General features: G+C 38.7%; 2 protein-coding genes across 2 annotated transcripts; one reads left to right on the top strand and one right to left on the bottom strand.

Moving 5' to 3' along the window:
* The first annotated feature begins 10,871 nt into the window (after positions 1-10,871).
* On the top strand, positions 10,872-11,852 carry B3GALT1 (beta-1,3-galactosyltransferase 1). The gene has a single exon (XM_005152628.3). The coding sequence runs from the start codon at positions 10,872-10,874 to the stop codon at positions 11,850-11,852; it is 981 nt and encodes a 326-aa protein (XP_005152685.1).
* Positions 11,853-34,651: 22,799 nt separating this feature from the next.
* STK39 (serine/threonine kinase 39) lies at positions 34,652-136,340 on the bottom strand. The gene is made up of 17 exons (XM_034065391.1): positions 136,128-136,340; positions 114,860-114,972; positions 109,732-109,840; positions 108,343-108,484; positions 106,142-106,197; positions 101,288-101,397; positions 101,075-101,176; positions 100,750-100,883; positions 97,359-97,407; positions 97,187-97,252; positions 77,679-77,801; positions 77,527-77,559; positions 75,522-75,589; positions 57,603-57,655; positions 55,699-55,767; positions 40,231-40,295; positions 34,652-36,122 (listed from the first exon to the last, which is right to left on the bottom strand). The coding sequence occupies exons 1-17, from the start codon at positions 136,246-136,248 to the stop codon at positions 36,048-36,050; spliced, it is 1,488 nt and encodes a 495-aa protein (XP_033921282.1). The 5' UTR covers positions 136,249-136,340; the 3' UTR covers positions 34,652-36,047.
* Between the last annotated feature and the right edge of the window lie 7,839 nt (positions 136,341-144,179).

Raw genomic sequence — 144,179 nt, 5'->3', positions numbered from 1 at the left:
GAGTTTCCAATTATTCTGAGAAGTTGCAATTACAATGGTTACAGGTTCCTAGTCACAATAGAAAAAAGAGAAAACAAAATGTGCTGGTAGCATAACAAGCTCACAGAAATGGGCACTGTCATGTTTAGGTAAAGACAAACACACATGTCTGCACATTAGGAAGAAGTTTGCTTAGCTCTTTTACTAGTTACCAGCCACTGCAAATACCACTAATTAGGAAGGCTCACAGGCAAAAGATGTAAGGAATCAGAGTTAGTATTCCTGACTGCTCACACAGTTCTTCAGGGTTTGAAATTTATGCTCCCTAGAGAAAACTTTGAAAGTACACATGAAGGACATCTCTAATGACGTAGTCAGTTGAAGCAGGAATTCAGATTTACTCTTTACCAGAAGGCAGTTCATCCTGCGGCTTTATTAGATACCCAAGATTATCAGCCATATACTGCCCAGCTGGGAGATAAGAGTTATTAACCAAAAAATTCTCACAAACTGTTCATCAATACGGGTTTGTGAGAAAACTTCCTCAACTTTTGCCTACAACAACTCTCACAGGACTCAAGTTAAACTCTGATCTGAGCATAAATGGAAAAGCTGTTAACTGGCTGCTTTCTCCAGAGACAATCGGGTTTCTTTCACTGAGATTAACAGACAACATTCACAATTCTTACCAAGGGTATAAAGTGTAAAAATAAAGAAACATTCTTTTGGGAAAGAGGGTGAACTAAGCAGGCATAGCTGATAACCCAGAATGGGTTTGCAGTTTAACTAAGGAGGCAGCAACCCATTTAGGAACCCAAACAATATTTTTTCAAACTTGTGTCTCAGCTGAGGACACAATTTGCTGCACATCTGAAATACAATAGAAGAATGAGGACAAATTTACTCCTGGGGATTCACAAGTATATATATTTACCAATTTACTACAACAAGCACTCCTTTATTTGATTCGTCCAAAAACCTCCAGTGACTGTTAGCTCATTTTTAAATCCTTGCCACAAGAGATATGTCTGAGTGTATGTTCTATGAATGTGTGAGTGTAATGTTGCGCAATGGTCCTTTCAACCACAAGCTTTAGAAAACTAAATGCTGACAAATTGTTAGGGGTCACGTCTGTGAAATGCTCCATATGTGCTAGTTGAAAGAACCTGACACTACCTTGCTCTCAAATGTTAATAGCTCTGCAGAAAATACCCTCTGTGCAGCTTAAACTTTTCCTTGTTCTATCCCCAGTGAAAGTAGGCTTTCATTTACGTTCAAACAAAACCCCATCTACCATTTAGTAATGACTAAGTGAAAAGAAACATGGCTTTATTGTAAAGGCAATTATATATAGCTAGCAACCAGAAGTGCTGGTCCTCAGCTGCCCAAAGCTGCACTGAGGTTGCTGGGCCTGTGAGCCTGTTCACCAGCAGATGATTACACCAGCTCCTTAGCAGGAAAGCACTGCTCCATGTATTTAAGACAGACAAGATGATAAAATGTCGTTCCAGCTTCTTTCAATGCAAAGAGGAGGTTAATCCCACTTTTCCATGAGGACTATCCCTTCTCAGCAAACTAGCGCAGTTGAAAAGCCCAGCCGTACTGCAGTTGGAGGGGAGGGGGCACAGCCAGCTGCAGACAGCCACCACCTGCCTATCCTGGAGCTGCAGGGATTTGTCTCTGCCAAATTTAAGGCAATGCTATCAGAAAACCATGCCCAGAGAAGTTCCTGTAAACTGGGGAACCTCAATCAGAACTAACCAGTCACCAAAAGGAAAAAAGCATATGTCTATGTCTAGGAAATGCTTTTCACATATTTGAGAACAAGCCCACTGGCTGAAGCCTAAGCCATATTTTCCAAGTTGAAGACAGTTGTTTGGTTGTGAGGTTTTGTTGTTTCAGTTCTGTGAGAGATAGGTGCAATTTTGAAAGTAACAGCTTACGTTAAATGTATCACAAGTACTTCACAAAGGGAATTAGAAGCATAACTTATAAATAGCTCATGGTGACAAATGCTTCACAACATTAGCTTCACATTAGTTACTGTAATGCAAGCACCAAAAACACTGAACTGCAACCTGCAGGCTGCGGGATGTCTCCAACATGGGGAATATTTCCAGGAAAAAGGAAAAATAAATGCTCATGTATCCATAGTCACAGCATCTGACAATTTCATTGGAAATCTGATAACATCTTATGCTTTTTCCAAAGCACAAAAAGTTGGAGCTATGCTATGCCATGGTCACCTAACATTTACAAAAATTTATAGCCTCATTAGTATGGAAGAAATAGGAAAATAACACAAATTCTAGCTATTTTTTAGCCTTAAAAAAAACTCCATCATTCACCAGTAAAAGATATATAACAATTGCAATAAGTATAGGTATCACACAGCTATGCCTGAGATACAGAAGAAGCCCTCCAGTAACTGTCAATAAGAGCTATGCTCTGAGGTTTAAAAATGTATTTATACATAGCAATAATCAGCGTTTCCAGCCTGAAGTGCCCCAGTTTTAATGAGGTTAGAGGCAAAGTTTCCCAAGCATCATGGCTGACATCTTAATGGGCAAGCTGGATTTTAGAACTTTTCCCAGTAAATCCAGAAGTTTCAATTGTTTGTACTTTTCCTCCAGTGCCCTGATAGCATGTGAGTTATGGGAAGTAGATTCATTATCCAGTTCAGTGAGCTGGCATCACCACAGACACTGGAAGTGTGATTTCAGGTGTTCCAGTCTTCAAATAATTGTTATCCCTCCTTTCTGTGACAAAGATTAATTGACAATGGCAGTGCTGCTAGGGTAGGCATCTATATAATCAAAGCCACTGTCATTTATTCTTGATGTCATAACCCAGACCACTGTTTCACAGGCATCACTATGAATACATAGGTAACGAAATAGGGAAATTTAAGAAGGGTAAGGCAGGAACAGCAGTATATTTGATTTCAAACACTATTTCTTGAAGGAAGTTTAACCAACTGACTCCAGTAGTTAGATAAAATTGTTTAATGAGTAATAAAGATTTTGTTAAAGCAGTTGTAAAGGTTAACCCTCCCCCCCCCCCCGGTTTTTCATTTTTCTGTTTGTTTGGAGCTTTTCTTAAGAACTCAAAACCTCTTTTTTTTGTCTTATACTTTCATTAGATGCAAAAGATTGTAATGAGTTTAGAGGTGACATGAGCTAAAGAACCTTGCTGTGAGATTTCACAACAAAGCACAGCACAATAGCTAAAGAAAATAATGGTTGTGTCTATGGCAACCCAAAGTGAAATCTGTTATTTGCATCAGTTTATAAGCAGACTGTGATGCAATTCAAGCATTACACTGTAATAGGACGTGACTGATGTAGTCACAAATGACCTATCACAACATGAAGTCACAAAGCTTATTTTAAAATTGTTTCTGAAAAACATTCATGGGAAAAAATGCACGGATCTGACACTTGGCAACTCCTGGGCAACTTTAAAAGGAAAAAAAGAAAAAGGAAAAGATTTCTGCTTAAAATTATTCTGCTCTTTCATTTTATGTTCTTCATCTCCCTTCTTTCCCCTTTAGTTAAAGCATATATGCTTAAAATGGCTCCTACAAAAGTCCGCAGCAAAACTCTCATTAACAGCAGCATGCAGGGGCTCCGGGTAAATCACTTGCAATCAGCAATACAGCAAGATAGAACTGCTGATTGGCACATCCCAAGTTCTGATATTATTTTGAGTTGAGTAAAATCTAGTTATTGACCATTCTAGATTAATACCTGACCAAGCATAGGCAGTTTGCTAACACTTTAAAAAGCCATCCATCATAAAGACAGTCCTCAGAGCCTGGTCTGTCATCTCCTTCCACATGGAGTCAGCTGAGTGATACCACTATTGGAGGCTTTGGAGAAGGACTAGGTTTTGCACACTTTGACCAAGAGCCTTGTTTTCAAAAAAATGACCAAAACATTAAGAGGGCTACTGAAAATGCTGAGAGATGCCAAATGGGATTTGTAATAAATAAATAAATAAACAAACAAACAACCAACCCACATGAATGCCAGATTTTATGAAATTGTACTTTCTTTTTCTGGCTTGCAAACCAACTGTGAATGCTTTGCTTTTATGAAATACCCAAACCCAGACAGGTGCAGCATCCAGTTTGGACAAGCTTGAGTCTTGATCACCACTTTGTCCTCCACCACCAGCAGAGGGGGTTCTCCAGAGCCAGGTTTATTCAGAGTCAGCTTTTCTAGGAAGAAAATGCAGATGAAGCAGCCCCATGTAGCCACATCTGGTGCAGACCAGGCTCTTGGTAACCACAACAGAAGGCAGCTACTCCCCAGTCATACTAAGGCAAATCGTTATCACCCAACTCCCTGAGGAGTGCTCTGTGTGTAAGAAAAAACCTGCCCGAGCAGTGTGTGGCCAACCTAGCAGCTCTGAGGTCTGCTCAGAGAAAGCAGGGAAATCTTTTCTGCATAGAAAATACTTCCTGAGCTGCAAAACTTGGATGCAAATTTATAGCTACAAAGCTCCTGATGTACAAACCAAACCAGAGAGAAAAGCTACTCAAACCAACACTGAGATTCCACCTTTGTACCTTGCCAGCCAATGAATGGTCTTTCATGCCAAGCTCACATTTCCTAAACAGTAAGTTAGCCCACTCCCTTCAGCCATGGTAAATCTGACATTTGCATTGATCAGATTATTCCTAAATACTTCTTACATTTGTTTGATCTTCTACAATTAAAAATTGTACTTCTCAGCTTAGTCATGGTGGAAACTTTCCTTTTTAACTTGTAATAATTCATTCCGAAGCATGAGAATAAAAGCAATGAAAATAAAGTTTAATTGGTTTACATAGGGTAACTCAGCACTTGAAGAAGAACAGAAAATTCTGGTTACATAGAGATATATTAATTGAAAAAATACAAGGTGGAATATACAAAAAAATCACTCATGCAGATTTGCTTTCCTTTCTATACTTGCAGATGTTGAGCTTACTTTTAACTCTTAGACTTTGTAGTAGCTCTTTCAAGGCTGAAGAAGTTTCAGAAGCATGGGCACATTTACTGGAAGTTTTAAAACCTGCATTTTCCATGTGTAAGACTCAGAAGCTTTTCATAAAATTCCCTAATGCATAGTCATTCTTAGCTTTCGTTCACATTAAGAGCAGGCAGCGAATATTGAAAAATAATTTATAAGTCCCAAATTTATTTCCAGAGATCTATTGTTCAATTCAGCAATGAAATACATTAAAACAGAACTATTAGTTTGAAAGAATCACTTGTTCAAATACTTGCTTTCACATTCAGTTACCGCCTGGGGTAAAGCCCACCATCAGTACTTCTATGAACAAGGAATGATTTTCTATGCACAAACGGCATATCTTAAAACACAGCCCGATTTTCAGAAAACATGTTGCATTCCTTGTTGCATTCGAAGGCGGGCATGGGAAGGGGCTCTTTTAACACAGGGCAATTGGGATGCCTCAAAGTGGAACTGATATTTCTAAAAAACACAGACCTGAAATGAATGCTTGTACTTTTCTCCCCTCAACCCAAGACTGTGGCTCTTACATCTGTTACAGTCCCTCTCCACATATATCCTAGAGAGTAAGGTCTTTCTTTGCAGCATTGCTTTGGTTTCAGGCCCATTACACCCAGGCACAGCAGAAGTATTCAGAATATTTAAGAAACCTTCAAATGAAGTTGCTGGAGAGGAGTCTGCAGTCTCCTGTTAAATCACCTCTGCCATCTGTCCAGTATTTCCTCAAGAAATTACTATGAAAACATACAGCCAAGAACATAACAGCATCCACAGATTTCTTTGTAGATGTGTTCTTAATGTTCAGGATAATTTTCTTCTCAACAAGATTCGGTAATAATCACAGACTTTTCCTTTGGTAATTTAAGGACTTAGTAAACGTGGAAGACATTTCAGTGTCTCGGTCTGTATACGGATGAAAGCCATGATCATACAAAACTCTCACAAAAATCTCTCTTTGGGGAAAATGAGAAGAGTTTGCCACATTGAGTAAATAATTTAGCAGCTGCATTCCCTCTTTTATTCAGGGAAAGGAATAAGTACATTTTGACAGAGATGCACAGCATTAATTTGACTCAGGCTCTGCCTAACGGGCTCCTGGGTGTCAAGGTAAGCTGCTGCAGCCTCCCTTGGTTTCTCAGCCAGGGTCATCCCCAGGGCTCAGCATCCTGGCTGCCTCCACTCAGCACCTCTATTATGCCTCAGGAGTAAATAGCAACATACATGGTATGGGTTACAACTGTGGTCAGGCTTCAATAGCTGTGGTTTCTATCATGTGCATCCACCATAATCTAATTACATTAATGCAACTGCACTTAGATAGGATGCGCTTTCTTGAAAGAGAAATACCAACAACATTTCAGCAGAGACGGCAGTGTTCCAAAATATTGGCAGAATACTGCAGCTGGCGAGTAACGGTTGCTGAACTCATTTGATGTCTGCCTTAAAATTGCCCGTGAACAGTTTGCAAGATTCTGAAATGTGCTCATTATCTGCAGGATTATTCTTGATGTGCAGTCAGCTTGTATAAAGTTTGCTGCAAATACAGTCTCCATCAGGTTAATTACTCACAGAAGTTACACAGTGCTGCTTTCTGTACTCCAACAGGGTGGCTTCTCTGGCTCACACAGCACAAGCTGTGAATAGTACAATTAACCGCATGACTTTGATGCACAATATGGAAGTGTGATGTTAAACATTTGCTTTTTACAGTCATCTACTCTAGCAAAGTTTAAGCCTTTTATTACTGATAGTATAATAGCCAGGTTGGGAAAGAGACAGATTGAATTAAAACATTTTTTAAGATAAGGATCCAAGACCTTAACACTGCTGATGCCCTGATAAAAAGCTTTCTTTCACCCCAGAGAACAAAGGAAAGGAGGTGACACTTTCCTTTACCTGTGCCAGTATCCCCAAACATGATGCACCCAATCCCAACTGACAGAAGACCAAGCTGATAAAAGCTTTCTGCTCTCCCTGTGACAACCCATATCCAGCTGCTAGAGGGTCTTCAAATTTCAACACCAAATTCAAGGCCATCATGGCAAAACTACAAAATATACTGAATTCAGTATCAGGCACTTGTTTAGGTCTTTGATGAGCTAGCATAGTCTTCAATAACAGAATTTGGTAATCTTTAAATTCTTGACTGCTAAATCACCACAGAATATGTATTTTCCTGCTTAGTTCATGTTTTCCTGCCTAATCGATCTATTTTCTTGCTTGTGCAAGCTAAACATTATTGGAATTTCTATGCAGGAACAATGAGTGTTACTAGAAATAATTTGTAGGAGCATTTGCCCTATGGCCAAAAAACAACCCTAAAACCACCTAACATAGCTGCTTATCTAACCCCCTCTGGGAACCTACAAAGAGGGAGAGATTAGCCCTGAAGGTGCCAATAATCTCAGCTAAAACAGCAGACCAAAACTGCTCAGCAAATTTCATTATGTTTGCAGTATTTGCCAATTTTGTTTGTGCTATTTTCTTCCAAATGTGTTGCCCATATATAGAAAAAAGATCTGGTAAAGCAGGAAGGTGAACTTTAATCTTCATATCTTAACCTCACAGTCGAGTATGAATAGCTGAGAGACACATCACAGGAAAGAAGGAAGCTGTCTTCTTGTTTTTCACCACAATCTTCCTGAAAAATAATTAAATCTAAAACTTCACTCATCAGGAAAATTACAGCTAGTTCCCTCTTAACCACTTCATCTGCACTCCAAAATTACCACAGAAAAAGATAAACTTGTTTCAAGAGATAGCAATCCAAGGATCAATAAAAGAAATACTCATCTTGGACAGTTACCTGTAGCTTTCATAACCAAGCAAAAAAATTATCTACAATAGCTTGGAATCTTTCTTCAAAATAGTCTAAGGATTTTGTGGCCTCTAATCCTTTCAGAGTACACAAGATTGGACATAGCAGCCAATTACTGCTGTACAGACATCGCTGGACTGAAAAGTTGTTTTCTGTAATTTTGTGGTTTGTAACAAGCACTGGTTACAATTTTCCTCTCGCTCAGCTATTTGTTCAGTACTGATGGTAACTAATGCACATACTGTTATTAAAGAAATACATATAAGATACATGATTAGAGAATGCAATATAGCTTCATCATATGCAAAATATTAGAGGTATTTAGAATAGAATCATAGAATAGTTAGGGTTGGAAGGGACCTTAAGATCATCAAGTTCCAACCCCCCTGCCATGGTCAAGGATACCTCACACTAAACCATGTCACGCACAAGGCTTCGTCCATCCTGGCCTTGAACACTGCCAGGGATGGAGCATTCACAACCTCCCTGGGCAGCCCATTCCAGTGCCCCACCACCCTCACAGGAAAGAATTTCTTCCTTATATCCAATCTAAACCTCCCTGTTTAAGTTTTAACCTGTTACCCCTTGTCCTGTCACTACAGTAAGCCTTTTGTGAGCCTTAATGCTGGAGTCCATTAAATACTGTGACCCACATAGCCCTCACACTACATCTCAAATCCACTTCTGTATTTCTTTCTTAACACAGTCTTCTAGACCTTATACTTCTATGGTTTTGATACATTATAGGATTTCACATTTGTTCTTTTTCCTGCTGGGGTTTATGGTGGGGGCAGTTATCAGTGATTCACAACTAAGCTAGAAAGAAAACCAACCTACCAGATCTGGGAAGTGTTTTGCCTTTCTCACAGCTGTGTCTCAGTGACCCCAGTGGGTTGATATAGCAGGACAGATCTCCTCTCCAGACATTACAGTAGGCATTTGTGTATATATTTATCACAACTGTATTTATTTAGAAGGATATACGTGTATGTGCCAAGATCACTGTGTTTTGCAGCCCTATGGGGCAGTTAAAGGCTTCACTTATATATACTGCTACCACTTGGTGGGAGTGGATCAGAAACCTCAAGTCTTATGACAAATAATGAAGGACATCATATTCAACCTCTACCTCATTAAACTGCCTCAGTATTAGGGAAAGACTGATTGAAATCGATGAAGCTCTGTAACAGGCCACAAATTCACATTATCCTATTTCATGGAAGGAGAAAGGGGTAGGTAGGTTCTGGTCATTAAATAATTAAAAGTGTGCATAATGAAGACTAGCAGGACAGTACTACCTATAAATCTGTAAGGAGAATATAGTCTGCACATATTAAGCAAACATTCAGATTGTTTCTCTGCTGTTTTCACATCTCAGTGTGAAATAGTGGCACAGGGTAACAGCACTGTAATTCTGACAGCCTACACAAAGAAGGTCTGCACAGACCCTAGGTCACCTGGCAGGAGACCCTGCCACAGGGCCACCCTCTCACTCAGTTTTGGAGAAGAGATCATACCTACCCAAGATGGGGGAATGACAGGCTCCTTAAGAGGCATTTTGATACAGTAATCCAAGCAACATGTTGAAGCCATGTGGAAACAGAAAGGACTCTCCCAAGATAGGTCTTCTCCTTTTCAGCTGAATCCATATATAGTTTGTTCTGTCCAAAGTAAATACTAAATATTTCAAAGACTGTTGTGTAAAGCTCGTCTGTTGCATGCGTCTACTATCCTTTAGCACTGAAAAAATGCAGTGGCAAAACCAAGGAATGCAGAGCCTACAGGCACCCTCCAGCTACTGGTGTGCCTTGAAGGAGTCAGCACTGATCCAGCAGGCTTAATGCAGCTTATCTCATTTCCATGAAACAGTGATAAACAGAAATGGTTCCCAGGAAACATGCTAAGAGCAAAGGAAGCTTCGGGGCTGGCATATTCCCCACATCTGGGGAAGCTTCAAAGCTCCTTAGTGCCAGAGGCAAGGCTGGTGCAGCAGCAGGGATGCAAGAACCCCAGCCAGGTAGGCAAGTGCTCTGGCATGCTGGTCAGTGAAATGATACTGTTAATAGGCTGCCATCACAATTTGTCTTACATGGTATATCAATGATGTTTGCTCATGAAATGTAAAGACTGGTTTTGGGGGAGAGGAGAAGGAAGCCATCAAGAATAACTGAAATACATTCATTTATTTCTAGACTTTTATGAAGTCTACTCCAGCCCTGATCTTTACATGGGTAAGACAACATACGTTATCTATCTCCTGCATCTTTACCGAGTTCAGTTCTTTACCGAGTTCAGTTCTTTACCAAGCACACCAAAGTGTGCTCTTGTTAGCAGGACTGACATTAATAATATTTAAACCAAATGAAATTTGTAGGCATCCATATGTATATTTGCAACTAATGCTATTAATCCTAAATTAGAGTATATGATTTTTCATTTTTTAAATAACTTTTAAATGTTCCATGGCATATTTTGAAAGACTTTCCAGAAAAAAAATGCTAGCAAGCAAGAAAATGCTAGGAACCAGAAAATTATTTTCATATACTTTTAAAATTACCTAAATAGCCAACATACTATGCATGCTATACTTCTTTTATAATCTATGAGAAATTATCAATCATAAAAGCATGACTTCATGTTGTACTGCTATATTCTAGTTGCACTATCTTTCACCGTGGTACCTAATGAGATTAAAAGCAGGATAGCCAAGAAGTGCATTAAGACATTTAGCTTATTAATGTCCAATCATATTTAAACTAATTTTTCTTGCTGTTGGCTTTTATGATCTAGCAATGGAAATTTTTTCTTTATATTTTTCAGAAATAACAGAAAATTCCAAGAAATGGAAGCCGCTGCTAGTAAAAGAAGAAAAGCTGAGTACCACCACAGTTAATAGCTCCTATTTGAGATCCATGAATGATTACAGAGTCACTTTCCTATATCGAACTTTCAAGTTTCATTAATAATATGCTGCCTTCCTGGGACACAGGTGCACTCCTGATACAAAGGCTATTTATTCATTGCATGGAGGAATAGAGGAGCTAGAGGAACAATGGCTTCAAAGGTCTCATGCTTATACGTCTTGACAGTAGTTTGCTGGGCAAGTGCTCTCTGGTACTTAAGTATAACTCGCCCTACTTCTTCCTACACTGGCCACAGACAGGTCAGTAGCATAACCATAGCCAGAAAAAATGTTTCCTTTGGCAACATAAGAACTCGACCCATAAATCCTCATTCCTTTGAGTTTCTTATCAATGAACCCAACAAATGTGAGAAGAGCATCCCTTTCTTGGTCATTCTTATCAGCACAACTCACAAAGAGTTTGATGCAAGGCAAGCCATTCGAGAAACGTGGGGAGATGAAAACAACTTTAAAGGAATCAAAATTGCTACACTATTTCTTCTTGGGAAAAACACAGATCCAGTGTTAAATCAAATGGTAGAGCAAGAAAGCCAAATTTTTCATGACATTATTGTGGAGGATTTTATTGACTCTTATCATAACCTCACTCTGAAAACATTGATGGGGATGAGGTGGGTAGCAACATTTTGTTCAAAAGCAAAGTACGTTATGAAGACAGACAGTGATATTTTTGTAAATATGGATAATCTTATTTATAAGCTGCTCAAACCTAACACCAAGCCAAGGAGAAGGTACTTCACTGGTTACGTTATAAATGGAGGGCCAATAAGAGATGTTCGCAGTAAGTGGTATATGCCGAGAGATTTGTATCCCGACAGCAATTACCCACCCTTCTGTTCAGGTACAGGCTACATTTTTTCAGCTGATGTAGCAGAACTGATTTACAAAACCTCCCTTCATACCAGACTTCTTCACCTTGAAGATGTGTATGTCGGACTCTGTCTTCGGAAGCTGGGCATTCACCCTTTCCAAAACAGTGGCTTCAATCACTGGAAAATGGCCTACAGCTTGTGCAGGTACCGCAGGGTGATCACAGTGCACCAGATAACACCAGAAGAAATGCACAGAATTTGGAATGACATGTCCAGCAAGAAACATCTTAGATGCTAAGATTTTTACATATGTAAATACTTTTTTTAAAAAAGAAATTTTGGTTTAGTCTGGTTATTTTTTGACAATGTGGTCTGCTGATTTACAGGTTAAACTGTGGGATACTGTGAGAGGATTTTTAATGACTGATTTTTCATTCTCGTTTTGACTACTGGTTTACAGACTTCAGGCTCTTTTCATCAGGACATTACACCAACTGAAAGGATCTAGAGTCAAATCTCACATTTTGTATATTATCCTCTATCACACATATCAGCTCCTGCATCTGTATGTAAAAGGACAGTAATAAACTGTTACAAGCTGCTTAACAGTTCATGCCCCAGCCTCTGAGATAACACTCAGACTCTAAGAAATGAAGACAAACATACTTTCATTCCTCTTAACACCCTACACCCATGTGTATTTAGAAGTTTGTTAAGAAACTGAGCAGTATACATTTGCACTGACCTGTACCAACATGTATATTTTATAGTACAATGTATGCAGTTCCCAAACAGCTTACTGATGGTATAATAACAGAATATAGACAAGTAAGAACATCAAAGTCTCATAAACCTTAGAAAAAAAACACACACTGAAGTATATATTTATCAACCAAGTGGTATTCCTTTAAATTATTTCAGAAGATACCCCATTACTTTCCACTGCCTAAAGGAACTCTAAAAGATATAATACCATTTTAAAATAAAGTAGCATCTGTAGATGAAATAGGACAGGAGAGATGTATGGAAAACTACCTGAGAAAACATACATGAGAAAAGCATGAATGTCTTTCAATTTCATAGCAAGGCAGTGTTTTTCATTAGTATCAGTGGATCTCTCATTGTCTTGCATAAGCAATATATATTGAGTGACAAGCATCAATAAGCAGCATATTTCTTCAGCATTGTTCAGTGCACTATTTACTGACAAAAAGTAACACAAAAGCAGCTTTTTGACAGTAAGCTCTGCTTTTTGCTACATGAATGAGATTCTCTGGATTTTTAATGGTGTAGAAAAGTAGGATCTCAAGAGATTCCCCAGAGCATAAAACAGAAATTAAATACACAACATTTTATTCAAGTTTCATAATGTACTTATGTCTTTTGAATATGAATGTTAATGAAATGTCATGAAAATTATATCAAGGAAATTTTTTGGTAAATTCAAGCAACCTCTATTCAGCACCTTCTAACAAAGAGTTAAAATATTACATTTCTCAACAAATAACTTGGATTGAAGAATTCATAAACAAATTACACTTATAAAAAATTTACCAAATATATTACTAGCTGCAGGTTATTCAAACTGTCCACAGCACACACACGTCTCATTCGTTTCAGCTGACATTATGTGTAATATATGAAAAACTGTTAAGTCTGTATGTTATTCAGGATGTCTATAAAGTTGTCAGAAATTAACTGAGTAAGAATTTAAAGGAAAACTCTGACCTGACTTTGTCATAGGTGTACATAGCTCTTTACAACAGTAAAAAGGGAATGAAGACGCTACCCCAAAAGGTTTGCAGTTTCATGACAAATTGTTAGTCCTATTCATTGATGCAGCACTATCATTTTGAAAGGAACTACTTGTAAGTAAGGTAAACTGTACCCGGCCTTCAAGCCACAAGCAGTTTTTCAAACAAATGTACTTCAGATCTAAAGGTGAAGCTACACAACAGACAGCCCAGGAGTTACTGCTTATCAACAGCAGCTTGTGCACCCTTTATAAATAAAGATCAGCAATTTTATATAAAAATATTGACTGTCTTGCAGCATAATTAAGATTTATCCTTCCCTAGTTGACCTAATCCTAGTTAAAGTTGCTCTTGCTCCCTATAAAACCCAGAACTCTAGCTAAACAAGGTCCAACTGATAGCATAGATGAATATAACACATACACAAATTGGGTGAAGTTCAGCTTTTGTTACCCAAGCCCTAGAATATGCTTGTATAAAAAGGGAAACAAGGGTGGAATTCATCCCCAGCCATCAGGTAGATCAGACAGCATGGATGTCATCCTACCAGGAACACACTTCGTAATAACTCCAACCTGAAGGGTGCAGTCACTTCTGCCATCCCTCTGCACAGCGCAGTAATTTGGGGTTTCTGAATCCACAACCAAATGGATTTGATGGCCTTACTTCTGCTCATGCTTGTGGCTTTGAAAGACAGCAGGGCTCCCAATCCAGATACCTCAGGGCTTGAGAGGCATGGTAGGAAGCCTTGAATTTCTCCTAGTACAAGTAGACTGCATTAACGATTGGTAGGTAGCCTTTGAAAACTGTGTCTGAAAAAAAATGTATCTCCTGCCATTTATAAATAGATAGATCTTCAGAAATGTAAATGTTCATCTTGAACCTGATGTACATAGTTCTAAGGCATTTTCCTCTGTATTCAGCTGTATATATGTGTAAAGTCTGCTTGCTATGTAATATTCTGTTATGCATGGAGCTGAGATAGGCGTTATATTTGTCCAGTGTTTCAAGAGCCTTAAGCATGTGTGCCCTAACTTTTGAATGTACAAGATTTTTTTCTTTCATTCACAAGTGAATTTAAAAGAACACAACAAAAGCCTAGTTTTCTACGTCTGTTAATTTTCTAATACTAGACTTCACTAGCTTGTTACACTGAACAAATTTATTATTTTCTCTTTGCTCAGAAACTGCAATATTGCAACCTAGAAAGGGAGCAATATGTCTGTATACACATAGGGGAAACTTGCTACCCTTCCACTCAGTAGTATTTGTGCCACATGGGGTACTGTTAACAAACAAGCATTTGCATTAGGCGTCCTTTAATGAAAGAAATATTCACGTTACTTAAACGTCATTTAATTTCACTGGGCATGGGAAAGATGACAACTAGGTTAAAACATGCTGGCTTCTAGTCACTTCAGAAGTGTGATTATAATCACATTTTGATTCCAGAACATAAATGGACAAAGCACATTGGTTGAGGATGCGGGGGGGAAGCTCCTCTCTTTTAGGAGGAGTTTTTCCCAAAAGCATTTTTTTGCTAAAAGCCTGAGAGTATTTCAACAGAAGTCTCAAGGTTCATTTTCCATCTTTCCTAATAATAAGTATCAATTTTGGTTCTTTATTGGGATTTTTTTGTCTTTATAATGTAGATGGCAATGGCAATTTGTAAATGAAGAGTGTAATTAACTAGAAAAGCTTGTCAACAGTAACCGAACATTACGTGTAACATTATATATGGCTGTACTTATGTATTTATTTGTCTAAACTGTATATATTGTTTTATCTATAGTGTCTGTAGGAGTGCATTCTTTTAAAGTATTATTTACAGTTTTGCGGGATTGCCAGCAAAGCTGCTAATCGAGATACTATTTTTTTGTATCAATGTCAAATAAAAAAAAAATGAGAACAAAAATTAAAAACTGAAGGTGTTCTGTAAGTTTTCTTCTTCACTTCTTTCTAGAAATGCAAAGGGTATTATCTGAAAACACAATACCAGGGAATAGGTTCAGTTTTCATAGGGGAGAATATGGTGCTGTAAAAGCAGATCTTTAAAAAATAGTTGGAAAAAATGCAGCACACTTACAAATCATAGAGAGATCCTTTGAAACAACTAAGAGGTTCACATACACGAGAAACCCCTCCAATCACTTTCATTTTTCTGTCATTTTCACCGTGGCAGCCCGAGTCTAATTGCAACACTTACATGGTGTTTAATTAATATACAGCTTGGAGATATACAGATATTAGCACTAGTAGGGTGGATTTTGTGTAGCTTGATTATCTTAATTACAAGCATTCTATTTTCTCATTTACTTAATTGATTGTCATAGATTTCCAACAAAAATTGCACTGCCCTAGAGTGAAAAGACTAAGGAAAAAAAAAATCCCAATGACAAAAAATCCCAACTTAAAACCACTGAAGTTGGACTACTCAAGCAGCAATGTGCCACTAAAGGCAATCAGTATGACAGGAAACATTGTACAAAATACTACCTACTTCTCTTGTTAAAAGTGGGAATTTAGGAAATGGAAGAAGAGTTATCTGGAGGAAAATTTAAGAAAAAAAAAGAAAAGAAAAAAGAATGTGCCTTACTGATTCAGCTGCACCTGTAATAGAGTTGTCTCAAGTATCTTCTCTGATGACATGGCTAACACAGGAAAAAAAAGATCCATTTTTATACTAGGTCTGAGTGTTAACTGACTCAACATTATAATTCTGCCTCACCTGAAAGAGCTAAGGAGAGCAAAAAAGCAATTTGTCATGTGAGATTTATCCTTGAGCATTTATTCTGCAAAGGCAGTGGTACATATCAAGCTGTGCAGAATTATGTGCTGTCAGCTTGTAATGCAGCTTTTATCTGGGGGAGGCAAGTATCCCAAACTTGAGGTGTGCTGAGTAACAACTACCAGTTCTGCAGCTAAATCAAGAATAATTCCAATCCCTACATCCCTTTTTCTTTAGGAGTGCCTTCCCCTGGCTCATTTTCTAGCATGACCGCTTTCCTCAAAGTGAAAGCAGATCTCTTGGGTACCTCAGTATAGCAGTAAAAGGGGGAAAACAGAGAGCTCTCTACAGTAGCATTTGGGAAGTACTAGCAGGCCCAGAGTACAAAATCATTTAGCACAACAGCCATTCTCTTTTGGCAATAAAGATAGCAGCCATGTAAGTAACGTAAGCCACAACCAGCGGAACTCATCCATCTTGATACACCAGCCATAGGGCTCAAGTGCATCATGCACAGACAGAATCATAGAATAGTTAGGGTTGGAAAAGACCTCAAGATCATCTAGTTCCAACCCCCCTGCCATGGGCAGGGACACCTCACACTAAACCATATCACCCAAGGCTTCATCCAACCTGGCCTTGAACACTGCCAGGGATGGAGCATTCACAACCTCCCTGGGCAACCCATTCCAGTGCCTCACCACCCTAACAGTAAAGAATTTCTTCCTTATATCCAATCTAAACCTCCTCTGTTTAAGTTTTAACCTGTTATCCCTTATCCTATCATTACAATTCCTAATGAAGAGTCCCTCCCTAGAATCCCTATAGGTCCCCTTCAGGTACCGGAAGGCTGCTATAAGGTCTCCACGCAGCCTTCTCTTCTCCAGGCTGAACAGCCCCAACTTTCTCAGCCTGTCTTCATACAGGAGGTGCTCCAGTCCCCTGATCATCCTCGTGGCCCTCCTCTGGACTTGTTCCAACAGTTCCACATCCTTTTTATGTTGAGGACACCAAAACTGTGCACAATACTCCAAGTGAGGTCTCAAAAGAGCAGAGCAGAAGGGCAGGATCACCTCCTTTGACCTGCTGGTCATGCTTCTTTTGATGCAGCCCAGAAAATTCCTGCTTAGCATAAGATATTTATTTGAACATCTTAGAAAAGTTGTGCCAAAGTGTAGAAAGAGCAGAAAGGGATAAAACACTCTGAAACATTCTAAATTCTTTTATTTATTCAACTTCATTAAAATTCCTCCTCAAAAAGAATGTTCTGTTTCAAGAAGTTTCAACAGTTATCCATTATACATCTTCATACATCTTGAATATGTATGAAGATTTTACCTTCATACATATTCAAGGCCAATAAAGTAAAACACTGGTCTCCATTACTCAGTGTACTACATTTGGATTGAGCTGTGTGAGGCAAATCAGATTTGACTGAAGTCACAAGCCCCATCAGTTCACAGAATCACAAAATGGTTTAGGTTAAAAAAACAATTTAAAGTTAACCATCTAGTTCCAACCCCTCTGCCATGGGCAGGAATATCTTTCACTAGACCAGGTTGCTCAAAGCCTCATCCAGCCTGGCCATGAATACTTCCAGAGACAGAGCATCCACAACTTCTTTGGGCAACTTGTCCCAGTATCTCACCACCCATACAGTGGAGAACTTCTTCCTAATGTTTAATCTAAATCTACCCTCTTTCAATTTAAAGCCATTTGCTCTTGTCCTGTTACTACATGCCCTTGCAGAAAAAACCCTCTCCAGATTTCTCGTAGGCCTCTTTAGGTAGTGGAAGGCTGTTATAAGGTATCCCCAAAGCCTTCTCTTTTCCAGGCTGAACAAGCCCAACTCTCTCAGCCTGTCTCCACAGGAGAGGTGCTCCAGCTCTCTGAGCACCTTCATGGCATCACAGAATCCCAGAATCCCAAGGGTTGGAAGGGACCTCGAAAGATCATCTAGTCCAACCTCCCTACAAGAGCAGGGTAACATAGAGTACATCACACAGGAACTTGTCCAGGCGGGCCTTGAATATCTCCAACATAGGAGGCTCCACAACCCCCTAGGCAACCTGCTCCAGTGCTCAAACAGGCTTAAATCCTTCTTGTGTTGGGGGCTCCAGAGCTGAATACAACATTCCAGTTGCAATACTATACTCCAGAATGAGCAGCGATAAAAACCTCCCTCAAAAAACCTCCCTCAACCTCCTAGTTTGCACTTCCTTTGATGTGGCCCAGGATACATTTGCCTTTTGGGGCTGCAAGCAACATTATCAGGTCATGTTGAGCTTCTTGTCTGGCCAATGCCTCCTCAGGGCCCCGCAATCCATTCTCTGCCCAGCCTGTAGTTGTGCTCATGATTGCTCCAACACATGTGTAGGACCACACACTTGGCCTTGGTGAACTTCACATGATTTACATAGGCCCTCCTCTCAAGCCTGTCAACCTCCCCCTGGCTGGCAGTTCTGATGGAGTTTACGTCTGCTTATAAAGGGCTGAATTTCATTTTCTTTGTCCAAAGTGGGCTTTATGTTTACTCAGGGTGAAATCAACTGGGATATCAACAAGGTGTCTGGGGATGAACATTGTATTCCAGGCAATACTTCACTCACCAGAAACTTCACCTCTTATCAAATGCAAGCAGGAAGACAAAGCAAGTAGAAATTTCTCCAATTACCCATTAATCATAGAATCATAGAATAGTTAGGATTGGAAAAGACCTCAAGATCATCTAGTTCCAACCCCCCTGCCATGAGCAGGGACACCTCACACAAAACCATATCACCCAAGGCTTCGTCCAACCTGGTCTTGAACACTGCCAGGGATGGAGCATTCACTACCTCCCTGGGCAACCCATTCCAGTGCCTCACCACCCTAACAGTAAAGAATTTCTTCCTTATATCCAGTCTAAACCTCTGCTGTTTAAGTTTCAACCCATTACCCCTTGTCCTATCACTACACTCCTTATGAAGACAAAGTAGAAGAGAGACCTACAAGTTTGTAACCTGTTCAATGAAAGCACACATATAACATTAACTCTTGAGAGGAGAAGGTTCTGTAGTGAGTTATATATTTATCTGGCTCTCTGCCAGTTCACTGCTCCTAAAAAGTCTGTTTGGGAGCACTAACAAATACATGCCACTGGCAAAAGCCAGAGTTCCCTAGAGCCATACCTACTTCTTGCAATCACTCCCTTTTCTTTCCCTAGACAGCTTTTATTTTGCCAGTCATTGCATTAGGAAAAAAAATAGTGGTATAATGATGCTTTTCCTAAACTTCATTCATCTGGAAGAATCCCAACAGTCTAATTTAGGATAATGTTCTTCCCCCTTCATAATGAGACAAGTATAGATGGTCTTTTCAAGTTGGCCTCAGGACTCACTTGTGTCCCTGCAGTTCCTCTCCTCCATTCAATAGACCTGTCACTACACTCTGAGTGCGGACCCCTTGCGATTCTAGTCTCTAACCTTAAGGCAACACTAAAACTCTTCTCTTTAACCTATAGCTCAGCTAGCTCTTCATAGTTCCAGTACTAAAGGAGCTCCCCCTCCACACTCACTCAAGAGTAGTAGCCCTCGCCATCACCACAGCTGCCCCATCTCACGCAGCCTCTCCAGTCATCAGGTCATTCAGCTGTGGCTTAGCCCTCAAGACATTCCTTTTCCCTATCTCTCCTCCTTCTGCCAGCAAGCCCTGGAAAGCTGTCTCCTGTCTGCTTCCCTACCATTCTCTCTTCTTACAGGACTGTTTATTTTTTTCCATTACTAGTTTCCCACAAAACTGAGACTTGCACATGGTTTACCAGTCCCCACTTAAACCCAAAACTGTAAGATAAGATGAACACCTTGACTTTCCACCACATCCTTCTCCTCCCTTTGTTTTCCCCACTTCAGCTTTTTGCTCAATTAAAAAAAAAAAAAAAAAAAAAAAAAACAAACCCTTGCCCCTCACTCCAGTCTTCTGCACTTTTAATCTGCTTCAATCTGGAACTTTTCTGTTATTTCCATCACTCTTTCCATTTTCCCAATGTTCTTTTACATAGCACCCTCCCATCTAATGAAGCTGTTCAAACCAGCCACAAAAACTACAGCACAGGGTTTTATGAAGAGATGGTCCTTCCCTGGAAGGTTTACAGTCCTACACTGTCCAATACCTGACAAAGTGAATTCAGTGAGTTTCAGAGGACAAGTAATAGTTCAAGAACCTTTCCTTCAGCATTGCCCGGCCTAGTCTTAGGTATATGGAAAAAAAAACAGCCCATCTTTCATCTTCCTGCTGCCTGCAGAGATTATTGCACAGCCTAACATCTCAGTATCAAGCACTTTTATATTTTTATTATTATTATCCTTTATTTCTTATACCTTTCCTCACATCAGAATTCAAAACAGCACTTTTTCACATTTCATTTTAACTTGTGTTTAATCAAATATGCCTTATTTTGTAATTTCAGTGTTTTAATCTTTCTGTCTGCTTCTGCTCCCTATGTTGCCTCCACTCTCCTCATATCTTTCTAATAGTCAGACATCTGCACAGAATCTGTTACAAGAAGATCTGCATGAAGGCTGAGCACAGCAGTATTTTTCCTCTATTCCAGTTTTTGAGGTATCAACAACTGTGTTACTAGATTACTTTCACCAGACAGGACAGCTTGTCTTACATTATCACACTTAGAAAATTTTGTTAGCATTAGAACAGAAAGCAAGTCTACAGGGCTAGAGCAGCTACAGACATGGCAGGTGTCAACATACCCATGCCATTTTCCACTCCAGGGATGCCCCATCCCTAGAAGTGTTCAGGTTGGATAGGACTTTAAGCAACCTGATCTAGTAAAAGGTGTCCCTGTCCATGGCAGGTGGGGTTGGAACTAGGTGATCTTTAAGGCCACTTCCAACCCAAACCATTCTATGATTTTTTTTAAGTGTCTCATTAATGAACTTTCTTTATATAGAACACCATTTCCCATCACACAGGCCACATAAAGGGCCAGATCAGTCAAGATAAAGTCATCAAGATGAACTGAGGCTTTATGCTACATTTGCCATCAATTTGGAACCACTTAACTTCCAGTTCTACCAAGTTTTAGGTGCAGGATGGTTTATGAAACAAAGCATTGCTGCCTCTGGGGAGTGGTATCCTGTACTGACAAGGGCAACTTGGTACTTCCTGAGCACCACTTTATTCTAACCAATTACTGCATAGCCGTACTTTGAATTACAAGCTCAGCCAATACCAAGGTTGATGGCAGGCTGCTTTAATTGGTCATTAAAAGCCAATATTATTTACTGCCTTGTTACTTGAATTCAGAATTTCTACACATGGGGATAAAACTAATGGGCTAAAGAATATATACAGCATGTAATTAATACTACATTTTTTAATAGAGGAACATACGTGCACACAACACAAGTGCTGGCATATACTCAGAAGGACAGGTTATGGAAGTATACATTTTAATTTGCATTATACTGCGATTCAGCTGTTACTTCAAACAGATGGGTGAGTCATGCAACATTTTTTAACTGATTTAATTACTTGTAAAAGCATTGGCTTGTGTTAATTAGGTGCAATAAATTACATGATGGTTCACAGATCCCTTTAAAAGGGGTATTGAACATGTATCTATAGCAAAACAAACTAAGCCTCTCAAGTCAGTATTTGACAAAGTAGCTATTGGCTATTTGTTTTATTGAAACAGAAACAAGCAAAAAACCCCACCATTCACACAAAACAATAATGTGCCTAACATAACAGGTATTATTGTATATTTTCACCTCAGAGATGGATGAATGTCACGAATATCATGCAGACAGTATACCCATCTATATACTTAGAAGAATGATCAGGATAAGTAAATGTAAACTGATTACCATTACTCTCCCCCCAAAACACGCTAGTTTAGTATGCAACTGAGGTAGCAAGTGTGGGATTATTACAGTTGTCTCGTCTAGCAAAGTCATTTGCTAAAACATTAATTATGTGGAAGAAGGTCCACAGGTTAATCTGAACATGTTGTAGCCTATGAAATATCTAGACCTCCACTCACTTTAAAGTTCAAGCTCCAGATGTTGCTTCTTGTCTTGAATTCCAGGGATATCCTGTAATAAAAACATTCATGCCCAAGAAGCATGAGGGTTTTATATGAAAATAAACGACAATGAAACAGTGCATCCAATAATACATCTAAGTAAAACAATGTCTCACCCACTAAGTGCTACAGATGAGTACACCCTAATAAGATAAGCAAACAAAATCTGTAAGCAAGAGTGGTTATTAAACTCCCTGGTTGCTGTACCACGAAAGCAGAGATAAGTAAAGGAAGTCCTTTCTCACTGATGAGGCTGGCAGATCCTTCTCACCTCCAAGAGAAAGGGCTGCCCTCATAGCATGGCTACTTAAGAACACAAACAAAACATATCCCGAGCCACTGAGATCCTATGGAGCCTATATCCTGAAGACTTACATCAGCCCCAGATTTGGGTGCTTGCTAGCATAACCTGGCAGAAACCTTGCAAGATCTTTGGTCAAACCTTGCTACAAAGCTGTCATGGTTTAAGCTCAGACATATATCAGCCACACAGTTTCTCTCTCACTCCCGCCCCTTCTGCCCTCCCCCCGCTCCCAGAGGAATGGGAAGGAGAATCGAAAGAATGTAACTTCCACAGGTTGAGGTAAGAGCAGTCCAGTAACTAAGGTATAACACAAATCACTACTGCTACCATCAATAATAATAATAATAAGGGAAATAACAAGGGAAGAGAATACAATACCACCCATCAATATGCAGCCCGATTGAGCAGTGAAACTAGCCCTTCCGCGTAACTCACAGTTTATATCCTGGGCATGACGTGCTGTGGTATGGAATACCTCTTTGGCTACTTTGGGTCAGCTGTTCTGTCTCCACTTCCTCCCAGCTTTCCCTCCTTCCTGACAGAGCATGAGACTCAGAATATCCTTGGTCAGACTAAACATTTGAGCAGTGACTAAAAACACTGGTGTTATTAGTGCTGCTCCCAGGCCGAAAGTCAAAACCACAGCACTGCAGCAACTACTAAGGACTAAAAATGACTGCTACTTGACAAAAGCTTACACTGGGAAACACTACATTTTACCTAGGAGAACAAATAATGGTGCCCGAAACTTTGCATTTCAGTATTCCAAGACCATAAGGAGAGTGAACTCTTAGCAGATAAAGCTGTCTCATTTGTGAAAGATTCTCTATATCCTGGACATTTTAGATGATGAAGCATTTGAAATTTTTTTATGGTTTTGAAATTGCTGTGCTGGAAATGTCACTGAAAACAAGCTTGCACCTTTATCTTCTGCTAAGCCCAAGAGAAATACGACTTCACAAGAGTATATTACATTTGTTTTGAATGCTGGAACAGCCACATCAGAAAGTAAACTAAAAAACCATATGGATTGTCAGCGTTATTACTACCACCTGCCCATGTTTTCCCTTTCCAGCTCTGATCATCAATCTTACTTCATTCTCTTCTTTCCCATGCCTTTAATTTCAAAATTACCTAACAGTCTGTGGGGGCTTTTTTGAATGTACCACAATTTCAGTAACACCACATTCTGTTTAAGGGGGGAAGGGCTTAATGTAGTGCAAATATTTTTAAAGAAAAATGGAAAAAAAAGGCATGTTGAAAGTCGTACTTGCATGCACACTCTGGCTGGCAACATACATATAAAATACAGAAACAAAGGGAGAAACATTTTCTTGTTGCTTGACATGTGCCATGAAGAAGAGCAGCAACCCATGAGGAGTTTAGAGTGAGCAGGACTGTCCTTTCCCATATTTTACTTTTTATTAATCATGCTACTGTCTGAGAGTAAGGAAACCTGATCCAGTCAAATACCGGTGACTAGGTAACCTTTTAGGATACCTTCCAGCCTAAATTCTATTCTATGAAAGGAAGTGAAAGCAACATTGCTGCCCATAGGTGAAGAGGCTGAACAGGAGAAGAAACAAGGGAGATTTACACATAAGGACTGGACACAAACACTTGGGAGCTGCAGAAACTTTAGTAGAAGTTATATGCTACAGGTGACAAAACTGTCTGTATCTTTGAAACCTATCCCAGATAAAAACCAAGCTTTAGAAAAAACACAATGTTCTGAAATTTTGTGTACACCACCTGAAATCTCACGTTCACAAGTGTCTCTGACCCACAAGTTCAATCCCAGCTTGCTGCAATGCCAAGACATGTATTTAAGCAGTAATTCACAATGGGTGAGGCAACATCATGTGGGGGATTTGCAGCTGCCTGGGACACATCAGACTATTGACAACAGCTTTATCTTAACTTTTCTTAAAGTATGTATTTGTGAAACTGCACTTTTAACCATATCAGTACCTACATGATGATGAAAAGCAGCATTTTCAAGAGGAGTAGCATGCACTCTGTCTTTGATCTACAACCCTTTCTAACATGCCGTCCAATAAACTCAATTTCTAACAGTGCAGCTAAGCCAAAAACAGGTATTTGATATATAAAATTTAAATTACAACATAGATAATTTCTTCCATTCTAGTTTGAAAGAATATCTAAAACAGAAAGAAGTTGGTAATATATACTTAAATGGTATACACCAAGAACTTATTTAACTTCACCTGCCTGTTAAATTCTAATTTATACAGGTGCTATTTTGTATCTTTCAAAGTAAATGCATTATATCCTTGTTTCTAAATTTGACAATATCTGCACTAAGAGGACCTTATATACAAAGAAAATATTTATTTGTATTAACTTACCATAATACAGTTCACTTCCACAAGAAGAGATAATCTTTGAAATCCTCTCCAAAAGGGAGTAATTTTGCCTTTAACTGCAGAAATTATTTACACAGATAAGAGACTTCTTTTGTGACTAAGACAAAGATTATGATCTTTGGTAGATAAGCAACAGAAGCCTTAATTTCTACTGTCTGTTATGTATTTATATTAGCTAGTGTTAACATGCACACATATCTGTCACCAACAGAAGCTTTTAAAGACTTCGCACTGAGATCTGAGCATCTAAGCAGTTGAAATGGTTTTAGTTTGGGATTGTTTTCAAATGCTTTTAAAAGTAGCAACAAATTGATTTATTTTGTCAAGCATTAGTAACGCTCCATTAGCTTGATTTGTGCTGACATACAAACAGGACCCAGGACTAGTCAGAAAAATACAAGTTCACAGGTAACAATCAAGGAAACACACAGTATGTACATACCAAGAGATCAGTACTTGCTGGAAGAAAGGACCAGTTAGGTATACATCTGCAATACCAGCTACAAAGTGGGTTTGGACTTTCAACCCCATATTATATGTAAATCTGCAGACATCAAAGCTCTGGCTTGGTTTTGTTCACAATTATAGTGGAACTTTTAAAACCCACACATATCTGGCTGGAGTAAATCAAACCTGGGGGATTTTGTATTACAGGATGTCTAAAAATTGCTCAGCAGTTAGTGCAGCTGCACCTCAGTCTGCAGTGTTAACTGTCAAGAACTAAATCACAGAAAGCTGCAAGCAAGCTCTGAAATGGTTTCATGGAAGGGGCAGTTCCCAAGCAATAGCAGTTGTAACTTCTGAAGAGAGTTTGCACACACACCTCCGCAGGAACCCCCTGACATCTGTGGGTCCTGGAGATTTCCTTGTTAGGCAGCAGGTTGTCCACAGGAAGAGCAAAGAGGAGGGAGATGGAATATGGAGACTGACAGCTCTCATTTCATGTCAAGTGCTGCAAATGCTGGGACCCATGCAAAGAGATAAATCTTCTCATAAAAAAAAAAAACTAAATTTTAGAACAGAAGGAAAGGAAAATTAAGTATTTTGGGAACTGCAAGGTTCACAACTGTTTGATATAAATGTATGTGTGCATGTGCATATAAATTAGGAATGAAAAATACTTCCGAAAGCTGAAAAGGTATTGATGTGATTTTTTGAAAAATCACATGCCACTAGGAAAATGAAGTTGGTATGTGAAGTAATGGAGCTTTGTTTGTTTAAAAAATTGCTACCGTGTATTACTTTCTAGATAGGAAGCAAGGGCAGCATATAAACAAAGAGCTGTAACAAAGCATGCATACGTGTCCAGGATGGATTAAACTCTTTATCAGAAACTCCATCCTCATCCTCAAGTTTTCCAAGTCATGTAGCTCAGTACAAAGCAAGCACTAAACCCACCAAGTAAAAATAACTGAATTTACAATAGGTACATGTGCTTGCATAGGGCAAGAGAACCAGCGTTGAGGTAATTGCTTTCAGGCCCCTACGTATATACTACAATACAATAAAATACACTGTATCTGCTGGCTATGCTGCACATCCTACTCCACAGAATTTTTTCCTCTTTAACTGTATGCTAGATATAAATAATGATCACTGAGGCTATGCAGTGGCAATGTTCTGGAGGTCCACACATGCTTATCCTGCCTGCACTCCATGCAGACACAAAGCTTGCTCCCTCAGCGCTCTCCAGCAACCAAACATTGTCAGCACAGTGCTGAGGCAAATGAGCCAGTCCTGCGGAGGGCTGCTGAACTACCTTCAGCACAAGAGCTGAAACACCTCCAGAAAACAGAGTAGACCTAGCTGAATATGTATCTGGAGAAGGGCTCTGGGAGGAGAGATGTGAGAGAAGACAGGGTGGCCCCATGGAAGAACACAACAGGGAAAGGACTGCCTCAGCGGGGACAAAGCTTGAGAGAAGTTGCAAGAGGAAGACCACAAGGAAAATGAACACCCCGAGCCACAGCTCTGCTTTTGAAGTCAGCAACTGTAGTACGTTAGTACAATAACTGACTTACTCTCCTTAGGAAAAGAATCTTTCCAATCACAAGAACATCAGAATTGTCTGTTCCCTTGGTTTTTATACACCACTGATGATTTCCATGTACCTGTGATAACCACCATGCTGTCTGAGGGCTGTCCTGCAGGCTGCCTTGGGAGCAAAGTGCACTGCACCACAAACACAGTGGGCAGGGCAAGCAGCACTTCCCAACTTAATCATTTTCATGGACTATTTTTGCGAAAGTTGATTCTTTCCTCCAGTAGCACCCAGGAGGGATGCACGAGAGCCAGCACAGGGCCCAGCATAATGCCAGCGCCAGCAGCACAAGGTAGGGCTGTCCCCAGCCCTCGGCAGCACTCAGCTCCCCAGTCCATGAGGACCTCTGTGCAGCTGTCTGTACCCCAGGTGCTTTACACCTGCAAAATCTCTGCACTATTGTAAGATGGCTCTTTATAAAACTCCTACAAAACCATGCTGATTTCTAACTGCATTTAGAGCCTCTATTTTAGATGACATTTTTTTCTGGATTTTTCAAATCAACATAATATCTGGTTTATACAAGTTTACTTCTAAACTTGTCATATAAATGATGATAACAGTACAGCACACAAAAAAAACCCTCAACACTATGAAAGCAAAACATATGGGGGCATAAAGAACTACAAAATATTCCAGCACATGCATTGCCTTGGCAGTAATTAGCATAAATAAATACATTAAAAGGTATATTTGATAAGTAGCAGCCCCATGGATCCTGTCATATGCAACAAGGCCTTTTGCAATTATTAACCAGTCAAAATTTTATCTTAGGCTAAAAAACACTTTTTGAATATATTATCCCCATGTTCCAGTATTTCAAAGTACATCCCCCATTAAACCAAAACGGTACTAAACATTTTCAGGATGCCAGTTTCACAGCAAGTAAAGCACCATCACTGTTTTGTAACACTGAAAGCACACTTCTACCACACTGCACACTGGAAAACAAATCTGTGTACTCTCCTGGACTGAAGCAGAATGTTTAATTCACTTTGTTGAAATTTTTTCACCTAACAGCTGCCTGCAATTTAAACTGACATCAATCTGATTTGCCACAAGGTCACTAGAGTACTCTTCCAAAAGAGTATTTTTAGGCCTTTGGCTTATACCAGAAGGGGGGAACAATATCAAATTTACTTCATTACTGTTACTCTTATCATATACTCTTATGTTGCCTAAAACAACTTTTATTTACGTAAATGCAATAGCCTCAGTCATCTTTGAATTAAATACATATAGCCTTACTATAAGACATTATCTCCAATTACTTTATTAAAAATCAAAATCTTTGTCTATGAAAAAGACCTTGCTGAACTATGCTGACAACAGAGTTAGAGATAATGGTAAGAAAAAGGGAAAGTAACTCACTTGCTTAAACACTGCTCTGCTTTGATTTCCACAGGCTGATCCAAGCTATGATACCTTCAAACAGGACAGACCTCAGAGATTCAGACCTTTGTTGGCCTTATAAATCCAACAAGGAGGTACTGATACACAACACAAATCTGTGAACATAAAGTACTTTTAAACAAGAACAGTAATTTATATAATGCTGAGTTGCAGCTTGATAATTCTCATCCAAGAGTCCAGATTTATCTTTGTGAAAATCCTTCTGGAAAATAAAAAACAAGCAACACACAAGTGCAGGACTTCCCTCATCCTTTCAATCTTTTGAGAAGCATCAGGTTTACGGATGACTTGACTGTGCCACATCTGAGAGACAGATTTACAAGGTTAGCACTGAACCTAATCAGAAACAATCAGAAAACTCTTTCTCTCCGGTGTCATTTTCTGCCTGGATGGCTCTGCTATACTATTATAAATACGAAAAACTTGCAGCATAAGCAGGGTGGAAGACTTCAGGGAGATTTTAGTAATCACCTTCCATTCAAATCACACCTACTCTTTAATCACGATTGGATCTTTTTCTATTTTATAGCCCCAGGAGTAAACTGAGAAGCTCATAATCAACACAGGGAGTGAAATTTTAGTCCCACTGAGGCTGTCATGAAGTATTATTAATTCATGGGGCCAAGATTTCAATAACGGTCCTTCCCTCTGGATTGTCTATTCTAATTTAAGGTGGTTTTCTCCACCCTTTTTCTATTTCTCATAATATAGGGTAAATGATCCAGTGAAATTAAAGTTTGTTTTATTCAGAGGTGCTATAACAAGGCAAAGAAAAGAAAACTTAAACCAATCTGAATTCAACAGGATTCTGAGCTGATTCTCTGGGATGCTGGGAATAGTTCCAGGTTTAACAACCCCAATCACACACCTATTGCACTGTTCCTTAATGTGAACATTTACTTCACAAAAACCTTTCCACAGCACTCAAATTTATTAAGAATTTTATTTCATTTCACAAATTGCACAATTTGCACTGTCAGAAAGATACAGCTTTCAGTCTTTGCTAAAAAACTCTCCAACCACAGCAACCTGCAGAACCACAAAATTTATTTCTTGGTCTAAATACAAAGTCCTTTACCTCTATTGTGAAAAGGCGCAGAAAGTTTACCTTTAAGAAGGTACTTTTTGCATCAGAATAGAGCACATTCAGGGCCATAGGCATATGCCCACATATAGGCATATTCAGGGCCAAAGACAATAGCTCACATCAGCCTCAGTTCACTGCAAAGCCAATGAGCAGCCTCACACTGGCTGCAACACTCACACTGGAACGCCATCCCACCAGGCAGGGCAGGGAGGGAGCACTGCCCACACCACTGGGAAGCTTGGTAGAAGAGGGAGCATTGTCGTCCACACTTCTCTGGTTCCAAACAAACTCATGTTTGCTGACCATTTGATTTTAGACTTCTTTCTTTAATTTAGCATTGTGTTCTTTCTTGGCCAATAACAGAGCACTACCACAATGCAGGTCATTAGCCAAAGACATTCATTTGCCAGAACAAAACAACCAAACTTTGGATAACCTCAATAACCCAAATACCAACAGGTTAATAATGGTGTACTCAAGCTTCTTTGAGGTATTGGACAGAATAGCAACTCTTAGACATATAAGGAACTTTCCTTGTAACATTATGAACCAGCACAGGTACAGGCTCTAACAAAGTACATGAGCCTCCAAGGGTATCTTTTATGGGTTTTTTGGGGGGTGTGTTTTGTTGGTTTTGATGGTTTGGTTTTTTTTTTTTGCTTCCCCCAGTACCAAAATGCTTCCTAAAGTCAATTCCAAGCTTTCAAAAACAGAGATGGTGGGAGAAACAGAGGTCTCCCCTTGAAGGGGACTTCCTATTTAGCACTATGCAATCTATCTTCCAGAACACAAAAGTTTTGCTTCTGGGAGATGTAAAAACACCTAAATAGGCAAAAAGATTGTATGTTATGAATAGCAGAGAGTCCACCTCCTCAAAAACCACTGGACTTACTCTGGCTCTTCTGGTCCATTATTTCTAATTGTATGTTGATGACAGCCACACACTACTTCTCTGTGAAGAGACTGCTGTGTCACCAAAATAACCTTAAATTCCTTTACATTTTGAGATGTTATACCTCAAGTGTCCTCAAAGGAAACAAAGCTCGATCTAGTTACAAAAAAAAGCCTTTTGTTCAAAGCAAATCTAAAGAAGCACAGGACTCCTATGCATGGGCAATATCATTCCTTAATGAATCTGAATTCTTACATGGATGAAAAAAACAAATAACCATTTCCTCCCAGGAAAAAAAACCCAACCAAACAACAACAAACCAAAAACCAAACACACACACACAAGTTACATATTCAAGATATTTTCATTAATTCTTAAAATGCGCACCTCTTGGGAAAAAGAAAACAAGGAGAAGCATGTATTTTCCATCTATGATAGAAAACCAGATTTCCATCCAATTCTGTTTCTCATAGCTGCTGCTCTACATAAATGCATCCATTTGCACAAGTGATTTTCTACACCCTACCGAGACAATAAAACAAGCACAGACTTTCAAATTCACATTTGAAAAGCAAATGGCAAAATATTAATATCCTGATGTGGACAAGATTACCTCTCTACTGCAGCGAAAATTAAATATTTCTCCTTCTTACCATAAACTCTCCCAAGTCCCTGTAATTGCTCATTGATCCACTATTGCCCATAATCTGAATGTTATTAGAAACGGACAAAGTAACAACTACCAAGTCTGGTTCAACACCTGAGATTACAATGACTATGCAACAGCCTGACAAGCATCAATCTAACACTCATAAAGCAGCTGTAAACCCACATTTTTATGTTCACTGTAATGTTACTCTCAGTCACGGAGATAAAATGAATAACTAAAATGTCTCAATGCTCAACTTATATGCCTGGATAGTCTATCAGTTGGGCCACTGTGTAATAAACCACAAGTAAACCAGACTTTGCTGGAGTTTTCATGGTTTGAGTAAATCCAGCTGCTCCATCATCTCATTAGCAGAGTACATGCACAGGGAACTCGAAGATGTAGGCTCCTGCTGCTTTTCCAACTTCTCATTTTAAAGTAATTAGTATGCTCAGTGTATGTACATGCATAACTACATTGCAAGAGGGTGGACAGGCTGCTCACTTGATGCAGTGGAAAAACCCACAGCAACTGACCAAGTAAGTTTACATCACAATGAATCCAGAGGCAAAAAAAAAATAATACCAACTGCTGTTTGTTATCAGCAAAGTTTCGTATTTTACTTCTGCCTGTAGAACACACGGGGGGGGGGAGGGGGGTTTGAAGGGAGAAGGGGTAGCATCCTCTACTCCCCACTGAACAAAAATCAGCATTTTCAATGCACGCAATTGGCAGTGTTTTAGTTCTGTGTCAGATTTATCATCAGAGCTAAGTGATTTCAGTCACAGGCCAATCTCATCATCCAACATCTTTATGCAGAGGTAGGTGGTGAAAAAGAAAACATATCTCTGATTAAGAAAAGCATGAGGGGGAGGAACACCATTTACACACTGCACACGGCATTCCCTCTCACAGAAATAACAGTGTTTAAAAACATTCTGAAGAGATACCCCACGATCAGATTTTACAGGATCACTCTGGAAGCCCCCAAGTTGGAGATTTTAAATCAGACCGAGGTGGCTCAAAAGGCACACATTCATCTTCCTCTGGGGAGAGAACACAGGGGGAAGAAAATTCAGTGATGTTTCCTGGCATATTTCCCAGCTTCTCCTTCCATCTCCATGCACAAAGCAGAAGTGTGCTCTGGGGCTGAGAGGTCGAGAGAGGAAATTGTGGTAGGACATAGGATAACGTTTCTAAAAAGTAAAAATACTTACCACAACTAACTAGCTGCATTGCAGCTTGAACGTAACCCTCTGTATGTGTCAGTGAGAATATCTGAGGTCAGCACTTGTCAGAGCAAAGAGACGTGCACTCCTGTTCTCCTGGCATGGAAAGGATACGTTGGCAGAGTGGGAGGCAGCTTTTCCTGGCCTGAAGCCCATGCTAGAGTCCCAGGAAGAAAAAGGCTGGAAATGTCCTTCCTCTACCAGTCCCTTACAAATGCACAAACAAGTTTTTCTCCAGATCTGGTTTGGTGCTAAGCTAAATTCTATGTTTATATTCATTATTTTTAACACATTTAAAATAATAAGGACAGAGCTGTGTTTCATTGACTGACTTCCATCTCAGTCCACAGCACAGAGCTACTTTCAGCACACTGAAGCAGAGCACACTGTGAGGGCTGACTCTGTGGACACTGACATTCATCAGCCTAGAGAGCCTGCAGATGTGCCAGTTGCAAGCACAGCCACGTAATCATCCCTACAGATGATTATATTTTTAGAATCATCTAATTAAGCCCTGTTTTCCTGGCTTCAAAGACAGTTTTATGGTCCTCACCTGTTCCAACTTCACCTCATTAATTAAGTGACCTCTTCCCTCAAACACAGACAGGTGCTCCAGCCAGCAACAGGCACCAGGTACTGTCCAGCAATACCTTTCTAACAGGAGCATCACAGCTGCTTTGGGGCAAATCACAGAATACACCTGAGAACTGTACCCATCTCCTAAATGCTTTTCACCTAAACATAAATAACTTCATAGCTGCAAGTTTTCTCTTTTCCCTTGTTATTCAACAGAGAATACAAATATAGTATTCAGGAAGCAAATTCCTATTATATTTGATGCCTACCTCTACTCCATCATCACCTGTACACTACTTTCTACAGCAACCTACTGTATATTTTTACCTTTCCCACACATACCTGCAAGAACAGACTACTTATTAACTTCCTATTAACAGATCTTTCTTTCAGATCATTGTCCCTCTGTACTCATTTAACTCACATTGTATTTATTCACAATACCTTTGCAGCAGAAAAAGAAACCCTAAATTAAAACCCAACTCAACTGCAATAAATAACATTGCTGCATGTATTTGCTTTCTCACTGAACAAAGGAAGCTCAGTGAAGCATTGGCATGTTTCTGCATCAGACTGCAAGTGAGCAACAACCGTTAGAGCTTTATCTTGGTACAATGCTGCTGACTGCTTCAATTAAACTACTACATCCTTCTTTATTTAGACACCTCCTGCAGCCCCAACCAGTACAGTAGATGAGCACTTTTGACAGTTGGTACTCCTACCTCAACACCTTTTCCCCAGCCTACAGAGAGGTGTATAGTGAGTAGAACACGATTTTTAACCAACTATATATTCCCACTTCTTTTATACATCCGTGAAAACAAGCAGCTTCCCTGAATGTTCATTTCTTTGCCCAAGAAAGTTAACTTGCCAACTACCTTACAGATAGATTAGTCAATAATGGTGCAACATTTGGTGAAGCATACATTACCGTAACTAACAAAAACAATCTAACAGCAATGCTCTGAACTTCACTCCTTTGGGTCCTGCTCAGTAGTCACCCCATCACAGCATTGCAGGTTATTGTTTCACTGGCAGATGTATATTTATGCTACCTTTTAATTTACTCCAACATAAAGGTTGCTAACAAACAATTAGGTACCAAGTAGCAGCCTGCCCCCCTGGGCAGACATGATGCATGACCCTCGGTTCTCAGCCAGCACAGCCAAGGCAGAGGCTCCCAGGCCATGGCCTCACCACTGCTGTGGTGGCTGCCACAAGTCCTCTGCCCAGCTCCTCCTCCAGCTGGCCCCAGACAGCCGGTCACAAAGCATGCACAAACTAATTAAGATAAAGCATTAAACAACACAGGGCAAGAGATAAATACCCAATTATAGAGCTCTGAGGTGAAGTGGGAGAGATACAGAGCAGACATAATAACCCCCAAAAACACCCCAAAGCCAAGTTAAAACACACCTACCATTTCTGTTGGCTGCTTACAGCAGGCTAGGCCCCAGCAGAGCACAGACTGCAGCACCCACCACACTGCCCAAGCCCACCCCAGAGCTGGATCTTTTCTCACCAGAGGACCTCGGGGGCACCAATGGCACTAAGAGGGCCTGACTGCCTCAAAGAGCCTCAGCTGTGGCCACCAGCCCCACACCTGGGCTGCAGGCAGCACTTGCAACCCTGCTCTGCCCTCAACCCTTCTCACCTTCTTTCCCACACAAACCAGCATCCCATACATACAGGCATACAAGTCCTGCCCCAACCAACCAAGCGATTTCTTGAAGTATAAGCACCTCAGGAGTCTTAAGCATCACTTCTGCAAAGCACTGGAAAGCAAGCAGTCAAGAGCTCAAGACCAACCCTCTCCTTTTGAGTGAGCAGTATTTTGTCTCCTCCTTTTCCAGGTGCTGCTTATAGCCTAAGTAAGGGCAGCAGACGTTTGTAACATCACCCTGCCACACAGCTGTTGAAATGCACACAGAGCATGGAAATTCAAAGTACAAATCTGTTTGTGCAATACACCTTTATTTTTCTTTTTAACCTTTGCAGTCATCTTGGAGTAATCATCATGTAAACAGTAGGATGGGATGGGATTACATTGAGTTGTATGCAAATGACTCTAGAACAACGATTATGACAAGGCATTATAAATAACTTCTCTTAATAATATATATTTGCCATTTTCAGTACAATAAAGAGCTGCCGCTTATCTAGGATTAGCTAGGAAGTAGTTTAAATTGTAACCTCTGAGAAACATGTCTTCAAATTTCAAAAGTCTTTCTAAGCTTCACTAGCTCCATAACATCTATGTCACAGGTTAAGCATAAGACTACTTGGGTCAGAAGTGTTTTCTTTGTGACAGAGTTTTACTTGATCATTGCACAAAGCCCTGTTATTTTCATTCCACCTTGGTATTTTGCAGAACTTCAAGTAAAGCTTCAGTTCCGTTCTTCAAGTTTTTATCACCTGTATGAAACCAGTTTCTATCATTAAGGGTACGTCAGATCAGAGATGGACACAGTACGTGTTCTACCTTAATGACAACAGTTCGAAGTACTTCTAGCTCATAGACCCCCAATAAAGCATAGTCAAAATACTCTACACCTTTGCTACTGTATATCCTCTCCTTGCTCAGATATCTATATTTATATATATTGTACCACATGTACGGTACTTCCAGGAAATGGAGATTATTTATTTAAGCAGCCTCAGGCACATTCTTAAAACACTGTCTGCAAGGCACCTCCCACTCCCCTGACAATCAGTTTGTGGACTGGTTTTTAAACACACAACCAACAAAAGCTTGCTAATGCCTAATTAACTGATTTCAAAAAAAACCCAGAAGTTACCAAATAGTTCAAAGATATACCTGATTTTTTTAAATAATGGGAGATTAACCACAAATAGCACATAATCAAGTCAAATCAGTTTCTTATTACTCAGATGTGTAATGCATAAATATATGAAAAATAAAATTCACAGTTTTAAAACTAGAATTCAAGTTTGGCTAGTAATTCTTAACTTTTAGATTTATGTTAATTTTTAAATAGAACAGAACAGAGGCAGTATTATCAACCACAAGTACAGGGAAAATAGTATCACTCAAAGTTTATGAAAGAAGTAAGCTTGATAGAAAATTCCATTTGTAACCAATAAATACAGCCACCTGAGTGCATTTCCACAGGCTTTTCACTTAGGGGGAATCCAAATCAACTGCTGAGAGACATTTAGTAGCATTTCGAATGTTAGCAGCAGCGGTGCAGCTGTGGGCTTTGCTTGGTCTGACTTTGTGAATTGCTAGATAATGAAGCAGAACTCAGTGTGTGGTGCATTAATTTTCCTCTGCATCTAAGCTGGCCTCTTCGCAATCTCACAATTCGGCTTGTGGTCAAGGGACAGACATCAGCTGACACTTAACTGAGCAAACCCAATCAGTTTCACTTCATCAGGAATCTCAGTGCCATCACAGCCAGAGGCCTGCAAGTACAAACAGAAATATTTAATGTATCACCCTACAAAGAAGGATTTGACAACCAGGCTATAAATCTTCGCCGTATTGATTAGTCAGCAAAGAGCTTACTCGAAGGAAAGCTTTCAGACTGCTTGGTGTATCCTCCATCAGCATCAGTCGACTGCATCCTTAATTTTAGCACACTCTTTCAATCAATATTAAAAATTTGAAAGAAACATTGACAAATGAACACTTAAAGACCTAAATTCTTTAACCCAAACTTTCCAGACTGAAGGCAAATTTGCTTTTTCTCATGAGTACACTGTTTTCACTCATGAAAAGCAAACAACCTACATGTGTATAGAGTCCTTTTACCATAGTGATGTGGACACCAAATATCTTTTCAGTCCAGCTATCAAGTCTGTCTGGAATACCAACCCACTGAATTTTTAAACAAGAGATTGAAGCAGTCTATAAAAGTATTAATATTTGCAAAAGAACATCTCTTTTCCGACAGTAGTCTAGTACTTAAAATTGTACAGCTGAGATTCTTCAGTAAAGCCTGTCACAATACAAACTGGCACAAGTAATCAGCTTATTTTTCACAAGTAACAGTAAGAACATAAAACCACCTTGCTCAGGAATGAACTGTTACTGTAAATCTGCTTAAAAAAATTACACACACTGTAGGTGAAGTATTTTTATATTTTGATTTTTAAACACAAAAATTACTTCTCTAGGACAGAACTCACGAGATTTTAAATAAAGGGTGTTTTTTATGCATTCTTCACCTGTGTGGTAGATAAATCAAAATAAGAATACAATTGGATGAACAGTGTATAATGGTAAATCACTTATGACAGATGCTTTCAGACTCCTTGGCACATCCCCCCCAAAAAGTCTGAAAAATTGGTTCACCCTATAAAAATGCCCTTGATCCTTTTATACACGAGTAGCAGTTGAACCCTTTAGTAGAACTGGCTTGTGTATGCTCAATATAAGGAAAGAAGCTCTCAGACTGTGCACACAAGGTGCACTGAGTGACATTATCTGGTGAGTTTTCATGCCCAAAATTAACTCATTTGATATCTGTGGAAGCATTACATCAGGCTAATCCTTCAAATTTACTTTGATCAGACACAGAGAACAGAGGTTCTCTCTTCAGATAGTATTTTCACAGATCTTATCCATTGAAGCAGCAAGTTAAAGGTCTGAGATCATCACCATTGACTACTATTAAGATATCTCAATGGCTTTTGGATTGCAAATATACTAAATAAAATGAGTTTGAATTTTGCCCATAAAACATCATTCTACACTCTGGCTAGCTATCAGTCTTCTCAAAGCTATGCTAAGTAACACCTTATCAATAAATACTGGCTAGTATTAATGCACCTGTAAGCTTGTATTTTGTGTTTAGCGATAAGTACTACTATTATACACTAACTGAACATAAAAGCTCTTACTATTTGCAATTCACTGTTTAGTGACTGAATGCATTATTTCATCTCTGTTTTTCTCCCCTTTTCATATGAAAAATCTTTATATAAAATGCAAATTCTGCTGCGCAATAACTGAGCGTTACCAAGATTACTTGTGTATTAAAGCAGCCTCCTTCCAAAGTGTGGACAGCTGGATCCTGCAGGGAAGTCATCAGTCTCTGTTAGCCAAGACAACTAAGGGAGGTTTAGTACTAGATATATATTTTGTAGAATGACATCATTGTAAGATGAAGGATGCACCATCAAAAAAATATGCAAGAAGGTGATCCAACCTTAAAAGACAGATTTATCCACGCACCTTAAACAACTTTGTTTACTATTTTGGCAATAATTAAAGACAAAACCCATTAAGACATAAGCTGTTCTTTTTTTTTTCCCCACAAAGACGAAAATGCTTGCTGTCTGAATACAAATATTATATACCAGCAAAATACCAGCAAAAGCAATCTGCAAGCAGTGAGATACTAACCAGGCTCCTTCTTCTTCTCCACAAATAGTAGTAACTAGTCCTAGACTGAAGATGACTTTTTAGTTGAATTCCCTGAACGGATATGGGATTATGTACATTTTGACTTTGAATCACAGAATCCCAAGGGTTGGAAGGGACCTTGAAAGATCATCTAGTCCAACCCCCCTGCAAGAGCAGGGTAACCCCATGAAATGTTTACTAACAAAATGTGTTTTAATCAAGCTGTATACAAGTGCTCTCAAATTCAGTTAGACCTCGTTAAGAGGTACCAAAAACTCAGTAGAGCATACAAACAAATGACAAAGTTCTCCTAGGCAACAATTAATTTCGCAACTCCACCACACAATATAGAAACGGGCAGAAATGGAACATATATTAAACTAATCCAAGGATAAGCATAAATTGAGATACTTCTTGTGGGTATATTCTTTTTTCTGGGAAGTAGGGAACTAAGCTAACTAGGTTAAAAATATCAAGAAGAAACTTACGTTAAAAATGAACCTCAGGAGTTGTTACCTAGCCAATGGAACTTAACTTGAGACGAACAAAGACACTAATTTTGGATTGTCTATTAATTCTGATTATGGTAAGGAGTAGGATTATAATAGTGTTCATTCACTGGAATTTGAAATACCATATGAGGTTAACTGCACCCCACCAATAAATTCAACTAAATCTCAGAAATACCCAAACCTGAATTTTCAAGTGGATTTGTTTATAACATATATAAACATTAGCAGGATACTGTGGGATATTATATTTTGGAATCTCAAGCCTCTATTTTAAGCATGTGAACTAAAAACCCAGATTTCTACAGAGTCTCTGGAGTATCTACAGATCTAAATGCTCTTGGTGAAATGCCACTGACTACACGAAAAAGCTAAGTCAGATGTTTAGACAGCAAGAACACAGATCAGGTGCAAAAAGAGAAGCAGCAGCCTTTAAGGTGTATTTAGTTAGATTGCTTTGTTGCTGCAGCCCTTACCAAGTTATATGTCCTTATTTCCATCCCCCCCACAACCCTTTCTCAAAAGAAAGATGCAAGTTCTAGTGTTTTTACTGGACTGCAGAAAAATTAAAAAATTAGGAAAAATTAGTCCAAATTATTTGGTCAGTTAAAACTACTCAAATCTACATGGAAAAAATTACATAGGAAGAATAATCCTGAATCAACACATTATCATCAACTAGGTCACTTTAAAAATGGTTCCCTACAGCCCATCTGAAGCAGCTGATTTTATAAACAAAGGTGAGACTCTGGAGACCTGCTTATCTAACAGCCATTCAATCTATCTAGGCTTTCACACATAGCTGAGGCACTCTCAGCAAGGGGTGCTGTAAACTAATTGCTAAGAGTTTGGTATTTACATTACTAATCATTCAATAGCTTTAGGTATGCAAATTTTTCAACTTAATTTTAGCAAGAAATAAAAACAAATACAGCACAACAATTCTTCATTAAGTTTTAGCAATGAAAATTTATTACTATTAATCTATCATGATAGCATCAAAATGGAACAAGCTTAGGACTCATGGACCAGCGCACAAAATGGAGCGCAGAAAACAGTCCCAGCGTCTGCTGTACATACAAAAAAGAGAAAAGTGGGGAGGGAGAAACAGCAATGAAATATAGTGGGAACAAGATCAACTTGCAAGTGAGGAAAATATGGTTGAAGGGAAGAGCTACGGAGAAGCAAGCAGTGGAGAGAGCAACTTGCATGTGAGAAAAATGGCAGCAGGTGTTGGAAAAAATGGGATTGGAACAAAATGTCCATTAGCAGAGGTCACTTCACCCAGGGCAGAGTAAAGGGAGTGTGAGTAGAAGGGAGTTAACCTAACAACTAAAGTTTTTGCTGCTTCACTTGTTTCTGCAATTCTTCCCAAGAGGTTTGTCCCTGCAGTTTCTCACCTAAACGTCAGACTTCTCAGAACTCATGTGAATGAACCTCCCTTCCCCAGCATGGTTATGGAGCTGTTTGACTGTACATATTCCTAATGTCCTGCCAAAACAGAATTTAGGTATTTCTCTCACACATGGCAATTTCAATCACCTTACTTGTCAACACATTTATTCAGCAAAATAGCTGCAAATGAGATAAATCACAGACTCTGTGTGAATACTATGATAATTGATTTGTTTCATACCTTCATGTTTTCACTTACCAATTTAAAAGTCAATGTTTTCAAGGCCTTTGGATCATCTACTATCTTCTGTAAGTTAGCAGCAACTGTAAAATAAAGTATGAAAAATATATTATTTACAGAAAATTGCATTCAACATGAAGCCTCATGTTGCATCTTCTACTTAATTCTACACACATACATGTCTGTAAATTCCCACTTGAATCATTTAATCACTCTCTGTCATTTGAAAGTCAGAGGGTAGTTGGTGTGCCATAAATGCTACCTCCTTTCTTTTTCAGTCACTGATACATTGTGACCATGTGAACTGCTTCAGGGAAAAAAATCTGCCTGAAAACCACATGACAGAAAAAAAGTAACAACCAATTTTAAGCTTAGTCTATTCTATAAATAATTAACAATCACACAACTGCAAGTGCCAGGAAAATGGGAGATTGATGCAGCCAAGGAAAAGTTGATGGTTGTCATTATTTATATATCATGTTTCTACTATAGCCAGGACCATTATCTGCTTAAGCTTCCAGAAGTCTGAGCTCACTGTCCCCTCTTAATTTCTGCTTCCCCTGTCTTTATGTGTGCTCTTCTGTCCCTTTTTTAGCTGGCATGAGTACCCACACAGACCCTTGGATCCTGGCAAGATCTTGGTGTTACAGCTCACTACCAAAAGAAAAATGAGCAAAAATGAGAGTGATCTTCAAACTGCTTTCTCAATAAGCATGACAGAGATTTGCGATATAACAGCAGTAAATAGTTTAGCTTTATCAACAGAGCTCGAGTGTCCAGAGAAGGAAGCTCTGTGCCATAACAGAAAGAGCAGGCAGGGAATAAGTCCTTGAACACAGAGGAGGCAGGAAGATAATAAACCCTTTTCCTATCAAGACACCCAAGTCAGATTTTCAGTTGTTCTATTATTTACAATATTGCTACCATTAATCTTGATCAAAAAATTGGCCTCTTTCAGCTTTGTACCTTTACCAAACTTGCTCCCCAGCTTTGCACATAGATGTTGAACTACCTGAAGTCCTGAGCTCATTGAGAGGTTTTGGTCAAGACTGACTTATGAGCACAAAATGCCATCAACAGGACATCAGCATGAGATAAAGACTCCACGTTTGACAGAGCTGTTTAGACAAGGTTTTAAAAAGGAAATAAAAGGTATTAAGTAGCAGACATTTCTTAGTACACTGACTAGGTAAGTACTGCAAAGCAGAGATGCAAGAAACCAGATGTTCTCCATAAATAATACTTCTCACAGACTTCACAGCGTGGAAGATACACAGCAAACATCTGCAGGTTGCATGTCCTTTTGCTACAAACTCAGGCTCCTACTTCTTCCATCTTCTAACATCACAGTGAGAAAATTTTCACTCCTGCCCTGCCTGGTCATGATTTACTGTGTAATAACAGAAATTGGCCTCACAGGGGTAAGTTCAGTATTTGGCCAGGGAAGTTAGAGAAGTAAGTGATTAAGCAAATCTACCACTATCAAATGAACACTAATTTTTTGCTGTCTCTTTTCTCTATACCACTGAAACGGCACCAAGAATTGTTTATGCACCTGTAAAAAAATTGACTAGGGATGGAAAGGTGTTTGAAACTAGAAAGAAGCCTTCAAAGCAAGCACAAGATACCTTTTGTATATAACACATTTTGGAAAAAAAAAAAAAAAAACAAAAACAAACTTTCACAGTTAAATTAACTACAGGCACTACAATAGAAATATTTTCTGTTTCTGCTTTTAAAGCTTCATTCTTCATAATCTTCTTTATTCTAGTCATTACAAACAGTTTTTATTTTAATCACACAATTCATTTCCACAATCAGTAAGTCAATTTTATTGCAGTACATCCCCCTACCTGATTAAATACATGCAAATACAGATAATGCTTTTCATTACAATTAATACTTTGAACGTCACATGTAGGCAAAAAGGAGTATTCAGCCTCATAGCTCCTGAAGTCAGGATAGAAGAGCTTCAATTTTTTATGTCTTAAAAATCTATAAAACAGGATCATGCACTCAAGAGCAGCTCCAGCTCACCCAAATCCCTGTAAAAGATGTTTTATAAAAAACTCCATAAAAAAGAAAGAACAAATTCTGTAGGTACTGTTAAGCTGGCTTCACTGAAATGGAGTCAGTGCTACAAAAGTAGATAAGAGCTGGGTCCTAAATTCAAAGATTTTTAGCTTCATCAATTTTAAAATGTTAAAAGATGAGCTTCCAATGCATGCTTGTCTTCGGGAGTGGCAGCCTTTCATTTAATGTTGAGCAGTTGTGGAACAGCTAAGGCAAGTCAGCATGCTGCTAGGCTATTTTGCCTGAATCCAGCTGCCCTTAAGCAAAGTTACTGGCAAAGTTATTGTTACTGCACTTGCAAACAGCAGCCCATTGTCAGCAAGTGTTTCAATGGACTATCATACAGTGTAAAGAAGCACTGAGGACTTTAAAAACCCCTAAATTTTCTGATGATTGTTTACTAGGGAAGAAACTAAAATTTGCAAAGCAAAAATAGCAAAAGTTAAACTAGGAATGTATGTAAATGGTTAACTCTAATTACTTTTTCCAATTATTATTTAGACACCATAACAGAAAGGAGCGATATTTTAGATGGATAGCATTCTCCAAGAAAACTGCTTTTCAAGGAACAGTACTCATTAAAAGGCTGCAGGGACACAGTTTTATTTGTTCACTTGTCTTTACATTTAATATGAACACAAGCCAAAAAACTTTTACATATAAAATGCTAGAGAAACAACTGAAGCAAGCATATGAAATATGCTTTATTTTTGCTTCTCTAATGGGCTGTAACTAAAGTGGGCATATTTAATCAAATAGAAGATTAGGAGGATTTAAGGGAGTGATGCCAGATGTTTTCAGGCTATTCTTGAAAATAAGAAAGCAGACCTGCAAAGAGACCATAATATCAGAATACAAGTTTACATTAAAAATAGTCACACCTACAGTTTCCTGAAGAGAGATCTGTTAAATTTCAATTATATACATTCAATATTTTTCAAATAAAACTAGTGGTTTGTGTGACTTCTGTTACTCTGTGGCTTGTATTTTCTGGTTTACAGAATGGCAATAAAAATGCTTTTGCCAAAATAACAACATTAATGCTTTTCAAGGCACCATGAATGCGAATCCCCCCAAAGGCACACTTTTTCTGCAATATCAGAAAGAGTATATAGGTAACATCAGCCAAGAATCAAATACATGAGTGCAATTAGCTATCAAAACCATACAGGCCTGTTGGTAACTTTTCATTTTTTTAGCTCCTTGCTTTTGTTTTGCTAGGTCCTGTGCATTCTTACTAACATACTTCTAAAAAATATTAGCAGAGCTGGGACCACTAAGTACGCAAAGTCTCCTAAAAGACACAGAGGAATTCATGCCAGACATAGGCTCACAACAGTAAACCATGTTCTTGCGTACAAGCATTTCCTGCTACTGTTCAGCCCTATTCAGAATTACTGACCACACCAGGCAGGAAAGAAAAGCAATTCTTTTAAATTGTAACTGCTACTAGGCGTTACTGAAGAACATCTCCCCAGCTACTAAATTTATGCTCAATTTATGCACATCAAGGAAAATGATTTAGAAGGACAAGACTCACTAACTGTCCCAGTACACAGTTCACATGCAAAGTTTTAATTTGCCTTAAAGTTTCTAAATGTGGGTGAACCCAACCACATCTGCAAACACTAGGGAGAAAAATAACCATCCCACTCTCACCACCTCTCCCTCCCCCATGCCCCTAACAAATCTTCTATTTCAAGTCAGTGAACAAAGTCAATTTAATACAGTAATGCTCTTCCCTCAAGTGAACAGGAGTTTCACATTAGGAGTTTCTAGAGAGATAGGAATATTTCTCTCCACTGACACTTAAATTATTTGGAAAAGTGGTGAGCATTGTAAATATATGTCTCTGGATTCTACTTCACGCTTTATCTCCAAGTTAAGTATACTACAGCTCCTACTGACAGGCCATTTTTAATTTTAAGTACACAGGAGTCATGCCTTTGATAATGTACTTCTGAAATTCATAGTAGATTAGCTTGCCTGAAAGCAGCACTAATTGACGATTTCAAATCCTATTGGGAATTCACTTTTTCTTCAAGGCCTGGCTACAGTAGATTCAACTTTATCTTGCAGAGTGTTTTCTCAAGATGTTATGGTCATGCTCCTACAAAAGTCAGAAGAAACATGAACAGGATAACTGCAGGAAAAAAATAACTGGTGATGGAAAAAGCTTTGCCAGCAATAACCTCAAGTCAATAGACTCACAGAATAGGTTGGAAAGGACCTTAAGATCATCCAGTTCCAAACCACCTGCCATGGGCAGGGCACCTCACACTAGACCAGGTTGCTCAGATCAAAGCCCCTTTGAACACCGACAGGGATGGAGCATTCACAACTTCCTTGGGCAACCCATTCCAGTGCCTCACCACCCTAACAGCAAAGAACTTCTTCCTTATATTTAACCTCCTACTTACATCTAACTTTAAGTTTGAACCCATTACCCCTTGTCCTATTACTACAGTCCCTGACAGAGTCCCTCTTCAGCATCCTCGCAGGCCCCCTTCAGATACTGGAGGTCCTCAATGTGCCTTTTTTCCAGGATGGACAGCCCCAACTTTCTCAGATTGTCTTCATACAGGAGGTGCTCCAGTCCCCTGATCATCCTCGTGGCCCTCCTCTGGACTTGTTCCAACAGTTCCATGTCCTTCTTGAGGACACCAGAACTGCACACAATACTCCAAGTGAGGTCTCACAAGAGCAGAGTACAGGGGCAGGATCACCTCCTTTGACCTGCTGGTCATGCTCCTTTTGATGCAGCCCAGGATACGGTTGGCTTTCTGGGCTGTGAGTGCACACTGACAATGGCTCATGTTCAGTTTCTCATCAACCAACACCCCCAAGTTCTCCACAGGCTGCTCTGAATCTCTTCTCTGCCCTACCTATAGTTGTGCCTGGGATTGCTCCCACCCAGGTGTAGGACCTTGCACTTGGCATGATTAAACTTCATGAGGCTGGCATCAGCCCACCTCACAAGTGTGTCAAGGTCCCTCTGGATGACATTCCTTCCCTCCAGCGTATCAACAGAACCACACAGCTTGGTGTCATCCACAAACTTGCTGAGGGCACACTCGATTCCATTGTCCATGTCAGCGACAAAGATGTTAGACAAGACCGGTCCCAACACCGATCCCTGAGGGACACCACTCGTTACTGGTCTCCAGCCGGACATTGAACCGTTGACCACAACTCTTTGAGTGCGGCCATCCAGCCAGTTCTTTATCCACCAAGTGGTCCATCCATCAAATTGATGTCTCTCCAATTTAGAGACAAGGATGTTGTGTGGGACAGTGTCAAATGCTTTGCACATGTCCAGGTAGATGACATCAACTGCTCCACCCCGTCCATCAGTTCCGTAGCCCCATCATAGAAGGCCACCGAATTTGTCAGGCAAGATTTCTCCTTAGTGAAGCCATGCTGGCAGTCCCCAGCCACCTTGTTGTTTTTCACATGCCTTAGCATGGTTTCCAGGAGAGTCTACTCCATGATCCTGCCATGTACAGAGGTGAGACTGACTGGTCTGTAGTTTCCTGGGTCTTCCATTTTCCCCTTCTTGAAAATGGGGGTTATATTTCCCTTTTTCCAGTTGTTGGGAGCTTCACCTGACTGTCATGATCTTTCAAATATGATGGACAGTGGCTTAGCAACTTCATAGAGTACACTTCAAATCATGTCTTGGAGCAAAAGCCTTCTTCAAACATTAGCAGCAGTTAGCAAAATAGGCTTTTTGTTGTTTACAACAATAAATGAGGTGCCTTTCTGCTTCCTTCAGAAGGCTCCTGAAGGACATATAATCAACCTACGTACCACAAATCATTCCAGGTTCCTTTGCAGGTTTTGCTCAGTGACAAATGGTTCTGCAACTGTCAAAAATAAGTGCTTAAGAACATGCAATAGGATAAAACATCAAACCCAGCATACAAACATATACAACAGAGGCTGCTAATTGCAGATATAATAAATAAAACTTCCACACAACTACGGTACTACAGCATGCATATTTATGTAGAATATACTACAAATCACTCTTTGCTAGATGACAATTTTGGCAAACCACATCAGTTTTAATTTTTACATAAGTGATCAATACAAGCTGAGGTAACAGAACAAAAAAGGCCATCTTCAAGATCACAAATAAATATAAGAGAATAAGCATACTTTGGGCAGTAGCTGTTTTGCTCCTGTAATGTGACAGGACTCTGCCTGGTTATTTAAAATTCTTAACACAGCATGAAACCTAACCCTAATGGCTTCTGAATAGGGAAACTGGAAAAGTTAAAATTAATGAGACAGTAAATAAAGCTATGATGTGAAGTACAGTAGAACTATTTCCAGCACAATGCCGACCCAGCCAACTGAGCCGGAGCCATCTGGCACAAACAGAGTCTAAAACTTGAGATGACATTTCTGGGGTGTTCTCAAAAGAATAATGATTTATCCGCTTTTCCATTTCGAAAAGAATGGATGGGGAACCTTCTTAGGTTCAATGGGTTGCAAAGCTGTTGAATATTGTAATCCTGAAATTCAGATGTGAGGAAAGGGAAAACATTATTCAGGCCAAAATTATTGTCACAAAAAAACCCCAAAACCAAACAAAAAACAAGCCAAACAACCCTGAGCTCTGAGAAAATAAAAAATATTTTTAATAAGTGAAAAGCGAAATAATTTTTGTGTAGTTCAAAACTCAGTCCGTAAGAAATAGCCACCTTCAACTACTCCCTACTTCATCATCGGTTTTGCTGTTAGAGAGGCCAGACTCAAAGCTCCACAGATTTATTGGCTTTCATGATGACAGTTTCAAATGTTACCTCTTCCCCAACGGTAGGCAGTTATTTTGCCATTTTCATCTGCTACATGGAGTCCTACATAATTAACTGCCTTGGGAGTCTGCCAATTTGAGGATTAACACTGTATTCTTCTATATGGGTCTTAGGAAGCAGGATGCTTGAGTGACAGGGTATCCTTCTTAATGGAATTATCACATATTCAGTTGCTGGTAGGGCTTTTCTCTGAAGGGCTGAATTTATTATTCACTCTCTTAAGGCAGTTTCAATATTGCAAGAGATTCATTGCAATATATACATTCATTTTTATTTCATACTGCACAGTGGTTTTCATGCATTTGCAAGTTCATAACAAAATCAAAATTAAGTTTTAAAACCTAGCTAGCTATGGATTATAGTATGCAATCAGAGCAATCACTCTTTAGATTTTTTTGGTATCAATTCCTCCAGATCTCTGACTTTCTTTTATCCGATAGCTCACGAACTGACTGCATGACAGATTAAAAGGCTTTTCAAAGAGAGTTCAAAAAGGTCTTTTAAGTGCAGTGCAATTCCATTAGTTCACCCATTCAGGATGCTTGTCATAAATCCCCTTTTGTTTACGTTGCTTGAGAACAGTAGCAATGGAAATATTAAAGCATTTTGAGATCTGTGACAGCTAAATAACAAGTGTTTATTGCTAGAGGACTGCAAGGAGCTAGACATGATTCTGATAGAAAGAAAGAAAACAGAGAGATCAACAGCAAATCTGGCTTCTCTTCTAAAGAATCTATTGGACACTGATAAGGCAGAAACATTAAAACCATTTAGACATGTATTATTTATGAAGAGTCTGTCATTAGGAATTTATCAAAGAAGATTAAGGCTCACAAATTTGTCTGAATTTTCTAAGTACAGTGCTGAATCAGTAGATACAGATAAAGACAGTGGAAATGATCTCATTTGAACATTTGATACTTTAATATCCAACAGCTTGATTTCCAACAGCCTTACAAACAGACAACACAGCTGAAAGAGGACAGCTACAAGACAACAGAAGGCCACAGCAGTTCTCCCTTGAAAGGAACACTGGGATACTAAAAAAGGTCTCCTTTAGTATCCTTATGGACGATATTGCAGTGAAATTCCCACAGCTTAGAGTAATTATTAAAATCACTTGAGCCCTGTGGTTCACATGGGTTCTGAGCCCCAACATTGTAAACATGGTAAACCCAGAAATGTATGCTGTTTCACATGTGGGTAATGTATAAGGCATGAGGAAGAATTGCACCAAATAAAACCATCTTCACCTAGCCCAACACATAGCAATATTAAAGAAAGGAGGCAAGAAATACAAATTATGCACAGAATATGTGCAACAGGCACAGGTTGTGCTATCCCTAGTGAGTACCAAAATCTGTTCTGACTTAACTTGGGTATTAATTCATTTGTTGCATAGAGACAACCAAGATTTAGGCTAGTTCACATCTTTGTAGACATTTTTAAGGAGATTAACCAGTAGCCTGGCATCAGGGTATCTCACTCGGAGAAAAAAAAGGGGGGGATGGGACGGGAGTGGGACCAGGGCTGTAACAACTAACCTGTTATGCATGTTATTCAAGAGCTGAAAAAATAAAGAGTTTAGGAAATAATAGTAGACCTCAAATGTCTTAACATTAAGATCCACTAACACTGGGTTTTAATACCCAGGGGTCACAGACAAAAACTGGAAAACTGAGGACTGATAAAGTAATAAACAAGATTTCATTTTTCTTTAAGTAGTTGATGGAAGAATTCCAACCCAAAAGCAGCAGTGTATTTTTGATACAAGAGCACCATATCAAACTGGAAAGTGAAATAAGTTAGTGATAGAAATCGACCTATCTCAATTCCAGTAACACATTACTAAACTCCCAAATTCTCAGTTATTTACTGTAGATATGTGATCCCAAGGTAATGTTTTATATTCTACAACCTGAAAAAGAAAAAAAACCCAAAAGACAACTAACATTGTGATAGCTGTTTTTATTGATTAAAATATTGATATAACTGGCAAATCATGCCTTTTCCCAGAAACTTATAAAAAAATAGAAGGTTAATATTTCAGACTGATCCCCCCTCCCACCTCCCCAGAGTGCATGAAGAACACTTAGGCAAACCACTACACATAAAACCCAAAGTATTATAAAAGGTAAGTGGAATATATCTGGATACTTACAGGCTTACCTATTTCAGCCCCTGATTCTGCATGTGTCTAACGGGAATAGATTATCCAGGAAGATGAGGGAGAACAGCATTTTGATGATACTAAGCATTCTAAAGCTTAGTCTAGTCTCAAATGACAACTTACAATAAAACTTGGACCTGCTGTCCAACATTGCTAGTAAGGATATTTAACAAGCCTGAAACAGCACAGTAAATTGTGCTCATAAATTCTCTATGCAAAAGAATGAGTGACAGTACAAGGTTGGAAAAAAATTGCTTGCCAGTGACTGAATGTAGAAAGCAAGTGGTAGCTTTCTGACAAAGGTTTTGACAACAGGTTGATAGCCAAGATACTGAAGACAGCTTTACAAATACCTTCATCATGCTGGATTAGAGTTGAAATGTAGGTCTATGCAGAAATAAGGCAGGTTACATTCTGCTATGCATATTATTACTTGGTAATCTCCTCTCCTCATCAGATTTTCACAACCTCCCCTGTCCTGAGTTCTGCTATGAATTATAGATATTGTTCTGACAAAACTATTAAGATGATGAAATAGCACCCAGGCTACTTCAATACCTTATATCTGAAACCTGAAACAAGGAAAAATATATTTAGAAAAGACTCCCTGATGTGCAGGAGTTAGGTTCTCAAATAGACTACCTCTAGTTTGAAGAACCTCAATAAATCCTTATTTTGACATACTTACCACTTGTAGAGAAGTGAATGCCAAGGAAACAAATATCAGCAACTAAATTACTATTGAAAAGAGGAACATTACTTATACTGCTGTCTTTGCAACTTCTGATACAAATTCATAGGGCTTTTGGGGAGTGTTGTGGTTTTTTGTTGTTTTGGGGTTTGTTTTGTTTTTAACTAGAGAGAAAAGACCTCAAAACTACAATTCAGAGCTATGAGGGCCAGGCCCAAGAGTTTATCACCTACTGTATCAGGCAAAAACCCAAACCAATCCCACTAATAAACATGGATTTATCCCTCATTTATACAGTTAAGTAAGAACTGGTGGACTGCATGCTGAAAAAGAGAAACTTCATTTGAAGGCAACTGGCAGTTCCACCTTTTTTTTTTGTTGTTGTTGTTGTTTTTTCTTAAAGTAACTACAAATCGTTTTCCTGATCAGGGCTGTACCATCAGCACATTTACTATGATACATGAATACACATGTATGCGTGGAGAATAATTTGCACACTTGAGAATTTCTTACATCATGTATTTATTGTTCTGCCACAACCACCATGACAGCAGTGGCAATTATTCACCTAACACAATACTGATTTTTTCACCTTGAACCTCAAAGTTTTCACCACACTGAAAATTCAGCAAGGCTGGAACTTGCATGAAATCGGAGAGCTTCGCACAGCATACTTTCTCAAGTGCACCTTTTCCGTACAACACATATAGCTAAAATAACTTTGAAAGCTCAATTAGTTGCAAAGCTTGATTACCTGTGGGTGTACCTCAAGCTTCCCGAACTCCCGGCAGTCTACTCATTATGAGTCACCCTTCAATGCATTAGCTTTAAATGAGCCAGATGTGTTGAAATATTTAAGTCTTTAGGTAAAACCTGGGGATTTTAGAGATATTCTCCTATCTGTAATACACTTGCCTATCTTACTAAAGATACAGAGTTATGTGCACACATTGAAGGCACAAGAGTTTCTACAAACTGCTTTAAAACAGACACGTTTTCATTAAATACATGTCCTTTCTGGATAACACATTAAAAAGTAAATGCAAAGTATTTAGTCTGACATTTGAAATTGTTATGGTTTATAAAGGCGTTTTCTCAGTAGAAAGTTTATGAGTACATTGAGCTTTGGAACATATGAAAATGTGATAAAAATTCCATCACCTGCCCGCAGCAACATTACTCCTCTTTGAGTAATTAATTTAGACATTAGCTTATGTATCTTTGAGGACATAAACTAATGCAACATGTTTTCTACTTGTTTTACTACTTGCAACACTATCCATTTTCTGGGATTACAGTAAGATCGTAAACCTAAATTAGCTGAACAAAATGCACCACTTCATTCCGTTTCAAAGATGATTAATCTAACAAGACAGCAAAGTAAACTAGGTGTAAGCAAATGCAGAGCAAATCGAAGGAAAGCAAAAGGATATTCACTGTGTAACTCTGGCTTTTCTAGGAAATGAATTATCAGTGCCATTATGAATCAAGATGTTGTTATACAGGGTACACTAACAAACTGAGCTTCTGCTTTTTCATCTTACCATTTTAGTAAGATGACTACCTTCAACATTAGCAGACATGATACTGTAAGGCACTCTGCTGTTTCAATTCCATATGCTTTAATACTACGATTAACTGGGAACTGTACATACTATTTGCTATTTAACATCCCTTGAAATAACGTCATTCTGGCTTTGGTCAAACATGTTCTCTGCATTCATGGCCAAATAACCCATCCACAGCCACAATTTTTTCTTTTTATTCTAGATTCTAATTTAAGTCCTGTCCACTTACCACAGTAACTGCACCAAATAAAAAGTCTACACTCCTTCCCACCCCCCGAAGTACCCAACAACTCTAAAACCCTTAGTCAAACTATTACGGCATCTACCATATTAGCACTTGGAAGAATATTCAAGAGGCTGATAAAAAAGCTTCTACTTTCAAAGTATTACCTCATTTCAAAATATGATCTATTAAGTTTTTAGCTGGTTCTTGTAAGCACATTAGGCCTTTCAGCAGGAAGCTTTTGTTTTGACTGCCTAAAATCTGTTCCTCTGGTTACCAAGTGGATACCTGGGTCTGGCTCCAACACCAAAGACAGATATCCACTTACCAGTAGTTGATGCCTGGTGTATTTAAAAGTGATGGTACATCTTCCACAGTGCTCAAAGTAGTTACAGATACTTTTGACAAAAATACCTATAATAAAGGTAAATTAATATAGTGAAGGGCAACTGCACAATTCAATGGCATGGCCATCAAGGCTTTTATTTAAGCAGCATTCAGGAAGGTCAGTGCTTATTTTTCATATACAGCAATTTAATAACTATAAATATCCCTTTCAGTTCTGAAACTCAAGCAAGGCCTTCTAGAAGATTAACTGTAGCCTAAGGCTTCACTGAAATTATATGCACATTGTACACCCCAGTGAAGCAGGACTGCAGCTATGTCATTTTCAACAGAACTATTGATATGAGTTTCCTTTATGATATCAAAAATAAAGGAAAGCATTACTAGATGAATGTTTACTAGCTAATATACATATACTGCAGATACACAGGAGCATATTTCCATCCCAAAATGTATTTTGAAAATATTCCAGATGTTTCATATAACATAGCTAGTTCAGTACTGTATAAACATACTTCATCAGCTAGATATCAGTGTCTACATACACATAAGCTCCAAGACTCATTCTCCTCTGCAAATGTGAACTCTAGTCTGCTTTTATACAGAATTCTCTGCACCGATTCCCTTTATCACAACCACCTGTGAAACAATGCTACTGTCAAAAAGAACAGAAACCAGTCAATTGCAGCCAGAACTGAACATGCAAGATGGGATTTTTACTTCTCTTCAGAGCACATAGCTGAACTTATTTATTACTTAGAATGGAAATCTTCCTGTGAAGCTTGTGTTCAGTGAAGCAAAACCAGCAAGACTCAAAAAGTGAAGTATGTTGATGCTTAGCAGAAAATTCTATAGACCTTACATGTCAGCTGGTCCCCACTATAAACTTCAGCTCATGTATGCCACGGCAGTACTTTGCACAACAGCTTTCGCTGACTCCTATTCAAGTGTCCTCTCAGAAAATCATCTGTTATGCTAATAAATTGTTGAGTTCAATATAAGCACAGGTATTTTCACTTTTCTTTGTTCTCCCAGCTTCTATATTTTCCAACAACCATTAAAAGAAACTACAAGAACAACTTTTATGAGACTACCTCCAAACTTAGTTTTCATTAATGTTATAAGGGCCGAATTTCTGCATGCTTCAGCTAAAAAGTGAAAGGTAATTTATCAGCTGCTTTCAATCTGGAAGCTAATGGAATCAGGTCTTCTGGTGAAGAAGGTTAACCAAATTCTTCTATACTATTCTCCTCTCCCTACATAAGAAGATTTTAAACCTTTTAATTTTGAGTGAACAAGGTGTAAAATCATCTTACAAAGAAAATTAGTTTTGTAAGCAGATTTACATTTTCAGCACCATCTGCTCTCTTGTATGACCCATTGCTTTAAACTAAGGGACTGAAACATTTCTTAGGACTACACTGCTGCAGTGATATTCTGAAATTTGCAGTAAGCTGTCTGCATGCAAAGTGTCTTATTCCATTCCCATATAACATTTAGACAGTTTTCCCAAAGCAAATCACAAACATACTCTTAATAAAGTTCACATTTTTTTAAAAATTAAAATAAAATTGCAAAATCACATTTAGCAGAACTTGTCTTTTGTAAAACATGAAATCTAAAATTATTTTCTAGGAAGATAACAATGTCCACACATATTTAAAAACACTGAATTGAACTGAAACTGAAAATTATTGTACAAAGCCATGCAAGAATTTGTGCCTGTGGAGCTTGATGTATATCACAGGAAAATGAATGTATAAAACTGATTATAATTAATGAAATTAAATTTAAATTGAATGTTTTCATTATATACAGGAAAGTTACTTTCCCACTTTTTTTTTTAAATATTGCAATAAAAAAATAAACAGGAAAGAACACAAAGGACCATCATCATAGTGCTAAAAAGCAAAGTCTGATGCAATTCAAAGCAAGAACTAAGCAAGGAAATAAACTTTCATTATTAATGAGACAGTGCCTTTAACCAAGCCTGCTAGGAAAAACCTTCCTTATTCAAATACTCATGTTTCTTCCGGGATCAAAGTCCCACCTCTGAAGCCATGAGGGATAACTATCTTAATTTCCCTTTCCCCCACATCTTCTCTGAAAGATGGAGAACAAATCCCATTCATGATGCTATTTCCACAGAAGCACTGGCCCTATGCATTGCAAGCAAACTCTGCAGCAAAAGGAAAAGGGAAAAGCAAAGAAAGGAAGAGAGGTCTCTCTGGTTCCCAGCAGGACTTGCATTGTAACATCGCCATCCATGACTGCACCTTCTGTGCGAGACTGCCAGCTGACTGCCCAGCCAGGTAAGATAGCCAACAGGTAACAGCTCTTCTCTTAGACAGAAAAAAATCCTTTATTATTATTTCTAAATGAAGTAAGGTATCTTGTGGCAATGAAAATAACAACAAAAAACCTCAACAGCAGTATGGTATTGATTGCCGTTGTAGTAAACATCATACTGGATGTTTAAAAGGCAACAAACTAAGGCCAAGATACCCCTCTCCCCTGAGCCCTTATGGTACCAGTGCAACAGAAGCGACTTTAAGAGAAGAGTGCCTACTAGCCTGTTTTCTTTAGAAAGTAAAAGTTTTAGAAAGTAAAATAAAAGCATAGGTAGGGCTTTTGTTTCTTACATCAGCTAGAACCACTCTGCATTCTGAACATACAGAAGCAAAAAGTATTGGCTTCTCTCTGAAATCCTTTAGGTACCCCATGAAAGCATTGAGAATGTGCTTAGATAATCTTCCAGGAGAGTCATATGAACTTAAGAATTTGTGAAACACTCTCCATACACGGGAAACTTGGCAATGATATCTGAATCAATTGATATAAACTTCTCTGCAACACAAAGATTCATTTGCAAGTATTCCTTGATTCAGTTCTCACACATTTACTAGTCTCCCCCCTCTGATTTTGGTAACAATCTATCTACTGGTCTTAATGAACCAGAAGAAGAGACCAGAAGAAGAGAAAGGACTGCAGGGAAATAAGCACTTTCTAATTAATCATCTTTGGCAGGCACTGAATTTCATAAATACATAAATAAATAAATAAATAAAAGATAAATAAATTTAGTGAAGGACAGAATAGAAAAAGAGAAAAATCTTTCCTCAAAGATGCCAAAAACCATTTCCGATTTTTTTTTTTTTACTGAAGAAATAAAATCTCTTTAGGTTCAGACTCCATAGATCCTGAACTCTGGCTTGCTTCATCTTCCATAAATCTAAGCTGAATACTTGCCAGCTTCAGAGCTGCCAAAGCACACTTTGCAATATCCTACTGAAAAATCATTTTATCATTAAACAAAAAAAAAAACAGCACAAAAACGATCAATCACTGAATTGCAAATAATCCTTCAGGAGATTCGTATTATTTCATCCGTCTCAAATCACTAAATAGTTGTGACTTCCAAAATAATCCTTGGATGGTATCGAAATTGGCTTGTTGACTGAACTATGCATACATAAAAGCAAAATCAGGACAAAAAGGATTTGTGAAAACCAGCATTAGCGGAAACATTTTTCGTAACCATTTAATACAAATTTGTCACAAGAGCATAATTGCAAACAAAAAATGTAATTTACCTATAACTACATCATGGCCATCAACCAGGCCTGCTGAGAACAGCTCCTGAGAAACGCCATCTGCTGTGTCTGTCCAAAAGGTGAAATAAATAAGTATGAGACCCCACAAAAACAACACAAAGTATCAGTCATCCAATGCATTTTAACAAATATACATTTTAGTTCCAAAACACCCATGGAGGCATGCTTGAATTCAGAATTATCTTTAATTAGGAGGAAAAAGAGATAATTATCTTATCAGCCTCTGCACAGCAAATCGCATGAGGTGATGACCTGATTCATTGCAAACCCCCTGCAGACCTTTCCTAGCCACCAGCATTTCTTCTCTATTATCTAACTATGTACTCCTGCATAGTTTACAAGTTCAGTATCTTCACAACAAAGAATATAAACTATGTTTTAGTGTGCTTTTCACTGTTTTCTTTATCCTCTCCATTGTTCTGAATATCTATACAGAGACATGCTACATAAACTTTCTTGTTTGTTACCAGTGGGACAAAGGAGTTATGGGAACAGTCATTATTTAGAGCTTTAGGCTTAAAATAGATTTTAAGCACTGTGATGATGGAAATTCAGAGGTTTGGATTCTTTTTCCAGCAAGTGCTGTACCAAACTGGGTTTATTACCAAGCCCCTGTGCCAAGTACTTGCTCTTGGATCGAGACTAGAAGGTTTAGCGGTAAGTAGGAGGAAACAGCAGGAACTAGCCTAAATTCCATCTAAGTCTCAACTATAACATGGGCTCAATACCAAACATCTGCATCAAGCACATGTTTCAAGACAGTTACATTATTTCCTTAAGAAACACACACAGGTGAAAAACAATACAGCTGAGCTAGCTGCAATTTCTGGAGAGCTCTGAAGATGACAATCACAGCTGCCTTTGACTAGCTTAGGCACTGCTAGAAAGAGTCCAGGTATGGCATATCCTCTATTTTTTGGCAACTAAGAATTCTCAAATGGTTTATGTAAGTGCTTAGAGAGTATTAAATAATTCTTTTGACAAGTGACTAAAGCAGGATGGTCTGTGCCCAATTAAGGAAGAGATCTTTCACATTATTACCCACTGTCAAAATCAATGAGAAATGCAGGTGGACAGCAGGGAGTATATCCATGCATGGAAATACTGCACAAAAAAGATACAATCCTTTCAGTCTAGATTAATTTTTTTAGGTGGAAGCTCTTTGAAGGCTATTCTTAAATATAGTAAATACTGACTGCTGAAAACCATGGAATGTGTTCATAGTTCAAACTGTTGCTATTAAACAAGAATACCTTCTTACTCAATGTATCAGCCTCCTGTGCATTTTATCCCAACAATTGATTTTCTTCAAACCAAAGTAACTTTATAAGTTACTAGAACTCCCAGCACTGGAAAGCAAATATACTCCTACAAGCCTGCAGTAGTTTAAGGTTTCAATGTAAAAATTTCTTTCTGGTGATGATACCAAAGCTACAGACAAAACAACTTTCAGTTGAAAAGAGCATTGTTAACAGAACTTCTTTTATTACACAGGAGAAAGAAGCTTAAGTATTATCACCATCACACATACACTTTCATGGCTACTATATTCCGCCTCCTACAATGTTTTCCACATGTGAAAATGGAAATTCCAAAGCTGTAAGTATTGCTATTCACAAACTATATATACCATACAGATCATTTCAGTAAGACATGAAATTGATAAAGTATAACTGTGGATCAAGTCTAATATACACTATATATTATGCAACCTTGCCACTAGAATTTACAAACATCTGCTATTCTTGTTCAGCTGAAGTTCAGTATAAAGCTCTGCAGTGTAGGAAACAATCCAGAGAGAGTTGTATTAAGCATAAACAGTAATCAATTTCTGAAATACTTTTTTGAGCAATGAGAGAATAATTCCACTGAAGGAGCCTTACCTCTGCCTGGAGTAAACTCAAACCGTATGTCATTAAGTTCTTTCCTGGAGTTCCTGAAAAACATTGAGTGTATACATTAAAATGTAATGAAGACCGAACAACTATTCAGTTCCTACACCCGAAGAACATCTGTGCCACTGATAACCCCATTTTCCTAGCGTGAAATTCCTCAACTTGAAAAACACTGCTCTCCAAAAATGCCCACACTGAAGAGACTCCACCACATTTTCATGGCAGTATTCTGGGAAAAAACTAACAGAAAGAAATGCTTAAGTTGAGAAATACCTATGGTAACCTAAAGGATAAAATAAGATCCTCTGGTAAATATTTTCCTTTTCATCTTCAAAAGACACTCTACCACACTGACTCTGCTAGTTCAACATAGTCTGAAATTGTACGTATTACCTCTTCTTCTCCAAGACTTAAAACTCCCCATCTGAGATCACGTTTATACAAGACATGCTCATTTAAGAGAAAAAGTATCTAGCAAACATTACACGCTAAAAAGCAGCATTTGATGCATGGTGTTTATAAAGCTGTTTTGAAATGAGGAACTTATTTCAGTGATCACCATTGTTTCAGCAGTGAGGCTCTAGCTACACATAAAATAAGCAGCAGAGTGTGAAAGCCAAAGGTTTTTATCCTTCCTGTTTGAAGATTGTTTTAACCAGTTCAGTGTATGACACCCTCATAAGGGACTTAATGCCTAATATTAAAGAATTCCTTTACAGTCTCATACAGTGCTCCAAACTGCCATTCCTTGTATGTTTCCAGCTTGTTTTAGTTAATAATTTCTACCATCAATAAAACATTAGCCTCTTTGCAAAATAGACGTCCATCTCATTTTTGGAAATGGCAAGCCGACTGAGCATAGGGATGAACTTAATTGCTGTAGCACACTCTATTTCCAGTGAATAGCTCAATCCACTTGAAAAGCTAATAGCAACAGAATGTGTTTTGCATGCCATTATTCTTCTCCTCAGCAAGGAAACTGTATGCAAGCTCGTATTTCAGCGTACCAGGCCATGAAGTCTTGCTGTGGGAAAACTAAATCCAATAGGCAGGCATACTCAGCTGTGACTTACAGCTATTATCACTTGCTAAATACTTATAAGAATATTACAGTCAAAAACTGGCAACATGCAGGAACACAAAAAACAAAATGACTGGCAACACAGACAAAGGCAAGATAGCAAACCCTGAAAAATAAGTATGCCACATGCAGGGCATAAAATGACAAGTACTCATTTATTGAATACACTGACTGCTTCAGAGCTGAAGGAGTTTTGGGTTCCTAAAATTCTACTCTAAATAAAGAATTATGGGAGTTAAAAATCACTAATACAAAGCTGCAAATAATGCAGCTATCCAGAACAGATTTACGAGGTTCATTTACTTCTGCCACAGAAATCTGCTGCCATTATATGGAATATTGCACTATTTTTATTCAACACAGAATTAGCATGAATCTCAGTTCTTTCTTCTCCCCCACTAAAAAACCTGGATAGTTTTCTGTCTAAATAAAAAACCATATGACAATCCACTTCCCTTTGCTGAAATTAACTATATCTAATAAGCTTGCTAAAACTGCTGCTGTCTAAAAAAGGGAAGTTGCACAGAAATTTAGCATTTTTCTTAACATATGTTTTGACTGGACATGGGATGCAGCTCAGACTTAGACACTGATTTCCTGCACACTCTTTTGAAGTCGAATGCTAAAACCAGCTGAGAAGCAATTCTGCAGATTTTTGCGCTCTTATAGTTAATTACCTAGAAAGTAATAAATTAGGGTCTCAGACTGTATCTTTCCACAGACCTCCCATAAGTAGGACATCCACCATAAAAATAGCACTCTCATGAATATTACCACCTTTCCAACAGACTGATAGAGCTACATGAAAGACCAGCTGCTCGTGATACAGACTCATCAAGCAGCATGCAAATGGGGTGCGTTTTACTTTGTCTCCAAATTGCAGAATGTCCCAAACAGAAAATTAATGAGTCAAATCTGTTTATTTAAGCAAAGGTGAAAAATTCAGGGAAAGCTGATATGTATTCAGCCATCCAACTCTGAATGGCTACCTGGAATTGTTACACTCTGAACTATTCTGAACTTAGGACTCTGCTGCTTTCCTTTTAATGGTATGCTATAATTCAGGAAAGCAAAACAAAAGAAGTCCAGCAAGAGTAATTTGCTAGAAGCCTGTAAGTGCTTTTGCTTACGGTTCCATTACCTTCCAGACATTTATTTCCATAAATTATTTATTCCATTATATGTTCTACCAAATAGAAGATGTACTTGAGCTACTCCCTAAAAGCTGCTCATACTCTCCAGTCTTCCAATACCTCTCTGGTTCTAGTTCGTGTCATTGTTACTGTAAATTAGTTTACTAGTTCCCTTGATACACTTTGGTGACAACTGTTTGGATTTGGTGACTTATTTGCAGGCAGAGCTTCCAAGCAGCATTTCATTTGTTCCATTGGAGTTCTCTTTTTTCTTAGATCCATTACACTCTTACCATGCAGCAGCACACACAGGCTTTACTTCTACTAAATAAAATAGAATTTGAAGAAAGGTACTTATCTTTGTGATTAATAATTTTGTCTTCATAATTTCTTAATGGTCCCTAGTTTCTCTAATGCATTTGTGAATAAGGTATTCATTTTAAAGTGCAAACTCAGAATTTTTTGCCATCTCTTACAATACCTCTTACTTTCTTCTTGTTTTATGCCATTGCAGACTAATATATCTGGATTATCACAGATAAAAACTGCCCATCTCCTTTAAAAAGTAGTAAATTTTGAATACTTTCTTGCATTTTAGTACACTGTAGTGTACTGATTTCCTGGAGGTTGCTTTTCATCATGCAATCACCTCCAACAGTAGGAATTCCATAGGACTGCTCTGAACAAGGCCAATACCAAAGCACAACATACTAACATGTTTAGCAGCCATCTTTCTTGCAAAGTAACTTCAGAATTTAAAATTTTACACCTTCTGAAAACATATTTTGCAAATTCTCATTAGTCTTTTCATCAGGACCACTTGATGTGCGCAATACAACTGCTAGGTCTGATCTTCTAGGGAGTGATGCTTCCTCAAAGAACTAGAAAAAAAAAATTAGCCAACTTCATCACTTATCCCCCCGTCTACAAACTGAGACCATCCTGTCAGTAGGATATGAAATGAAGATGCTCTGTTTTAAAGGAACAAGATCTCGGGTTTTTGCATTCAAAGACAAAGTCTGTCAAATAATTACATTATGATAGCATAATTCCTACTATAGTCAATTAGCTGTGTTCCATATACTTGACAAAAGATCTACATTGTTGAATTAAAATAGGAAATCGTGGTTGTGTAATGGTGCAACTGTAAATTGGACACATTAAACATCATTATTTCTTTTGTCCTTAAACACAGAATGTCTATCATATGAGTGAGATTCAAGGAAATCAGATGTCTTGGAATTAAACTTAACATGTAAATCATGCTGGGATAGCTTGATTATATATCGAGCAGCAGATTCTCATTCTTTTTTAATACTACTTCCCTTCCTCTGCTCCCCCTTCCCTATTTATCCACCACGTATCGTGCAGAATTATCCAAAACGTTAGCTTACATTTCTCACAATCTTCAGCAACTTCTATACGGTCCTTAGGGAGAGTGTATTTCTGGATGGGATGCATCTTACCATACCTAAGTAGCCATATATTCTTCCTTCCCAAAGGAAGAAAAAAAATTCTCAAATAAGGTAAGCCAAAAGAAGGACATGGGCATGTGTGTAAGAATACAAAAGTTTTGTCTCTGCATTGCTTGCTGATTTTTCAGCTACTCAGTCATCACATGTGGCTTACAAGGACTGATATTACATAGCTGAATGTCAAAGAATGCAGGTGATAACAGAATGATAATTAACAAAGCCGATTTGTGAAACAATACAGATCACATGGAAACTACGTCATTTATGGCTTTTGATTAGTTATAGCAGATGCAAAACTTCCTGATTTTCTTCATTACCTTTTTGAGATAGAGTTAGAAACCATAAATCACAGTCACTTCCCCATCACATTTACAGGTTGGGCAGAGAATGGACTAAGAACAGCCCTGAGGTGAAGACTTCAGGATGTAACTTGATGACAAACTGAACGTGATCCAGCAATGTGCACTTAGAGCTCAGAAAGTCAACCATATCCTGGGGTGCATCAAAAGAAGCATGATCAGGAGGTTCAGAGTAGTGATTCTCCCCCTCTAAACCATGCCTCTGGGTGGCATGGTTTAGTGTGAGGTGTCCCTGCCCATGGCAGGGGGGTTGGAACTAGATGATCTTAAGGTCCTTTCCAACCCTAACTATTCTATGATTCTCCTCCACTCTTGTGCAACCCCACCTGGAGTACTGCATTCAGCTCTGGAGCCCCCAGCACAAGAAGGATGCAGACCTGCTGAAGCAAATCACAGGAAGGCCTAGAAGGGCTGGAGCACCTCTCCTGTGAAGACAGGATGAGTGAGTTGGGCTTGTTCAGCCTGGAGAAGAGAAAGCTCCAGGGACACCTTGTAACGGCCTTCTGGTACCTAAAGGGTGCCTACAAGAAATTAGAAGAGGGACTTTTTACAAGCCCATTTAGTGAGAGGACATGGGCGAATGGCTTTAAACTGAAAGATGGTAGATTTACATCAGACACTAGGAAGAAATTCTTCACTACAAGGGTGGTGAGGCACTGGAACAGGCTGCCCAAAGGAAGTTGTGAATGCTCCATTCCTGAAAGAATTCAAGGCCAGGTTGGACAGGGCTTCGAGCAACCTGGTCTAGTAAAAGGTGTCCCTGCCTGTGGGGCAGGCAGTTTAGAACTAGGTGAGTTTTAAGATCCCTTCCAACCCAAATCACCCTATTTCTATCTATTTCTATCTATTCTATCACTTAAAAGAGATGCTGTATCATGTTACCTATAGCTTGCCACAAAGTAAATTCTGCTGTAAAAAAACAAACAAATTAACAAAAAGCAGATCGACAACAACAAAATCAGTGAATTATTGCCCACCGCCAAAGTAAACTTACCCTTGTTTTCATGGAGTGGTGCTGTCTCCATCTCTTTCACTGCTACTATGACCATTTATTTTCTGTGTGTAAAGCAGGACACTAGACTATACTGTAAACATACATGCTTTCAATCTATGGCATTTCACAAATACATCCCTTTGCATTAAACACTACCTTCTTTATCAAATGCTACTTTTTAATTCAACTGCTTAATCATCCTTTCCCACATCTCCAATGGAAAAATAATATAAATCATGCTCATTCTTGCCCACTTGCATATGTAACCATTAATTGCTTTACAGCAACATTATCCAACTTGGATGGTAACCATTCTTTTCATTAGCGTATCATTTTCCTTTGTTATGGAAAATGACAAACTAGTCCTAACAAGGCACAGGAATATTACCTACTATTTCTATGGAGTGCTGAGTGGAAGCAGCAAAAGACAGAACTCTCCTGGAACAACAAATACTCACTTTTCTTAGCCCATTTCATCAGCACTGAACAGATTTTAACAGACTCCAATATACAGGTGCTTTGGCCTGAAGCACATTCTACTTTCTTTCTCACATATTTTTCCATAGTTCTGCATGATTAAAATTATATACATACATATATAGAATCATAGAATAGTTAGGGTTGGAAAGGACCTTCAGATCACCCAGTTTCAACCCCCCTGACATGGGCAAGGACACCTCACACTAAACCATGTCACCCAAGGCTTCATCCAACCTGGCCTTGAACACCTCTAGGGATGGAGCATTCACAACTTCCCTGGGCAACCCATTCCAGTGCCTCACCACCCTCACAGGAAAGAACTTCTTACTTACATCCAATCTAAACTTCTGCTGTTTAAGTTTTAACTCATTACCCCTTGTCCTGTCACTACAGTCCCTAATGAATAGTCCATCTCCAGCATCCCTATAGCCCACCTTCAGATACTGGAAGGCTGCTATGAGGTCTCCATGCAGCCTTCTCTTCTCCAGGCTGAACAGCCCCACCTTTCTCAGCCTGTCTTCATATACATATGAAAGAAGAGAGATATATACAGAGAGATGGATATAGAAATATCTTCTACTTACATTTATATATAGAGAGATAGATACAAGGAATATCTATATATATATGTATCTTCCCTCTTTCACCCTTTTTTTCCTAAGCACCAGTTGAACATGAAGAATATTACAAGTCAAGAAGTAAGAGAAAACATTAAAAAACAAACAAAAATCCCAAACAAATAAAAAAATAAAAAAATCCAACAACCCCTCCAAAAACAAACAAAAAAAGCCCAATGAAAACCCAAAAGCTATGCTTTATGGTATGCTCAGGCAAGTGTTCTTAGTTGGCCCACGCAGGGAGGAAGTTAAGAAGCTAGATGCACCATTTGTTGCCTGGTAAAAGGGATGCTCCCTGCAATTTCAGTGCCTGACCAGCTTTGAGGAGGGACATGGTCTGATTAACTAAATTATAAACAAGAAAGTATTCTCAGAAGAAAGTCAGAGGAACACTTATTTCTTCCATCCACTTTTCAGATCATGACTAGTTATAACTCAGCAACAGAACTGATCAACTTATGTTTAGAAAAATCTCCAGCAAGTGTGTTCTCCCTAAAACTCAAGCTTGTACATTGCTAATTCTGTCAAAACTTAACAAGTTTGGCCAGCAGAAGAGACAACAGCAGAATACATACTGATCTCTGGAACCAGAAATAACATAGTCTTCAACTAAAATGGTATAAACTTTTTCATGAACATCATCATAACACACGGTGCACATGGCACCCTTCACCAACCAGTCTTTCCCTTTTCCCCATACTCCTACAAGCTTTATTCCCACCAGAACAGAATTTCCCCACCATAAAGGACTAGTCACACTGTCCAAGTCTAAGTCAGTGTGCTTTAACAAAAAACACACACTGAAAATAAGCATCACACTTACCACACTTGTACAACATTTAGGTCTCACTGATGCTCTTCCCCTCCAAAATGTGAACTGCATTGAAACTACTACAGAAGCAAACTAAATTATAATGGAAAAAAACAAGACAGTATAGCTTAGGAAGCAAGGGCAGCAGTATGGCATTTGCACTGCCTCATTGCATTTACTGGTGTAATTAAACCACAGAGGTATTTAAATGACTTGCTCATTTACACTGTAAAGAAAGCAGAAGTTCACATCAAAACAGAGTGGACTAATCAGAGTGATAGGTAGGTTGTACATCTTAAAGCTGTACTCATCCAAATTTCATTCCACATCTCTGGGGCAAGATCTTTGTGTGTACAATGCAAGAAATATAATTGAGGGAAAAACACAAGACTAAGGTTGGCAGGGTTTTTTTACAGGAAATTTTGCTTGCTATTCTAATGTTGAAGGGACAAATGCTATCTGCCCACATGAAATGTTATTCAAAGTCAAAAGGTCATCTTCCTTCTCACAATAATGGTTCACCCATTTCTCACTTTCATATGCTCAAGGCATAATGCACAAGTTAAAAATGATTCCCTTTGTAGCCTAGCTTTCATAGTGTTGGTTTATTCCACATGTGTTTCATTTTTCACTCAATGCCCTGTATTATACACGGAGAAAACTTTTTCCTTTCTTAAGTCATGGTACATTGCATGCAGTAGAACCAAAGCAGCAATAAAAGAAAGTCTGTTTATTAAAGTAATTTTGTGAATCAGAACCTTAAAGTTCCTGTGAGATCACATAAACACTACAGAAGAGAGCATTTACTGTAAAAAAGCATTAGCCTCCTGAGGATCCACCACATATTTATGTAAATCCCTTTCTCTGTAACATTTCCAAGTTCAGCTGTCATTTACTAATCGATATCCAGGCTCTTCCAGTATACAGTACCATACTATCAAGAGCAGATCTTGTCTGCTCAGCATGGTAGAGAAAGATGGGTTTTCTCAACTTATTTTTAATAACTTCAGGTCAATTCTTGATTAAATGGAATAGCATTTCTGTTAACTTTTGGTAGGAGTAAAATCGACACTTGAGGTCTGCCCTGCTTCCAGATTGCCACCAAGCAGAAAAGGACTAAAATCTCTCCATATTAGTCCTAAAATACAGTTCTTCGAATTCCATTAAAACTTTACCATTTACTTCAGTGGTTCAAAAAAAAAAAAAAAACAACCCATAGGTTTATGACTTACCCCTCCATATACATTACTGGAAGAAGCAAAGATGTTTAGCGTATGATTCCTCAAGATCAAGCTACAGGACTCAAAACTTAAACATACAAAATACTGCCACTACCATTTAATCTTCATATGTTCTTAAGTATGGAGTGGATCCCTGAAATGCTGCAACACACTTGTTCATCACTGTACCTCAAGAGACAGCAGCAATACTAATGGCAAAAAAACAGCCCAATTATGCTTTCAAGACTGAAAACCAGCCAATTGCACAATGAAACACTGTCATCTGGCCGTTCAGATGATGGTCAGTTCTATCCACAGCTGACCAGTCCCAAGCTGCTTAAGACTTAAAGTGCTTTCAATCTAGTAAAAACTGATGTAAAAATTAAAAAATTTGGTAAAACTAAGGAAATGCACAGGTTGCATGATAGAAAAAACACAGGAAAACTAGCTGATACACACAGCCTGCAGAAACTTGTTTATCATTTTAAAAGTGATATAGGAACATTAAGTCATTCCTTTCCATTCACTGGTTTACAGCCCCAAGTCTTCATTCCTTGACACAGAAATGTTAAAACTAGAGACATTTTAGATATATCTATACTTCAACATGCTTTTAAGTAGGTCTTCTCTCTCTTTTCTGCAGTTACTGATGCCAGAAGCTAAATCAAAAGAATGTTATAAGCCCTTCAACTTTTTTCTTCATTATATTCATTCCCAGCTAAGTCAAACAGCAAGCTCTGGCACAAACAGTATTTCTACCTCAATCCTCAGTGACCCATTTCTCTGCATAGGCAGCGAAAAGCAGGATTCACTTGCATCATATTTTTTGAGGCTCACACTTCCTACCTGCTCTCATATATCAGCTGGTGGAAGCAACTTAGGCAAAGAACCATCAGTTTTGTTGCTGCAGAGAGGGCAATATAAATAATATTTTTTTTCCCTAAAATTATTCCTGAATTAGCACAAAAGTTTTTTAAAATGCAGTGGTAAAGATTTAAGTTGTGAAACGTATCAATATTTTTAACAAGTACTTGAAATACAATGAAGGGGAGTACACAGTTACACAGAGAATTTATTAATGTGGTAAAATCTCAATGTTTGGTCAAAACCAGAAGTAATCTAAAACTGACTTGTTCCTAGAAAGAACTGAAGTTATGTACAGATGATGTCAATAATGTTAAAAAATAATCACTCTGAAGTACTCAGTGGGAGCCTTTCAATAACAGAGAGGACAATTGCCACGCACATAATTTGATCAATTTGTTAAAGATTATAGCATGTTGTGGTTATAATTGCCTTTCTTGTATTTGCCAATAGTTTAACATACCCCCACCAATACATTTCATATATATTTCCATATATATGGAAAGTTCTCTGCATTTCTTGATACCAAACACTATTGATCAGTGCACAGCTGAAGGAAGTCAAACCTCTATTAGCTGCGTGACTACAGTGGCACACCATCTGCCTGACTGATAAAAAATACCAGCGCAACTAAGACATTAAACATGCAAAGGCTTACTTTGGATGCTTCTGCATGCCTGGTGCACAGAAAAGAGAGATTATAACTTGTTCTTCCAGTGACAAATTCTCCAAGTACAGCATGGTAAAATGGCCACTGTGCTTGAAGCAAAACTTCAGTTCTTTAAATCAGAAACTGTGAAAGACAGATCACTGCCAGGAGGCTTGGGGTACTTCAAAACAGCTAGAAAAGTGATTTCATTTATGAAATCAAGACAAAAGACTTGCAACAAATTCTACAGGAATGTATTGGGGGTTTCTACTAGATATTTATAAATCCCCAGTGCACAAAACAGGGAAGAGTCAAGAGAAACTTTTTGCCTTATCCAAACCAAAGAATGTTTTAAATATGTTCAATCATAAATCATGTGTGTGCATCCTTTAATTGCCATTGGCTCCGAGTTTTTTCACTCCTGATGATCTAATAATACAAACAAAATTACTTTCAATGCTGATGTCCAACCATGTTTTAAACTACTTTTTTTAACATAAAGGAGGTTGGAGGTGATGTTTGGGTTTCTTTGCTGATTTTTGTGCTTTTTTCTTCTGTAAATAAAATAATAAAAAGTTAGAATGGAATCATTCAGCAACATCTCCAAATGCAATTGCCTGCATAATTTACAACCACAGCTGTGCAGGTTAAATGCCTAATTCACAGAATCACAGAATGGTTCTGTCTGGGAGGAACCCTAAAGATCATCTACTTCCAATCCCCTCTGCCATGGGCAAGGACACCTCACGCTGGCCAGATTGCTCAAAGCCCCATCCAGCCTGGCCTTGAAGTTTTCCAGGGATGGAGCATTTATCACTACTTTGGGCAACCCATTCCAGTGCCTCACCACCCTCACAGCAAAGAACTTCCTTATATATAACCTGAACTTCCCCTGTTTAAGTTTAAACCCATTACCCCTTGTCCTGTCACTACAGCCATTGATTAAGAGTCCCTCTCTGGCGTCCTTGTAGGCCCCCTTCAGATACTGGAATGCTGCTACAGGATCTCCACGCAGTCTTCTCTTCTCCAGGCTGAACAGCCCCAATTTTCTTTTCCTGTCTTTGTATGAAAGGTGCCCAAGCCCCCTGATCATCCATCCTTGTGACCCCCTATGGACTTGTCACCTAAATATTTAGACATATAAAGCAGATTTAATAAACAGAAAGAATATATTGATTCCTTGACTCAATTATCAATTTTACATACAAAAGTTGTTTTGATAAACAAATATACCAGCTCTCTGTTTAATAAGTGATGGTATAGCAATTGCATTCAGGATCATTTAAGTCATAATTAAAATAAATTTTTGAAGGTTTATTTTCAATAAAAACACAGCAAGGCATAAAAACATCCTTAAGTAGTGAATGAGAAAAGCATAATTTACCATTTTTAAAGAGCAAGCTTTGAAGGAAATAACAGAGGTACAAACAGAAAGCAGGATTAGAATCAATAGTTTAATCAACGGTTCCTGCTTACTGATTTCAGTCATGATTTAATCATGATTTAAAAGGTTATTTAAATGGAGTTTCCATGCTGTGAAAATAAAATTCAGTTCAGTAACCAAATCCCAACACCTCCCCAGTTCCCAAGGCAAAGACCTAGAGGTGATGGCAAAATAAATTATGGGACAGTGCTCAATGCTGTAATCACAGGGACATTTATTTCAAGAATTCTACAAATGGTTTTGTTTATGATGTTTGGTACCAGATCAGTTCCCAGCCTATAGAGAAGTTTTGTTACTTTTCAGTTATAAATCTGCCACTCAGCTGGGAATTTGTTTGTGGATTTTGTTATTAAATACACTGGAGAACAGAAGCTGTTCTAAACAGCAAAAATAATGAGAAATACCTGTCTTGGTGAAGGATGTACTTACAAAAGTAACTGGAATGATAAAAGGTTTTTAAGATTAAAAAAATAAGTAAATAAAATGAGTTAAAAAAGAAGTAAAAATAATTGCGAACTCTGGGTTATGGGACTAAGCCAATTACCAAACTCATTCTGCCTTTAAACAGAACAGATTAATAGATTTAGAGGTTTGCCTGTTCATAGGGAGTTTTTACTTGCTTAAGAATCAAAACCTTAATAACATAGGAATAGCTGTACAACGTAGTACCGCAAACCAAGTGTGTTTTTAAGAAAGAGGTCAAAGAGCCAGGCCTGCGTGAAAGCAAGAAGATTAGCACTTGAGCTTCAGCTCAAACTAGTGAGTTTATGAGCTCATCGTCTATGTTCTGGCACTCAGAGGAAATCACATTTCACTTAAGTCCTAACAACTCTCCTCCTATAGCACAGCATATGCAGCTGCCTGCTACAGGTTATTCCTTGGACTTGTCATTCTGAATTGTACCTGTTTGTCCAGCTTCCCAGAAGATGTATTCCTCAGACAGGATCAAGTGACACACAGTTTCAGAGTGTGATAAACCAGCTCTACCAGCTGAAAAGACGTTTTTATAACAAATACAGACACGCACAAATGTTTACCTGTAAATAACACAATCAGAGTGCCATACAATTCTGCCTTGGCATTTCTGCACACACTATGTAAAATAAAGGTACACAATAATATAACAGACGGATCCCATTTGCCAGTGCACCAAGTAAAAAATTTCCATTTGCCTCTCTTGTACTTCTTTCACAGGCTTAATTCATCCAGCGTGCAAGAACTGTATTAAATTAGGTCCTGGGACATTCCAAATTACCGTCAGTAAATTGTCTTCCTGTCACAGGAGCTAATTTAACCATCTTAGATTGCTACAGATAATTTGCAATTCTTAACTATTAACCATTAACAAGTCTCCTGATTTAATATGAAATGTCTCTGTTATTAATCTAAATAGTCAAACCCTCTGTCAGTGACCTTCCTAAATCAGTAACAGCTTGGTGATTAGACTGGAAATTTCCCGGCAGGGGTGATAATTCCTTCACACCCCTTTTCCCTCATGGCATGGCCATTGGAGGACTGTGTCACAGGCAATTGCCTTACACCCTCTTTTCAGAGTTTCTGCCAGGGCCCACTATCAAGATGCACAATGTATGCAGCCTCAAGAGCAAAAATCTGGAGTACGGATTTCCTTCCCACTCTCAAATTTCTTCTGTGAGAGTGAGGAAACAAGCATCAGCATTTCAACACAAGGATCACACAGCAAGTCCGGGTCAGTTACATGCCATGGCAAAAAATCAAGGAGCAACTGAGAACCAGTATTTTCAGTTCACTGCGAAGACATTTCAAGCATAGACTCTTAACTAAACTTGAGCTTTAAGATACTAATGGTCTGTATTAAGTATTTAATGCTAGAGCCTTTCAAAAGCTTTGCATGGAATTACCTAAAACACACTGCTGCTCATTTCGCTTCTGCAGCAACATACTCCAAAACACAACAGTGCAAGAGATGGAAAGTATGGTGGAAACTGCCATCTCCAACTGAAGAAGCAACTCTGACAGTAGAGAACATTTTTACAAGTTACTCCCACTGAGAAAACGATTAAAACAGAAAGGTATTAAATACAAGGACAAAAAAAAAAAAAATCAGATACTCAAGTTGGAAACCATCCAGACTAAGAGAGTTAAATACCAACACTTGTATGAAGAGTGCCATGGGATTCTTTAAAGATTATTTCAGAATGGGAGTTGTGCTTCTCATCCACAACAAGGCATTTGCACTAAAGAGAGGCTGGTTAATTTGGCATTCCCTACTCAATTATTGAATGAGTCCATCCCTGCTCTGCTTGGGAAGAATAGCAGAACCTGACCATCCACTAAAACAATTACTTAAATGCATGGATTCTTCTGCCAGAATTCCTCCTCTGGGAGGGTGATTTTTAATTTTTATGGGTACTATTAACCTTTTTGTGAACATGCTACTACAGAGAAAAAAGTGTAAAACAATAATCTAAAACTGGAGGGGGCTGGTGTCACCAGAGCCTCACTGTAAATGAGGGGAAAAAAAACCAAGCCAGAGGAGCACCTACTTGCCCCATACACATTCCTGATGAAGGCTGCACATCTCCCTAGGCTTTGCCCTGCCCCAGATTTCCAGGTGCTGTTCTTCAGGTCTTTTAGATCACACGCCTCATAATAAGTTGTTTCTGTCCCAGCTCTAAATGTTCGCATTGACTTCCATGACAAATTCTCTGTAACCAAGCTAGTTCCCCAAAGACTCAGCAGTACTGCAAGTGCAATCAGTTTTCTCTGCACCACCCCTTCCTGCCTGAGGACCCTGGGGAAATGCCCTCTCCTCTCTGGTCCTAGCCCAGCCAGCCTCCATCACACAGGAAGGGCTCCTTCCCAACTGGGATGCTCACCTTTTGCTGTCTCCTTACATCATGGCGCCTCTCTAAGGAAGCAAAAGGAAGGCAATGAATAGATGAGACCTTCCTGAGCCTTCTCTTTGATGTGTTTACTTCCCTTTTCCTCTCATCCTCCCCATCCATCAATTCATCCCTCTTGTATTTTGCCAGTATTTACATTTTTACCCACATCAGTACTGAGATTGGGTTTTTTTAACAGTAATTCTCAGCAGCTAAAACCAATGTGTTCTGAACTCATCAAGCTACTGCAGTTTGTGTAATTTGATTGCCTCAAGTGAATTATTGTAAAAGAAAAAGCTTCCAGCATTTCTGATGATATACTGAGCTTTGAGTCTTCAACTCTGGCACCTAATGTTCACAATGTTTATCTGAATATCAAGCTATACTTTAAAAGCTATATAATAGCAGCAGATGAAACATCACAGCAAATTGTTTCTATCTTATACCGTAGCTAACTTGCTCCATAATAATACGGTTCAGAACTTATAGTTCATTTTAACAAATCCCATAAAAATCCTCTGATGTGCTTAAGCCTCTATCAGCTATGTGACTTAATGATCAATTCACCAAAAGACATCAACGGAACAGTTTAGGTTCTGCAGTGGAGGTGGATAAATGCAGAAATCCCTGTGAGGGTATTAGCTGTTTACTACCTTATAAACACAAGGGAATGCTGTGTGACACAGAGCAAGTCATCTATAGCTCTTTTAGTCACTACAAATGCCAAAACTAGTGGTATTTTTACTTTCTGATGCTCAAAAAATATTTACTCAGTAAGTTAATTACAACAGAAGAGAGTAGTTAGGGGCCAGAGCATTTTTCTCCATGTACAGCTGCCTTAAACGTAAGCTCATTCACCCTGCAATTATCCCAGCATAAGGACAGCTGTGTAGGGCTGGAACGCAGGTGGTGGCTTCTTCCATAGCCCCAGACTGACCGGAGGGCCTACAGGGTTACATCTATGACACAGGAAATTTATTTTTCAGACTTTTATGAAGGAACCCCATACAACTGCTCTTCTGCTAACAAAACAGAAAAACCAGCTGAATTAGTCCAAAACAGATTACAGCAATAGTTCAAACACTAACACTACTGTCTTCCCAAAACAGCATCACTGTTGCTTGTTGCTTATATTACCTGGTGTGGTACACGCTTGCCAATACATCACTGGAATGCCAGCCTCAAACCTATTCTGTCCTTTGTTTAGCTGAGTGGTGAGGTAAACCCCAAGAATGAGGGGCTAGGGAGGAAGACTCCAAATCCTATGCCCACAAAGCAAGTACTATACTGTTACCACAGTTACTATTTCTCCAGAGCTGGCTTTTCTGAATTTGCACACAGCAGCTAGACAGACTCACAGATGCAGAACCTAGGAGTCCTCTACTCTGGTGCAACCACTCACTGCCAGGCAAGGGCCACCTTTAATGTGCCTACCGTAGGGTCAAAGATTAAAAGCTTCTAGCAGAATATACTGATAGGTACTTGATACTGACAGGCAAATGAGGTAACTCCCCACAGATAATCTAATAATGGCAAAAAAAAGTAAGTATGCTGTTGAAAGTAAAAAATGATCATCAACTCCTTTCCCCAATTAAGGTTTCTGTTAATTTACTGAAGAACAAGGCATTCAAATACAAACCTTGACAAGTAATCAGCAGATAGCACAGCCCTGCCTTGCTCACAGGAGCCTCAGCTGTTCGCCTCCTGGGGTCAACATTGAAGAGGAAGCACAACTATTCAAATGCCATCACAGGTACCTTGCTAAACACAACATACATAGCAGCCAGCCAGTGGCTGCCCTGAATTTGTTTGAATATTCCATAAACAAAATACCTCTTGCCTTTAAAATAGCAAATATAAAATAAAGCTTGAATACTAACTCGGAATCTAGACCACTGGATAGAGGCATAGGAAGCTTGTAGCCCTCATTCTCAGATACGTACTTTGTGAATTCCCAGCTAAAGGAAAAGCGTTGCTTGGTATGCTGCACTCCTATATACCCACCAACCACACACACACATTGCTTATGTGCTAGCTGTGACCCTACTCACATGCTCAGGTTTTCATCAGAAAGAAACCCAAACACACAGCGCAAAGGTGCATACTCCTACCACTAAGGCAGGACAACCAGAGCTCATGTGGGGCCAGGAGTTTGCACTGCAGAGCGGTCTTCTCTCAAAAGTAGGTCAGCTTAAAGTAACAAAATTTGCTTTGCAAAATTATGTATTAGATTGGGGGGGGGAGGGTTTGCTTTGTTTTTTTTCCTGAGACACCACCAACAGTGTTCCCAGGCCCCAGAGTGTATCTGCTGTTCAAGACTGCTTTGTTTTGTTTAAAAGAAACTTTATGGTTCCTAAAATTGAAATTCTTATTTCTTCCCTCTCTACCAATAACCATCTAAACCTTCATAACTGTCACATATTAATTTAGTTACTACAGACTTGCTTTTAGGGAGGGTAAGAGAAGGGAAGCTTTTCACCCACAAATTAAGATGATCCTTAACAAGAACAGAAGTTCACCGTGCAAATAAGAATTTGGAAACTCAAGTCTCCTAGGATCAATCTTCCTTCACTTCTGGCTTAAGAGCATAATCCTGACATTTCACTGTACTTGCAGGACTAAAATGTTTGCCCTGTGGATATGCCAACACTGCAAGTAACTGGGTAAAAGCCAATCACTCTGTAGGTTTCATCGTAATTTAAAAATACCCAAAGCACCTCACTAGTACATCCACACAGAAGTATAAATCAGTCTGTTTCATAAATGGTTTCATCTACCTGTCCGTCAGTAGAGAGATAAAAAAGAATATTGACAGCATAACTGGGCAGTTATGTAAATTAGACAACTAAACTGATTCCAAATAATCTTTCAGTCTTTTCTCTCCCCACAATAAAATTTATTACTCCTCCCTTCAGTAAACAACCTTTGGCAGCCATGCAATATTTTGCAGCTGTCAATCGAAAAGCACTCAAAGAAAAGGGAAGATAATAGATTTTGGAACTCAGCATTCATTCTGTATAGACTTCTTTTTTTCTGATTACTAACAGTTTTTGATGTTACTTTGTTAAAGCTACTTGTTATGCATAAATTGGCTATTTTTTTTCTAAAAGACTGGTTGTAATTTTGTAAGTATTTTCTATTTGACTTTTTATCTTTTTTGTTAGCATAAAACCCCACAACATTTCACTTCCTCCCATCGTAATTGTTAAGCATTTACAACCTTTCATAGAAATCTTGTCAATACAAATTGGATGTAAACAAGTTTTCAAGTGAGTAGCAGTAAGTTTAACTAAGCTAGCAATTTACAGAAAATGGCTTTAAATACATAAAAAGTTATCAAAGCTTCTTCTGAAAAAAATACCTTTATCTAAGAATGAGAGCACATAATTAAACAAATCAAATCTTAGTTATAAGTTGATTTTAATTAAAGGCAATCTGACTCGTTTTAACTATGTATAAATTTAAGCCAGACAACATATTTGTATCCATTTCTAAAATATCTGTCACTTCTCCACAGTGGCTGATCAAACTTGCCAGTGAAAAACGTTTTGAGTAGGCAACTTGTAATACAGCTATGGTTTATTTCTGTCAGAGGCTGACTGCTGAAGTGTGAAAGAAACTCATTAAAAACCTCTCACTGTGATCCTGCATTGCAAGGAAAAAAAGAAAGAAAATACTTAATGAAGGGTACCCTTAGCCTGAAGCCACATTCATATTCTGCTTTTCATGTTACACTATTTCAGTAAGCAATTAAAAGACAGCAATTAGTCATAGAAACACTATTCATACTGGTCATATTGGGAGATTAAAGAGGTTAACACTTATTTTATGTTAATATTATGAAAGTAATGAGGGAGATCAAGAATAATACGGCCACCTAAAAAGAAATACTAAAATAAGTAGAAGAATCTCTTACCTTAATCTTAAGACAAGATTCACTGCACATGGAACTTCACTATATTCGTCACTAACAGCAGGCTGAGACTATTAAAAAAGAAGGAAGTCTTATAAAGGATACCAGGGTGGGGGGTTGGGAAATCCCCAAATACTTGCCATGCTAACAGTTTGTAGTTAGCACAGAATATTTTACACATCTTCTAACTCTCAAAAACCTTTTAAACACTTTCAGTAACACAGCCTAAAATATAGCTGATACCAGTAAAACTGACATATTTCAATTACAGAGATACAAATGATAAGACCTGCATTAAAGCACTGAGTGTAAGAGCTTTTAATCCACCTTGCATCAAAGCTCCAGTAACCTATTAAATAATATGCACACAGTCAGAATAGCAGGCTACTACTCACATTATTTTTGTGTAACAGTTTTGGTTGTTAAGGAAGTCTTGCATCTACCCATCTGCAAAGAACTAGCAGCATATCAAAGCAGTCATCACAGCTCGGAGAATGTCTTTCACAGAGAAAAATGAGGAATATGGATAATCTTCACACTACCACTCCTCCCTCACACTGTGATACCTTCCCCAGCTCTCAACTAACATTTATATGAAGTTTCAAGCAAAAGTGTGTCCTACATACAGCACTGCTCAGTGTCATCTACCCTGCTACGATTTCATACTTGGCATATTGTCAGCACTCACAGAAGCCTGTTCAAAGGTTGCAGTCAACTCCTTACAAAACAAAGACTTGCATCACAAATTTCATTTGTTTATTTTTTGATAGTTTTCCACGTTAAAGCTACTTAAAAAAAAGTGTTACACAAGGTCTTGCATCTATTTTATTATCTATGTATTTAAAACAGAAGTTAATGAATATTTGGAAAATTATTTAATCACTACGGGGGGAGCAGGGTTTTTTTCCTACTCCAATTAAGTTCCTTCTCTTCATCTAAACTACTACTGCTATTTCTGCATCTGTTATTTCAGTGTATAGGAATGTGTAGCCCAAAGACCAACAGACACACACCGACAGTGACTAGCTGCACTTGTCTAGTTCCAAGTCATCACCTGGAGCGGTTAGGAAAATAGAAAAAAAAATAACAGAAGATTTCAAGCAGAAGCTTTTTTCTCCCTCAAACTAAACAGCTCATAACAAAAGAGTTACCTGTATAAACTGCACAACTCTGAAGTTCTAAGGCAAAAAGGCTGTCTGTTGAAAGTCCGTTATTTCCCACCCTACTCAGCTTACGTAAGACATCTCAAAAGCTGAAGCGCTGTGTAAACTAACTCTGCAACAGGAAGACTAGGGTCATCACAGGAGCTAACAGGACTAAAGCTGGCAGGAAGCTGTTAGTCTTTTAGGAGATTTCTATGACACCAGTGAAGATCAGAGAATCTAAAATGGCAGGTGAAGTGGCAAGGGTCACCCACCCAAGGAATAGACATTTTTAAAACAGCATTTTGGCTGTAAGCCAGTAATCCTATTAAGCAGTTATTTATAGCAGTGATGCTTCCCACAGTCTCAGCACAGGGCCATGAAACTCAGGATGGTATTTTATTCCTCTGAATTAATTTACTATGGCACAGTACTGAACTATTTTACTGTATCTGGGATGACACATTTTAATTATAAGCTACATGTAGTGATTCAAATCCTGAGAATGAAAAATTATTTGGAGATCTTCTGGCTACTGCAATACAGACATTATTACTCTGACAAAAAGACAGCAATTAGTGTGATCCAGTCATGAAGATTCATTAAAAAAAGCCAAATTACCTATCTTAACCAATTCTCCTGGGCACAAACATAATACGGCTTTTAATTTCCTATCCGTTTTGTCCAGTGTGCTCAAGCTAATTAGCACAGGCCCAACTGCATAGCTCTAGCCTCACAAGTACTTGCCATACAAGGCTGCAAAACAACATTCCCACCTCAAATCACATTTTTATCAACAGAAATTAAAAGGAAAGCCCTTGACTCAAATACTTGGAAGAAAAAAAAAATGGTAAAGACATTTTTACCTCTGTGTTCTCCTCCTCTTTTACTCTTCGTGACTGGAAAACAAATGCAGTGAGATATGAGCTATGCAGCTTTATACATTGAAGATCCAGAAATATTAACAATTAACATGCAGAAAATCTCTCAGAGGGCAAATGATACAAACAAAAGTTACCTTTTCCTGAGAAACAGCAGCTTTGCCTTCTTCACTCTTCTCATCCATTTCATCATCACTCCATTCCCAGTCTCCATCTTCTGTTTTATGGAGGTGACCACTGGAACCTGGTACTCGTCTGACCTTCCAAAATATTACAGGTGTACCATTACACAGACATCTTTAGTCTTTATCGGTGTTCTGGTTAATCAGCAATTCTTTGTTACTTTTTTCCTATATGCTTTCCTTAGTTTGCTGAGGAGTCACTGGCATACTGGAATAGCATCTGATCACAGGGATCATCCTTGTAAGATATGCAAAATTCATATAGGAAAATGGGGTTTGGATATATTTTACAACTGTTTAAGGTGAAGCTCAGTTGACAGCTGTTATGAATTAACCCTTGACATGAAAGGAAGCTCTGAAGGAAGAGGTTACACAGGCAAGGTTGCTCTTGACACACAAGTCTTAAAAACTAATTGTTCTCCTAAAAAGCATTACAATATGTAACTGTGTTAAGGATACTTTAGAAGTCAAAGTTATCCTGATTTAAAGCAGCAGCTGTATGCAAACTGAGAAGGCAGGCATGTAAGACCAAACTAGTTGGCAAACTGTAGATCAAACAAGGCTTAATAGGAGGATCCAACGGCTAAATCTGAAAATCAAAAACTCCTCTGATGCCACCTTGCTCTTTTTCAGAGCTTGACAACAAGCCTTGTTTTCCCCCAGATTTTTAGCCTGTTTGAGCAAAGCAAAAGAACATCCAAGAGTTCTTCCCACACCTTGGTATACATTTATGAGACCCATGAGATGTGAGCACAGTAAGCAGCAGCCCCATTAGTGTTTAGGTTAGAGTCAGTTTCTCTAATTATTTCACATTACTAATCCAATATAGAGTTCCCACTGCACAACTTCAAATGCTCCCCAGCACTATAAATTTGTAAAAGCTTAAAGGATATCCTTTTCAATTATGAAAAAGGAAAAAAAAGTTATTCAGGAAAGCAGCCTAGGCATTGGTAAGAGAACGAAAGGAACAACGCATTAGGTGTTCACAGCACACAAAAGGGAGAACTAACTCGGCAGAAAAACAGTTTCAGGCCGAGAACAACTGCTGCAGAAGATATCTAATAAAAAGAACTTCTAAAAAAGATTTAACTGGATGGTCTTAGCTCAAAATCGTATATCCTGTTTGCCAGTATCCACAGTAACACACAAAAGCCTGGCTCAATTTTGGTTTCACAGGTTTCTGTCTGTGGTGCTTTGATGTATTGCACTTAAGTATACTGAGCACTGACTAATTTGGTTCTATCATCCTGATGGTTGGTGGCGGTGATGGAAACCCATTCTGCCAGCATGGCAACCTCACAAAACAGGATGATGCTAAAAAGAAATTATCTAATTTCTAGAAAGTTACTGTTTTTTCAGTATAATGAAGCTCACAAAGACTAAACTGGTATTAACAGTGCTCTAATCCCCTCCAGTTGCCGCAAAGCATGATGCAAGGAGAGATGCAGCATGTGACAGATTCCAGCTGCTTCAAAATCTCATCAGGTAGTACTTCAGCAAAATATGCATGGCATAAAACAGTACAGGACACCCAAAGTCTAACACTTGTGAGCTCCCAGAGCACTGTGTGATGCAGATATCAATACAGTTTTTCCAAAGTGGCTTTTCATAGAGAGCTGGGTACTTAAGCTATTTCCCTACTTTTGTTGCCAAGCACAATTTGGAGCTGGGTGGCCTGACACCACAAAAGCAGGAGCAAGTATGAATTTAGGAGCCTTCTTTCAAAGCCTTGTGCATCCTCAAGCAGGTAACTTGGTGTCTGTCTGCACTCTTTTACCTCTCTTCCTTCCTGCACTACCCAAACACCCATCTGCTCCTCTCCCTTCCCTTACCCATAGAAGACTAAGCTAGAGCAAAGAGTGGTTTCCAGAACCCCAGTGCATTTCTGTACCTTCTTTGGTCCTTATGACAATCCTCCATTACACTTCTTCCCTGCACAACCATATGAGTGCCCTACTCAGTTTCTCTGTCTTTTGTTTTCATTTGTAACTGAGAAGAGGGGAAACCTACACAGGACACTGAGGAGAATATTCCTACTCCATCACTCAAGGGACAAATTCAGCACTATTTTCCCTGTTTCCCATACTAGGCTCCTAATGCACCAATTTTACTCTAGCTGCCTCAAAGCTCAGTACAAGAAGCTCATGTGTGTTTAGGGGGGAGGCACAAGCAAGAGTCAACAGAAACAGTAGCACAGCAATTTCTTACTCAGCTGCAATCAGCCCAGGTGCAATCAGTGGGATCTTACTATCTACATCCCCAGGGATTAGCACAGACACAAGGTAATCTAGCAGGCAATTTGCCTTGTTCTTGTGGATATAATTTATTATTCTTCCAGAAACAGTCCTGGCACAGGCTTTTCTTTAACAGCACAAGCATCTTCCAAACAGCTATACTCAAACCCATGAAAGGACATCAACCACGGCCAAAACAAGCTGTTCAGACAGACTAGAATAGAGTGGTTTACAGACACAATCACACACTACATACTGCCCTAATCAAAATCTCTTCTGCATCCATTTTCAGTTGTTCTGAAGACTTACTCTAACTAGAATGATTTTAATGGAGCTTAATGATGCTGTCAGAGAGTTCTGGGAGAAAGCTTTACTGATGAAGATGGAGTGCATTTCAAGTTTTAAATAGATTGCCTTTTAATAAGCACTAAACACATGGCTCAAGGAAAACAAAGTAAGTTACTCCAAAATAAAATACCGTGTTAAATTATTTTCTTAAAAGGTGTCTGAAGGAAAAAAACCCAAAACTTTAGACTTGTCCTTTGTTTCCATTAGACTGATTCCCACCAGCTCACGTATTCACAGAAGAGAAGTCATTATTTCAGCTAGGGCAAAGTACCCAATCTATTCAACCTTTGAAAATGTGAAGCTGTTGTCTATGACTTTTTTTAAATAGTAGGTGTGCTAGCACTTGCATTACTTAACAAATTAATTTGCATAATTTTCTATTATAGTGGCTTTACTCAGCCTCAGTTCTGCTAAAAGCAACAAAGCCTTGTGTCTCCAAGGTGCAGGACAGAGCAAGAGTGACGCACGATGTCTGCAAATAAATTCATTGTCTCTTCATTCATCACAAATCTGCATAACTCTAAAATTCCATACTGGATGGAAACATATTAGGTCAAATTTCTGTTGTAATAGAAACATAGCATAACAGACTTTGTACTAGTATACCATTGGTTCTCTTTAGACTTTTTAGTGTCTTTTTCAGAGTATGTTCATTAAGAGGCATATAGGCAGTAATGTGTATTACTGTAACATGTAATCTTTTAGGAGTGAGCTAGCATTCTACCATATTCAACTCACATTAATAAAGAGCAAAAATACATCAGAAGCAGTAAAAGAATAAAACCTACATTATACACCTAAGCTTCTCTGAATTTGGCACAGCCAGAGAACCACTGTAAAGGGCTAAGTTATGACAACTGAGACAATCTAATGGTCTGCTACCATGGGAAGAGACAATCCCAAGATGTCCATCAGGGCTGCAGTCTACTCACTGTACCACCAGGGACCTACCATTAGATTCAGCCCACCAGCCTGGGAGAAAAACTAGGCTTTCTTTTCTCTTCTGAACAAGTTTCTTTGCAAAATTTGTGAGTCAAATCAGCCCATCTTGAGGTCAAATAGCAGACACTGTAAGCAAAGAGGCAGAAACAAAAGGGGCAGTGAAAGGGAAGTTGGATAACCTTGCTTTGGCAGCAGCAACCACTCAGGATCCTCAAAATCATGTACTCAGAATCCCTACAACTCAGCACCGTAACTAGAGTGCATGATCTGCCACACTAAGTCTCCTCAAGCTTTCATTTGCGCTCGTACAGCTGCGCAGACAGCCCTATGAACACAATTAGCTTGAAGCCAAATCAGCTTTTTAATTTAGCTGATCATGAGCTAACACAAGTACTAGAGTCTGCACAAGAAGAGAAGCTGGAATATGACTTTCAATAGCTGCCCCAGTCATCTGTGGTAAAAAGCACTGTAAATTCCCCAAACATGATAGAGACAAGTATGAACAGGGAGTATATATATATACAGACACAGCATACATTTGACTCCATCCCCTATTGCGAGCATGCTAGTTTAAGTTATTTAAATCTGTGACACAATCTTTAGTCATTGCTTTATGCTTTATCCAGCCCAAATACTAGGCCTGCAGTATTAGGCTCAGTATTTTTCTTTCCTTTCTACATGCAAACACAATAAACATATTGCTGTTTCTTCAGTGGATATACATATATAAAAAGCTCTTTGCAGCTCTGAATAAATTGTACCATCCACATTACACATCGGCACACATTCTGGGGGGGGGGAGTGTGGGAAGGGGTGAAACCAAACTACCTGCTACAAGCTGGGTTTTCTATATGCTACTTTCACATATAAATATCTCTTTTCTTCATTGGGGGGGTAAGTGAAGAAGAACATGAACAGCATAATGCTGGTATTTTACATTCTGAAACAGAAACAGTAGCATAGGAAAACATTTTGTAGTGTGAATACATGCTTCATTGGTATCAAATATTTAACTAAAAAGGTCAATTTTACTTCAGGAAAAACAACCTGGGGTATTTTTTTCCATGTTAACATATTATTTGCACTTTCAGAAGGGATGCATCTAGGACAAGCAGTTATGCATTGTAGTGACAACTGCAGCATTTGGAGACCACAGCAAGACAAGAGATATGAATCAGCTATATGGGACAGCACTCATTGCAATTTTCATACAGTTTATTGGACTACTATCATCTGTAAGAGTTTAAGAACGGTCAGAGTACATCCAACCAATAAGTTCCAGCATTAGCTAGTTATTTCTTTGCTTAGAAAAGAAAGAGTAAGTATGAAGGCAACTATTTTGGCACTTTAGGTATTCTCTCAATTTTTAGTAATCCTTTTCTCAAATTACATCTGCTTTATCAAGACAAAGCCACTTTAAATAACATTTTAAGTCCTAAGACCTTTTGATAACCACAAATAAAATTAAAGCAATTTTGTCCCTTAAAGAAACAGAGTCTTCTTAAATACTTATCTTAGGCCACCAAACACTTATCTTCCATGCTAGTTTGAGTCCCAGTTTGCCAGGATGCAATGTATCTTCTGCTCTACCCTGTTTTTCCCGTCTCACAAAACACCATAGAATTAAAGTGAGCACATTTTCATAAAGGTATGCAAAGTAACTCTACTATAATCTTCAGAAGATTTTCACACAATCAAGTTTTTTTGACCTTTTGGATTACTCTTGAAATGTTAGTCACGGAGTGTGGTAAAACTTTTGTCCTTAAAGGCCTAACCAACCTTCAACACAGGGAAAAAAAACCCCACAACTTTTCCAGCAAGTACACTAAGGGCCATTCTAACAGTCTGCGACAAGACAAAAAGGAAAAAGGAATAAAGATAAGCAGTCACTGAGTGGCACCAGTACTAGAACTGTTGTACAGAAATGCATCTTCACCAAGGTGGAAACAAAGACTAGGTTTCTCTAGATGACATTCTTGCCTACTCTGCTGCTTTGATTGCTTCCTTTCAATTTAGAAGAGCAGGTGTGCAACATGCAGAACTATTTTGCTGAAGAATAGTTATATATATACATGTACTGAACTGTAGCCTGTTAAGCACTCGCATTGCACAATACAACAACAGAAATCCGTGCCTCAGGTGTCAAGCACTTGTAGCAAACACATTACTACGGTATGCCCATCAGGAGAGAGGGGGAAACGATTATCCCATTTTCTCCCATCAAACTGTAGTCCCCTATGGCAAAGCTTACAAATTCATTCCTGTGGCAGTGAGCAGCTACTCTTTGAAATGCTACAACTTGTAAAAGTTAATGAAAAAGCTGCAATGGGCCAACACAGAAAATCACTTCATAGAAACGATGAGGAGAGTTCATGGGGACTTGACAGCCTACATAAACACTCAACGGTTATCTAAAAATAAACTAGATGGCTACTGATGGAAGGTTATAGAAAGCTGTGCTCACCACTGCACAAAGCATTCATCTGTGCTTTCTCAATAGCCTCAGCCTCACTGGGTCACTACAGGAACCCATGGAAAAATTAACAGAAACAGCAGAAGATCTGAAAAAATCACACAGGCAGACAGCAGCAATACCATCATGAAGATATTCAGGGAGACAATGCAACATGATGAACACCTCAGAGGGCATCTCAAGTCCCACTTAAAGAGTCTAGTCTATTTCTGACAGAGTTCAACTCCCAGCTCTATTCAACAAGTGGTTTTTGAAATATCTTCAACAATACACTTCACAAATATGGGCATTAAGAGTTTTTCTGCCATCAAAATAAAGTGCTACAAGAAACTAATGTGCATGAACAATGTCAAGTATATGCAAGACAGACTGTTCATCCCAACCTCTACTATTACCCTAGGAAGGACAAGAATTCTCTCAAGACAAGAAGGAATGAAGTTCAAACTATGCTTAACTTGAAGACTTAAAGATGTAACTTAGGAATGAGTACTGCATAGCTCTCAAAGGGCGCCATATAATGATCAAGAAACAAAGAAAGTCCAGACTTTGTGCCTTGTTTACATCTTCCAATGAGATTAAATGACACTTTACCCTTGAGGTAACAGATAAACTTCTCTCCTGATTTTATTTTACAATTGAGTATAGCATTTCCCTCACATGATCTGTCCTTCACAGAAAGCACTATCTCAAAATCCTGTTATTTACATATAGACAATTAAAGTGTCTTCTTTCTATGTTCCCCTTTTCTTTTTCTGAGGGATTTTTAAGACTGTAAACACTATTTGGCAACTGCATCCATGGTTTCTGTCATAATGAAATATCGACTACAAATTCATGATTCAGCCTGCTGCAGAAAAAGACATCTCTGCATCTTTGCAGACCTCTATATGCAAGTCTTAAATTCATGGTGGACTTCAGTCCAACTTCCCAATCTCCCTTGTGTCAGTGCTGAAATTGGCAGAAAAATCCAGCAACACAAGAATGGATGCTCGTCCTCAATGGAGATTAGTAATTAGTGCTATAAATAATTGAATTCCATATACTCATTCAGATCCAGTTTGCTCCAAACTGATGTGGTCCAACCAGATAGTAAATGACCTTTTGTTAGCCTTCTTAGAAGCTAGCGTAAGAAGGGTTGTCTCAAGACGTACTAGCCTAGGACCAAAATCAATTTCTGAAGTGCTGGATCAATAGGGAAGAAAAGGCAAACGGAAGGTAAAAACAACAGTCTTAACACTGTTCCTAGCAAGAATATACAACAGGGATTGCACATGGAATAGTGTAAATATTTAGAATTTCTTTACTGGTTATTGTTTGAGATACTATTAGAAGACTGATAATCAAAGGCAACATGCTTGCATTTCTCTTCAGCAATTACAGCATTACAGCAGTTGAGAATATCCTATGTATTTCTGCTGATACCTTGGTTACATGTCTCCCATTTTACAGAAGAAAATAAAGAAGCAGACAAACAAAGTGATATATCCAAGGGCACAAAGCAAACCTAAGACAAAGCATGGAACAGAAACAGATTTCTTGTATCTCTACAAAAATAAGGAAAAAGTTCTACATTGCATGCAGTAGCTACACAAAAGCAATTTTGCCATCTGCATTAGTCAAAATACACAGCACCAATAGTCTCTCTCAGTAAATATTTCAGAGGGAAAGGGAAAGAAGTTAAAACATGCTCAATTCTAATTTCGGTTTTATTGTTGTAAAAACCTAAATGCTCCTTTCAAAATAGGAAGTAAACTGAATCATAACTTTAGCTAATAAAGCAAACAATGAAAGCCTTCAGCCTTACAAAGACAAATTAACACATATTAGAAAACATATTTCACATAAATCAGACAAGCACCAGGGAATAAAAAATGAATTTGAATGGCTAGCATTTAAACTGCACCCAACACAATAGCAGTTTAGAAAATTGTAATCTACAACCAAAAGCAGTTTGCAGGAGGGAAAACTTAACAAACCACTGCCAACGTTACACAGCTGTGGAAGGAAGACATTATGAACATCAACTACAACAGAGAATGCATGGACAATTTAGTAAAAAATCATGTCTACCACAAAAGTGTTAAGCATATTATTACTGCTGTTGTTGTACATGCTGTGGCTTGTTCAAGTTTATTCCAGTATACACCAGGGGCACAAAGACTTAAAAATAAATTAAGCTGCTGACAGAACTATTTGTCCTTGCCCTTTTAAAGTGGGATACAGAAATTTTAATGTTCCCAGCCAACAATAGCATGCACCAGCTTTCCAGGAGAATGTCTGCTTAACCAGATCAACAGAGCAACTGTAAATTCAGACTATTAAAGATTAGCCCAAATTAGCCTGACAGAGAGAGAGCTCCAGCATCAGAATACAGAACCTGCCCACATGAAAACCAGGCTATTGCATAGGAAACAAAACATAAATTATTGTCTTCCAGGCACTGATGTGCTTGTTTTATGTAGATGTTAGAGACTGGGGAAAAAAAAGAATCTATTATTCATCACTGATTCTTTTGCCTCTGCAATCTCCTCACAAGTTTATTTTTGTAGGGTGACAAGGAAGGGAATGATCATTTTTTGAATAATAGAATCTTTCTACTTCCTTATTTACAACTGCTCAAAACAGCAAAGAACTGGGCTAACTTAGTATTTTATTTTGGTGTCTAATTTAAAAAAACATAGAAAGAACATACTGTGAGATACCAGTGCATACACACATACTTGGTACAGCACATGATATACACCACATGAAATATCCATTATTTCAATACGAGTAATAATATGCATCTATTGTCTTCTTTCTCATTCTACAGGAAGATGACTGAATCAGTAATCTTGATTTTTCCACTATCTCAATTATATAACTATTCCTTTATAAGTTTCCAGCAACTCAACATTTAGGCTAGAAACCTGGGTAGATTTAAAATGTCTTAAACTCTTCTCCACAAAAGACTACAGGGACCTGAAAGCACTGTAAATAAGATACACTTGTGTAAGCAAAATTGAAGGCATTATTAAGCTTTACACATTTCAGTAACATGGAAGGTGCCTCACCACCCTCCACATAGAGGTAACAGAGCCCAGTTGTAATTTTCTCCTGAGAGAGGCAAATGTGTAGACCCCATCTCTTTAAAACACATCTGCAAAAGTCTTTATGGAATCTTGACATTGCTCCTTATTTATTTCTAACTAGAGAATAGTCAGTGCTGTTCTCCATTTTTATACTTACATATCTACAGAAGGAAATCCATATCTTTTTGTGTTTTTTAAACACATCCTTCTGGAAATACTGCAGTCCAAATAAATCAACTATCTTAGCTTTTTCTTTAGATAAGATTGTCTTATTTTACCACTGATGCCCTTCAGCTACGTCTGCTAGTACAGTATTCAAGATACACACAATCCCATGTGCCCCAGAGAACAAGAATAACAAGGTGGTTATTTAAGCACCTAATTTTTTTTCATTTTCTGCAGTCTGTCCTACTAAAAGCTCAGATTTGGCTTTCAGGCAGCACAAAAAGACCAGCCAAGTGATGCTGTGTATCTTCACCTTTCCCTAAGACTGTGGCAATGGTTCTTACAGGAGACAGGATTCTCCCATTACACAGACCCCAGAAGTTCTTATGAAACAGATATGCTGAATTACTTTGCTCATATTACTTGGTAACTGATAAGCCGAGAGTTTGTGCACCACCACCACCTTTCTTCTTTTTCCTTTTTTTAAACAGAAGTCCCCAGAGTTTCACTGCTCATACAACTTCATGAGAAGTGTTTACAATGCCAGTTCTTTTATATGAAGAACCATAATGAGAAACAAGATTACTGAACACAGTCTTGGGTTTAGCACAACATTTTGCTCTGTGCCTTCTTCTCTTAAAAAAATAATATATATATCGTATGGGTTTTATATCTATAAAATAATATATATTTAAAATAATATAATATATTACATATATATATATAAATACTACATATATTGTTGGGGGGGTGTTTAATTTTATTTTCTACATATATAGAAAATAAAATTAAAAAAACCCAAACAACCCAGACCAGCTCCTTTTATACACATCTTAGGCCTGTAATCAGATTTGATTTTTACCTTTAGCCATTTTGCAACCTTTCCTGGATGTTTCATAAGATACAAAAGCAAATTTCAGCCCTCACTCCTATGCATTTATTTGCATTCCAATGCAATGAAGGAAATCATCATATCACATTTATCCAATCATGGCACAAGCCTTTTGCTTAAAACAGTTACACATTTAATTATGCCTTAACACTTGAGGTAAAAGTCAGACCATGGAAAAGTCACTTTCTACAATATATATTTAATGTGGAAGAGTTTTTTGCAGTCTTTTTGCACAGGAACACCTACACTACAATCACATTAAAAAAAACTAAAGAAATCTGAGATCCAAGACAGAGCATGAAATCCCACATATACACTTCATACTTTGTTTAAGAGCTGAGGCACTGCTTCCAGAAAAAGCTAGTCCCTATCCAACCCAGTCTAACAGGTCATGTGAGCATCCTAATCCCTTCACTGCTGGCTGTTCTTAAGTCCCCCAAGTTTATTATAATACATAGTCTTATTTTTATTCTGATACAAGCCACAAAAATTCTACAAACCTGAATATGCTTTATGCAATTGGGAACCTTGCTTTTTCCCAACCATGACTTATGCAGACTATTGTTATTAAAAGGATATACCACTACCTTGCTAAAATAACACCCTGGCGTACCTGCCTTGCAGAACTCAGAAGGTGTTAAAATACCACAGTAATTGGGTGTTAGAACCCCTCTTCTTAAGCTGCTCTGCATACTGCATATATGAGTCTGGGGAAAAAAAACCCGAAAAATAAAAACCTTACCCTTACCCTTTGTTTTAATCCTACTTGGAAAAGAAGTTAGACAGAACTTTAAGTGTTTTGTATTCATATGCAGAAACAGTAGTTTTTTCTTGCTTTTTTTGCCTGTTTTGTGTGTTTGGTTTTCAACTGGTGGTGGTGGTTGTTTTGTTTGGTTGATTTGGGGGGTTTTTGTGGCTTTTACAGCAAGAATTTAATCTGGCATAGAAACTATGTTCTGGGATAATCGCAACTAGCCTTTCAGGACTAGACATTAGTCTTAAACTCTGATTTCAGAATAAAAATTTAGATATGCAAGCCATTGCTCATAATCCCCTTTCCTTTGCAAGAACTACGGAGGTTTGCTGCATTATACCTTTTGTGGTATGAAGAGATTAAAATCCTCTGTTTCACTGTCCACAACCATATGCCACAGAAACCTTCCTGGGGAATGGAGGGGAAGAAAATCATGTATGCAGAAAAGAATAAGGCTGGTCATGAATCCTGGAAATCTGCAAAAGTTCACATTCCACAGCAAATCAATTGTTATTGCTTCTCTACGTTGCACAAACACACTTAGGTTTTGTCCAAATTACTGAGTGAAGGGACACAGATGATTTAAAGCTTTGCAGTTCCTGAAAAATGTCTTTAGATATTGCCAGTATGTATATTCCCTATGTGAAACAACAGAACTTTCTGACTGAAGAACACATGGAAGCTCCAAGGAAGCAAACACATTATTTGGTGTACACATCTCCCATGCCCTAAAGTTTCAGTCTGAAGGATTTGAATCTCAGTATTTCAAGGTGACCTTACTATGGGAGAACCTGAGGAGTCATTAGCACTTCAAGTGGTATATCCTGAGTCAGTAAAAGCAAGAGTAGACGATATTCTTGTATATGCAACTTATCTCACTAAGATACGCAGGAATATCAAATCCTTCAATTCCAAGTCAACACCAATTGAATTCTTCAGTTCCAAGTCAAATGCAACTGGTGTCTGCAAACAATGGCAACCCTCAGAGAAACTATCATTCCATTGAAAAAATTGCATTAGAATAATAGCCAAAAACATTTACTGCATTTTGGGGTCAAGCTTTCATAAATCATGTTTTGATCTCTCAATAATTTTCTTAAAAAAATTAAACTACATCTCTGTTGAAACTAAAATACATATTCACAGCTATCCAGCACACTCTTCTGAAGCAGATTTATTGTTTGCTCTGAAGTGTGCAATGTCATGCTTATGCAGTATTTATCATTACCTTCAATGAAATAAGTCACTGATGCAAACCTACAAATATTTGCTTCTTCCTTAATGCAGCACCAAAGTATTGCAAAACCTGAAAGAGTGCTCAAGTCATAAGAATTGGAAATACAGGAATCTTCACCCTTTTTATATAAATTACCACTTCTACTCACTATTGGAATCAATTACACTGGCAACTTAAAGGCGAGAAATGCAACATCATTACATTTTCTTTCACGAAGTAGTACTGCATAAAGGACATGGGTAATTCTGCATTGAATAGGACTCCTTCAGCTCTATGTGCTTTTGAAGAGCACCCTTTTTTAAGGCATAACACAGTAGAAGTCAAAGAACACAAATCTCTTTTAAAAAAGGACATTTGCTTTGAATCTTTACAATACTGGTTTGTTTTTATAGCCAAAGACAAACAGCATCATGATGACAAGTGTGATTCCCGAGGTTCAGGGCCACCAGTTTAAGAAGACTGCCATGAAATCTCACCCACACTCATAGTTTAGAAAGGGAATAAGGTGGAGCAATCAGTGAGAAAAACAAAGCCATTAAAGCCTCAATAGACAGAGGGAGGGAGCACATTCCTACATTTCCTCTACAGAAAATGCTGAAAAATTGGTATAGATGCTCAGTATACCAACTCCACACCCACTCTGGGGAATTCCCTTTCCAAAGTCCTCCTCCTTTCACTTTTTCATGGAGTCTTCTCTTGTTGGGATAATGCTGCTTAGGGACAGAGAAATGTAGCAGCGCAAACTAGAAACACTATTTTGCCACCTAAACATCTTGTAAATAAGTGCAGGTAATTCCCTACACTCCTAATTCTGCCTTCCAAAACTATGGGTTTCTACATAAATACCACAACATACTTATTATTTCTGCTCCAGTCTGAGTCCAATATTTGAACACGATTTTGTTTTGAGAAACTGCAGTGTTTTGCAGAAATCCCAGTGGCAAACATGCAGGTTGAGCAATTCAGTACGAATTTTGGTTTTCAGACATTATTTCTCCATTTAGTATTTCCACTACATAAATTTCATTACTGATTGTTATTAAGTGAAAGTAATTCATTCATTCACACTTTAATAATAGCTCTTTCAGGCATGAATGTGTATCTGTGCTAAGAAGGATGTTTTCAATTAATTGTGCAGAGGAGTTGCATTGTTTTTCTAAAGTAACACTTCAAACAAAAAAAGGAATCCCAAATGTCCTATCAGGCATGACCTGATGGCTAATACATACAGACAGACAGAGACTCTTTTACATCCTCTTTCTTCTTCCTGCTTGGTCCCTTCCTCCCCACAAGTCAAATTAAGGTGCTAAGGCCAACAACGTACCTCTAGTAATCAAAGGAAGCCAAACACAGAGTAACTTCATATTTTGAAAGATGAACAAGAAAGATAAGGATCAGACCTGGTTATCTTTCCTGGCTGCTCAGATGAATGGGCATTACCATGGTAAATCACTACTAAAAGGCTTTCTGTTAGAGGGATTGCAAGATCCTCCTTTTATAATTGACATTTTCCAGTTTCATCATCCTTTTCTATCATCCAAGTTGTTTACTTGCTTAAAATGACCAGAGGCAAAAAGAAACCAAATACAGCCTCTTGTAGAGACATCATTACACAGCAGTAGAAGACTCCTTATAAGGCGAGTTTCACTGCCAGCAATGTGGTCACGTTGAAGAGAATATAAGAAAACAATCTACTACCGTAAAATTCAAGTAAGAATTTACTATGATTTTCACTTACTTTCAGACTCAAAAGCTTGAAAATTCTGATTTCTTCTCTTTTCTGTTTTCTGCAAGGTTTCACGTAAAAGAAATTGCTGTAATAAAAGCTCCCCATTGTACACAGATTTTAAGGAGACCTAAACTTATTCAAGTAATTTTTTTAAAAAATTAAGACAATAAAAAAAAACTTTGGCTGTAGTTCTCCAAAAGAGTTACAAATGGACATGAAAACAATGGACATTTTTTAATTAAGTCCAAGTTCATAAAACCCCAATGTTTACATGTCAATTAGATAACAAGCAGTAGCATGCATTCAACCGGGCTATAGCATGGGAAACCACAGACCTAGAGCCGCTCCTCACTCACAGCGGTGCTCTCCCTGCACTGCGGCGAGATGCGGCTGCCCTCTGCTGATTGTCAGTGCCACGCAGCACAGCTGGGATGCACCCATCTGTCTTTCCCCCTTTCACTTCACGTACTGCATAACTTAACGTTTACCTGCAGATGCACAGTTTCAATAAACTTCTCGTGGGGCTGCTTTTTCAGGGCTAAACAGAAACTGGACCCTGCATCAGCCTGTTACTGCCCAGTCCATCTATCTGCTTTGCTAGCCTCAAACTATCTGTTCCAATTAAAACCCTGAAGCTTTCAGCTCCAGACATAATTTTAACTTCCTGAGCCAAGAGCACTTTTCAGCTAAACTAAGCCCCTGTAATACCACTGGGTAGCACAATCTCAAGGATGTCCTGCTTCACCTGTATTTCTCTTGGAATTCTCCCCACAAACTTCAAGAATATTATCTGTACCAAGCACAAGTGCAGGGGCGATGAGTGTCAAAACAAATGGCATATATTTTCTTTTTGTGTATACTGTATATTTAAAAGCTTCACAAGGTCTAACCAGGAAAATTTCTTCAGTGTTGGGCCTAAGCTTGCCTTTTTTTCCCCTCCAATTTTATTCTTTTTTTAGAAGTAGAAAAATAAATCTTTAACTTTTCCATACGAAAGCAAAAATTCTCATACAGCTATAACAGATGGCAATACTGCTGCTTCTAAGCCACCCTGCATCCACAGAATCTTCTTGGTAATTCATTTCCCCGCATGACCTTCCTGACAAACTTCCCAAAAATGTACAAAATCACAAGTAACACACATTTCCACATCCTCCCAGAACTCCTCTTTGCCTTTATGAACAAAGACAGGCAGAAAGGCTTCTTCTAACACCTTGCTCAAGACAGCACTGTAGGAAACCTCATGATGCTAAGGTGACCCTAGCAAGCCAGCTGTGGCTGTCTGCATTGACAAAATACTGTCACAGCCTTTAGACTGGGAACAGATTTCATACTAACCAATTCCACTGAGTCACTTTCCACTTAAGACAGACACTGTTTCAAATCCATGACAGGCAATCTGGCTTAGGATGTCATTTGAATGAAGCATTTGAGGCTTCATTTCTTAGAAAGCAAACAGGTAAAACCAGCACCTTCATGCACATTCCCAGCAACAGACAGAAACACAAATCATTAAAAAACAGGATGATAGGATTATCTTCTGGTTAGTTACAAGACTTACTTCCTGATCATAGAATCTACCACCAGCATCATGCATGCCTGGTCTTCCTTTACCATACCTTGATTCTTTAACTAGGAGTCATTCAAGAGCACCTTTAAGAACACACTACACTGGTATTTCACAGTAACAAAACCCTCCTCCAGTACTGATCATTTCAATAGCTTAGATAAATGCCAAATATTTAAAACTACTGTTCTAATCAGAGAAGTTCTCATTATACACCAACCTCATGTTTGTCCATGTTGTAGACATTTCTGAACAAGTCAAGAGGTCATGAATACACCATTAGCTAATGAGCAGATCAGTGCTGTTACATTGAGAGACAGTGACTCATTCACAACACAAATGAATTCTCAAGTTGAATCATGGTAGCCTATGAACCATAGAACACTACCCAATACAGAAGATGGTTACTTGTTAATGATTAAGATGAATCATGCATGAGTTTTTAAACCCTGCCATAACAAGCAACACAATTTAGTATAGAAAGGCTTATGACCATCTGAAGTACAAAAGACACTCAACTGAGCCAACTATTCCACAGTTCATTTAAAGCTCATCTATTCCATACTAGATTTGCTGCATTTGAGAGGGCACAAAATTCAACCTCACAAACTGTATACAGATCATAAAAGCCCCCTATGAAACAAAGGATGGACAATCCAATCTACTGCATACAGTTCCCTGTATCTTTTGGCACAACTGCATGCTGGCAGAAATGCTGACGGCAATCTTTCTCACTTATCTGAAATGTTAAAACAAAGCTGGCTCAACTGCATGTGTCTGCCCTTTAGAACACTCTTCACTTCTATGACCCACTAACTTAGGCATTGCTTCCTGATTATAGGAACTTTTGTCAAACTTACATTTTAATGGAAAAGTGCATTAAGCTTTACTTCCAAAAACATCCTAAAAACAATAATAAACAAATATTAAAAGATTCCATGGTCTGAATGCCAATTTCTCCTCTATTTTTTGTAGTAACAGCCAACAACATAAAAACAGTTGCATTATTTTTATTTCATTTGTAGCAGTGTTCTGGGTAAACCAAACAATTAATTCTCTGCAACGGGTGGGCCTCCTACATGCAAAGCCTTGACAAATACATAGTTACAGTTCAGCTGCTGTTTTCCATAAAAAAGCATTCCAGTATAGCACATGTACCTTTTCTTTCTACACTAGCATTAACGAACTAAGTATTTCTTAAAGTGTAAAGAATCACAGCAATGAATATACATTAATCAAACAGCTCTGCTGTTTATAAAGTCTGGAGTCCAATTGTAAGAACAACCATTACTGGCCAGGTGCATCTATCAGATTAAATCCATTACTGAAACAAGGAAGTGCTGCATATGTACATCTTTCTGAGGTGTAATCATGCTGCTAGAGCTGCCCAAAAATATGGAATCTAATGGTATTTTCCTCGTTAAATGGAGGACACTGTTAGTTTCTTCTATAAAGTAACATGATGTCTTCTAGAGCTAGAATTCCAACCCATCAGTAAATAAGGGTATTTTACATAAGTTTTAATAAAAGGTGGTATCACTCACACTAATCATCTCTTTAAGCTGTCACAGGTTTTTCCCCAGTAACTTACAATTCCGAGCTCCAAACAGCTTGTAACAGGACAGAGCAATACCAGCTCCCAAAAATAGAAATCAGGTCCAATTATTACTCAGTTGGGTTTTGGTTTGTTTTTTGTTTTCCTAGCAGCATTTCAAACAGCAATGAAATGAAATGCAGATACAGGTTTTACCTGTTCACTTTGTAAAAGTGGCAGTCATGCAGGAGATTTCCAGAATTAAAGAAACAGGATTATAAAACCACAGAACTGACCCAGGGCCTTTGTCATATAGAGTACTTACAGTCAGAATCACAGAATAGTTAGGGTTGGAAAGGACCTTAAGATCTTCCAGTTCCAACCCTCCTGTTATGGGCAGGGACACCTCACACTAAACTATGTCAGCCAAGGCTCTATCCAACCTGGCCTTGAACACTGCCAGGGATGGAGCATTCACAGCTTCCTTGAGCAACCCATTCCAATACCTCACCACACTAACAGTAAAGAACTTCTTCCTTATATCTAACCTGAACTTCCTCTATGTAAGTTTGAACCCATTACAATTAATACTGCATTGTGACAAGATTTCAAAACTGACTAGAGTTCTGGAAGCTGTTTCAGATTTCATCTATTCCAATATAGCAATTCTAATCACAAATGAACAACTGAACGTATTATGCTACTATGTCAGAAGAAACTGAAGTTAAAATTAAAGTGAGGCTGGAGTTCTGGGCAACAAGGCAAAACCATTATACACGTGGCAAATGCAGGAAAAATTACTGAAGGGCAGATGTGACATCTGTGCAAGCAGTGGTGCTACACATCGTTAATTACAGGCATTTCACACCAAGTGCTACACAAGACAATGTAAGCAGCAATGACACCAGCTCCTTCCCATCTCTTGCCCAAGTGACATTCTTTTTTCCATTACAAGGGTTACTTCTTCCATGAGTGTCATCTTAGATATCTTACATGTTCATGTTTGAACAAACAAACTCTACTTATGTAAGCTTTTTTAAATAAACCTCTGCAGTTTTAATATTAACATTTATATTTTATAGCATCTTAAAACAGCAGCTACATGCAAAGCTGTAACAAGTGAACTAAATTCTAAATCCTTGATGAATGTTAATACTGTGTCCTTTTAAAAAATAAATATTTTAGAATTTTCACTAGCTAAGACCTAAATATTGTTTCCCTTTATGCTGTAAGTAAAACACCCACTAATTTGCTTCTAGCACAGTTTTGATTTCTTAAGAATTTTCCAAAATTCAGCCAGAAAACTATTTCTGGTGGTGTATGGGAGGCTACCCTGCGCTCCTTCTGCAATTCCAAATGCCAACTTATCTAAAGAAGGAAGTATACATACAGGTATGTATGAGTTAACACGCAGACCCTAAAACTGATTTTAAGACACAGCTAGGAGACATATCTCACGAGGCACAGGCTTTGTCAGAAACCTCGCTGGTACTAGAACATGTCTAATTACTCCTGTATGGCCCAAGTTATAAAATGAAAAGCAAGCAACTATGACTCTTCCCCCAGGTATTTTTTTTCTGTGGCCATTGCTGCCACCACATGGCTAAACAGCTGAACTACTCCTACACTTCCGCTGAGCCTTGCAGATGCTAGCCAGCTCGGCATGCTATTCCTTCTACCAGCCCTCTCATTCCAGCTTTCTACTCCAACCTCACACAAAGCCCCATCATTGCTACTGTCTTCCCAAATTACTTCCATCTAAAAGAAGACAAGAAGGAACCGAAAGCATTCAGATCTCGTTGACAGTCTCTCCCCAGGTAAGAGCCACCAGCTGTAAGGAGCATTTCAGTGCTGTAGAATTATGCCAAGCCAATATTCACAAAGAGAAAAGAAAATCTTACAAGTGCCACTCCAGGTAAATGAAGCCTAACTGATGTGCCAACAAAGGCTGAAATAGTTCCTGAAATAGTTCCAAAAGCATCAAAGAAATACCAGCATATGCCACAGCTATACATTTCACTCTTATCTCCTGTGGGATAAGGCTGCAAGTGGTCTAAATAACTCAGCAGCACTCATGCAGAGTTCGGGCCTGACTACCATGCATTTGCGCATCACATCTGAAATAATCCAAAGAAGCAGGCAGTTGTCAGTAAATACCATATATTGTACTTTTATGCTTTCTCTAGGTGATAATGAAGACATGAACCTATAGGCTCACAGTTCACCTTTTATTTCACAACCTTTTCCCCGTAGCTTTCTGGAAGAGTGGGGGCCAAAAAAAAAGTATCATGTATGATGACTAATCCCATGTATCATTTGACAAGGCCAGAAAGGAAGTCAAAATACCCCAGGGCTTCTTGAAGAAAGCTAGGCTGCAGAAACCATTAATTCAACAGTCACTATCTCTGAAGGACTGCCTAAGAGAACATCTCAATCAGCCAAGTAAGATGTAAGGCAACTGATGAGTTGGTTTCTCTTGCATACCAATGAAGAAAAAAAGGATGTGAGTACACTCACCTTTTTTGCCCTCTGTGCTATATTAGGTGTTCTAGTGAGAAGCTTTTCAATCAGGTATTCTCTATTCTGCAAAACCAACATTTGGTAAGTTAAAAATCAATACAAGGCAAGAAGAAAATTCATGTAGATTTTAAGGCAGAGCAAAATTTACTCGTAGGGTTAAACGTTTTACCTTGGCTTTCTGGAAAAATTTGCATTTTAAAAGTTCTGCTGCTGTGGGCCTGAAAGATCAATAATAAGTTAGAACAGAAAACAAAGACCCCTCTCAGTGAATACAGTACAAGATGTTAGTTAAATGGTACGTCTCTAACACTTTTGAATTAGTACTGTATGAATGGGGAATGAATGACAAATAGCTATTGAATTAATTCATACATACTCACTTACCACATATGAAAAAAATAAGCCTTTCTACAGCAAAAATACAAAAAAAAAATCAGTCTCTAAGTTGCTAATTTCCCCCCTTTTTCTTTCAACAGAAATGTATTTTATCTTTAAAACAAATGAAAACATAATCAGGTATTATGTTCTTCCCCAGGTAGACTCTATGGATGCAACCAAGCTTTGCTCCACAGCAATAAAAGAATAATTACATTTTCCAAACAGTAGTACCAATACCTGATACTGGCATTCTTTTATACTTTGTTGATGTCAGCAAGCATTCACAAAAAAAACTACACTGACACTATAAACACGATGCATAAACCAAACAGAAAGTCATCAGAAGCATCTTCCACCCAAACTGACCAAAAAAAAAAAAATCAAAGCAGCCCAGACATTTCATATTTACTTGCAGTTCTGCTTTAGTCATTTTCTTCCTATCATTGTTAAATTTAGGATTTTTTACATTTTCAACAGATAACCACAATCTCACAGCTACCAAAGTGATTCAAACAGCAGGACTTGTCTCTCCTAGCTTCAGGGAACTAAAAAGCTACTTATCTCGGTAAAGCCAGACTCTAGTACTGAAGCTGACTCTGAAGAGAAAGCAAAGCATCTCCTGGGATGAAATAAAATCCTCTGGGCTCTTTTCATCCTTTTCATTAGGAGACCATACCCTCAACCAAGAGTGACTTTGACACAGCTAAATTTAGGGAAGCCAAAATCTCCAGGAGTCATTCTTTCTAAATGCACAGAAGCAACATCTGCTACAGTTTTCAATTTGAATTAGAGCAAGAGACTGGATATAGCACAAACTAGGTAAGACAATGGAAAGCTTAAAGTTGGAAAATTTCGGTCTTAAGAGAAAAAAAAAGAAATCTGAACTAGCTTATTTTTCCCAGGACATATCTGAACAGCAACTGAAATATTAAGTAGTGTTAAGTAGTGTGTATGCACATATCAGTTCACTCTCACTAGAAATAATGAAACTCCTGACATCAACTAAAAGCATCCAATTTAGAAACACATAGTAGTTCCATACAGTGTGTGTTTCTTTTCTCCTCCAAAACACCAAACTCTACAGTAAAAGAGTTATTATTAGTGATACTGTGGAACCAGTACCGTGAGACTTAGCAGTAATTCACCTACAAATCTTAGATAAGCAAAAAGGGGAGCATTTAAAAAGAAAAAAAAATAATAATAATAAAAAAATCATCTTCTTGGTCAAAATTTTAGAAGTTCTATCTCAAATTAACTCTTGACTTCAAGACAAGTTTCAGTGATCCAGTACTATCACATCTTGCAACAGGGATATGCACAGTTAAAAGCTCGATCCTTAGTGAAGTTTTAGTCGAACTAGTGTTCTCCATTTCTCTACCATTAACTATGCCAGACACTTCTGAACTGCTCTGGACATGCTCTCTGGACCTGTTTTCCACACAGGCCATGGCAATGAATTGCAGCCAAGGACTGTAAGCAGCATCCTTGGCACTGGAGAGAAACACCTATGCAGATCCCAAAAAAGAAAAACATCATGGTCTGAAACAACAACAGTGCAAAGCCAGTCCCCAAATTTGCCACAAAGAACAGGCACTTCTTCCACAATTGATACAACATCAATGGAGGCATGTCCATGCAAAATTAAATCCTGGACTGGGAGAAACAAAAAATAGCAATGACCCGACAATATAAGGACACTCACTCCTCAGTTAGAGTAACTGGCACACAGATCTAATCATGTATCTGGTCTAATTGTTCAATTCAAGGCAATCCCAAGTATGAAGCTATTGCATATGTTTAAATCTCAGTGTAATAGATTAGCATAATTAGTTTAAACACTAATATTTCAACACTGATGTGGTAACTACAGATCAAATAATTCAGCACTATGTATTCAAGGAGAGAAGGAAAACCCATTTTAATTCTCAACTTCTCATGTCTGCATACCAGTTTAATCTCACCCTTAAACTTTCTGGACACTGGAAACTAAAAGAAGCTTGATTATATGTCCCACATTTCATCCTTATCGGTAAGCAGTCGAACTGCAGTGCTAAGCTTAAGATTTGCTACTACGACCACCAATTGTAAGGGATTTGGGAATCTGGAACTATACACAAATGACCTTTCAGTGGAAAAAGAACAAAAAAAAGAGTGTGAAAGATTTCAAGAATAAAAAGTTGCCACACAATCTTTTTCTTAATTATCCTTGTTCTCTAGTATTGCTGCTGTCACGTTTTTGCCATGACTCCCTACAACAGCATCCTGGATTAAACTAGCTTAACATCAGTAAAGATAACTACCCACCATAAAAGACCCACACTCAATCAGTATTGTTCTCTCAGAACTATCTCTTTTCACAGAAATACCAGCTCTGAAACTCTTAAAAAAAAAAGCAATATATTAAATGCCCTTAGGAAATAATGTTAATTAGAATGTGCTTGCTCCAATTCTCCCGCAAAAGAAACCTACAACAATGGGTCTGCATAAAAATGAGTAAAGGATAAATAAACTAATTGTTCTGGGAACCTGGGACCTCAGCAATAGTTTTGAAACAGCTGTTCAATAATTTCATCATCTTGGCTATCTCATTCACAAAACACAGCAAGAACAAATCATAAAGATACTACAACATGCAATTGACTACATAAACATGAGGAAAACTCTACATGAGCTTAGAGCCTCTAACTTTACAGTAAAAAAATATGTACATATCTCTTAATAAGTATTTTTTTCTGAACATATCCAAGTTACTAAGTTTATGTCACAAAATAAGAAAAATAAAAATAAAGTTAGTTAGTTAGTTATTTTAAAGGCCAAGAAACTGATGTGTTTGGTTACCAACAGTTCCATCTGATCAGTCTGAACAGTCTTGTTAGACTTATGCACAATATCCAGATTTATACCTTCCCTCAGATGAGAATTAACTAGTAGAGCAAGGACTTTTGTTTGATCAGAGTTTGATTCAACGGTATAATAAATAAAGTAGGTTAACCACCCAGAAGAAGAAAAAAACCTGAATGACAATCAAGAGGCAATTTCTTCTCCCCAGATGAAGATGACTGAAGGCTGCTATTTACCAAATTCAAATCATACACTTAAACATGGTGTTTAAATACTGGAAACTTAAGTAGCTTATATATTTAAAAAAAATAATTCTACTGTACAGGGCAATAATGACCTACCTTTTGGAAGGATCTTTCTGAAGGCATAATGAAATTAGTTTTCTAAAGGATTTGCCATACTTTTTCACCATCTCCTTGTCCTCTACACCTGTCTCTAAAGTGGGAGGGTCATTTTGAAGCGTCAACATTAGCACCTACAGTAAACCCAAGAAGAGGTACTGTAAATAAAATCAAATTCAAGCATGTGGAAATTAAAGGAGAATAATATTACACAGAAAACATATATTTAGACATCTTGAGTTGCTATTGAAAATGAAGCAGTAGTAACTATCTATCAGAATTAGTAACACAGCTAACAGCACTAAGAATACAAAGTGACTGTTACTTTCATAGGAGGGTATTTGTGATAAGGTGCTGCTCCTGTTGCTAACTCAATGGCTGTTATCCCAAAACTCCACATATCAGCCTTGAAGTCGTAACCTCGCACCTGGAATAAAACCAAAGAAGAAAAACAAGTTAGTGATATCTCAAGTTCCAGAAATTAAAGAGTGAAAGGTTTGGGTTTTGGGGGGTTTGGTTTGTTTAAAATTAGGAATACCTGCTCCATTACTTCAGGAGCCATCCAACATGGAGTACCAACAAACGTTTTCCTTACTTTGTTACGAGTAACATCACCTCCTGTTGCTAAAAAAGCACTAACACCAAAATCTGGGAAGGGGGGGAAAAAAAGTCAAAATCTGTAAAACTACAAACAACAAAGCAAAAATTTTACACTTTAGAAATTAAGTCAATTACTGACAGTAACTCTCCATTGCAGAGCTTACCTTCGTTTCATGACACACTATTCAAATGCTATGGAATAGATGATACAGTTTTGTCTGGAAGATCTGCACTAGGACACTCTCAAGTTCAACCTAGTATGTGTCTTCCTGAATAAGGTTACAAAGGGCTCCAGTACATTTGTCACCTTAAGTTTTCAAATGTGCACTCTGAGCCAAGATTTGAATGGTTTGCATCTGCTTTTCTTCAAAAATAAGGAGCTACTTCAGTATAGCTACCAAATTTGAAAGCACTTTGAACAAGATGGAATATATAATTTTAATACTCATGGAGGTTTAACAAATCAAAAATAACCAGCAAAGTGACCAACAACGTGTATTTAATATTAGATGATGATATATTTTTTTCCAAATTCCAAAATATATATTAAAAAAAAACCTGTTTTGTTAACCTGTTACTATGCCAGTAACAGCTGTTATGAGAGAGATAGTAGGAAAATGGAAGAAGAGCATATTACCAACTTATGGAGAAATACTGTCACTTTGACTAGAGCTATATCAAAAGTATTTCAGTCACACTGAAATCAAATAGTTTCCTATGGATTTACTTCAATTTTTGTTTTCCTACTTTGTTGTAAATTTAAAAAAAAAAACAAACACATAAAAAAGAAACAAAAGTCTCAAAACAAACAGTAACTACAGAAATTGTGGGTTTATTGCTTTCTGTTAAGCATCACAGACTCAAATTCTGTACCTCTTCTACATCACTAGAACACAAACAGCAGCCAAGAAGCAAGCTTCAAGCAACATTGTTTAATTTTCCCTGCAGCTTGCCTGATTAATAAAAACCCCCATTTTTTCTCCCAAAAATCTGTAAGTCACAGAGTAGACGGGTTTTATACCTATTTCTGAAAAGCATACCTCAGAAACACCTGCTTCAAAGTTTTTAATGCCCTAAAAATCAACACTGGTATTAGTGACAGTTTTCAGAACAGGAACTCTTCTATGTAAGGAGAAGCTGAATAGGCAGAAATAAAAAAATAAAGTAGATCTTTTACAGGTCCTTTCAGAAACTGAGACACCCAGCTAAAATCCTGGCATAACCTTTGCTCCCCTACTGCTGTTCTTCCCTATTAAGATAACACTGATTTTGAAAAGGACAACAAAACACAAACATGTGTGAGAGGACATGGGGAAAAAAAAACAAAACCAAAACAAAATTCAAAAATTAAGTAAATTCTATTTTTGCTTGACCTTCAAAATGAAGTATTGTAACACCTAAGAAAGATGTGATGCGTATTTATTTGAGTCAAGTGCACATTTCACTATAATACTAGTCAAACACAGTTGTATGTTTATAGACAGAACACTTTGATAGCTGCTCAATAAAAACAAGACTCTAATTTCCCTTCCCAGGCATAGCTTTCACAAATACTGGTTATTTAAGAAAAGACATGACCTACAGTGGCAAGCTTCCTACCACATAGGAGACAAATTATTACTGAAAACAAGTTACATAAAGAAAGGGAAATTTATTACAAGGAAACAGCTGAACAATTCAACAGTGTTAGGCACTAAAAGTCATAGCTAATACCAAAGGAAAAACAAATTTAATGAAGAGCCCTGATTTAACTGTATTAGTAAAGCATTCCAAAATTAAATAGAGCTGCCCAAATAAGCATAGCTTACAAATTATTTATTCCCTAATATCTTCTTCACCTCAACCAGGGTTGGGCACTTGGCCAAGCCTCAGTCAAAGCCAACAATCCAGAGTCAGTGTTAGACATCAGGCTGGGAGAGAAACGAAGCCTATGGCCTCCAAGGCAGCTAGGTTGCAAAGATACAACTAAGGGAAGATATGGGCTGCAAAAACATTTTGAACCCAACAGCTTTTTCACCTCAGCCAAGGCTTGAGCTCTTAGCCAAACCTCAGACAAAAGCAGCCCCTAGAGATCATGCCTGGGAGAAAGACAAAGCCACTGCTTCCATGGCAGAAAAGCTGCAAAGTAGTTGCTGCAGAAAGACACAAGCTGCAAAAATATTTCATCCTAACTTTCTCACCTAGACAATGGTGGTAGACTTTAGACTGAAGCTCAGCCAAGGCCATGTGTAGAGTTATGGTTAAGATTGGGGAATAAAGCACATAGTCCCTATGAGAATGCAGCTGGCCAAGGAAAGCTTGGGCTACCACAGCTGTCCCTGATAAATCTTCCTCTTCCATCTGGTTTGAATATCTGAGACAGAGCCTCTGCATATTTTTGAACAGATCTTTTCCCAGACATTTCTGTGGGTATGGATTACCATAGGAATTAACACCTTGAGAACCACTGGTGCAATGGGTGAGTTCACATAGCCACTTATGCACAAAACCAAAAAGAAGGATCTTCTGCCAAGATTCCTAAAAACACACATTCTTTTTTCTGACAGGTTTTACTGAAATTGTCATTTCTTGTATGGACTAAATGCATCATACAGCCCATACATTCTACACATTCCACCAATCGCTGTGTAATACTGCTCTTTGCTATATGCTCCTTACATACTGGCTCCTTCACTGGTGTCTTGTGTACTTTGACCTTAGAAGGAAGAAACCCTGATGAAGTACCAATCACCTTGTTTGCTCAACACCAGATGTTACAAACCCAATAGTTTTAAGTAGAATGTTAGAGCCGAGGAGCTGTTAGTGACTGTTTAATATTATATTTGTGAAAAAAATCAAAAGTTCCTGCTCTGTACAGCAGAACTTTGTATTTTCAGGAAAACAACTTCCACAATTTACACAAAAATGTCTATTTTGCTCTTTCCCACCAAAGGCTGAGCAGATTCTCTGTGCAGAACCTCCAAGGTCCATAACAGGAGGTCTCTGTAGAGCAACCCCAATACTTTGAAGAATCTATGCTCTTCTGTATCTACACAATGTCTTTTGTCAGAGAAACACTGGGGTGAGCTTCATTTGTGAGACACAGTCCCTCAGAACCCAGAAATCCTGATGGACAACTCTGTCATCAAATATTGCACCACATATGTATTAGCAGTGTGTGCTATGGATACATCTTTTCATTATGGAACCTTCGGGTACAGGAGAAAAAGCAGTCAAAACAATGGAAGTTCTTCTAATGAATAAAAAGAAGTAAAATTATGAGGTATTCATTCCCCAAAGATGAAAGGAGGTTTTACTTCATCATGGCAAAAAGACGTCAAAAGGATGAATTTTGGCCTCTTGACATTCAAAATTGGCTATCAGTTAACCTGCAATGTTCAGTTGTCCCAAAGAGAACAGCCCAGCCCTACAAAGAAACTAGTTTGACACTGCTGCACTTTTCACCTGAACATCAGAAACAAGCTGGTATTGAAATAATACATCACAGAAAGAGACATCCCACCTATCTATCCAGCCACTGAACTTCCTCAGTGCCACATGGACTGGAATGCCCTAGGAGCACAATTAAAGTTTTACTCATTAAGATGCCTACAGCAAAAAAGGAGGAAAAGGTCAATAAGCCAAGCCCTGGAACTGAACTAGAAACGGATAAATGAAGCTGTTGTTTGAATGTTATCAGACTGCTGGAACAGTACATTTGATTATGTGTGAAAGTAATGATCTAAAGTCAACAGCCTTGTTTCAGATGACTCAGGAGATTTTATCTCTCAACTTTTCAGTTATTATTTTTAATTAAGTTGACATCTAATGCTTTACAATACAAGAAGATCAAAATAATAGTTGAACACCACAGACCTAGAACCTCAGCAGTTGCCCAGAATGCTATGCAAAGTGAAGAAAACTGTGGGGTAAAATCAAATGAATAAATAAATATTAAGTATCATTAAAATTCAAGTCTGTAAAATTGAGTACCTACTTAGAAAGTCTTGAACCCAAAATGGAAGACACTTAAAACCACACCAATTAGTATATGGTTCACCTGCCAGCCAGTATCTGCCCATCCAGTCCCATAGACTTAAGACACTGGCATATTATAGCCTTTAAAATATACGTTTACACAGTACTTCAAAAGCACTGTTCATATAAGAAAAGAACTTTTGGCTATCGCCATTTTTATTACTGAGGGCTACTAAACAAAACTCTCGTTGCTGGGTCATAAGCTATGAACCATGAAAGGCCTGAGAGTATGCTGGGAGAAAGGGCCAGGTATCACCATTTGCTTAATCTATTTTCCAGATACCTGACCTAACTTGAGAGATGAGATGTGGGGTCTTGCTCAGTACTTAAGCTCTTATGAAGACCAAATAATTTGATTCTTACAGACTACCACTCAAGAAGCAGATCAATACATACAGAGGATACTTAAGATGCTAAAATGTATCAAACCAATACCATTACAAGACAAATGGTAGAAATGTCAAAAATAATTTTCAGTGAAATATATTTCATGCACCTCAGTGACAAGTTATAGCCAAGGTTCACAGGTGATTCGAAAGGAAACATCAAGAGGATGTTAAATTTTACCAGTATATTTGATGGAACACAGAAAAATACTGAATAATTTCTAAATCACATATCATTAATCAAGAATCCTGAAATCTGAAACTGGGTCACTTGTAGTTACAGTACTCCAGAAAGAACAGTTAAAAGCCAACAGAAAAATTTGTACCTTTTGCCCCTAATCCAGCTGCAATTTCCTTTTATTTAGTCATTATTCTACCACCACAATTACCTGCTATTTGTACAGAGCCATCTTCACCCAGAAGAATGTTGCCAGCCTTCAAATCTCTAAAATGTACAAACAGAGGTTAGTATGAAAGTACATACATGCACATTTTCATAGATGAATAAATATTGCATTCTAGTTTCACAAAATATCATTTCAAAATTTAAAAGACAGAAACAGAGACTGAAGTATAAAAACATTTTATTTACAATAAAACAGAGTGCAGAACTCAAACTCTCATAAACTCTCTCTCTTTATAAAAGACCCAAATTCATCTTTGGCATAAACCAAGAAGAATCCAGGGATGGATTTTGAGAACAGAAATACTGAGGTCCAAAGTCTGTTTTACCACCTTTTATAAATATGATCTCAGAAACTGAGAACTTTCAGAGCTTTAAAGCAAGAATTAAAGCTCTCACATCCCCCTGCACCACTAATGAAAAGCTGGAAAAAGTTCTCCTCTGATTTTTTCAGAGAAGATACCCATTTTCAAGGAAGGTAAATATGCTGTAGATTTCTACCCAATAAAATTATGGAAAGCTCAGAAATAGCAACCATATTTTGTCATAGGTTATCTGACACTGGAACTGTCAAAAATACGGTTTGTGCGTAACACTCACTATATCCATTTCACACATCACTGACACATAATGGTAAGAAAAAAAAACTTTCTGGGGGTTCTTTTTGTTGGTTTTCATTTTTGTTGTTGTTGGGTTTTGGTTTAGGGTTTTTTTACAGAAATATGCATCCCATTCTTAATGCACAGGATAAGTTTTTCACATAGAACTTACCATAAATGCTAAGAATATGAGCAAATTAATCTTTCCAATGTTCACTGAAAATTATTAACACATTCCTACTGAAAGGTAACATAACCTGTTTCCTTACACATAAACAACAATGCACTGAAATAGCAGAACAAAATCCCTGAACAATTTTGGAAACGTCTCCAACTGGCAAATATTATTTGATACAGCGTTTCCTGAAATACCACAGCTTTCACCCACAACATACATGAAAAAAGAAAAGCACACTCTGTTGTCTTGAACAGGACTTCTATGGTACCTCACCATCTACAAACTGCATGTCATAAAAAAAATGAAATCTCAGGTGTACAAAGAGATGTCTCCTTAAAGAACAGATGTGTCCTCAAAAGCTAATGAATGTTCTTTTTGCAACAACATCAGCGTAACAGAAGATTACACATTAAGGTTTGAGGCAGATCTTAGGTATTCCAGACTAGAAGTCAAGATAATTGTTCTTTATTTCTCCATTTATCTCAATTTTCTCTCTGCAAAGGGAGGGAATAGTTCTTGATTTATATCAGAGGCAGTTCATTTATAAGATGAGACATCAGTAGTACACATAAAGAACAATTACCCTGGTACATCTGCACTACCTCCATTCTCAGAGTTCTGTTTGCAGCAAATCTGGTTTCTGTTTAAAAGGTTCGCTTATAAAAGGCTTGTGTTTGGAACAGACAGAAAGCCTGTTGTAGAAACCTTCCTTTAAAGGCAAATTCACCTCAGTAAAATTCATTAGGGAGGTCAAAGCATAGCCCTTCCAACATCTAAACACTGGAAGCAACCTGTGGTTTGCTATAGTAGATATGGATAAATCATCCCAGGGGATCTGCACAATTTACACTGATGAAGTCTGTTCTCTTCTATATATTGTCCCCACTATCACTAGATGATATACACCAAGATGCAGCTCCATAATATTAATACCAGCTTCATGTGTGGTCATAGAGGTCTGTGGAACTGTAACAGACATTACTGATTACCAGGAAAAAATAGATTTCACATTATATACCAGTGCCCATGTGCCCAAAGTTACAGGTTTACTGTGCAACACAATAACCAAGACACAGACCATATCACACAAACTAGATTCAGATCAGATTATCTGGAGCACCAGCAGACACAAGAACATAGACCAGAGTCCTGGCATACTTAGAATAGCACAGAGCTATCCTAATTGTAAGAGAGACAGAGTAAAGACCAGGCAAGTACTAAGCATTAGTGACAACCTGCAGTAAAGATTACAGCATCTGCCTGAGCGTTACTATTTGGTAACTACTGATGGCATTTAGAGTATGTGAAAGGGACCACACAGTTTGTTTAGCCAAGCAACTGCAGCTGATCAGTATCAACAAATGATACACACAACTTTAAAAATGCTTTTCACTGTGTACATGATCCTACCTGTGAATTTGCCCATTCCTGTGTAGATAGTCTAAGCCCTCCAAAACTTCCTTAAGAATTGTTGCTATTATGGGTTCTTCAAGGACACCAGTTTTGTGCTCACCTCGGTTCACAATATACTTTATTATATCAAGCATTGAACCTACATTGAAAATCCAGAAAAAAAGTATACAAAATTATCAGTCAAATTCTTGAGAAACTTATATTTCTTCATTCTTTTCATGCTACTACAATTTAAGTCTTTGCATGTAAGATCTCAGAACAAAGCACATCACTACGTTCAAACAAGAAAGCACCATTTTTGTGAAGTGTACTGTGACACTCAATGATCCATTAGAAAGATCTGCCAAGAGCTTGCTAACATAGTATTTATTAAAAATTCTGGAGTATCCCACATTTAAAAACACAGAAACAGCAAAGGTTTTGGTTTATTATCCTGCTTAGATTATGGTTCGTGTGTTCACAATGAAGACATGCAAGACTGGAAGGAGGTATTCTCTGCAAACAAATGATTCCTAGAGACACATAGTTTGAGACTGAACTTCAGTTATTAGAAAACTCAAGGAATCTAACAGCAACATTTTCTTTTTATCCAAGCATTTTCCAACAGCTCATGGTAAGTTCCTCTCATGAATCACTGTTTTCTCTCAGGGTCTATGCTTGCTTTTGATTGAACTGAACAATTAAATCAAATGTGACATAAGAAATGTTCTTTTACGAGTATATCCCATCCTTGCTTTCTAACATGATGGTGCAGTAGTCTGCTGCCCTCAAGACTAATCTTGAAGAACATCATGTAACAACCAAGACCACCACATCTTATGTTGGAACCCTGCTTTTCTAAGCTGCAAGCACGTTCAGTTCAGCCCCTTTTTCCTCTTCAAGAAACAAGATTTTTATACCATCAATCATCATCATAAAAAATGTAACGAGTATTTGGTTAGTTTGAGCAATAAATAGGATGCGACACATGTAAGATTCTTCCTAGGACAAGCATTACTTGAATAAAGACTGAAAAACACTGAAGAGAAATATATGCACTTCTACAAAAATAGAGTAGATTCTAGAGAAACACAAAAAAAGCCACACTGACAGAAAATTACTTAATTCTCATCCATTTTCCCTTCAAAGCCTTAATGGAACTTTATTATATTGATACAGAATAAAAAAACAGTAGTTAGATCAGCAGAATTTACATTAGTAATTCTCAGTCTGCACTATCAATATACATATACAAACTTTCAAAACCTGCATATTCCTGCTATGTCTTGAGCTCCATTCCATGGAGTCTCTCTCCCAACTCTTACTTTAGAATCAATTAACCCAAAGAAGGTACATTAGAAATCATCCAATTTCCTAGCAGCTAAACAAGAAAAACCAGTAACTTACCCCCACTTAACAGCTTCATAACCAGCCAAAGTTCATCCTTCACCACAAAAGATGTGTAATAGGTCACCACATTGGGGTGATTGCATTGACTCATTGCTTGAATTTCTTTCTGTAAGAAATACAAAGCCCAACATAACACAGCCAGCTATCAGTTCTGCTTGTATAGAAAGTTTAATTTCCAAAGTAAAGTACTACAACAGAATTGCAGTATGCATAAAATATGCATCAACTTGCCAAAACATTTCAATTTACCTATAGATCTGCATGCAAGACAAAACATTATTGCAAAGAACACGAGGGAGGTTTGGCCAGGAGACAGAGGCATATAACTACACCAATTTTCTTCTGAGCACAGCAAAGAAATTACTGTTAAAAGTCCCAGATTCAGAGTGAGCAATGAAGAATGAGCAGTCTTCAAGAGCTGAAGGTACAGATACAGGCTGGACAACAAAATGCAAGGGAAGAACAAAACGTACTGCCTTTCCTGTTTAAAAGGGTTATGAAAAGAGTAGAATGGGAGCAGGTGGAAAAGGAGGAAGGAAGTTGTTGGACAAAGAACATAGCAGCACTGGCTCAGCTACTGTGGGATGGACACGTGGTCACCAGAGCCACGCAATCAAACAGAAGTGCAAGAGGAATATCAATGTTACAGACCAAAAGTCAGAGGAAACAATTGACTAAAGAGCAGAGTCACCAACAGATGCACAACATGGCACTACCAAGTAACACCATCTATGACACGCCACAGCTGTACACATTAAGAATGACTGCCTTGTATCTGTTATTTCAAGCAGAGTCCTTTTTCTATTCACCCACATAATTGTTCTGTAACACCTTTCCAGCAGCTCTCATTATGCTGCCTGCTCTTTACGTAGGAGCATTTAGGCCTTGTCTGTATCAGACGGTTTGGCTTCACATCAACTCAAACTCCCACAACCCTACTTCTCCCTCTCCACCTCTGGCCACAAAGCCCTGATCCATCCCATGGTGCTAGAGGACATGCTGCTGGAGGGTGAGCCAGTCAGGGAGCCAACCCAGCTGAAAACTAACCTTTTCCACTTCCTCTCCCTCCCTGAAAAGCAACTGTTTTCATATGGACCCAGGTTATATGCTGACTCAGCAGCACTGGCACAATGCAGGCAATTCAATAGTCCCTCTTAAAGCTGCCACAGATGCAGTTTTCAACTTTCAACCTCAATTCAGCAACCATTCCACAGACTTCTTTTTTGCAGCCCCTTTCTAATGAAAACTTAATTATATGTGTTAAAGACTGTGATTTAATCTTGTGATGCCTGTTGGTGACTATTGAGTGAGGTTGTAATTTGACACACATTTCAGCTAGTCTTGCTGCCAAAAGTCCTCCTCCCTTGTACAACTGCTGAGTCCTGAACCAGAGAAGGGTGAATGCTTGTATAGAACCTGAATAAACTGAACAACTTGCAAAATAGCTCTCCCCCTGCCAGGAGACAGTAGGTGGAAAACAGAAGATAGATAACATGGGGCACACTTCCCTTTCCCAGAAGACATGTCAGTTTAAACACAAGTCAAATTACTGCCTCAGGCTCTTAATTCAGCTACCCATACTAAATCTTATCTGTAACTCTCCCACTCTTGCTACTATTTAATTTCTTATATTGTTTTATTGTTTTCCTATGCTGGTAATACAGCAATGGCTCAAAACATGTATCTGCTACTACTGGGGAAAAATACACCTAATTTAGTTATTTTTCACACATTAATACTGCAGAAATGTAACTAATTTACTGTGGTAAGCTTCACTATCTTTAACTGAAAAGTGTTTTGAGAATTTTGTGTGCCTGAAACAACTCATTGGCAAAAACTGATCTATCACAGTAACGACAGCCAAAGGCACCTTGCATCTCAGCTTTGGTGACTTTTTCTAAATAAAGTCTTTGTAAAGCAAAAATAACCAAACAGAAAGCACTCTATGAGAGATAGGGGATTAAATTTTAGTCAGGAAAGTCTTAATTTCAGACTTGCAGTTCTGGAGAGCCCCTATCGCACACAGAAGGGTATGCCTCCACAGACTTCAGTTGGCTGAGGCCCAATGCTATGCACAGGTGAGAGATAAAAGCATTCATATAAAATACACTGCCAGAGAAAACACTTGCAGGAGGTCATCCAGGAGCAGGTCTCAGAGCCTTCTCCACATTCACATCACTTTAGACATTGGATGGCACCAAAGCTGTAAAGAGCAATGATAATTTTAAATTTAAAAATGTAACCCTCATCCCTCTGCTTCTCCCTTCCTTGTGCTAGCACAAGCGTTTGTGCACCGCACCAGGAAACATGTTCAGGTTAAAAGCTAACTTCTTTTTGGCCAGGTTAATCCTGATCCAGTTTCACTAAGCAGCTGCACAAAAATGTGTGTTAGCCTAAGGGCAGGTGGGTAACATAGTTAATAAACAACTGTCAGACAGCTCCTGTTGGGGCTCACAGGACTGGGTCCAGCTCCCAGTGACCAGGCAGGTGCCACTGCTCTATGGGTGCTTCCCCAGGGTCCCATCCATGGACTCCTGGGGTACAGCTGTTTGAGGGGTTTGGTTTCACATCCAAGGGGCTTCTCCAGACAGCCTGCCTGAAAGGGCTATCCAGACCAGAAATGCAAACAATTTAGAAAATCGATTCAATCAAATAAGCCATTCTATGAGAATATTCTTTGGCTTGTAGTGTTATGGGTTTTATGGTTGTTTTTTAAAAAGAACAGGAGGTAAGGGGATGGGAGAAGATGTCCTGTCAGCACAGTACTAAGGACAGGAACTCATTCCTTGGCTCATGAGGTTGAATTACATTTACCTTAGAGTAGTGAGAAGAGAGGACATTGCAGGAAACAGAGCATCGAATTTCAGGAGTTTGGCAGTTTGTGTTACATTGGTATTATTTAAACTCCCTCCCACGCTGCCTTTATATTTTAATTGACACTGGCCCAAATCCTAAGTCTGCTTATGTGGGCACCAGGCTCACTGCATTTTCCACTTCTCTGAAGGCCACACAGCTCAGAATTTGTGATGGCTGCCTCTGCACACCATCCATAAGCACTCAGCAGCAGGGGTTTACAGAACAGTATGATCAGAGGGCAGGCAGTTTTAGAACATCCCTGTGCCAATGGAACTGTTTGGTCAGAAAAATTAGTGATAGAAAACCAAGCAGAAAACAGTGTTAAAAACCCCAAAACAGACAAGCATTCCAAGTATAATCAACTGAAATAAAAATGTGAGTACAGTTGTAACAAGTTTCGAAGGTCAACGATGCTCTTTTCCTGAGTAACATCTCTAATTTAAACTACTTTTAAAAGCTATTAGAACTGAGTCAGAGCAAGTGTATTTCCCCTCACAGAAAAAGAGTTAATTATGTATGTGTAGGCATACACATGTGTGCATATAAAAATGAATCACACATAGCCCTTTTTTTTTATTTAAACCCTCCTAACCAGGAACTGAGATAAAAACAAGTCAACAAATAAAAGAAACAACAAAATCTGAACACAGAAAAACAGAAACTGACTTACGCTAAAAGAAATAGAAAAGATGGTATGGACAGTTGTCTTTGTACCAAAGGAAAGTAGTATGGGACCAAAAATTCAAGACCTATTGACTCATTTGGCAGACAGCAGAGACATGTCAGCAGTAAAAATTCTCAAGCACTTGCTAAGGTAACTTTGTACAAGCCGGTGACTAACTGCAGTTAATTTCTCCAGACCACCTGAGTTTCTCTGTAGATATTCAGCAGTTTTGTCTGGTTTTATTTGTTGTAATCCAGTATTTGTTAATTCTCATTATTGGTTCAAATTCTAATAAGATCAAATTTTGACCATTTTATATTACAATGATTAGTATTTCTGGTTATATAGAAATGTTCTTTATGGTCTGTAAATGTTAATATATCTCACACAGCATCTCACCATCTCTTTCTAAACACAGATCAGAATTTATCTTTGGAGCTTGTAGTTGACAAACTCAAAAGATAAATCCTGTGAGTTGAGCCTCACCACCTCAGAGGTAGCTTCCACTACTACAATCCTCTTAAACAACACAACAATATCTCATACAAGCTGCTACATAAACTGAAAGCAAACGCCATTAATCACAAGGCGAAAGGCATTTTGGGTCCTCCACTGTAAAAAAGCCATTTTATCTGAAGAAACTGGACGGACCATACCCTCTGTATCAAATTCAAGATATCTTTTGCACTGGCAATTCCCTGCTGAGGAGATCATTTCCTTCAGAGGCAGGAATTTCTGCATTAGAAAAAGCCCACAGTCTCTAGGCAGTAGTAAAACCTGTGGAACAGAAGAAAGTGTTCTCACTTTTAGAATGGTTTTGTCCTTCAACTCTTTTTATGTTGCCTATATATAAATAAGCATTAATCTTATAAGCACCTGAGTAGAAGTATTAGAAAGCAACAGGTTTTGTTCTTTAACAGTTCTTTGTGACTTTGGATTGCCATAACCAGTGCAGACAAAAAACTCTTGCAGTCCCTTTTACAAAGAGCCTCTTATAGGTCCCTTCCGTCTCTGATCAGTGACCCAAACAAACAGCATTCCTCAAATGGCTTGTTACTGCCTATCAGAATAATGCATGTTATTAGCTTTAACAAGCATTTCCTTGTGTAGATGGCAGTGTAGCCATTCCTACTTCTCCCCTCAACAGTTACCATTACAAAATGATCCAACAACTAGGTTTTGACATGTTTTGGTGCTTTAGACATTTTAAGGAGACCTACCAAATTTTACCCTTATATTTTAATTAGTGTTTAATCAAAGCAAAATATATCTTTCCTTGGTATTAAAAGACACACAACCAGAGAATAAACTCTTGAAAGCGAGTCACCAGAAGGCAACGTGTAAGGTTCTTCCCACAGTTCTGAACAGTTAGTTAACCTAAAATCCAATTTCAAACTTCTTGGGTCTGTGGCATTAGAAAATGTATGTTAGCAGAATGCATTTTTAGAGGAAGGGCATTCTTTCTGACTATTTTCAAACCCTTTTCCCACTATTAACCTGAATAAAATTCTACCCTCACTCTTGAACCAACCAGAAAAAAAAAAAATGACAAAATCAAAACAGAAGGTAGACTCCATGCAATATGTTCCCCTCTGCTTTACTTACAAGTAATTCATCCATACTGGTCTGGCATTTTTCTAGGTTGATCCTCTTTATTGCTACACGTTCTTGTCTGGGTTTGCATAGTGCTGCCTGGACAACTGCTGTAGCACCACTACCTGAAAGAGGGCAGAAAAGGAACATGGTCTTAATACAACATGAGTTTAAACCAGTGACCAATGTAAGAACCCTACAGTGACAAAGAAATTAAAATCTGCTCTTCATCCTTTTTCAGTGCTTTCCCCACATGCACACCTTTCCACTTGGCAAAGCAACATGCACACTTCTCAAATGGAGAAGAAAAACCAGAAAGTTTCTGCTCCATACTCCAAAAAAGCATTCCCAAGCTGACAACTTAAAATGATGTGCTTATTTATTAAATCACCACTCAATGCATTTCATAGTTTGGAAACCATTACATTTCTGGTTTTGGACGCATCTGTTTTAACCAAGAACATGACTTGCACAGCTAACACTACATAAAACATTATGCATTCAAGTCAGTCCCTGTTTTAACCAAGGATTAACCAGATTCTAACCAGGTTTTTGTTCCATCTATGTGATGAACAGAAAAATATCAATAAAATTGTATATGCCAGTCCTTCTACAGTTTCACCTGTGTTCCTGCTTATTCATCATGATTAGGGTAACATCCTACAAAAAAGCATGCTGATTCTTGTAAAGAGTGCAGAAGGCACAAGTATCACACCAACAGTAAGAAGACGCACTGTGCTGAGTGGCCCCAGCAGAGAAAGTCAGTCATGCTTACTTGACATGCAAATCACATATGGTCAGACAACTACACAGATAACAAACCTTAGTGGAACTTAACAAATTTTGGGAAAAGCATTAGAATAATATTCCTTAGTATGCATTATTTGCAAACAGCAGGAGTAACAGCTCAGGTTGCTTTTTTATCAAGCACCCACTGGCTTTGCCTCAGTCAGTATTGCCTCACTAAATTAATGAAATTATTGCAGGCAATATTCAGAGAGATTTACCTGGGTTACACACTTTCTGCCACTTCAAATACTGCAGTGTGTACTTCCTCAAAGTAACTGCCTCCTGTTAATTCATGCAGAAATCTAAATTCCCCCAATGAGAAGCTTCTTACCTGTATGTAGTTCTAAATATTTTAATACAAATTACGGACTTCTTGTAAGTCATGAATTGAGTAACATGTTATACTGGCCTGCTCATGCACTATGTTCTATTTATGCTCAGTAATCGGCATGTCCTAGATGAATACAAATGGTGAACAAAAAGCCTTTTGTTGTCAAGCTCTACAAATGTGGATTCAGTTACCAGCCGACTTAAGAACAATTGAGAGCTTTTCCCTCTGCACATCTTAAAACAGTACCGACAATACCTCATGACTGGAAGTTGTTGTCCCTGTTTTAATTGCCATTTGCTTAGCTACTTTCATGTATTGTTAGTTCACTTAACACTTTCACCCAAATCGCAAAGTTTTTTAACTAAGTGAATTTCATTACCAAATTCTGAGCTCATCTTTAAAAAAGTCTCAACAGGACTAACTAGTCATGTTTTAGCAGGATGCGGTCACAGACAAATATTGACATGTCCTGTTCTGCCTGCTTACAGAACAAAGCCTTTTAAAATTCCAATAATGTAAGTAATAAAGGAATTAAGAGATATTTCAAAAATTAAATAAGACATCCCAAGGAAGGAACCACTAAGTCAGCACTATTCAACTCAACAGACCCATCTACATCACTTTAATGAAACTTTCATACAGCAGACATTGAGACACAAAACCTCTTGTTGCTTTGACCACACAACTGTAAGTTAAGGTGAGGAAAGAAACCAAATTTTTAGCTCTCACAGATACAGAAACAAAGACCAAGATTTTTATTCATGTATCTTTTCCATCTATGCCAGTAGCTTTATCTACTTGTAGGAAACAACCAGATCATCACTTTCAAAACAGACTCTGACACAAAGGCCACATAAAGGACAAACAGAAAAAGCACACAGAAAAATTATTCAGCCAATGCCAAGATGAAATCATGCCTGCTTCCTCAAGTTAAATGACAACAAGCAACACTTTGAAACATTTTGGAAAAATCAGATTCCAAAACAAAAAAGGCCTGTGACATACCTGACCCCACCCCACTATATCACTTGCTTAAGTTCTGTGAGACCCCAAACCAAAGACTATGTGCTTACTACCATTTAAAAACTATTGACTGAAAACTTAATTCTGAGCTATCCTCATGCACAAGTTGAAGTTCTGTTCCACTTTTTCCTACTGAAAGAGGACAAGATGCAAGATTTTAGGCCATAAACTAGAGTTTGAGGTTTATGTATATAAAAAGACTTTCAAGTGCATTTCCCTGTGTTCTCCTCAGAGACGACCTGCAATGGGATTTCTTCAACACAAGAATATGGTGCTCTGACAATGCAAAAAGCTTTCTATGTTTAGATGAAAGCCAATCTACTTGGTTTCTTCTTTTTTCTTCCTCTTGAATACCCTACGTAATACAGTATTTTGATAATAAATGCAATCTGCACAGCCTGCATTCTCAGTGGGACATACATATAAAACCTGTCTGAAAAAGCAGTTTCAAGTACTGAAGTAGGAGCCAGGCATTTGGTGGATGTATGCCTCTTTCCTCTTGAAAGGTAATTCCCCTCTCCTCCTCTGGCTTTCAAGGTGAACAACAAGGGATAAAGATGAGGAAAATCTGCAGCTCTTCCACCTGGTCAGAAGAGTCCTTTTGCATCAATAAAGAGATACCCTTCTCTAGTCTACTAAACAGGCACAAGCATGAAGTGTGCCAGGGGGAGTAACTGTTATAAACAGAACAGCCCAGATAAGCATTTTAGTCAAGAGATAACAAGACTACAGAATTAATGCACTACCATACAATGAAGCAAAATTGTCACAGACAACTATTTAGCATAAAAATACAGGGTCACAGAAAATTATTACAGAAGAGTTACAGACAACCATCCTTGACAGGAGGCATAACTTCTTAAAGTATACTGAGCCTTACCAGGCTTCCAAAACCCTCACAGCAGAGAACATACAAATTACATCACAATCAAAGCACAAAGTAGTTTTACCATCCAGTTTCTAGTTAGGAAAATGATCTAGTATAATGAAAGCTTGGATTGGATAAACCATGAGGCCTTTACCACCCAGCTGTCTCCTGCAGAAAAACAGAAAGACAGCCTGAGAAATGTGGGGCTGTTCAGCCTGGAGAAGAAAAGGCTGTATGGACACCTCATAACAGCCTTCCAGCACCTGAAAGGGGGCCTACAGGGATATCAGAAAGGGATTCTTCATTACAGACTGTAGTGATAGGTCAATGAGTAATGGGTTAAACTTAAACAGGGGAAGTTTAGACTGGATATAAGGAAGAAGTTCTTTACTGTTAGGGTGGTGAGACACTGGAATGGGATGCCCAGGGAAGTTGTGAATGCTCCATCCCTGGTGGTGTTCGAGGCCAAGTTGGACAAAGCCTTGGGTGATATGGTTTAGTGTGAGGTGTCCCTGCCCAAGGTAAGGGGGTTGGAACTGGATGATCTTAAGGTCCTTTCCAACCCTAACTATTCTGTGATTTTATGATTACAGTGGGCAGACTCAAAAAAAACAGCTCTGTAAGGACAATAAAGTTTTCCCACTACTGAAAATGTTGTCCCCTGCTACAGATAAGTTCTCTTTGCCAATTTCAAGTTTACAGTGAAATAATTCAATTTCAGTCCACATCAAGATGCTTACTACTCTCATTTCACAACAGGCAACAACTCAGAGTTTCATCTTGCACTGACATTTTTGCTGCCATTCTTCTCTGTAGTGTAATCATGCCCTTCAGCTAACTTGTTCCTTCATTCTATGAATCATGTGCTCCCTACCATGCTGCCCTAGTGCAGCAGAGCTATCAGAATTGCTCTTAATTATTTGGGTCCATGCAACAGAAACCTTCTCAAGAGATATTACATATGGCTGCGCTTCACTTCTGAAAAGTTTTAACCTAGGAATCATTTTCACATAAAAACCTCAGACACAAACACTTATCCAGGATTTAAGTTTATCTGAATAAGTTCCTTCAAGATGTTCTGTATCTGATATACAGGTAATTTTTCTTTTTATTCTTTTTTTTTTTAAAAAAAAAAAAAAAGAGGAAGAATCTGTCTCCAGCTGGCAAAAAAAGAAGGATCCTGGAACAAGTGTGATCAACAACTGACATTAACATTTTATTTTAATCTACCCTCCACTAGTCAAGTCTCGAAAAGACAGACAGTGAGGTAAGATTGCTGGACTTACACATTGCACATGCACATATCCTTTTTTATACAAGCATGAGACACTTCATTTACTCCTTATTACATATAAAGGTCTGACACTTTCCATTCATTTAACACTGCACAGTAACACTATTCAAAATAGATCTAGATCTATTCCTTTTAACTTTCTTCTCCTCAAAAACAAGCCAGTAACCTCTTTACCCCATAATGATTTACCAAGTCTTTTTTTAGTAGCTCCATGTTACTTTACACTATTCCAACACAAATCTCTTTGATTTCTGCATTCATTAGGTCCTTAAGGACACTCTATTCAAAGACACCTTTCCCAATGCCATGGTCATTCTATCTAGTCTGAAGAGGAGGATGTAATTTGTTGCTAATGGTTTTCTTGTTGACTACATATCTGAAGGGTTAGACAGCAGTTGTAATTGGAGAGGGCTAAATAACTTATCTCAATCTATACAAATACTTACATACCACCCTACACTCTCTGTGTTTTTATACACCTCTTCTGCTCTCGTGTCGTGGTTTAAGCCCAGGCTGTAAATCAGAACCATGCAGTCTACTCTCCCCACCTTTCTTCCCCTCCACTCCCAGAGGGATGGGAAGGAGAACTGAAAGAATGTAACTCCCATGGGTTGAGATAAGAACAATACAGTAACTAAGGTATAACACAAACCACTACTGCTACCACCAATAATAATAATGATAAGGGAAATAACAAGATAAGGGAATACTACCACTCACCACCCGCCAACTGATAATACCCAGCCTCCAGCAGTGCACTAGCGCTTCCGGGCAACCCTCCGTTACATCCTGGGCATAATATGGAATACCTCTTTGGCTAGTTTGGGTCAGATGTCCTGTCTCTGCTTCCTCCCGGCTTCCCCTGCTTCCTGGCAGAGCATGAGACTCACAAAGTCCTTGGTCAGAGTAAATATTTGAGCAGCAACTAAAACCATCAGTGTTATCAGCGCTGTTCCCAGGCCAAAAGTCAAAACCACAGCACTGCACCAGCTATGAAGAAGGAGAAAAAATGACTGCTACTGCTGAACTCAGGACATGCCCCAATACATAGAAGCTTCCTATTAAATACAGCTGATTAGTGCACACAAATTTTAAGTCAGCCTCAAATCCAAGACTACATTGTAACTGTAAAAGAAAACAGTACTAAATAGAGTAAAATGCATGGAAATGGATGAAGCAGCTGTGAACGTATTTTTCTTTAATCTCTCAGACTGTCCAGTTCTGAAGAACAAAGTCCTCTAGGTAATTCTTAAATGCAGTTTATATGCAGTGTAACTGCAGGTTTCCCTTTGTATAGAGCAGAATGCACTTGTGGACACAAATCATGCCTGCATAACTGCAATCCAGCTTAGGTTTCCACTCATAAAAACATGGGAAGGTGGTGTGTACCATATTCCAGCATTACTACATATGTGTTACAAAATGATCAGTACTTCAACATATTCTATGGCAGCATTATGCAGAACTAGTCTCTTCAGTCTCCAAAGAATCAATTTTGTTGGTGGCAAAGCAATACTTTCAGGTAAGAAATAGAGAACAAAGAACCTTTAATTTCTCTCATTTTCTGGTTTTCAACCCACAATACTCTAGAGATGTTTCAGTACTACTCATTTTCTTTCCTATTACTTTATTTTTTTAAAACTAAGTTATACATCAGCTCATTAAAGCTAATGTATGTACCCACCATACTAAACTCTAAACCCTTCTGAAACTTAACTTCTTCACAGAAAACAAACTCATGATTTCTCTCTCTTTACATGACCTGAATGCTTGTGTTCTTAAGAATTTTACAATAATCAAATACAATGCACTAACAATTTCTGCTCATTTTGTGTTCGTAATTCATGCTGGATCAAATCTCTCCTGTTATAATTAACTTGGATATTAGATTGCTTATCCTAGCCATTAGGCTTAGGACATAATAAACCTAAAATACACTAAGTGTCCTATGAAATCTGCCCATGCATAGAACTGCTACTTCTGCATTTTCATCGTTCAACAATTATCTCACTAATTAATCATGAAGCTATAAAAATAATATTTTTCTGCAGCTGGACATTTAAAAACATCACCATTATGGCTACAGAATCACTGGGTTATTCAACTGTTGCATATACCTCTTTGTGGGAGAGTTGCTTACACAGCCTCCTAAGTCTATCTTATTCCATACTATTTTTCAAAAGCACACTGTATAAATAGTCCAGAAAAAAATCTCCAAAGATGATAAAAGTCTACAAATACTTCAGTGATCCCACTGAAATCTTAGAGATGTAGCCTAAATGTCCGTATCAAAATTATTATGCCTTTGAAGCTAGAGTAGTAAGACAGTCAGTACCGCAGATCATTTGCCAGTTTTCCAATCCAATATACTATATCTAGTGCAGAAGCTGGTTTTATCCCCCTGTACTAGCATAATTAGTCTTTAAAGTGATAACACAGCAGGAAAGACTGTTAGCAACCTACCTGACAGCCCAGCATTTCAACACTGAAAAGCTTTTAGCCCTATCGATCACAAAAGATAAGGCACGTAACAAAACCACATTCCTGCCCTTTTCTGAAGAAGGCACCTACAAAATAATTCAAGTCTTTAGGACAAGGTAAGGTGATAACGAAGTTGAGGATCAACTCTAGGAGTGCATCAGAAACAGGCAGCAAGCACAATGTTTCACTTTTTGCCCGTCTTTGAATAGAAAGCTGCACATACTCCAAAACACACGTTGGTACTTGACATTGAAAGAAAGATGATGTGTTGCAAAGGAAATTGGAGTGACACCAAACATCTAAGCAGTTTAATGCCTGTCTGTATGTGTCACCACCAAAACTATCTTTTAACTAAATACGCCATGGCATTGAGTCTTCTTACACACTAGCTGAGGAGCTCACAGGGAGCCTGGTACATTTCAACATCTGGTGTGAGAGCACCTTCATATTTATTAGTAATCCACACCAAGGAAATGTTAGTGCTACAGCAGGTAAGGAAAACCTAAACAAAAGCAGTCCACTTTCAACAGGTGCTACCTTCTCCCTGACTTGTCATTTAAAATAGATGAGCTGTCTAAATAAAGAAGTTGAAAGGGAACAACAGCAACCCAAATTAGACTGTCTTGGCAAACCCTGTATTATAAACACTACCCAAGATTAAATTCCTTTTGGTCTGCTCCACATCTCAAATGTCTTCATTAGAAGTGTTAATTATAAAGTGGAAAATGTTTATATAAAAAAAAAATCCACAATCACCACTGTTTCAGAATTTGCAGTCATCAGAACTGGAATTTGCCTTGTGGAGGTATCAGGATAAGACTGGTGTGATTGGTACCCTCTGCTCCCAATCCCTTGTAAAGTGCTTAGCATAACTAGCACTAGTTTATAAGGCAAGCAGCCATTCTCTGTGACTGAGCAGGTCACATATTTGTATCAAATGTGACACGCAAACTAAATATCTCTGTTCCAGTTTGCAGAACTGTTTTCCTCACAAGTCCCAGAGTTTTCAGGTCTGCTTGGGGTATCTTACCACTTTATATACCTAGCTCACTTACCCCTTCATTATCATTTCTCCAAGGCCGTGATTATGAAGTAATATAAAGTACTGCAGTTTAAGAGATTAATGAACTAAAGAGTATGGAACTAAGCTTAGCAGTAAAAAGTCAAGTTTTATACTTGGAACAATCTCTCCTCTCAATCATGTTACCGTTCCATATGAGCTGCCATTGTTAAAAAAAAAGTGAAGCAAGGCATTATGTGTAAGGGTAGAATACTGTTTCAACATTAATTTTACCATAACTCACAAAAGCTGTGGAATTGGAATTAGGAATTCAATGCCACCAATAAATAGCACACATCAGGTCGGACAGCAAAGAGGTTGCCTATCTTTATTCCCCTAATGAACTCCTAAAATGCCTCTACTTTCGTATCCGTATGTAAAGATCACTTGTGAACTCACCAAACCTATAGTCTAGAAGATATGTGTGCCATTGCACAGTGAGCAAGTACCATTACATATAACAGTCCATTATTTAAAGAGATTTAAAGGAATACTTTCCTTTGGGCATGATGGAAAAGAACTAACTAAATAAATCAATTTGAGCCCAGCATCTAGAAGAACAAAGGGAAGATATCTGTTAGGTTGTCATTAAGTTGTATTAAGTAAAAGAATATGCTGACAGGAGTGTGGATCATCTATAAGGGTTGTCTGAGAGGACCCCTGAGAAGACCAAAACAATGAACTGAGCCATATGTAATAATGGCACATAAGTACAAGGTACTATTATCTGCTAAACTACTCAAAAGACAGAGGAAGGAAAAGAAAATCTCTGAGGTACCCAAGCCCTTCTCCAGTTAGGATTAGTTTTGTAATCAGATCTGCACTGGCTTCCTGTAAAATGACGAAGAACTCCACTCACACTGTAAGTTTGTTAGGGAAGAAGAAACAGAAAATATAGCAGCCAACAACTTGCAGAAGACTTTTTCACCTATGCTGCTGCTGCTCTTACAGCACGGTCGGCAGCAGAGCTGTGCTGCACAGCCACTCAGCTGGCACGGGGCAGGCAGGAGTCAGCTCCTCTTGTACAGTCACACTAGGGCCCTCATGAGATAAGGAGAAATGTGGATGTACTGTACTTGACATGAATGAATCCAACAGATCCCTACTCATTCTGCATTTTCCCAACAAAAGGCATAAAAAAGACTTGAAGTGAAGGGTAAGACATAAGAATTTATTACAAACACTGAAATGGATTTTCTCTGTCATGTCATTATCTGTTCATCCTCACAATGTAGGTCAGATTTTCAGGTAATAAAGCAAACTTCTTTATTCAGACTACACCAAGGACCTAACAAGTCTCACTTTTTTAATTTGACCTTTTTCTCAGCATTCATACAGTGTTACATAGGAGAAAAAATAAAAAAGAAAATTAAAAAAAAAAAAACAAAACTTTGAAGTGCATGTAAGAGGTCTTATCAATTTCTGGCTTTACAGGCTTTTAACAAATTAGGTGAATTTTACTCACATTTGGGGAGAATTTGTTCTTACAAGGTTAATGCAAAAGTGTCTTTTCCCACATTACTTCAATGTAATTCTTAAACATCTTTTCTTTCTTTCTTGAAAAAAAAAATAAAAATAAAATCATGGCCTTCAAACAATCTATGCCCAAAAAGTAAAAAAAAAAAAAATATCCCCAGGGCTTCTGGAGAAGATAGGGTTTCTACAAGAAATCCAGGAGATCCTTCTCTACCTCATTAGCCCTCCAGAAAGCATTTCAGCAAGGACATTTCTTTTTTCCTTCACTGCTCTAAAGAAGCATGAACACTCAGACACATGCACCACAAAAAGTAGCTTTTGTTTCCTACATTCATTTGAAAAGCTGCTAAAATAAACTTCCTTATCATTCAGTCAGCTGCACAACAAAAGAACATCAGGTAGCAACACTCAATTTAAACCAAAGAAGCTAATCCAGAAGAGAAAGGGAAATCTGATGTCATTCTTCCCTTCAAAGTTTTGTATCCAAATTTGTTGTTTCAAAGGTTTAGAGTTTTATCCTAGCATGAACAGTCCACACAAGAGTTTCACAGGAAAATTTTAATAGTAATACTTCAAAAGAATCAACAGCGTAATTTAGAAATACACATACCAGGATTCAATTTGTAAGGGCAAAGTGTCCCAACAAACACAAGAGAAAACAAAAATTTCCAGAGAGAAGAAAAAAAAAACAGATGAATAACCAACAAAGTATTTGAAAATAGAGGAAAATTAAAAAAAAAAGAACACTAACATGCACTTAGTTCTATTCCGTTGCATTTTGTTTTAGAGCAAACAGGCAGTTTTGAAGTTAATGCCCTCTCCTTGATCTTCCTCACAAAGCTTCTGTTTGCTTTGCAGAGTGGCTTTTGTGTGTGCAAAACAAACCACCTTTGGAGGAACCTGAACTGAAAGTTCTGCCCCAGCAGAAACATGCTATAATCTCTGAAAGATGTAATGGTTCAGACCAGTTCTTGGTAGAGGACTGCAATGTAGAGGCCCCAGCACTGATTGATTCACTCCCCTTATCTGCTTCCATTTCCCCAGAAACTTGTGGACCTAAACACAATTAAGATAGTAATGAAATCCAGTGTTGAACCAATCTGTTACCTGCAGATATTCTCCATATCTGCCTTTCTGTTAGCAGGGACACTTTTTTCAAGTTGTTTCCTAAATTTAAAATGCTCTCTGAAAGAGCAAAGCTTCAATCAAGTATTTTCCTGCTGTTTCACACAAAGATACCACCACTTAGTCCAATCCCTCAGTTCCAAACAGGGTCAGCTAAAGCAGGTTGCCCAGCCAGGTTTTGACTATCTCCACAGATGGAGACTCCAGAATCAATCCAGGCAACCTGCTGGAGTGTTTGAGCACCCTCAGAGTTAAAGTCTTCTTGTGTTAAGACTGAGATTCATCAGATCTAATTTGTGTCTGCTGCCTCTTGTCCTCTCCCTGGGCACTAATTAGAAAAGTCCGACTCCCTCTTCTTCATTCCCCTCCATCATGTAGTTACATTGGTAAGATCCCCCTGAGCCTTCTTTTCTCCAGACTGCATAGTCCCAGCTCTCAGCCTCAAATGAATTATATTCCAGTCCCTTAATCACCCCTGTGGCCACAGTCTTGCTGAAGTTTTGCAGGCTCACACCTGAAGTACAAAGCTGAGGAAAAACTGTTTTATGAGAGATTCCCTGCACAGGTTGTTTGTCCAAGCTGAGACACAACCAGCACAGCTAAGGTTTCTGTTGTTTCCCATCTCCTACTTACCTGCCCATCCAAGCTTCATTCAATTGGGAGTTTTCAGAACAACACAAAGAAAAGCCCTAAACTAACATACTCTGAATACCATACCTGAAGAAACAGCTATTTTTAAATACAGCTGTTTACACAACAAAGATTTACTGGGGACAGGGGAAGGAAATAAAAATACATTACCCTTTTTGTATTAAGGAAGAAAAAAGTTAACCCAGAACTTAATATGAATTATAGTCTAAACAGCAACTGGATCTTATCATAACAAATACAGGTATATGACATCACCTCAAAAATAAAGCTTCTACTTCAACGTTCACAGGTGTAAGGAAATATCTTCTTTCTCTAGCACTCTTCTAAAACCAAATGAGTTCTCCCTAATAAAATATAAAATAAAAGCAATTCATATACTCTAATATCTTTATCATACACTCTAATATCTTTACTTGATTATGTTACCTGGCCAGATATTTTTCCACCTAAGGCGAGCTGAATGATGTAATTTTTAGTTTAAAAATTTTCATTTCCCCTGCTGTTTTATCATCAATACAGAAACCATTATTCAACAGGCTTAAATATCTTGATATCTCTAAGGCAAAACTCACATTGGAAAAGGTTCTGCATAGCTACACAATAATTTGATACATGGTATTCACTGCAGACCAAAAGTTACCTTGGCAGGGTATCATCTGAGCTGCACAAAACTCTGCTTTAAGAATAGTTAGGGTTGGAAAGGACCTTAAGATCATCTAGTTCCAACCTCCCTGCCATGGGCAGGGACACCTCACACTAAACCACGTCACCCAAGGCTCTGTCCAATCTGGCCTTGAACACTGCCAAGGATGGAGAATTTACTACTTCTTATGGGCAACCTGTTCTGGTGCCTCACCACCCTTCCAGTAAAGAACTTCATCCTTATATCCAATCTAAACCTCCCCTGTTTAAGTTTCAACACATTACCCCTTGTCCTGTCACTACAGTCCCTAATGAAGAGTCCCTCCCCAGCATCCCTATAGGTCCCCTTCAGATACTGAAAGGCTGCTATGACGTCTCCATGCAGCCTTCTCCAAGCTGAACAGCCCCAACTCTCTCAGCCTGTCTTCATATGGGAGGTGCTCCAGGCCCCTGATCATCCTTGTGGCCCTCCTCTGGACTTGTTCTAACTGTTCCATGTCTTTTTTATGTTGAGGACACCAGAACTGCACACAATACTCCAAGTGAGGTCTCATGAGAGCAGAGTAGAGGGGCAGGATCACCTCCTTTGACCTGATGGTCACGCTTCTTCTGATGCAGCCCAGGATATGGTTGGCTTTCTGGGCTGTAAGCACACACTACTGGCTCATGTTCATTTTCTCATCGACCAACACCCCCAAGTCCTTCTCCTCAGGGCTGCTCTGAACCATTTCTCCACCCAACCTGTAGCTGTGCCTGGAAGTTAAGCTGTGCTTAACTCTACCTTATGCAAGCAGGATATATTGAAGATTTCCTATGCTGAACCAGATTTCCTGCCCAGAAAAAAAAGCTGTCAAAAGGGAATTACTGTCCTTTTCTGAAGTAGCCCTATAAACAAATGCTGGTGTTGATTTAGGTGGCATATATCATTTTTCTCCTTTAGTTTGAAAGTAAACACTTGGCACAATTCTAATACCATGAATGCAGTATTTTCCAAGTCTTCCGGATGTCACCACATAGTGCATCATTCTCTTCTGAGAATGAAGAACAGCAATCTATGAAAACAAAGGCAGTATTGCTACTGCATTGTCATGAAGATCTCCAATTAATACTGCAGTGTTGAGCTACAAAGCATCTTCAGCCAGTTCACCCCAACAGAACATGCCTGCTAGAATCTGAGTCTGTTGCAGCCACGCACTACAAGCAGAAAACTCACCCATTTCTTGTCCTCCTTCTAATGAAACAATGGAAGAGTAGAAGTAATATAAATGCTATGATATCATTAAGTTGTCATCAGGTGATTCTAATCTAATTCTAATGAAGTTCCTAATATTAGCCCGAAGTGGTTCAGAGGCTGAAAACAGAAGACACTAACAGGAATAAATTCTAACTTTAAGTCCAGTCTCTGTAATAAAATGTCTTCAAAGCTAAGAAGTGAGAACAGAAAAGCAACTTTATAACTGAATTGTGATCCTTTTGTGATGATTTTTGTCCGTATTACTCATACAGGGCAGAAACCAACAAGTAAATATGCAATATTTTTCTGGTCTGTTAAATTAAGCATTTTTGTACCACCTCCCTTGAAGCAGGTATACTTGGCAGAGTCAGGTTACATCTGTAGTAATCATTTGTTCCTATTAAGAAAACCCTCAGACATTCAAAATTGATCTTGACCTTTAAGTTCACACTACTTCTGACAGCATGACTAGGAACAATTAAAAGCTTCCAATTTTCATCTGCTTCTGGTGTTCATTTCTCTTTAAGTGTGGTAGCATTGCTCAGCTTAAAAGCAAAGTAGCATCATCATTACATCAGCCTTATAGGACATCCTCAAGTTTCACCTATATTTCACTATTCATCAGAATACCTCAGAGGCCATTAGACACCCACAGGAATAATTAGGCTGATAAAATAATTCACAAACTGTTAATCGCAAAGACAAAGGATTAACAGAGACAGCTAACTTATCATACGGGAGTTCCACCAAACTGCTGGGTAAACTCACCTAACCAGTCAGACACGGGAAAAGGGTAAAGGACCAGAAATATGAACTCCACCAATGACACAAACAATACTTCAGCTAACAAATGAAGAACAGTGTTCAAATTTTTCACTGAGCTTACCTAGGAAACAAGCAGCAGGACTGTCAAACAGCAACCCTGGAAAATTACACATGGGAATTGTGCAGAGGGACTCTAAAAACCCACCACCTTCATCTGCTCTATCAGCACGTCACCACTGCCCTGAAAACTTTCTACAAAACAGTCACCAGTCAGCTGAAGTCTACCTAAATGCCAGGAAGCATACACACTTCTCCATGAAGATTAAGCTTCTTCCCCCTTTACTGACATCCCCCAACTATCTATCTCTCCTGAAAGGCAGCCAACTCACATAAAGTAATTCTGACTTGACAGCAGTTTCAGGAAAATTTAGGTTCCTTCTGCACTGTCGGGTACCACATTATTGCTTGTTTCTCCCTGTATATTCTCTCTTTTTTGTCTTAATACTACATTTCCTGTCGCAGTGCAAGGCAGCTGGTTTTTTTTTTCTGCATCTTTTTAGTCCAGTGCACCTAGTGCCCCAGGCACATGTTAAACACCACAGCATGGTCTCCAGTAAGATGAACTCTGCAAGAAAAGCAAGTGGCAGAAAGAAAGAAGACCTGCATCACCACCACACAACCCTGAAGCAGGCAAGGGAAAACAGCAGCCAAACCCCATTAAAGAAGGCAAGAGGTAAGCACCCAACATGTACTGGTTGCTTCAGTTACAAAGTTGATACCATCCTTACACGGAACCCAATATTGCACATATAGAGACTGGTTAAGAAGGGGGAAAAAATGTTTTAAAGCAAATTTTCTTTTGAGGATTTCATACCAGCATTGCTTCATTCTGCCACTCCTGGATGATAACATTCTTACACCCATAAGCTTCAACCATGTGATCTTTTTGCACACCTAAAGACCTTCAAACTTAGCAAGAAACAGTGAAATCTAGCAGAACTGTCAGTATTTCATCCTACCAGCAAGGCTGTGCTGCAAAAGGAAGGAATAGGTAAAAATCCACTCACTCAAAAAAGCCAATTATTTATTTACACAAGGTAAGCGTTATCAACTTCTGTCAAGTGTGATTTCCTGGGGTGGGGGGAGAGCAGGGGAAAACCTCACTTTTCATTTCAGGCACTAGTAAATTTCCTAGTGACAGACTTACATTCCACATTCCACAAGTAAGTTGCTCCTCTGCTGCTCAGTACTACCCCAGTGACTTCCACAAACCCAAGAAGTTAACAAGAGTAACTCACTTGACTCGATTTTTAAGGTCCATTCTTCAAGTGCCAGGAATTGCTATTATTCCTGGAAATAAAACCAGCTTCTACTAGCACTGCCTTATAGTTCTGAATTATTTTGGAAGGGGGGAAGGAGAACGAGAGAGAGAACCAGAAGTTTCACACAAAAACGAAATATGGCCTACACATGTAGCCACTATATGAGCCACCTACACCACCTTCGCAAGGAGAGCTCACTGTTTTTTCCCCTCAAGCCAACCAGAACAGATGTAGTTTTGTCTCCATTTGACCAACAGATTCTGGAAAAAAAAACCCAAACAACTGGTCTCTGACTTAAGGGAAAGTCATTCTTCACTGAAGGAAAATGAAAAAGTAAAACAGTTCTAATGTTCTTGCAGAGCCACACATCACCCAACCTAAACCTGCTCTCCCAGGTCTGACCTTGGCCCCTGCTATCAAGCAGCGGCTCCAGTTTGAAGATGTGAAGCCTCGCTGTTTTAAGCCTTAGTGAGAATCAAGATCATGCAATCCCATCAAATTTCCACATGGTCACCAGCAGAACTGCTCCTCTTCTAGCACTGAAGGAACTCCTATGGAGCCAAGGCTTTTGACCTTATCTGTGGGAAAAACTTAGATGGAGGGAGAGAGAAAGCATAGGGACAGGTGGGCCAAGCATAAAGAAAATAGGCAGGTTCCAGAAACAGGAAAGCATAGCATACTTTCTGTAAATTATCATCACATAGCATCAGCCAACTGCCTGATGTGTTGGTTACATACTCTTTTACCCTTCCAGTTACCAAATTAACTTTAAAACAAGCTTTATTTGCTGATTACTTGCAATTGCAAGAAACCCAAAGCAAATTACACTTAATTTCTATTTTTATTTATTCAGGTTCTTGTCAGGAAGATTATTTTTATTTTACAAGCTTACAATTCACAAGTTGTAATTCTTTTATTATACAACAAAGTTTTATCAGTGAATGGCTTATAAAGTCTAATTCTGATAGCTGAATTAAAAGCCACTCCTTATTAAAATAATAGACAAGGACTTAACATTTCCAGTTTCTTCAAATAGTCATTAGCTGACAGAAAATCTTGACCAATTATTTCCCAAAATGTAAGATTTTAATTACAAAATAATGAACTCTTCCTGTCGAGCTACAGCTGCAGTAAGTTCCAATTAATGTTATGAAACCTTTAATATCCACATGTACAAAATGCTTAGGCTGCTGTGGTAACTGTTAAGATTTATTGGTAAGGAATAGAATTTGTTTTGGAGCAGGATTAAGGCAAGCACATCTTTCTGTTTTACACAAAGTTTTAGAATAAAAAGACCTTAGGCAGCACTAAGTATTACTTATCAAATTATGCAGCTTCTTATGCAAGAATTACAGGGATTTGGGAAAGAACTCTCTGCAAGAGCAAATGTCAAAATTTATCATAGCTCTAGTTGCTACAGTGTGGCATTTCACTGAGCACAGTTCAACAACTTGCAACATATACATTAAAACTTCTGTAAAAGAAAGCCCTTGAATCATTTTTTACACTTAAAAAGAAGGGAAAAAAAAAACCCACAAAAATCTGATTAAGTAGAGGGGTAAGAAATTTTCAAAAGCATGAATGAGAAGTGAGCATCTGATGAACAGAACACAGAACTGGAATGCTACCTCTAACTATGCAGAGGCTTTTCAAAACAGCATGCACCAACTTGAACATCAGTTCTGAGCATCATAATCAGAGACCTCTCTACAAAGATCTCTGATAACAACAAATATAGGAGAGCCTACTCTGTCGGACAAGCAACCATTAGCAATACACATGCTGCAGGGAAGCGTTAAAAAACAGTAAATAACATCCCATAGACACACCAACAGAGACCCCAGAGCCATTAAACTGAGTGGCTCACATTCCGCTTACAGTAAAAACTATAAAAAACAGCAAAACTGTCTCAAATGGTAACTTGTTCTACTCAAAATCCCAATACATCTGACTGAGCAACACTGCGCCTTACGAAGCAACAAACCACAAGGCATTTTTTTAGCTCAAATTTAGAAAGGCAAAACTAGACTAAAATCTTAGTTCAACTAAGGTAGCTTTTTTAATGAGTTTCAGCCAATATAGATAAACCATCATGCAGAAGTAACCATCTATTTTCCAACCAATTGTGGCTGTTTTCTAGCCAAATTAATTTTTCACATCAGTTGCAGCAGGAGAGAAAATTGTATAATGAAAGCCAGCACCCAGCCTAATCACGAGATAACCCACGGCTTCTCAGAGCAGAATCTTTCTTCCACAATTATCAACGCAGGCTGATAAACAGTAAGTTACATCCAGCAGAACATCAACTCCAATGTAGCTTTCCAGAAACAAGGCAAAGCCACTTTTTCATACCCATTTAAGAAACCTTTTTTAAAACAAAAAAAAGAAAACTCAACAAATACAAATAAAATAATGCTGCTTTATCTCATCCATATGATTGAGGGCTCATTACAATTTGAAAGGTATAATTTTAACACTATCCAGTTCTCAGGTTTTTACATTGATTACTGATTAAGCATTTGTTCTGTGAAGATTTATATTGTTTCTGAGGAGGAGAAAACCTCACATATGTGACATAAATTCAGAAAAATCTGTATCAGTTATTCGGAATACTTGGTTACAAATCCAGCCTGAATGAGAAAATATCTCACAATATTGCTTTTATTAGGGTTTTTTCAGCTAAGTTACAGCCAGCTTATTAAAAAAATTAAAAAGAGCACATACATTAAAATTCACTGCACATTTTAACTTAATGTGTTAAAATCATAGAAAGAGATCTCCCAGGTCTTCACTAAATTAAACCTGTCTCTCCCTTAAGTGCAATTACAGTAACTCCTAGCAGAGGGTTCCTTTGGATCCTCCTGTTCTAACACTTACAAAACCCCTTCTAACTCCCAAATGGGTTGGTGTATGAACAGCCTTTATCAATCTAAACTAATGTAAGGATTTCTTCTTTTCTTAACTCTTTGCCCTATACATTTACAGATAGCAATCAGAACGGTTTCTTTCTGCTCCAGAAAATATTTGTACATAGGAATTAACAGGAAGAGCCTCTTCCTCACATCACATCTCTCAATCTTGCAGCAAGTCAAATAGGGAACGGGATCCGACAGGAAACTGACCCAGCACAAGAACTAGTTCTCTGTCAGACTATGTGATCCTTTCAACAGCTGCCTGTTAGAGCAGATTAAATAGATCATGAAACCACACACCAAGAGTTCATAAAGACCTGGCTAGCCACCTCAAAAATAAAACAAAGTTGGAATAACATCTCAGACAAAACACTCCTTAAAGGCAGCTAACAGACACTTGAATGTCTCAAATGTCACAGAGGAAGCAACAGACAGAAAAGGCAAAAAAGCTATATCATTTGAAACGTGTATTTCGTGGCCTCAGTTTTCAAAACAGCATTTGGCTGACACAGATGAACAGTAAGAAAAGTTCACAATTCCCACAGAGAAAAAAAGCAGAACTTCTCCAACCTGCTAAATCCACAGGATGGAGACAGCCCAAAGATCTACAAACTCTGGCTTTCTGATCAACACCAAAACTTTTAAATTACCCCTAAAATGGAACATTGAAGTAATCCTGTTTATGTGTTCTAGTTACCATACAATATCAAGCCTATGCTGTTGGGAGGTGTGCTAAACTATCCTGGTGTACCTAACCCTGCATACCTTTTCTCCTGCAAAGCCCATAAAGGTGCTTCAATATGGTATTTTTCTCATTTCATTGGCAAAGGGCTGTTGTAACTGAAATCATCCCTGAAGACACACCCAGGAAGAGGTATGTAGTGCTTTCCTGAGGTGAATGGCTCTATTTCAGCAAGTGGTAACTACTCATGTTCACAATGCAATTAAACCTGAGGTGGCCAATGCAGAGGGATATAAATTGCTGGTGAACCAAGTTCAGGCTGTATTATTCTCCTCTCCCTAGGTATAAAAAAGAGGCTAGAAACCTCACTAGTTTCATTAAAAACAACAAAATTCATCCAACATATCCAAAATTATATCCACATTTGGTCAAATGCATAGAATTTACAAGGGAGGAAATGGGGTTGGCTATGTTTTTTTTGGATTTTACTAGTTTAGTAGTACTGAGACTAAATTTAATCTCATCATGGGTCTCCTATAAGTTCAGACAACAAATACAAGGGCTTAATGAAAGAAGATGTAATTGACTAAGATTTGTAAGTCAGGTGGTACAAAACAAATCTCAGTGAGTTTGAAAGTCATGTAAACAACCTAAGCTTAGTGGAAGTTTGACTAAAGTCAGCCAAATTAGCTATGACTAAGGATCTGGTTCAAAATAACCCAAATTCACTAGGCATTCACTTCAGTTAAATAAATAATATCAACATTTAACAGCACCAATAGGTAACTAGCAAAAAAGTTTCACCACAGATAGGTATTTGCTACGCCAATTTCACATCCACCTGTACAATAACTGTATGCGGATACACAAAAATTTAGAAATACATTTTACTTATCAAAAGATGCAAACTTTCAAGTGGAAAGAAAGTGGGAACAATTTTCTAAACTACACTCTCACCCAGGCATTCTACAGGTACTGCAACAGAAAATAACTACTATTTAAGTAACTCCTATGACTCATGTCACACCCTAGACAAGGATTAATCCAACACCTTTGAGACCTTCTTTACCTACGAAGATGGATTTACTCTTCAGCAAAGATGTATCTTATGCTAGCAGAATCACTTACACTTGGATACCTTAGATCCATTCTCCAAACCAAGGAAAACAAAGTTCTCTGGTCTAGAAACCCATGCCCATTCAGTGCCTCTGCTGGCAGCACTTGCTTGATGCTGAGCACCAATCTTGGTCTAAGCCAGCCACCTCCAAGGATGTGAACACCTGAACCCTCATCCCTCCTTAGTCCCTTTTCAGAGCCTAACAAGAGCAAACAGAAACACAAAGGCACCACCTGAATCCGAAGAAAGCCATTCCATTTTGAGGAAGAAGTACTTTTCTCAACTATTTTGTTTCTACCTGTGGAAAATAAAAAGCTTCATGAAACAGCTGAATACCCACAACTTTCAATCCAGACCAGTAATGTGTTGTTCTGGTTGTCGTCTACCTGACAACAACTAGCAATTGGTGCGCAACACTGAGAATAACCAACAGCACCAGAAGGCAAGTCTTCTGGATTTTTTTCATTTAAATAGCCTCATCCATAAGGAAAGGCAATCACAGTCTTAGAGATGGCCTTTGACATTTGCAGCATTTGCTAGAGATGTAAAATGCTACATAACAGACAAAAGCAAGTTTTCCCAAAGAAGTTCATTAGCAACAAGCAACACTGAGATCAGGATATGAGAAACTTTCCATCACACATACTGTTAACAGCAGTCATCTTTGCACACTGTAAAACTCAAAATTACTCAATCCAAATGAAGGGGATAGAGGCTGAACACATCTGATCTGCATGAGTTGGACACATGAGCAAAGCACTGAAGCACACGACCAGAAAACACCCTGCCTGCAAGGACTTGGGGATGGCCGACAGGTTAAACTTCATCCGGGCAAAAGCAGGTTGGCTCGGGTAGAAGGAAGCTGAAACCCGTCCCTGTCCTATGTGCCACCACTGGGCACAGGCAGCCGGGCCAAGAGGCATCAGATAAAACACTGAGGAAAAAAAGGGTTTGAATATATATATATACACACATGAAAAATTAAAGGAAGTCACCACGATAGCTGCAGACATAGGGGTGAGATCCACCTCCCCCGTAAAGCCACCGGAAAAATGCAGAGTAATCTGAGCGGATGCATGCACACGTGTGCATCCACAGACCAACACATGCACACGCACAGAGCGCATCTGCGGAGTTGCCGGGGTCCCATTGCAAACCAGCAGACTAGGGCTCAGACACCACCGGTGCGGTGGGTAACGAATCACCACACGACGAACCGGCACCACCAACACCCTCCATCGAGCTGCACCGAGAGGGGCGCGGCGGGTTCTAGAAGGAGCCACCGCCCCCCGGGGCCGCGCCGCCCGCCCGCTACCGGGCGGATAAAGTTTGCAGCAGCCGGCGGCGGCGCCACTGCAGTGCCGGGCGCGTCCGCCGCAGTGAGCGAGCCCAGCCTGCGGGAAGATGAGCGCCGGTAGGCCCGGGGCTGGCTAAGCGGCCGCCACAGCATCCCCTACCTCCGCCCCACAGCACCCCCGCCGCACCCCCTGATCTCCCGCTCCACTGACCGATAACCTCTTGCAGCTCGTAGGCGTCCCTGCAGATGGGCCAGCCGACGGCCGGGGCGGCTGGCGATGGTGCCGGCTGGGGCTGCTGGATGTGGACCGGTGACTCGCTCTGCTCCGCCATGATGCTGGAGCGCACAAGCAGCCGGCGACCTTCTTCAAACTTCCCTTCCAGCAACACCTTTCGGCCGCGCTGTCTCCCCGCGCAGCCGGCTGCCCGGCAGAGGGAGGAGGCAGGGCACCGAGGGGGAGGAGGCAGAGGCGGGCGCCGCCGCCGGCCCCGGCCGCTCGCCCCGCGCCGCCGAGGGGAGAGCGAGAACGGCGCTCGGGCCCGGCGGCCCCCAGCTGGTGTCAGTGCCGCGTTGGTCGCCCCCTTCATGTTCCCCTGCCTGAGGGAGAAGCGCGGGCGCTCCGGCGGCTCTTAGCCTGCCGGCCGCATCCCCAGACATCGTCCTTCCCCGCTCGTCCCACAGCTCGGCGGCTGGAAGCGCTGCGGGGTCCTGCGAAGGGTGGCGGGACGAGTCCTGCCGGCAGGACCCTGGGCGCCCGTGTGCCCGGCCGGTGCTGAGAGTGGGGCTTCAGGGAAGCCACATCGCCTGGCGGGGATGCCGGGAAGTTACCTGTTAGGCCGGTAACATAAGCACATCTCTGGAGCATAGCTCTCAGGTGTTACTGCCATGAGCACTGCTGCTGCGAGGTGGCTTGTGTTTAAATTCGGGGACTTAAGAATGCTGTCATCAGTGATGAGGGCTGCGGTTCTGCAAAGCGGTTAAGTCGCCATTTGACCTGAGTGGCCTGTGCAAGTCGCACCGTGTCACCTGAGTGCTGACACTGCCCCAGCCCACACCACCGAGACGGACTGCGCACTGAGCAATGTCCTCCTTGGCTCACCAGAGAGAGCCAAGCGATTTAAACTCAAGACAAGAATGAGAATTATTAAACTTACCTACTGCTTCCCGTTGTACAAGAAAAGAGGAAAGTAAAAAAGTTAGATGAAACTGCTGTTAGTACAGGTATTTGTTATTTTCTTTCCTCCCTATTAGCAGTGTCAGTGTTTGTATATCAGCAGGATTTTACTTACTAGAAAATAAATCAGGAAATAACTGTGCAGTCTAAAGTCTCACACATACTTTGAATGCTTTATATTTTAAGATGTATGGAAATCTGGAAGAGTGGGAAGAAAATATTTTAATACATTTTAAAATCTTACTTCCTACTCCAGCAGAAATTTAAGGTAATTAGAACTAATATTGAAAATACAGGAGCAGGAAAGCTTCAAGAGTCAGCACTGATTAAAAGTGGAACTGAATCTCATAAATTGTTAGGAAGTATGATAAATTGTGATTTAAAATCACAAGAAATACAACACAGTGTTCAGTCAGTCCTAGTTTGGTTTAGGATACCCCTCTTACTAACTAAACTATTTTTGTGTAGCTTATTCAGTGAAGACTTTCAATTAATAGAAGGTTATTCCAAAAAGGAAAGGAAGTTAATTCTGCTTTTCTGTGTTTGTAAGAAAGCTGAATGAAGCATAAGCTCACCATCACTGACTGTTTAACATTTCATCAGAAGGTGTATCAGCAACTTGCAAATATGTAATCATTTGTGCACTGAACTTCCATTTTCTCACAAGCAACAGATAAGCTCATTATAGAGGCTCCTAGTAGTAGAAAAAGAAACCTTGCACATTTTTGTGCTAAACTAATGATTCAGCTCAATCTCATTTTTAAAAGCTAGGTGATTAAAATAATTTCATGTATACACATTAGGAGTTACCTGCCACAAAGCTAAAGGTCAAGACTCTGAAGAGGAAGTATTAAATTGTCATTCACAATTAAGCTTAATGCCAAGACTAGACAAACTTGTTGGTAGAGAAGACCTTTCTGCCAGTAATAGCATGAAAAAATGTGAGTAAGACAGCAACAGCACAGGCCAAATCAATCAGCACAGAAAAATGGGTTACTCACTATTGATGGAAAACAGCCAGCTTTTCCATCGGTACTCAGCTGTTACTGGTGGTGGCAGTGGAGTACGGAGTCATTAGTTCCTGAGCCTTGAATTTCTGTGATGCTCCTGCCACATCACTATATGAACTGCTGCTTCAAGTCTGATACAATTATAGTCATTTTTGTCCCAATTATTGTCCCAGGTTTGTCCCACTAATCCTACAACTTTGGGAATTTCTAGAGTGTACCTGCACTGTGTAGTTTAATTGAAAAGACCAGCTTTTAGGTGAAGAACTTTATGGGTTAGCAGCTTTAGAAACAGCGGGCGTTGTGGGATATGTGCCACACATTCAGGTTAAAACTCAAAAAGAACATCAGAGCCTCGAAGTCGGGTGAAATTGAGAAGAAAGCAGCAGCAAGACCTTGAAGCAGTTGGTCCGTGCCAGTAGGTCAAGCTGCTGTCTAAAAGTAGGCCCCCTGCTGGAGACATAGGAGAAGAGCCCTGTGGCAATGAAGGCTCTGCTGTTCAAAGCAGTACAGGCAATATAGTTCTTCCACAAGACCTTTCAGAGACTGGAAAGAATAGCGATCTGGAGATTCTAGAAATCTTTGGAGAATTCCAGAAAAAAAAACTAGGACTCCTACCCCCACGTACGAGAAGGGCTGAAAGGAGGATTCAGGAAATTGTCAGTGCCTGGGAAGATAATGGAGCAAATTTTCCTGGGGTCAAATCAAGGACATGATTGGGAAAAGCCAGCTTGGATTCACCATGAGCAAATCCTTGACAAAGCTGATCACCTGCATTCTCACTGGACACACGAGGAATATTTTTCATGATGTGAACAATCAACTACTGGACTAATCTCCCCAGGGAAATGGTGGATTCCCCAGTATTGGATACTTTTAAGATTCTACAGGACAGGGTGCTGTTCAGGTGACATCATGTCTAGGTTATGCTTGCCTAGAAAGGTTAAACCAGATGATCCTTGAGGTCTCTTCCCACCTGATATTTTATGATTCTATGACTCATTTAAAATCACTATTCTGAAAATCAAAAATGGCTCAGAACGGTCCTGGCTAAACATGGTTTAGCCTTTCCTAGTGCTTGAAGACATAGGACTCAAAGAGATTGTCTGTGTCACTGAGTCCAGTCACCAAATGATTGATACCAAAGTGAAAAAAGCATTTACAAAGCCAAGCTACAAGAAAAACTGGTTATATTTTCAACTCTGGAGGCTGCCATGGGAGAACAGTTAATCCAATGCTCAGACCTCTTGATAGTCCCCAGTAGTACCCTCGGCAGATAGCAACAACAACAACAAAAGGTTTAGAGCAAAATATCTCAGATTTCATTTCTAGACTTCAATGATTTAGGCAAGAATAATATTGGTGTTTACAACAGCATTTCAGACCGATTAATTAGCTTTAAACATACCTATATAAAGTCAATGACGAGCATGAGGACTGGGATTCATAAGCACATAGACCAGTAGCATGCACAATGCATACCACCTACCCACTCTTTTATTCTTTTTTTTCCGAGTAGAAAGGCAGCAGTTGTAACCTGAACAGCCATATAACCTAGCACAGACTAAACCAGAGTGAGAAGGAACTGCTCTCTACTATCATTTCTAGCTCACAGAAACAAATGAAGTGAAATCATCCTCTCTCCCCAGAAATAGTCTAAATATTGCAGCTATGGTCACATGGTATTGCACAGGTCTCTGCAATTATGTGCATAAGGTTTGAAAGCTTCTCATTTGGTAGCAGTGAGGCATTACTGTGCTTTAAGTGACATCGTGAAATATAAAGGCTGATGCAACAGCAGCTGGTGCTAATGAGAGTAGACTAAGTGCTTTCAACCTCCCTTTTTCTACTAGCGAATGCATAGTTAAATAGGTAGCATACCTATTGTCACTAGGATACTCGCTTTCATCAAAGTTTGCAGCATAGGTTAGTTTCAGCTCACACAGAAGACAGGAGAATCTTCTTGGCAATTCACATTACTAAAAGCATCTTAATACACTGGAGAAACTTTGATTCAAAAATCTTACTGAAGTTAATGCCTTATCACAGCATAGTGACCTTACAAAATAAACTGCTTTTATTTTTTTCCTAGGTCGAAGGCCTTCATGTCTGTCTCTTCCCCCACCCCCTGTCCCCTTGTAAATCTTTGCAAGCTGTTCTACTCAATATATTTGCTCCTTAAACTCTGGTAAGAAGATTTTGTGTTCTGGATAGTAATTGTTGAACCAGTAACTATTAAAGTAGAGTTTGTTATATAGTCAAATTGGCCTTTTAATTATTTTTTGTATACCATATCCCAAGCTGATAACAGTCCTTGCAACAGAAACTTCCATTGCCTTTCTTGTAAGTACAGTGAGTGCCACAAAACTTGCCACTGTGGTTAATGACTTTCTATTAGAAACAGAATTAAGTACTGTTCACTTTCATGTGAATACTAGAGCGTTTTCTTAAGTATTTTCTTACTTGACCATCCTATTTTTCAGGCCACAGATATGGGAAATGCTCACATAGTTGTCTCAACCACTTTGAATGTGAGTAGCCTTGACAGGCATATTAAAGGCATCACTTAAAATAATAATAGAGCCTATGTGAACTGCTCTTCAGAGCTGGAGAGCAGATGCAGCCCCCCTCAATGTCACAACTAACATTGCATGGTAGGAACCACTGTTAAGGCAGTTAAGTCTTCACATCCTCCCCATCCAGCTTTGCAGGGGGATTATGAGAAGGAATTTTGTAGTTAACTTGCTATTGCTACCACACCAGCCAAAACTTGCAAATTACCAGCTTAAAAATTATTAGTTTATTCCAGTACTGTAAGCACCAGTGGCTTATTACCTAAATCATAATGATACACCAAAGATTATACATTTCAAACGTTTAAAATTCAGAACTGTGCATACATTTAGAGTATTTACACACCAGCCATCCATGATGTGTAAACATGGCAACAACAGCCTTTTTACAACAAATGGCTTTTGGAATCTGCAGGAATAACAATTTCTGCTATGATGGTTTGAAGGAGCTTAGGATACAGTCACCATGAAGATGACAGTGGACTAAAGATTATCATTGTTTTTGAACTCCAGGTTAATATCATTAAGATGTTGTGGAGGTGTCTGCATTTCTGAGGCTTTCGTCAGGAATGAGGTCTCTGTAGCTGTGAATGGATAAAACTCAAAGATATAAAAGAGTTGAACTGTGAACTACCATGGCTTTCATCACGGTAGGATGTGAACAGCTCATGCATATTAATAAATTAATCTTCACATACCAGAAGGCTGGGGAATATAATTATCTCAATTTCATGACTGGAAACAGGGAAAGCTTTAGGGATTTGATAAAGGTCATACAAGAAGTCTTTAGCAAAACTGGGAATGTAACATATCTTTTCTAAGGATGGGATTTCACACAGTCTCACAGCAAGACCAGGGACCTAATCTGTCTGACAGCTAACTCCTGGTTTGGTTCAGCTGAAAACATCAGCTAGCTCACCAGGCAGCCAAACAAGCGATGGAGAGGATAAACAGGAGAGACATGAGAAAAATGTGACCAATAACAGGGAATGGGAAATGCCACCATTTAGGCAAGAGCACGGTTTTAGTTTTGTTAGATGATCATGAAATGACACTGAGTCTGAAACAAATACCTTAATTATAAATGGCTATTCATCGTGTGAGTAAATGACCCTTTCCTCATTCTCTATTTATGGGATCAGAGAAAGAATACTTCATGCTTTACTGGAAAGCTACAAACTTCAATTTAACAATGTTTATAAAGTGCTTGAGCTCTTGGTATTGAAACCCTTTAAACTGTTTTCCTTTTAGTTTTGGGGATGTAAGCTGAAATAATTTTCTAACCTAAGTGCCATAAGTGTACCTGTATATGAAACCCAGCCGTTAAACAAAAGCTTATGGTCATACTTAAAACTTATTTTCTTTATATTTTTTATTATTTTCTTGATGGAAAACCTGGGGTCTGGTGGGCAGTGTTTTCTGGAAAATCAAAATGGCAGTTAAGAAAAAAATCAAACAAAACCAAACCTTGTTCGTATTTGATGTTTCTTTCCAGCATTATGATTTGCAAGTGAGAAATTCAGCTGTCCAGAGCTGCTGACTGAATTTTTCCTCAAGTAATTCAACAAGATTCCCAGTCCAGCTTGAGCATTTATAAAAAGCTCAGGCTCCTATCTCCCAGGGCACCTTGCTCTGCTTTCACAGGACTATCAGAGCTCCTCAACCTAGATCATCCCTGAGGAAGAAAGCTGTTTAATGAGGAGCTCCTGCTTGAGCAAGGCATGTCAGGGAGCAGAGAGGGCAGGTGAGCCAGGAGCTGTGGGTGCCAGTGAGGCAGCAGAGGCAGTGACCTCACTGAGCATGGGCCATTCTGGCAGAACCCCAGCCAGGTGAGGGGGACAGGCCCAGGAATGGCAGACAGGGTTAGTTAGATAGGGTTAGTGACCACCATGCAAGACGGTAGGGACCAGGCAGGTCCAAGCTGCAGCTTGGAAGCTCAGTCAGCAAGGAAACGTGAGGAACAGCAGGGTGCAAGACTGGGTACAACTGCAGTATAGTAGGCTCAGACAAGGACAAAGCATAGCTATAACATAGCTCAGGCAAGGTCCACAGGCAAGGGCCTGAGTTTGCACATAGCAGAGGACCCAGGTGAGTCAGCTCATAGCTCTTTCTTTGCAACCTGATTGTTTTCATAGCACCCTGCTTAGAGGTTGCAGCACAGCACTATGTCCAAGCTGGCCTTGAGTACAGGCAGCAAAACCCCTAGGAATAGGGAAAGAGGTTGCAGATCCAGTTGGTGTACTCAGAGCCCTGACAACACCAGCTTAGCATCAAGAAGTCTCGAGTGTTTCTCTCATTGGGAGTTCTTGTCATACCCACTGTTAATTTCCAGGATCACAGAGCAGAGCAATCTACTCAAAGGGAAAAGCTCTGAAGTTGCCATCCTTTCCTATTTATCAATTAAAGCTCACAAAGCTTCCTCACAAAGCTATAGAATAACATCTGAAACCAAAATCTGGTAACAAATTAATAGTTTCCATTCTAAGAAGATTAAAATGCCAGTTAAGGTATTGAAAATGGAACTCAAATCTGAAGAAAATATCTCTACTCCTCAGAGCACTGATGTGCTTTAAAGTTCCAAAACACTCTAATTCCTTTTTATGCTATCTGTAAGAAGATAAACTGTACAGTAATAATCTCCTTCAACGTGAACAGTATTTAAAAAAAAAAAAGCCAAAAACAAAATCATTCTTTGGCTCAAATATTTAAGATTTTAGATTTCTTTAAAAGACCTTTAACAATTGCTTTGGATCTCACACCATTAATGTAATTGAAGAAAAGGAGACTTTAAATGTAGCAGTATAAACAACATTATTTTCTAGAGCATTTCGTATTGTTTTCAGGATTTCTTTAAAAATCTAATTTACCCATGAATGACAGAAACCTAAACTCATCAGTGCTGTGCTTTTAATAGACAAGAAACAGAAATTAGGCAGTTTAGGCACAACCTATTTTTAAATTTTACTGGCTTATCATTAAAACAAACAAAACATCCCCAACAGACATCATTATTCATAGATGCTGTACCATAAAAGCCCTACATTTAGTATATACCACTAGGTATAACATGCCAGGAAAGCACTCCTAATTTTGTTTCAGTCATTGCCAATAGTTGCTGTAATAGCATGTAATGTGTCCTCTGCAAACATAGCAATTAAAGTCAGAGCTCTGACCTGGTATTCTGGCCAGTATAACTGCACCTAAAAGACTAGTTATAGCAGATACTACATTTTGACTAGTTCTGTTTGCTATGCTTACATAGGGATGCTTATTGTACTGAAAGACAAATTTTGCCATGATGCAGGAAGATATATTTGGAAAGACTACCAGTAAAATGCAGTTTTATTTCTCTTGGTAAAAAAGACCTAGCATAGGGACAACTTTGTCTTGCCAGTGATTACACCAACAAGTGGCATAGTGCTGGTATGAAAATTCTCACTGATACAGGTCATACCACTAGCACAAAGCATCAGCTGAAGTGGTGTAGTTCTGGGGTGTGATCTTTGAGT

Source organism: Melopsittacus undulatus, chromosome 8, assembly GCF_012275295.1.
Source record: "Melopsittacus undulatus isolate bMelUnd1 chromosome 8, bMelUnd1.mat.Z, whole genome shotgun sequence".
NCBI classification, from domain to species: domain Eukaryota; kingdom Metazoa; phylum Chordata; class Aves; order Psittaciformes; family Psittaculidae; genus Melopsittacus; species Melopsittacus undulatus.
Note: the sequence above shows the minus strand (reverse complement) of the source record. Positions and strands in the feature narration are given on the sequence as shown.

Excerpts from the sequence above, each read along its gene's own strand:
- B3GALT1 (XM_005152628.3), top strand. The coding sequence starts at position 10,872 with ATGGCTTCAAAGGTCTCATGCTTATACGTCTTGACAGTAGTTTGCTGG.
- STK39 (XM_034065391.1), bottom strand. The coding sequence starts at position 136,248 with ATGGCGGAGCAGAGCGAGTCACCGGTCCACATCCAGCAGCCCCAGCCG. Across the intron at positions 101,177-101,287 it reads CTCCTGAAGTAATGGAGCAG|GTGCGAGGTTACGACTTCAA; the intron begins GTATTCCTAATT and ends GTTTTATTCCAG. Across the intron at positions 57,656-75,521 it reads AATCTTGTCTTAAGATTAAG|GAACTCCAGGAAAGAACTTA; the intron begins GTAAGAGATTCT and ends AATGTTTTTCAG.